General features: G+C 42.6%; 1 protein-coding gene and 1 long non-coding RNA gene across 7 annotated transcripts; one reads left to right on the top strand and one right to left on the bottom strand.

Moving 5' to 3' along the window:
- Window positions 1-25690: 25690 nt before the first annotated feature.
- Window positions 25691-27020, bottom strand: LOC118476069 (uncharacterized). Its single transcript, XR_004855374.1, has 3 exons — window positions 27001-27020; window positions 26812-26902; window positions 25691-25787 (listed from the first exon to the last, which is right to left on the bottom strand). It is a non-coding gene; the product is annotated as an uncharacterized lncRNA (long non-coding RNA).
- Window positions 27021-57967: 30947 nt separating this feature from the next.
- Window positions 57968-130463, top strand: LOC103640481 (achilleol B synthase). 6 transcript variants are annotated; one of them, XM_008663050.3, is made up of 18 exons: window positions 57968-58301; window positions 58445-58636; window positions 59195-59284; window positions 59365-59559; window positions 60462-60546; window positions 64361-64527; window positions 96298-96486; window positions 99061-99174; window positions 100694-100816; window positions 100922-101044; window positions 103986-104084; window positions 105930-105986; window positions 126652-126698; window positions 126789-126932; window positions 127020-127197; window positions 128559-128633; window positions 129277-129360; window positions 130077-130463. In XM_008663050.3, exons 1-18 carry the CDS (start codon window positions 58104-58106, stop codon window positions 130191-130193), a joined length of 2277 nt encoding a protein of 758 aa, XP_008661272.1. In that variant the 5' UTR covers window positions 57968-58103; the 3' UTR covers window positions 130194-130463. The 6 variants fall into 6 exon arrangements, with proteins under 6 accessions (XP_008661272.1, XP_008661274.1, XP_008661273.1 ...); XM_008663052.3 differs by lacking the exon at window positions 96298-96486; XM_008663051.3 differs by lacking the exon at window positions 103986-104084.
- Window positions 130464-144179: the final 13716 nt, after the last annotated feature.

The following is a 144179-nucleotide window of genomic DNA, read 5'->3' as shown; positions in this document are numbered from 1 at the left end:
TAGGCGTAATCTGAAATTTACAACTTTAAACACACACTACAAGCCGGGGTTAGCATTAGAACTTAAATCAAGTCCGGGAGAGAGGGGAAAACAAATCAACTAAGAAATAAAGCGAGTGAACACGGTGATTTGTTTTACCGAGGTTCAGTTCTAAAGAACCTAGTCCCCATTGAGGTGGTCACAAAGACCGGGTCTCTTTCAACCCTTTCTCTCTCTCAAACGGTCACTTAACTGAGTGAGCTTTCTCCTTAATCAAACGGGTCACTTAGACCCCACAAGGACCACCACACTTGGTGTCTCTTTCTTTGATTACAAGTTTCTTGGGAACAAGAATGAGGAAGGAAGAAAGCGATCCAAGCAACAAGAGCGCAAAGAACACGAACAAACACTCTCTCAAGTCACTAGGTGGTTGGAATGATTTTGGAGACTTGGAGAGGCTTTGATCTTTTGATTTGTGTCTAGGAGTGAACGCACTAGCTCTTGTATTGAATGAAAACTTCAGAAGACTTGGATGCTTGGAGTTGTGGTGGTTAGGGGGTATTTATAGCCCTCAACCACCAACAAGCCATTGGGGAAAGCTACTATCGATGGGCACACCGGACAGTCCGGTGCGCCACCGAAAAGGTCCTGTAAACTGTCCAGTGTGCCGCGACGTCACCCAACCGTTAGGGTTTGGGAGCAGTCGACCATTGGAGGCTTTGTCCTCATGCAGCACTGGACAGTCCGGTGCCACACCGGACATGTCCTGTTCACTGTCTGGTGAGCCTCTGACTCTACGCTCTGACTCTACCGCGCATTGTTCTCCACTGTAGCGCTCTCAGGGTGTTGTTGCAGTCGACCGTTGCACTGGATAGTCGTTGCTCCGCTGGCGCACCAGACAGTCCGGTGAATTATAGCGGAGTGCGCCAGTTGAAACCCGAGAGTGGCTGGTTCATCTTCGTACGGATATGATGCACCGGACACTGTCCGGTGGCACACCGGACAGTCCGGTGCGCTAGTCCACAGCACACTCAAGTTTCTTTACTCCTTTGAATTTGATCCCTATCTTGAATATTTATTGGTTTGTATTGAACCTTTTTGCACCTGTAGAACATGTAGTCAAGAGCAAACTAGTTAGTCCATTTGTTTGTGTTGGGCATTCAAGCACCAAAATTAATTGTGGGAAACGGTTAACCCTATTTCCCTTTCAATCTCCCCCTTTTTGGTGATTGATGCCAACACAGACCAAAGCAAATATATAAAGTGCGGAAATGAACTAGTTTGCATAAGGTAAGTGCATATGTTACTTGGATTTAAACCAATTTATGATTTCACTAGATATGAATGGATTGCTTTCTTCTATTTAGTACTAGGTGCATGCCCGTGCGTTGCAACGGGGACGTATAATAGTATGGTAATTTATGTATATCTAGACAATGTTAGGTAATACATGAAAAAACAATATATATATATATATATAAATAAAACAAATAGTAATTTATGTACATCTAGGCCAATTCTACCATTCTTAATTGAAAGGCATAGCTTCTGCCATCACATTAAAAAACAAAAACATCTTGTAAGGTGTACATATTCAAAGTACATCAATAACCAATACACACGCAAAATTAACAAGCAGTCACTCTGGACTGTAGTGCTTACAACAGATGTGAGTTGTGACAGGAGCAACAAGGGAACCAGCAGGAAGAAACTCACCTAGAAGCTATTTCTGAGTAGATATCTGCAGGTTTCTCTCCGGGAACAAGGTTGACAGCAACCGCGTCCATCTATACCAGAGCATATATTAGTGTAAGAAACAACTTATCTGTAGTGTATATCTGGGTAATTGCACTTTATGTGCTGTTTGGTTCCTCAAATTATAACGCAAATGGGGAAATCATATATATTGCTGTAACACTAAAAGCTGTAATTCCTTTGTGTTATGAAACCTACCACCGACAGCACCTTAGATTTTAGAATTTCATGAAATCACGAGAAAATGATACCTTTGTAAGCTGAGGTTTCAAAAGGTACAATCCAGATAATACTGGGGAAATGGATTGACAAATTTCAAGGCTGACTCTAGCACATTGAATAGCATCATCATTATATCAACCATGCACATATGAAGATTTTAAGGCAGTCAATATGCTTATCAATTCTTAAACTAACAGGATGACAACAAACTTAATGCTCTCACTTGAAAAATTCTTGCAGAAATCAGTTCACTTACTGCTTTCATGAATTCTTAAAGGAAAACAGAAGATCCAATGCTAGCTATTTATAACTAAGAAAAATTAAGATAAATTAATAGTGAAACTAAAAATTAAGTCCTTTTTACTCCTGTGATTTTCTGGATGTTGTTGCCTGTTGGGGAAATCAGACTGTATGACAATAGATAAGCACAAGTGCTAATTCTTCTCAAACCACATCATGAGTTTTTTCTCGAACACATAGGAGAGCTAGGTAATCTTTATATTAGGGCTATCTCTAGCAGTTTACTCATCCTCATCTCCTATTTCAAACTTCACTCTATAAACAATGCAGTCTATAGTGCAAAGCTGTGTTTTACACGGCCATATACAAGATCGGCTAGCCATAGACTTAGAAAATGGGGGGAGAGCCCCGTACAAAAAAAACTATGACCCGACCAAACCCTAAACCACATCATGAGGTGCATAATAATAAAAGGATGAAAGGCTCAACAGAATTCTAAAGTTGAACACACTTACATAGTCCCTTCCAAGAGCGGCATAATGTTGTAAACCATTGCATGAACCATCCTGACAACAAAAACAATGATACCAACAAATTAGCAGTGAAATGAAATGTAGGCTATGCAGATTTGCTCAGAGCATCAACAAATGCACTTTCTAGGCATATGACATTAACTCTAAAATGGACTACAATATCCTTCAACTTATCCACACCAGAAGTGACTAATTAATACTATAATCCTAGATTGTATGTCTCATTTTCGAAGCCAAGAAAAATAATATTGTGAAAGGCCAGTCCTAGGACATGCAAAAAAATCAATACCTGATGAATAGGCAGGTGAGAGACAGCATGGTAAGGTGATGGACTTCTTAAGGCATCAGAAAGGTCCATGCATGCAGCTAAACACTGAAAGGGATCCTCAGCATTCGTCCACCAGCAGTTCCCATCAACAGGATTTGCTGCTGAATCAAATATATCAAACAGTTGGTTCTCCACAAAAGCTAGCTTACCCTCGTGAGAAAGCTTTTCAATGCCACCACCATATTTGTTAGCCAAGTGTATCTTCAACCAGCACAACCCACACTTTCCCAGTGGCCGCCCTTCAGCATACTCTAGAACACCCTGACAAAGATCTGAACCTAGGTGACTCAAATGAGGATGCATAGGGTATGCACGCCCACGGAAATCTAAATTGTGAGGGTAATAAAATCCATCCTCCTCTCTCATTTTACGAGCAACCTGTTTATAGAAAAGGAACAAGTATAATTCCAGCAATGCAATAGCATATAAACTGCACCACAGTATCTCAACAAGAATGATAAGCAATTATTTATGCCGAGAGTTTGAGCTCAGTGTCACATCTCTCAGCATGCAGCTCACGGTTAGTTTTCTTTGCCTTCTTTAAACTCCACTTTCATTTCTGCATTTCATCAGGGTCCTCTGATTCTGGTCGTTCAGGCAAAGGAATCTATAAAAAATAAGAATAAATAGATAGTATGTTCAAAAAGGTAAGCGAGGGGAATGAACAGAATGGGAAAGAAAATATAGTACAAATATCAAGATCCAAAAATATTAATCATACGCAGGAACTCACATTTGCCTTGTCCACCAGCCCTGCAATGCCTCCACCTTGACTCCAGATAGTGTCAACAACATCATGAACTCTTCTATTCAGCCTCCATTTAGTACTCCCAAGGATATCTAATGTTTGGCAACATGCTAATACTTAAGCAAGCATGAAAAAAATAATGGTCAAAGGGATATGATCATGTTAAACATCATGTGAACTTGTGAAGCGTGGAGTGCATCCATAGTCCTGATGGTTTTATCTTTTGAACAAAATGAAAAAGAATTTGGTAAAGATAACGATGGTTAGATAAGTTCACATGATGTTTAACTGCATTGAGAAGGATCTTCTTGAACTGAGAAAAGGCAAATTGGACAACAACCTCGTCTTATAGTTGCGCCACTGCGATCAGAATTGACAGATGCAAGCAGTCGAATAGGGTCGACCACATGCTTACAACGTGTAGTGCTTGAAACTCATCTCCATAAGCCACAGAAGAATCTGTTTCGATTTGGTGCTTGAAGAACTCGCCAAGTATTTTTTCGAATTTCGTCTTTGCACCCTTTTTCATTGAGGAAGATGTAGAAGATGACGACGACGCAGCTGAGGTTGTTGCCATGCTACCAGAACCTAATGTGATTTCCGACTCAAGCCAAAGATGAGCTAGAACTTGACAGTTACCTTCTTCAACCTCTGGACTCAGGTTTCAGTATCCTACCCCAAAAAAAGACATTAAGATAGTAAATATTGTTGTACTGCAAACATATAATGGTATCGAAGAATGAAGTGGAAGTTGCAGACGAAGATAAACAAGCACAACCAGAATACCTATAAGTTGGAGGTAAGCATGCACCATCTCATGAGCTAGAATCGAGCCAGTTAGCAGCCTACATGCAATTAAATAAATGAAAATTAAAATGTGCAAGCATTCTGACGGAATGGTAGTAGAATCAATGTTCGTCGAAGGAAAACTAAATCAATTGTAATTATTGTGTTAAATAATAAGAAAGAAATCACCTTGGCAGCCCGTACAATATAAGAATTGCAGTCACTTCACACCGTCGAATGAGTTTGTATGGCCCTGCGATCATATCTATGGTTCTATTGCCTGGTCCAATTATTGGTCTTTTTAATATCTAGACCAATTAAGCAAAACAAGGAAACATTTTAAATTCATATAATTCTGACAATCTGCTCCTTAGATAAGCAGAGGCATCTCCACCAAATACCAGTAACTGAGAACCAAGGATACTGATTGTCCATCTCAAGCTATCTAATGCAAAGTAAAAAAAGAAACGTCATATAGAATCCAACAAGGTCGCAAGTAAACATGTGCACCAGTTCAATCACAAACCAGATTGGCTCTATGTACAGAAGAAAGGAAACTTTCAACAGGACTATCATCAATGAGTTAAACTGTATCTATAAATTCAGCACTATCATCTACAATCAGCTTAGTTCTTGTAAAATTGAGACCATCTCGATAATATCAACCAGCAATGTTTTAGGTAAAGGGGTACACCAACGAACCAAGTTAAACAACTGATACTTGTGTACTGAGAACTATGTGTGTGTCGAAGGAAATCAATTACCTCACATTTTTCTGCTCTAAGTTTAGTACATGAAAAACATAATGTTTTCGTGAAGATATACTTGAAACCTTATTTGATGATTATGACAACCTTGTGCTCCTAGCTACGACCAAAAGATACTTTTCCACTTCACCTTAGCAAAAAGACAACAAACAACATAGATCATGATAGCTGTTTAGATCCAATGAGGCAATGAGGCTATGGGGCTACAAGACAGTAAAAACATTACAAAGATAGGTTGGTTTGTTTTGTCAGAGTTCACTAAAGACGGGCACAAAAAATTCACTTGATCTCATGCAAAATCTCCTTGAAGCAACCTGTCCCATCAACGGAACAAAGTAATGTCGAGTTCTTTGCAACCATCATATATCTTCACGAAATCCATGTAGTGTTGTCTAGAAACAATGTAAGATCATGTAATAAAAAGAATGAAATATCTCAATGGACGTCGATGTGCCAGGCTTGGATGAAGGACAATGGCTTGAGCGCCTAGCGAAGGAAGCCCAAAGAGTAGTTGAAAGTGGAACATGTTCTCATCGTCCTCGACATAGTTGTGGGCAAACAGCGAGTAGAGGTCAATGAGGAGCACGTCATCGCCAAGGTCAGAGCAGTTAGCAAACAATTACTCATATAATGTTACCAACAGAAGTTCTGAATAAATGAGTGACTGTTAGTATCAATTCAGCTAATACAGAAGATGCAACATTGACCTTTCGTTTCCCATTGATTTAGCAAACATTAAGAAACATTTCTTGCCATGCTAGAAATATTAATACATTGAGCATAAGTCTCCACTGGAGGCTAGAAACCATAGCAATAAAAACAATAGGCCAGAAACGCTGCAGTACATGTTGTCCTCGGCGTTGAAGAAGCCTCAGAGACAGCGCACACGTAGATCAATGGGGTGGCTCCACGCCGTCAAGGAGGTCCATTTGGTGGTTCCAATAGTCGGAGGAGGGTAGAAGAGACAAGCTTTCGGTCGCTACTACGCCGATGCTAGAAGCGAAGGGTGAAGGGAGGTGGCGGCGGCTTGCTCGCGGGGCAGAGTAGGCAGGCCAGACCGCCAGACCCGACCGCACACGAAACGATCCATGCTGTAACAGGAGCAGAGCACCCGACCGCCTTTCCTCCCCCGCCTGGCCGCCTGCCACCGCGCGCCAGATCCCGATCTCGCTGAGATCCATGGCGTCGTCTCTGTAGTCGCCGTCGTCGTTCGCCGCGCACACCCTACCGCGCAGGGCTCAAGCCAGGGGCCACCAGGCTCCGGGGTGGGGGCTCTCTCCGGGGCGTTCGCCAACCTCCAGATCTCCCGCGGCGTGGCCCCGCCGCCCACCTTAGCCGCGCGTCCGGGCCCTTCACCGTCCGCTGCCCGTCCCGCCTTCTCTGGCAGCCCGCCCACACCGTAGTTCGTGCGGGCGCCGATGCCATCAACTTCTGCCTCGCCGCCCTTTGGCGGACAGCCTAGGATAATATCCCAGCCGCCGCACCGTTTGGAGGGCCTGCAGGTGCGTCGTCTCAGCCACCGCCGCCGTTCGGTGTCCCCCCAGGTGGTGTCCCGGGCCCCTTCCCCGTTTGGAGGCCCTCCCGCGACGGCATCGCAGGCGTCTTCGCCTTTTGTTGGTTAATCTGTTGCTGCATCTCAGGGGATGTGCCACGCGCAGAGGGGAGACGGAGGGTTTCGCGGCAGCGAGCGTGCGGGCTTGAGGGCGTGCAAGATGTGCGGCGGCGGATTTCGCGGCGGCGGAGGCGGACGTGGGGGCGTTCGGTTGCGGCGGGTTTCGCGGGGCTGGCAGGCGTGCGGTAGCGGGGGCATTGGGCAGCGGCGGGGCAGTCTACAATACCTTCTTAATAGTTAGTACAGATTTTGGACCACATTTGCACCACTTGTTTTGTTTTTGCAAATTCTTTTGGAAAATCTTTTCAAAGTCTTTTGCAAATAGTCAAAGGCATATAACTAAGATTGTAAGAAGCATTTTCAAGATTTTGAAATTTCTCCCCCTGTTTCAAATGCTTTTCCTTTGACTAAACAAAACTCCTCCTGAATGAAATTCTCCTCTTAGTTTTCAAGAGGGTTTTAATGGATATCAATTTTGAAAATCTATCTTTAAATATACCAATTGAAAATAAACATCCCAATTGAAGAGATTGTCATAACAAGATACCAAGTGAAGTTTAAAACAATATCGCTTGAGATTTTGCTTACTCAAGAAAGGATATCAATTGATATATTGTCATGACATAGATACCCATGACAAGTATGAATTAAAGCTTCATTTGTGATATCAATTGAAAACAAACATTTTGTGAAAACCAAATAAATCTTCATTTCGAATTTTTTTTGAAATTGGTGGTGCAGTCCTTTTGCTTTGGGCTTAATATTTTCTCCCCCTTTGGCATTAATCGCCAAAAACAGAGACATTTGAGAGCCCCTTTCTATTTTCTCCCCTTTAGTAGACGAAATATGAGTGAAGATTATACCAATTTGGAGTGAGTGGAGTAGCGACGAAGGATAAATGATACCGTTAGAGTGGAGTGGAAGCCTTGTCTTCGTTGAATACTCCATTTCCCTTTCAATCTACGACTTAGTATAGAAATATACTTGGAAACACATTAGTCGTAGCCTTGGTACATAAATAATAAGAAATATGCATTTGTACCAAAGGAAAGAGATATGATCAAAGGTATATAAATGAGCTATGTGGGCAATGTTTCAATCAAAATTTCGAGAATCAAGAATATTTAGCTCTTTCCTAAGTTTGTTGAAGGTTTTCTCATCTAATGGCTTGGTAAAGATATCGGCTAATTGATCTTTGGTGTTTACATAAGCTATCTCGATATCCCTCGTTTGTTGGTGATCCCTCAAAAAGTGATACCGAATGTCTATGTGCTTAGTGCAGCTGTGTTCAACGGGATTATCCGCCATACGGATTGCACTCTCATTGTCACATAGGAGAGGGACTTTGATCAATTTGTAGCCATAGTCCCTTAGGGTTTGCCTGATCCAAAGTAATTGCGCACAACAATGGCTTTGATCTACGGACTTACCAGTCAAGATGCACATAAATAGATGCACATAAATAGAGTAAAGATCCTATCATTGACCGGTATACCTTTTGATCTACGGACTTACCTCCCGCGTCGAGGTCGAGATGCCCATTTGTTCCCATGGGTGTTTTGATGGGTTTGCCATCCTTCATCCCAAACTTCTTAAGTGTATCTTGAATGTACTTGGTTTGGCTGATGAAGGTGCCCTCTTGAAGTTGCTTGATTTGAAATCCTAGGAAATACTTCAACTCCCCATCATTGACATCTCGAATTTCTATATCATGATCCTACTAAACTCTTCACAAGTTGATTTGTTAGTAGACCCAAATATGATATCATCAACATAAATTTGGCATACATACAAATCTTTTGCAACAATTTTAGTAAAGAGTGTAGGAACAACTTTTCCGACTTTGAAGCCATTAGTGATAAGAAAATCTCGCATGCATTCATACCATGCTCTTGGGGCTTGCTTGAGCCCATAAAGCGCCTTTAAGAGTTTATACACTTGGTTAGGATACTCACTATCTTCAAAGCTGGGGGGTTGCTCAACATAGACCTCTTCCTTGATAGGTCCATTGAGGAAGGCACTTTTCACGTCCATTTGATAAAGCTTAAAGCCATGGTAAGTAGCATAGGCAAGTAATATACGAATTGATTCAAGCCTAGCTACGGGTGCATAAGTTTCACCAAAGTCCAAACCTTCGACTTGTGAATAACCTTTGGCCACAAGTCGGGCTTTGTTCCTTGTCACCACACCATGCTCATCTTGCTTGTTGCGGAATACCCATTTGGTACCTACCACATTTTGATTAGGACGTGGAACTAAATTCCATACCTCATTCCTTGTGAAGTTGTTGAGTTCCTCTTGCATTGCCAGCACCTAATCCGGATCTCTTAATGCATCCTCAATCCTGTATGGCTCAATAGAGGACACAAAAGAGTAATGTTCACAAAAATGTGCAACTCGAGATCTAGTGGTTACCCCCTTATGAATATCACCAAGGATGGAGTTGACAGGGTGATCTCGTTGAATTGCTTGGTGGAATCTTGGGTGTGGTGTTCTTTGACCCTGTATATCTTGATCATCTTCCTTGTCTTCATTAGCTCCATCTCCCCCTTGATCATTGTCCTCTTGAGGTGGCTCATCCTCCAGATCTTCATCATCTTGAGCTTGTTCCTCATTTTGAGTTGGTGGAGATGCTTGATTGGAAGATGACGGTTAATCTTGTGCTTGTGTAGGCTCATCGGATTCCTTAGGACACACATCCCTAATGTACATGTTCCTTAGTGCGACGCGCGGAGCCTCTTCATCATCTAGTTCATCAAGATCAACTTGCTCCACTTGGGAGCCATTAGTCTCATCAAACACAATGTCACAGGAAACCTCAACTAGTTTAGTGGATTTGTTGAAGACTCTATATGCCCTTGTGTTTGAGTCATATCCTAGTAAAAAGCCTTCTACATCCTTGGGAGCAAATTTAGATTTTCTACCTCTTTTAACAAGAATAAAACATTTGCTACCAAAGACTCTAAAATATGAAACATTGGGCTTTTTACCGGTGAGGAGTTCGTATGATGTCTTCTTGAGGATTCGTTGAAGATACAACCGGTTAATGGAGTAGCAGGCGGTTTTAATCGCCTCAGCCCAAAACTGGTCTGGTGTCTTGTACTCATCAAGCATGGTCCTTGCCATGTCCAGTAGAGTTATATTCTTCCTCTCCACTACACCATTTTGTTGAGGTGTGTAGGGAGAAGAGAACTCATGCTTGATGCCCTCTTCCTCAAGAAAACCTTCAATTTGTGAATTCTTGAACTCCGTCCCATTATCGCTTCTTATCTTTTTGATTCTTAATCCAAACTCATTTTGAGCCCATCTTAAGAATCCCTTTAGGGTCTCTTGAGTTTGTGATTTTTCCTACAAAAAGAATACCCAAGTGAAGCGAGAATAATCATCCACAATAACAAGACAGTACTTACTCCCGTCGATGCTTATGTAAGCTATCGGGCCGAATAAATCCATGTGGAATAGCTCGAGTGGCCTGTCAGTCGTCATGATGTTCTTGTGTGGATGATGGGCGCCAACTTGCTTTCCTGCTTAACATGCACTACAAACCCTGTCTTTCTCAAAATAAACATTTGTTAGTCCCAAAATGTGTTCTCCCTTTAGAAACTTGTGAAGATTCTTCATTCCAACATGGGCTAGTCGACGATGCCAGAGCCAACCCATATTAGTCTTAGCAATTAAACAAGTGTTGAGTTCAGTTGTGTTTTCATTAAAATCAACTAAATATAGCTGACCCTCTAACACTCAAATTCTATTGAATCGTCACTTCTTCTAAAGACAGTAACACCTACATTTGTAAAAAGACAGTTGTAGCCCATTTTGCATAATTGAGAAACAGAAAGCAAATTGGTAATCTAAAGAATCTACAAGAAAAATATTGGAAATAGAGTGGTAAGGTGATATAGCAATTTTACCAAGTCCTTTGACCAAACTTTGATTTCCATCCCCGAATGTGATAGCTCGTTGGGGATCTTCGTTTTTCTCGTATGAGGAGAACATTCTCTTCTCCCCTGTCCTGTGGTTTGTTCATCCGCTATCAATTATCCAACTTGAACCCCTGGATGCATAAACCTGCAAAACAATTTAGGCCTTGTTCTTAGGTACCCAAACAGTCTTGGGTCCTTTGACGTTAGAAACAAGCACCTTGGGTACCCAAGCACAAGTCTTTGAACTCTTGTATTTGCCCCCAACATATTTGGCAACTACTTTGCCTGATTTGTTAGTAAGCAAATATGATGCATCAAAAGTATTAAATGAAATGTTAGGTTCATTTGATGCAGCAGGAATTTCTTTCTAGGCATTTTAACATGTGTGGTATGCCTAGAGCTAGATGCCTCATTCTTATACATAAAAGCATGGTGAGAAACAGAATGAGATTTCCTAGCATGAATTTTCCTAATTTTGTGCTCAGGATAATTAGCAGGATATAAAATGTAACCCTCATTATCCTGAACCTTGGGAGCTTTGCCCTTAACAAAATAGGACAATCTTTTAAGGGCATTAAGCTTGACATTGCTCCCCTGTTGGAAACCAATGTCATCCTTAATGCCAGGGCGTCTCCCATTATAGAGCATGCTTCTAGCAAATTTAAACTTTTCATTTTCAAGTTCATGCTCATTGATTTTAGAAGTTAATTTGGCTATATGATCATTTTGTTGTTTAATCATGACAAGGTGATCATTTATAGCATCAACATTAACATCTCTACATCTAGTACAAACAGAAACATGTTCGACAGTAGATGTAGAGGGTTTGCAAACATTTAATTCATCTATCTTAGATTTTAGCATGGCATTTTCATTTCTAAGACAGGAAATGGAATCATTGCAAACATTTAAATCTTTAACCTTAGAAATTAGACTAGCATTTTCATCTCTAAGGCTAGAAATTGTATCCTGGCAAATGCTAAGCTCCTTAGATAAATTTTCACATATCTCTACTTCCTGAGCATAAGCATTTTTTTACTTTAACATGTTTTTAATTTTCTTTAATAAGGAATTCCTCTTGGCTATCCAAGAGTTCATCCTTCTCATGAATAGCTCCTATCAGTTCATTTAATTTTTCTTTTTGTTGCATGTTAAGGTTGGCAAGAGTAAGTAAATCATCTTCGTCTTCACTAGAACTACCCTCATCACTAGATGTTGTATCCTTGGGGGTGGTTCTAGATTGTACTTTCTTCTTTTTGCCCTCCTTGGCCATGAAACATTTGTGGCCGATGTTGGGGAGGAGGAGGCCCTTGTTGATGGCGATGTTGGCGGCATCCTCGTCGGAGGAGGAGTCAGTGGAGCTCTCGTCGGAGTCCCATTCCCGACACACGTGGGCATCGCCGCCCTTCTTCTTATAGTACCTCTTCTTTTCCTTCTTCTTCCCCTTCTTGTCCTCGCCCCTGTCACTATCACTAGACATTGGAAATTTAGCAATAAAATGACCAGGCTTACCACATTTGTAGCACACCCTCTTGGAGCGAGGTTTGTAGTCTTTCCCCTCCTTTGCTTGAGGATTTGGCGGAAGATCTTGATGATGAGCACCATTTCCTCGTTGTCGAGCTTGGAGGCGTCGATGGGAAGCCTACTTGATGTAGACTTCTCTGTCTTCTTTTCCGTCGCTTTGAATGCGATGGGTTGCACCTTGGGTGTGGAGGTGGCGCCTTGCTCCAAGTTTACGATGTGTTTGGAGTCTTTGATCATTAGCTCAAAGCTCACAAACTTTCCTATTACTTCCTCGGGAGACATTAATTTGTATCTAGGATCCCCACGAATTAATTGCACCTGACTGGGATTGCGAAAAATAAGGGATCTTAGAATAACCTTGACCATCTCATGGTCATCCCATTTGGTGCTCCCGAGGTTGCGCACTTGGTTTACCATGGTCTTTAGCCGGTTGTACATAGCTTGCTGCTCTTCTCCTTGGTTGAGGACGAATCGACCGAGTTCCCCCTCGATCATCTCTCTTTTGGTGATCTTGGTCACCTCGTCCCCTTCGTGCGTCGTCTTGAGAACTTCCCAAATTTGTTTGGCGGTCTTTAATCCTTGCACCTTGTTATACTCCTCTCGACACAAGGAAGTGAGGAGTATAGACATGGCTTGGGAGTTAAAGTGCCTAACTTGGGTGGCCTCGTCCGAGTCGTAGTCCTTGTCCCCTACCTGTGGTACATGCGCTCCAAATTCAACTATATCCCAAATGCTTTCATGGAGTGAGGTTAGCTGATGCCTCATTTTATCACTCCATATGCAATAATCTTCACCATAAAAAATGGTGGTTTGCCTAATGGAATGGAAAGTAAAGGAGCGCGCTTTGAAATACGGGGATAGCGAAGTGGCATCTTACTATACTTCTTGCGCTCATGGCGCTTAGAAGTGACCGACGCCGAGTCCGAGCCGGATGTGGAGAACGACGATGAGTCGGTCTCGTAGTAGACCACTTTATTCATCCTTTTCTTCTTGTCGCCACTCCGATGCAATTTGTTGAAGGGAGGAGATCCTTCCTTCACTTTGGTGCCGGACTCCCTTGATGGAGCCTTCCCATGGCTTGTGGGCTTGTCGCCGGTTTCCATCTCCCTCTTGGCATGATCTCTCGACATCACTTCAAGTTGTTAGACTCTAATGAAGTACCGGTCTTTGGTACCAATTGAAAGTCGCCTAGAGGGGGGTGAATAGGCCTAATCTGAAATTTACAACTTTAAACACACACTACAAGCCGGGGTTAGCGTTAGAACTTAAATCAAGTTCGGGAGAGAGGGGAAAACAAATCAACCAAGAAATAAAGCGAGTGAACACGGTGATTTGTTTTACCAAGGTTTGGTTCTAAAGAACCTAGTCCCCGTTGAGGTGGTCAGAAAGACCGGGTCTCTTTCAATCCTTTCTCTCTCTCAAACGGTCACTTATACCGAGTGAGCTTTCTCCTTAATCAAACGGGTCACTTAGACCCTGCAAGGACCACCACACACTTGGTGTCTCTTGCTTTGATTACAAGTTTCTTGGGAACAAGAATGAGGAAGGAAGAAAGCATCCAAGCAACAATAGAGCAAAGAACACGAACAAACACTCTCTCAAGTCACTAGGTGGTTGGAAGGATTTTGGAGACTTGGAGAGGCTTTGATCTTTTGATTTGTGTCTAGGAGTGAATGCACTAGCTCTTGTATTCAATGAAAACTTGGATGCTTGGAGTTGTGGTGGTTGGGGGTATTTATAGCCCTCAACCACCAACAAGCCGTTGGGGAAAGCTGCTGTCGATGGGCGCACCGGACATGTCATGTAGACTGTCTGGTGCGCCGCCACGTCACCCAACCATTAGGGTTCGGGAGCAGTCGACCATTGGAGGCTTTGTCCTCATGCGGCACCAGACAGTTCGGTGCCACACCGGACAGGTCATGTTCACTGTCCGGCGAGCCTCTGACTCTGCGCTCTAACTCTACCGCGCACTGTTCTCCACTGTAGCGTTGTCAGGGTGCTGTTGCAGTCGACCGTTGCGATGGATAGTCGTTGCTCCACTGGCGCACTGGACAGTCTGGTGGCACACCGGACAGTCCGGTGAATTATAGTGGAGTGCGCCTGTTGAAACCCGAGAGTGGCTGGTTCATCTTCGTATGGATATGGTGCACCGGACTCTGTCCGGTGGCACACCGGACAGTCCGGTGCGCCAGTCCATAGCACACTCAAGTTTCTTTGCTCCTTTGAATTTGATCCCTATCTTGAATATTTATTGGTTTGTATTGAACCTTTTTGCACCTGTAGAACATGTAGTCTAGAGCAAACTAGTTAGTCCATTTGTTTGTGTTGGGCATTCAACCACCAAAATTAAATTGTGGGAAACGATTAACCCTATTTCCCTTTCAAATAGCAGTAGATCCGGTCAAAGTAAAAGATATAAAGGTATGGAAGATTCCGAGTTCGGTCACTGAAATTCGGAGTTTCCTGGGACTCGCGGGTTATTACCAGCGTTTTATTGAGGGATTCTCCAAGATAGCAAAGCCAATGACCTCACTTTTGGAGAAGGGAAAAAAATTTAAATGGACCCAGACTTGCCAAGACAGTTTCAATCAGCTGAAGTTTAAGTTGATGTAACCTCCAGTGTTGTTAATGCCTAATTTGCAGAAAGTATTTGATATATATTGTGATGAGTCTCTCCTAGGCTTGGGATGTGTTCTTATGCAAGAAGGACATGTCATTGCCTACTCGTCTCGTCAGTTGAGGAAGCATGAGCTGAACTACCCCACTCATGACTTAGAACTGGTCGCTGTAGTGCGTGCTCTCAAGATTTGGAGACACTATATAATGGGGACCAAGTGCTAAATCTATATAGACCATAAGAGCTTGAAGTATATCTTTACCTAGAAAGATCTTAACCTTAGGCAACATCGTTGGTTAGAACTCATCAAGGATTATGACTTGGAGATCCATTACCATCGAGGCAAGGCGAATCTGGTTGCAGATGCCTTGAGTCGGAAGGGACATGCTCACTCAGCTATAGCTACCCAATTACCTGATGAGTTGGTAGAAGACTTTGAAAGGCTCAACCTAGGAATAGTTGCTCATGCAGAGGGTATTACAATAGAAGTGGAACCTACCTTGTCACGAGATATACGAAAAGGTCAGGTTGGTGATGCTAAAATTCAAGAGATTAAAGACCTGATGGCAGAAGGCAGAGGTCCAGACTTCACAGAGGACGAGCAAGGCACAATCTGGTTCAAGAACATGATATGTGTTCCTGAGATTGACAATCTCCGTGAAACAATATTGAAGGAAGCTCATGACTCAGCCTACTCCATTCACCCTAGTAGTACCAAGATGTACCAAGATCTAAAGCAAAATTATTGGTGGTATGGCATGAAAAGAGATGTAGCCTCACATGTAGCAGTATATGATGTTTGCCAAAGGCTAAAAGATGAGCACCAGAGGCCAGCCGGATTGCTCCACCCGCTGAAGATACCTGAGTGGGAGTGGGAAGAAATCGGTATGGACTTCATCGTTGGTCTAGCTACCCCGCACTTCTGCTGGGTATGACTCTATTTGGGTAATTGTGGACAGGCTAACCAAAGTAGCCCACTTTATCCCAGTAAGAACCACTTACACGGGAGCCAAGCTAGCTGAATTGTATATCTCTCAAATAGTCTGCATACACGGAGTACCTAAGAAGGTCGTGTCTGACAGAGGATCACAGTTCACTTCACGATTTTGGCAGAAGTTACATGAGTGCATGGACACAAAACTGAATTTCAGCTCAGCATATCATCCCTAAACTGATGGGCAAACCGAGAGAATCAACCAAGTGTTAGAGGAAATGTTGAGATCTTGTGCTCTTAAGCATGGTGGCAGTGGGGACAAGAGTTTGAAGATGTCCCCTTTGAAGCTTTATATGGAAGGAATTGTAGAACCCTTTGTATTGATATCAGACTGGTGCGAGACAGTTCTTCGGACTAGAAATTATTCAAGAAGCAGAAGAACAGGTTCGAATGATCAGTGAGAACTTGAGGACAACATAGTCGAGGCAGAAAAGCTATGCGGATACTCAAAGGAGATAGCTTGAGTTTGAGGAAGGTGATCACGTATACCTAAAGGTGTCACTGATTCGGCGTATGAGAAGATTAAACGTCAAAGGAAACATGTCCCCTCGCTTTATTGGACCCTTCAAAGTCCTAAAGTGAGTTGGGGAGATGGCCTACCCGCTCAAGTTACCAAATCATCTATCAGATGTACATGATGTGTTTCACGTGTCCCAGCTAAAGAAATGTCTTCGAGTCCCAGAGGAACAATTGCCAATGGAAGAACTTAATGTGTGGGTGATCTGATCTACACCGAGCATCCTATCAAGATCAACGATACCCTGACTCAAGTTATGAGAAATAAAGTGATCAAAATGTGCAGGTGCAATGGAGTCATCACACAGAAGATGAAGCTACACGGGAACAAGAGGATGAATTGCGAGTAGAGTTTCTTAATCTTTTCCCTAGTTCATCTTAATCTCGAGGTCAAGATTTCTTTTAAGGGGGGTAGGATTTGTAATACCCAAAATTAGTGCATAAATGGGGAAAAGGTTATGAAAATATATGTAAATGAATTCCTTATTTATTTACCATATAAATTCCCATGATTAGTGATGAAGTCATAAAACTAATGATAAGCTAAACAAGTTTATGCATCTCATGTTGGATTTCTTGTTGTGCATTTTACTAAACTATGCAAACTGAACTTAAATTTCAAGATAATTAGAAATCACATTTTAAATTTGAAAATGGAAAGAGAAGGAAAGGAAAGAAAAGAAAAGAAAAAGAAAATAAAAGAGAAAACCCTCACGCTGGGCCAAAATCACGGGGCAACCCAACACTACCGACCCGCGTGCCAGGCGGCATCGACACGTCGTGCCCGCGCGCCAGCCACACCAACACACTCGCCTTTCAGCCTCTCTATAGCTGACAGGTGGGCCTGGTGACCCTTACTCACCGCGAGCCTTGGTTACTGCTGTTACTGGCATGTAAGGAGGAAATCAAGGATTAACTAGAAGTGGGACAAGAGGAAACCTCGAGATAAGGGCGGGTTGGTCATACCATTTCCTCAAACAACCCCCCTAGGAGGTCTACTTTGATCCATGGGTGAAAGTAGACACCGACTAATAAGGAGATCCATGAACAAGGTCGCTTGCACTCCTGCCCCCTCTATTGCTTTTAAAGAGGGGGGATACTCGGAAAAGCTCACACAGAAAAGGGAAGCGGGTGAGACTCAAGGGCCCTACAACACAAAAACCAAGGAACAAAGTTTTTTTTCTCTATTCTTATTTTAGTAAGGAAGTGCCGAGGCACTGTACATTGTGCTCAACGCGCATCACGCACGATGTCATGAGCTGACACCCAAAACACGACATGACTGGCCACCTTGTCATAACCTTCCAGCATGTCCTCCAACCCTTCGTCCAAAAGGGATGAAGGAGAACCAACGATGTCACGAAGGTGGTAGCCGAAGTAGATCTCCCCCATGAGCAGTGCCCCCGTGGCTCCCCTATGGACGCCAAAGACGGTATTGTCCGGATACGGTATGAGGCATTGTCCAGACTCTCGATCAGAGAGGTGTCACGAACCTTGACGTAGTCTAGAATCTATCTTAGGCGGTGGCACATCTTCTCAAGCTCAGCCCCCAAAGCTACTAGGAGAAACAAACAATGTAAGAAAAGAGGCAAATAAGGCAGGGAAAAGTTGGAGGACAATCGACTTACGAAAGACACCACCGTCAGCTTCAGCAAGCTGCGTGCAAAGCAGCTCGGCCTCGGCCTCGACGGCCTCTTGTGCCATGTGAGAGACATCACAACTCCCTGGAGACACCTTTGGGAGAGAGGAAGGAGATAAGGAGCCTAGCCTTAGCGATCCTACAGGTGATGATGTGACCTCCTGATCGGCAGCGACCACCCTGTGACAAGAGAATAAGAGAAATATCAAGCCTGAGAAAGGGGTTGGGGGAACTCAGAGGAGGAAAACCAACCTTGACTCATGTCCCACGGAGCACGACGTTCCAGCGACCCGATATCCATTGACCGACCCGGCTGAAGGTGCACTTATGGAAAAAGCCGAAGAGAAAGATAGGCCTAGGGTGACCAGTGATCGAATGGCTGTCCAAAGTTTATAAAGGGGGTGAAGGCACTCGACTCTACCTCGAAAGGCAGTAAGCCACCTCAAAAGCAACCCAAATCCCAGGGGTGTAAACACCACGATCACTTGAATGACGAAAGGACAAAACATGCCCGACCCTTCATCAGCCCCCAAAGGGAGACATTCTCCCCTCGGGGAGCTCGGGGACTACTGTCGAGGATACGATCTATGGTCCCTAGGGCCCACCTATCAGGGATACGATCTAGGGTCCCTAGGGTCCACCGGTCAGCAAGCACACTAGAAAAAGGTCTCTGACAGCTAGGGCCCAATGGTCACTCGGAGGAGACAGGTAACATCTACCCTGAAAGAACCCACCCTCGGACGAACCCTGTGGCACTGAGCCCAGGGTCGGGCATGGTGGAAACGGACAGGGGGCAGGCGTGCTGAAGGGAAACCACTCGAGTGGATCCCACTCCTGGCCCAAGACTGATTCATCATAAATGACCCGCCTCATTAACTGGCCTGAAGCAATGCCACACAGCAGAGGCATCGGTCTACCTCCACTCATGACCTATGAACCCCTCAAGGTGTAGAGCACTCATGACCTACAAGCCCCTTGGACTGCGACACATTAATGGGCCACGCATCCTCTAGCCAACGGCACATTCATGACCTATCGAGACTAGCCCTAATTGCATAGGCCGCTAACAGGGTGCAACACATCAAGCCGCACCGAGCCCTAGGCTACGAAAGCCAGGGGTCGGCATAGCCAAAATGATGGCGCTTGGGACCACGCTGCTAGCACTATATGTAATAAAAAAATACGGGATAGTCTGGCGACTGCGAGCACACATGGCTTTACCACATGGTAACACGCCCAGTTTTACCATCGCCTGGTAGCTCCTTCCCAAGGAAGGCACCACAGGCCGACCCCCTCCTTAGCCTATAAAAGGAGGAGGTCATCCCCCGGACACATGAAGGTTCTTTGGCTCGGGCACTCAAGGGTTCTTTCTCTCGGATGGACAGCGCAAGGACAGACCCAGATGAGAAGACGCCCAGAAGACCAACGAATAGGAGGAGAACCTGGAGACCGAAGTCCATCCACCAAGCCAAGACTTAGCTAGGACTCCACCTTGTAACCTCCTCCACCACGAACAAGAGACTTGGGAGTCTCTCCTCCATCTCTCGCCTTCTTGTAACCCCTACTACGAGCTTTGATCATTAATGGTGCCGGTAGTGCAAGCTGCCGATGATTGGATGTAGGGACGTTCTGCCCGAACCAGTATAAATCTTGCACCGACCACACACAACATCTGGAGCCCAGAACATGTAGAATAAATTTAATTATCAGAGCAAGTTTTGAAACACCAACATTTGGTTTCAGGGGCTAAAGTTTAGTACACATCCCATCGAATGTTTGAATAGCTATTTCAAGTATTAAATATAGTCTAATTATAAAATTAATTATATAATTGAAGACTAAACAATGAGATAAATATATTAAGCCTAAATTAATATATGATTAGTAAATGGTTACTGTAGCATCATATGATTGAATCATAAACTAATTAAGTTTAATAGAGTCATCTTATCATTTAGTCCTCATCTCATTTGTGTAATTAGTTTTATAATTAGACTATATTTAATGCTTCTAAGTAGTATCAAACATTCGATGTGAAATGGACTAAAGTTTAAGTAAGAAGAAGCACTTGTATTAAACACAACATATGTGCTAAAGTTTAGCATTACATTTAAGAGTGCTAAAGTTTAGCAGGGTGCTAAACTTTAGCACTCTAAATATGACTATATTTGTAGGACGACTTTAATACAATACTTAGAGCAAGTATAATAAAGTGACGCAGGCGGGCTGCAAGAGAAGCCACGTCAAATTTATGGTGATGTGGGAGAAAGTGAAGAGAAGAGAGAGAAAAAGCGGGCTACTCCCTCCGGTATCCTATTAGTTGTCGTTTTGGACGAGGTTCGAGTTAAACTTATAAAATTTTGACTACAAATAGCTATTTTGCTATTTTGTTTTGATACCTAATATTTATATGCATCGATTTGTCATAAAAGTATTTTTATAAAAGTATAAATGTATTAAGGGTTTATGTACTTTAACAAAATATTGATCAAAGTTATATTTGGGAGGCCGTGTCGTTGTCCTAAACGACAACTAATAAGAAACCAGAGAGTGTACTCACTAGTAGCCAACGGAAAGTGAGTTGCCCGTGAACTCCAAGGCCCTATGTCTAAGAGATGGAGATGTGAACCCAAATTAAATGTATAGCTTGTATTGTGGGAGAGTTATTATATAAGTAAGCTTTTAGTTGACTATATATATATATAATATACTTAAAGCACCAGTTTCAACGGTCGTCCTGCATCAAGTTTTTCAAATACCCCCAAAAGTTCTACAAAATAAACCCGTTGTCCGCCGCCTCCCCACGGAGCACTACCCTTCCCCCAACTACTGCCCACTCCTACCGAGCTCTCCGTGTCTCCCTCCCCACGCCGCCTCGACCACGATCGTCCTCCACCACGCCCTAACTATCACTTTCTCTGGTGAGGATGTAGCAGCGTCCACAGGCTCGAAGGGCGCGCGACTCCGACACACGAGGGCTCGAAATTGACCCCGTCCGACCACGGGTTCCCTGGCACTCAGGCATACAGCCCCGTGGCACGGCCGAGCGGCTTTGGCGGGCTTTGCCGACCACAGTGTCCCGGCAAGGGGGCGCAGCCCCCCGCGTGCGTCCTCTGCTATGTTGCAGCCCCCGACGTGGGCGATCGACTTTGGCGGGCTTTGCGGGCCATGCAAAAGTATGTTTGTTTCACAACAAATGTGGCCATGAATTTGCCTTATTGTTGCTTGTCTGTCATCTTCTTTGTTTTTGATTCTGCTTGTACAAGGATCTTCTCCTTTCGTCAGGTAGTTGCAACAGGATGGGGCAATCCGACAAGGACAATTACACCAACGTATTCCAGCAATCCTCGTTCTTCAACTCCAGATCGGTGAGAGCGAAAGTGCTGATAATGTGTTTGCGTATGGAGCGAAAGCGAGAGATAAATGACAATAATGAAAACTTTGTACTCTTTATTGATGGCATACTTTGTTTATATAGATACAACTAGGTGAGTGCCCGTGCGTTGCAACGGAACCGTATAATAACACGATAACTTATGTACATATGTGTGTTATATTGTAATGAGAAAATGTTTCGAAATCCATTTGTGATCCTAACCATACATAAATTTTGTTATTTTAATCTAATAACATACATCTATTCCATGCCACAGATTTTTCTTCTTCTTCGTTCATCCGACCATGGTGCGTTTCCAGACCCGTTGCCTCACTGTTTCGCAGAGATTAGAAAAAAAAGTCACTACTCACATCAGTGCAGCTAGCAACGAAGGCCAAGCACTGCCACAGGGGCCGACAAGACCATGCCATACCTTGAGCCAGTTTGTTCTGGGTGGAACATCATTGCTTCGAAGCCTTTCTGTACGCCGCAAGGATTTTCTCCATCTGGTTCATCATCAAGATCAGTGTTGTTACCCACATAAATTTGCTAAGGCATGATTAACACAACATAACAGACCTGCATAAAAACCATAGGAAATAAGATGCCACGAACAAAAGGAAAAATCATAAATCCAATTGCAACTGGACTAATCTGTGATGCGAAGTCGTAAATGTTTGCACAGATCAGTCGAGCCCAAGCATAGAATAACAGTTTAGCAAAACCAAATATTGACCAAACATATCAATGGAAGCAACTTGAATATCGATTTAGCCTCCTCACCACATCCCCACAGGACGAATGCATGGAAATCAAAGCTCTATCTAGCACATATAGGTCCACCGCTTTGTCCTAAGGAATTGTCGATGTGAAACTCAGACCAAAATCAATAAGAACCTGCCAAGATACACCATTGATCTGTTTGTAATTGTTCACTTCGTAGCATCATGAAGCAAAGAAGACATACCAAACACAGAAAGCTCGGTGCATGACAAAAGCAAGAAGGCTTGGTGAACAATTACAAACAGAAGCGAAGGACTGCCTGCATATGTTGGAGGGATGCTCATTAAGGCAAGGAAATGTTGTTTACTTCAAAAACTACAACCGTGCAGCTGATTCAGAAATTGTAAAATGTCCGCACCATGTGTGCCGGCATCGGACAGCCACTTGACGAACATCCCGTTTCTTATCGTCGAGAGAATTGCTGCCTGCACAACCTAGATGAACGGTTAGTCTGGTGAGTTCTTTTTAGTAAGGGCAGATTGGTTACTGATGCGAAAATGTAACAGTAGTCAGCCACGCTAGGAAGGATACCCTAAATCCCTAGTAACACATAGAAAACTAACCTTTCGCCGCACAGTATAAATCTTTGGGTGAGGAAACGTCGAAAAGGCTACTAAACATTGTAATGTTGTCTCCTGCACAACCTAAGGGGAAAAGGTTGTTAAACTGACATACTAATTCGCACATGTAACAGAGGTACAATTAGTATGGATGGATTAATAAAAATAGCTGTAGGGTCACCATCATGTGAGGATAGGAAACAAGTTCACTAAGAACGCTGATTCTGATTTGGATGTTGTCCAGAATGCACTCTTTGTCTGGTTAGAAAAAAACTGAAGTTAATGACAAGATCAAATGCATTGCATTAGATCAATATCTTGAAGGACAATATCAAAGAGCACAAAAGTAATTTATCCATCTGGAGGCCACAACCTATATTAACATATAAACTAAAAGTTGGCGAGAATGTAAGAACAAAACAATAAAAATGGTCCAACCTTTTTCATCCATCAACATTCCAGAGAAGACAAGTAACAAACTGTACACCAGGTCCTTACCCCCAACATCCATACTTAATTTAGCTAAGCTATCAACCATACCAGTAAAATCTGCAAGATAGGGAATAATAAGTTAATTTGACTATGAATGCTAATATTACATGGACATATGTATATCATAATCAAAAGAGCTGTAACCTAGTGTGCTTCAGTTATAACTGCTGGTACTGGAGCATTGGAAATGATATGCCCAAAAGCTCGGTATAGTGCTAATCTGCAATTGATAAGGATTCTATCATTTTAAGAGATTATAATTGGGCAAGCTAACAATACACAAGCAGATCTTAAATTAGTAAATAAAACATATAAAATAGCCATCAAGATGCAATAGCAACCAATTGTTCTACCATATCATCTAATAATGATGTTACATGCAAGGAAAATCACTTCCTTTTTACATTGTGCAAGGAAGATGGTGTTATGTGGTTTTTGAACAGTTTCACTGCCTTCTTCGTTCGATAGGCGCAACCGTCGTTCCCATGATAAAACATATAATTACCCATCAAACTAGCTCTACAAGGATCTAGTCTTGATAAACTTTCGAATGGATGAATCAAATTGAATTATGGATGCTAAACTTTTGTATTTGAGATTGTAAAGCATCCACAAGGGCTAGGAGATCTTCTTGTTTGATGGCAGAAACAACTCGGCTCATGGCTTCTTTTATGCCGATGTCAGCATCTGCTGTTGAGATTGTAGCCATGGCTATATATGTCACTTGTTGATTCTATCATTCGCCTCAGGTAGCTGTGAATCCTTTACATACTGCCTTAGTCATCAATCACAGTAAAGTTCAGGTTAGTGCTATCGCCTAAAAGGAATTAAAGCATGAGCAAAGCAATTTAAAATTATTTTCCACCCCCAAATTATTCAGATCCTGAATCATAATGCAGCTAGTGATGGAGGATCTAGATGAGAACGAATAGGCAGTTATGGTATAAACAGTGCCAGACATATTGCAGCTAGTTATGGTATTTAAGTGTTCCATTGCTTAATGGTTTAGCTGGGAACGAATAGGCAGTAATGTCAGATATAGCTAAACTGACGTTTTAGAGGTACATGTTAATAGAAAAATATCTACATTTTATTCCACTGATTCATTTCAACAGCAGGCTTGAGCACCTATAAGTCTCGGCGCGGCCTCCACTTGGATCAACACGCAGGTGAAGAGATAAAGCAAAGCCTCTAGAACTGCAAGGTGAAGAGATCCAAGATGAATAGATCCAAATGGCCATAAATAGTGCCAAAGAACCAGATGCCATTGATGAGGAAGGTCACTCAGACCAAGGAAGGGATGATTCAGCTATAGATTGTAATGCTCAATAGATATGGTTTTATAAGTACACAATCATGTTAAGATGTAAGCAAAACACTGTATATAAGTTATGTTGTATCGTTCTTAAACTCTAAAACCATAGAAATTTCTCTTCTGAAGATAGAGCACATGCCAAAATGAAACTGACCTCAAGGCAGACTGAGCAGTAGCTGCTATGAGCTACCAAAGCATACAACTGAAAAGAAATGTACATCGTGTTGAGACTGAACTAAAAGAAGCAAAACTAGTATTTCTCCCTTTTCCATTTCTTAATAATACTTACATTTATACTAACATTAAAGGTTAGGTCCCGAGACAAGCACCAAGTAGAATACTCACATCTTTCCAGCTATGGTAAAAAAATGAATGCAACCGCTCTAGCTTCAGCAAGGATCAACATACGACCAATAAAGCATACTTTTTTAGAAGTAAAAGAAAACAATCATGAATTAATACTATGACCCTATCATTATAAAATGTCAAGTGTATTGGATGAAACATTTTTGGGTTGCAGAAATAGTGATAACCTTATTGCCTCTGCTACTGTTGTTCTATAAAAATTAAGATCGGCGTTCAGAGTAGCATATAATCAAAATTTGTTGGTTCACATGTTCACGTACTAATAAAAGCATCTGAATTTAATGTTTAGCATAATTCCAAGTACTATGTATGTGCTTGTGCGTTGCCGCATGAGTTAAAAATTAGTATAAAATATAGATATAGAACGATAAATATCACTGTGATATGCACCGCACAAGAACAATTAGGAACATTTAACACATTGGCATGTAGCAGGTAGCAATACACATAAAATAAATGAAAGATTCAAGCTCTATTTTTATTACCGGCAAACAAATACCTAGGATATATAAAGTTTGTTTTCTCAGTTCCATTCATGTGATCCTTGAGAAGTTGAGGACGATGATACTCCAGCCTCCATCAGTATAAGTTCCTTGGCACCCTCTTTGGTCACCTTTGTTCGCTCAAACTCTAATTCCATTTATATTATTGGCTGGCATGACGGTTCTCTCTCTGCTTTTGCAAGGCCTTTAAAATATGGATCAGCCAGTGCCTGATTGTACATCAATGACAACAAAAACATCACTTGTGAATTTTAAGGTATAATAATGGTTGTTTCTCCTCATGCTACTCAAGTACCTCATTGCCCTCTCATTCCGAACATATAGTAGCAAAAGGATCAATGCTTGCCATTTGGAACAGTTTAGTTGAACATTAAGCATGAATGAGAAAGCATACTCTGGGAACTGTATGAGTACCCAGGAGATCAGTCATCAAATCCAACTGGTCGACCACATTTTTTCCAAGGAAACAAAGGCTTCCGAGTTAAAATCTCCGCAAAAATGCAGACGGTGAATACTGCACAGAACAATGAAATGAAAATGAGATACTGAATTCAACAGCACAAAAAGAAAAAAATGATAGGATAAAGCTGAAATAACATTAGTCCCTAAGGAGAACTGCAGGCTACTGTAAATGGTAATTCCCACACCTAACCAGCCACTCCTATAGTTAATGAGTTAATTTGTGACTTCCTCTGCAAGCGATACCTACTATATCTATGCCTAAGTTAGTACCAGATACAGATAGTGACAAATGAGAGTTTGAAAGCGCATCCCCTTGCCCCAGCTGGTCGGCTGTATTTAGATACAAAGTTAAAAACAATCAGGCAAAACTCAGTTCCTTTCTTCATTAGATATATAATTTACAACTGTACCATTTCATTTGACGAATAGAGAAATGCCTAATACATATTGATGCCATATGTTCAGAGTTGATCGATGTATCATTGTACAGTACACTTAACTACATTTGTATATGAATAATTGACCCGACAGGCTGCCTATGAGGTGTATAATCTAATAATCCCAAAAATGTTTGTTCAATCAGCTCATCCCTGCCTCTAATAATATAGCCCATTGCTGGCATCCAAGTCGACCCAGTTTAGACTTTAGACACCATTGCTTTGACTCTAATATAACTATCTTGAAGTCTACTGGTATATTATTCTAAATGAGCTCATCCATCTACATATACAATCTCTCTAGCATCACAAATGTAAGTTAGACGATACATACCATTTCACAAGCTTTATAGGGTGGGGTCAGCTACTTAGACTTCAGCTGGAGACCATGAAGGTTAGCAGCTATCTTCTTTCCCTTTTATTTTCTGCTGCAAGAATTTGTGCGATTTTGCACCTTAAAAAGAACATATTTTCTAAGAGAGAATCTCATGTGGACATGATTTGCAGAAGAGAGGAACGCTACCATCTCGCACTAAACCTTGCTCCATGAACTTCGATTGAATCCGTTCATCCCGAAATATCCCTGCAAAAATTGGCTCCACATGCCTTTGAACACAATTTTAAACCAGACCAAATAATGCACAAATTATTTACCTTCAAAAACAATTTCAGAACAGCCTCGACAAACTCGAAATTATTACTTAAGGAAAGTTCATGAATGAAATCAGTGTGAGCATTGTTCTCACCTGCTGGGGGGCGAGTTCCTCACTCTATAGATGAGTGTCGACATCACCTCGGCCTAATCTTAATGCAAGCAACAAATGTGGACCGTGAGGACGGACAGACAGATCAAATTGAAGCACAAGCTAACTTAGAGAGAACATTGAATAATCATGTGGTAGCAGTTGTTTTGATCGATCATAGTCAGTCACTGGGATATTTGAATAATCACTGCTGCTTCATTACTCTTCCAAACAGGGGTTATAGGAGCCATTTTATAAAACTTTGAAATATCTTCATACAAAATTCCCATGGAACTGTGATCTCTGAATGTTGGCAGAATCCTTAGCTCTTTTAATTGTTGAGATCACAGTTCAGAATATTTGAAAACCTCACAAGCTTTGTAGCAACATCACCATCAACTTGTGTGTAAATAGCAGAATATACTCATGATCGATGAAGCAGATAAGCATGATGACATACTCATGATCGACGTAGCAGAATCACCATCACCTTGTGTCATGTCCATGCTCTGGCTTTTAAAAAAAGATAAATACAAACTTATTCCCACCCTTGTTGTCGGCGTTTCGAGACAGGGGGGTCCCTAAGCCGACGAGTGAGTGTGCTGCGTGCCCCAGCCCAGATGGGTCGAGCGCGTGGGCGAGCGCGAAGGGGGGAGAGGCGAGGTGGCCGGAGTCGAGCGTGAGAGAGGTGGAAGTCCCGCGGCCTTCGTGTTCGTCCCGCGCCCAGGTCGGGTGCGCTTGCAGTAGGGGGGTTACAAGCGTCCACGCGGGTGAGGGAAGCGAGCGGCCCCAAGAGAGCGCCTGTCCCGTCCTCGGTCCCGTGCGGCCAACCTCCTCTAAGAAGGCCCTGGTCCTCCCTTTTATAGTCGTAAGGAGAGGATCCAGGTGTACAATGGGGGGTGTAGCAGAGTGCTACGTGTCTAGCGGAGAGAGCTAGCGCCCTAGGTACATGCCAATGTGGCAGCCGGAGAGGTCTTGGCACCTTGCTGGCGTGATGTCGTGGCTGTCGGAGGTGCGACGGAGCCTGGCGGAGGGACAGCTGTTGGAGCGGTCGAATCCTTGCTGACGTCGCCCTGCTTCCGTAAGAGAGCTGGGGGCCGCCGTCGTCACAGAGCTTGTGGAGCGCCATCATTGCCCATCCGGCGGAGCTGGCCGGATGGGACGCCGGTCTTGTTCTCCGTGACCCAAGTCGATTCGGGGTAGGACGATGATGGCGCTCCCTGTTGACGTGGCGGGTCTGTGCCCTAGGCAGGGTGACGTGGGGGCTCCTCCGAAGCCGAGGTTGAGTCTGTCTTCTGTTGCCGAGGCCGAGTCCGAGCCATGGGGTTGGGCGAGGCGGAGGTTGTTCGGCCGAGGCCAGGGCGGAGGCCGAGCCCTGGGGTCGGGCGAGGCGGAGTTTTGTCGTCTTCCGGGTCTTAGCCCGAGTCCGAGCCCTGGGGTTGGGCGGAGCGGAGTTCGCCGTCTTCCGGGTCTTAGCCCGAGTCCGAGCCCTGGGGTCGGGCGGAGCGGAGTTCGCCGTCTTCCGGGTCTTAGCCCGAGTCCGAGCACTGGGGTCGGGCAGAGCGGAGTTCGCCGTCTTCCGGGTCTTAGCCCGAGTCCGAGCCCTGGGGTCGGGCGGAGCGGAGTTCGCCGTCTTCCGGGTCTTAGCCCGAGTCCGAGCCCTGGGGTCGGGCGGAGCGGAGTTCGCCGTCTTCCGGGTCTTAGCCCGAGTCCGAGCCCTGGGGTCGGGCGGAGCGGAGTTCGCCGTCTTCCGGGTCTTAGCCCGAGTCCGAGCCCTGGGGTCGGGCGGAGCGGAGTTCGCCGTGGCGCCTTTGGCAAGGCCTGACTGCCTGTCAGACTCACTCTGTCGAGTGGCACCGCAGTCGGAGTGGCGCAGGCGGCGCTGTCCTTCTGTCAGACTGGTCAGTGGAGCGGTGGAGTGACGGCGGTCACTTCGGCTCTGCCGGGGGGGCGCGTGTCAGGATAAAGGTGTTAGGCCACCTTTGCGTTAAATGCTCCTGCAACTTGGTCAGTCGGTGTGGCGATTTAGTCAGGGTTGCTTCTGAGCGAAGCCAAGGCCTCGGGCGAGCCGGTGATGTGTCCGCCGTAAAAAGGGGGGCCTCGGGCGAGATGGAAGTCTTTCGAGGTCGGCTGCCCTTGGCCGAGGCTAGGCTCGGGTGAAGCGTGATCGAGTCACTCGTGTGGACTGATCCCTGACTTAATCGTACCCATCAGGCCTTTGCAGCTTTATGCTGATGGGGGTTACCAGCTGAGAATTAGGCGTCTTGAGGGTACCCCTAATTATGGTCCCCGACAGTAGCCCCCGAGCCTCGAAGGGAGTGTTAGCACTCGCTTGGAGGCTTTCGTCGCACTTTTTTGCAAGGGGACCAGCCTTTCTCGGTTGCATTTTGTTCCGGTGGGTGCGCGCGAGCGCACCCGCCGGGTGTAGCCCCCGAGGCCTCGGAGGAGTGGTTACACTCCTTCGAGGTCTTAATACCTCGCGTAATGCTTCGGCTGGTCTGGTCGTTCCCTCATGCGAACTGGCCGTAGCCCGGGTGCACGGTCGGGGCCCAAGCTCTCGGGCTGGTATGTTGACGCTGTCAACGGTTTGGCCAGAGCCGGTTTTTGCGAGAGCAGCCCCCGAGCCTCTGCACAGGGCGAGAGGACGATCAGGGACAGACTCGACTTTTTGCATACGCCCCTACGTCGCCTTTCTGCAAGGAGGAGGGGGGGAGTGCGCCATGTTACCCTCGATGGGCACCGAACATGGTGTCTCCGGTGAGCTGCAAGCGGGTAATCCGAGTGGACGTCCGTGCCCCGTTCGTTGGGGGTCGGCTAGGGGCCCAGAGGCACGCCCAAAAGTACCTGCGGGTGATTTGCCGGACCCGGTCCCCTGGCGACGGGGTCCGAGGGCTCGATGCCTCCCTCCGATGGGATTCCGTTACAAGATCGTTCCCGCTGGTCTCGGAAATGTCCTAGGGTACCTCGGGAGCGCAGCCCGAGCCTCGGTTATGTATCGAACGTACCCCTGGTCATCCCTCGCTCGGTGTCTGAGGCGACTGTGAACCCTTCGGGGGCCAGCCTTCGAACCCCTGATCAGTAATGGGCGCGGAGCCCGAGTAGCCTGAGGCGGCCATGGAACCCTTCGGGGGGCTGGCCTTCGAACCCCTGACCAGTAGTGGGTGTCGGGCCCACGCGATCTGAGGCGACTGTTGAACCCTTCGGAGGGCCAGTCTTCGAACCCCTGATCAGTAGGGGGGCTCGGAGCCCGGTCCCTTCGCGGAGAAGGATCCTTTTCGGGGTATCCCCCTTTCCCGGTCCCTGTTGCAAGAGATAGAGAAAGAGGAAAAAGGAAAAGGATACGAAATCGAACGACGTGGCGTACCTTTTCTGACGCGGTTATTACGGCGAAGGTGAGGCGTCGCGCGCTCCTCCCATCAGAGGCGCCGCCTGTCCCGCCGCGGAGTTAATGCGACGGGGCGAGTGGTTGGCGGGGCGGCCGTTGCGCGTGCGCGATCCGTTCGAGGAACGGGTCACGGGTGCACCGTCTTCACACCGTGGGAGGAGGCTCTCTTGCTGTCCCAGGATGAGACGTGAGCCTGGCTGACGACGTGACTGCTGCGCTCGCCCGCCTGCCACCGCCATTACTGCCGGCCCACTTTCGGTCGCTTTGACCAACGCGCCAGGCTGACGCTTGCTGGGTCGCCTCGAGTCGCGGCATAGGCTCCGCAACCGAAGAGGCGCGACGGTGGCACAAGTGGCGGTGCGGTTGCTTGCATGCAGCAACTGGCGCGCCGGTTGCTTGACGCGTGGGCCTGGGCTTCCAAGCTGGCGTGTCAGAAGTCGGAGAAGCGCGTCCACCTGGCGCGGTTGCATGCCGCCTGCATGGCTGCCCGCCCCTTCCGCCCGTTGGTCTGGGCAAAAGTGGGGGGTCGCTTGTAACCGCTGGACGGTCGTGCGTACCACGCGCGGCGGTTTGGCTTCTTCTGCCCTGAGCTGGTTTGCATGACATGCGGGACCCAGCCCCCGAGTCGCAGGGGAGGGCCTTGGAGCGTGTTGGAGAAGACTCAGCCCGTGGCGTCTGGGGGCGCACGTAGGGAGAGTTGCCTTTAAAAGGAGGGAGACTCCTTTCAGAAGGCAACCGTGTCTTCTTCCTCCCTTATGCATCGTGTCTTTCCATCCTCCAAGCCCCCGGATGGGGGGTATCCGCCGCCTTTCCGCCTCCTCGTTGGAGGAACGCAACTCCATGGGAGTTGGTACCTTTCAACCATCGTTCGGCTTCAAGGATTTTCATCACGCAGCCTGGCCACACCCCGCCACCGGCGGTCACCCAAGATCGTTCAGCCATCGTTGTGGTTAGAACGGGCGGCAGCGAGCCGCTCATCGTTCCTCTGTTACTCCGCAGGCCTCCCCCCTCGGAGTGGGGTTGTTCGTACCTGCGGAGGGGAACCGGAGTTCCGTTTGTGATGGCATCTCGAATGCCGGTGAGTTTGTTCATTGCGGCTGTCGGGGCCTGAACATGTATGTATTTTCGGCACGGAGCCGTGTTTTTTCCTCATTTTCGAGCACTAAGTCTCGTCTGTTGATTATCTGAACCGCTTTACCGAGCATGAGTCGCCCCGTGTCAAGGTGACGAGTGAGGTATCCGTATCCCGGAGGCGTAGGAATCCCTCGGCCCGATCGGCCTTGTTGTCTAGGGCTCCTCTAGCTTAGTTAAAGAGACCCCTCGGCCGCCCTTCGATGAGCCGAGGCCAGGGGTAGCGATATCAGTATGAACAGAGGCGGAGTTGGCTCGAGAATGGGAACCTGGTTGGCCGGAGCCTAGCCGTGTTGTCCGTCAGCGGAGCCAACGCCACAGTCGATCAGCCGAGGCCTCGGGTCGGGCTGGCGCCCTTGGAAGCCGGTTGCCCGAGGCCCCAGGGGTAAACGGCCGAGCCGCCTGCTCGGGCCGGATTCCCGGAGGAGTTCCTGGACCGCGTCGCCGTCCGAGGCCTGGTCGGACTTTGCTGAAGACGTCGTCGATGCCGAGGGTGCTACGGCTCCCTTCAGCGTGAAGACCCGAGCCTGCAGGATCAGATCGTCTTGTAGCATGTGCCTTCTGCGGCCGCCGAGGCCAGAAAACACACCCTCGCCGTGCTCGCGAAGCTGCGTCTTTCTTCCTCTTGTTTCGAGCATCTGGACTCTCTGTCGGTAACAGGGATGTTTGTGTGAGCGAGAGTTGCTTCTCGCGGAAGGGACGAGTGAGGTATCCGTATCCCAGAGGCGTGGGAATCCCTCGGCTCGGTCGGCCTTGCCGCTTACGTGTACTTTCACTCGTCCATGAGGCCCTGTCCCCGACTTAGTCGAGAAAGCTTGAAGGACTGCTTCGGCAGGAGAGCTTCCGAACGTGAAGACTTGTTCGGTCCACGGAGTCGCTTTATCCGAGCGCGAGTTACTTATCGCAGAAGGTGATGAGTGAGGTATCCGTATCCCGGAGGCGTAGGAGTCCCTCGGCTCGGTCAGCCTTGGCTGCTTACGTGTACTCCGTCGTTTCCAGGATCCGCTTTCCGAAGTAGTCAAGAAGCACGAAAGTAATCCTGCTAAAAAGAGATCCTTTTTCGAGGAAAAATTCGGCGCAGAGGGGGTCTCCCCCCTTTTAGCCCCCGAGGGAGGGTCGGGCTTTGCCGAGGCTAGGTCGACCCTTCCTTGACGACTAAACTTTGCGTAGGTGCGAGGTATATGAACAACTTGGAAACATCTTAAGGGTAGAAGCGACGTAGCTGTTTGATGTTCCAAGCGTTGCCGTAGATCTCGCCTTGATTGTTGGCAAGCTTGTATGTTCCGGGCTTCAGAACTTTGGCGATGACGAATGGCCCTTCCCAGGGGGGCGTGAGCTTGTGCCTCCCTCGGGCGTCTTGCCGCAGCCGAAGCACCAGATCGCCCACCTGGAGGTCTCGGGACCGGACCCCTCGGGCGTGGTAGCGTCGCAGGGACTGCTGGTACCGCGCCGAGTGTAGTAAGGCCCTGTCCCGAGCCTCCTCCAGCTGGTCCAGCGATTCTTCTCGGCTAGCTTGGTTGCTTTGATCGGTGTAGGCCCTCGTCCTCGGGGAGCCGTATTCCAGGTCAGTGGGCAAGATAGCTTCAGCCCCGTAGATCAGGAAAAACGGCGTGAAACCCGTGGCACGACTCGGCGTCGTCCTTAGGCTCCAGACCACCGAGGGGAGTTCCTTCATCCACCGCTTGCCGAACTTGTTGAGGTCGTTGTAGATCCGAGGCTTGAGCCCTTGTAGAATCATGCCGTTGGCACGCTCCACTTGCCCATTCGACATGGGATGAGCCACGGCGGCCCAGTCCACCCGGATATGGTGATCCTCGCAAAAATCCAAGAATTTTTTGCCGGTGAACTGGGTGTCGTTGTCGGTGATAATGGAGTTCGGGACCCCGAAGCGATGGATGATGTTGGTGAAGAACGCCACCGCCTGCTCGGACCTGATGCTGTTCAGAGGTCGGACCTCGATCCACTTGGAGAATTTGTCGATGGCGACCAGCAGGTGCGTGTAGCCCCCGGGCGCCTTCTGCAAGGGACCGACGAGGTCCAGACCCCATACAGCGAAGGGCCAGGTGATGGGTATCGTCTGCAGAGCCTGAGCGGGCAGGTGGGTCTGCTTCGCATAGAATTGGCACCCTTCGCAGGTGCGGACAATTCTAGTGGCGTCAGCCACCGCCGTTGGCCAGTAGAAGCCTTGTCGGAAAGCATTCCCGACAAGGGCTCGGGGCGCTGCGTGATGGCCGCGATCTTCTCCGGGTTGGCTTCAATGCCTCGCTCGGAGACGATGAACCCTAGGAGCATGCCTCGGGGCACCCCGAAGACACACTTCTCAGGATTGAGCTTGACTCCTTTTGCCTTGAGACATCGGAATGTCACTTCAAGGTCGGAGAGGAGGTCGGAAGCCTTCCTTGTCTTGACTACGATGTCATCGACGTAGGCCTCGACTGTGCGACCGATGTGTTCGCCGAACACATGGTTCATGCACCGCTGGTACGTCGCGCCCGCATTCCTCAAACCGAACGGCATGGTGACGTAGCAGTACATGCCGAACGGCGTGATGAAAGAAGTCGCGAGCTGGTCGGACTCTTTCATCCGGATCTGGTGATACCCTGAGTAGGCATCGAGGAAGGACAGGGTTTCGCACCCAGCGGTGGAATCCACGATTTGATCGATGCGAGGCAGAGGGTAGGGAACCTTCGGACATGCTTTGTTGAGACCAGTGTAGTCCACACACATCCGCCATTTCCCCCCTTTCTTCCTCACAAGCACAGGGTTGGCAAGCCATTCGGGATGGAATACCTCTTTGATGAACCCTGCTGCCATTAGCTTGTGGATCTCTTCGCCAATCACTCTGCGCTTCTCCTCGTCGAATCGGCGCAGAGACTGCCTGACGGGTCGGGCTTCGGCCCGAATATCCAGCGAGTGCTCGGCGACATCCCTCGGTATGCCGGGCATGTCCGAGGGACTCCACGCAAAGACGTCGGCGTTTGCGCGGAGAAAGTCGACGAGCACTGCTTCCTATTTGGGGTCGAGCCCGGAACCGATCCGGACCCGCTTGGTGGTGTCGCCGCTGGGGTCAAGAGGGACGGCCTTAACCGTCTCTGCTGGCTCAAAGTTGCCGGCATGGCGCTTCACGTCTGGCACCTCCTTGGAGAGGTTCTCCAGGTCGGCGATGAGGGCCTCGGACTCGGCGAGGGCCTCGGCGTACTCCACGCACTCCACGTCGCATTCGAACGCGTGTTTGTATGTGGGGCCGACGGTGATGACCCCGTTGGGGCCCGACATCTTGAGCTTCAGGTAGGTGTAGTTGGGGACGGCCATGAACTTCGCGTAGCACGGCCTCCCTAGTACGGCGTGGTAGGTTCCTCGGAACCCGACCACCTCGAACGTCAGGGTCTCCCTTCGGAAGTTGGAGGGCGTCCCGAAGCAGACGGGGAGGTCGAGTCGCCCGAGGGGCTGGACGCGCTTCCCAGGGATGATCCCGTGGAAGGGCACAGCGCCTGCTCGGACGGAGGACAGATCGACGCGCAGGAGCTTGAGGGTCTCGGCGTAGATGATGTTGAGGCAGCTGCCCCCATCCATCAGGACCTTGGTGAGCCTGACATTGCCGATAACGGGGTCGGCGACGAGCGGGTATTTCCCCGGGCTCGGCACATGGTCGGGGTGGTCGGCCTGGTCGAAGGTGATGGGCTTGTCGGACCAGTCTAGGTAGACTGGCGCCGCCACCTTCACCGAGTAGACCTCCCAGCGCTCTTGCTTGCGATGCCGAGCCGAGGCGTTCGCCGCATGCCCTCCATAGATCATGAAGCAGTCGCGGACCTCGGGGAACCCTCCTGCTTGGTGATCTTCGTTCTTGTCGTCGTCGCGGGCCCTGCCACCCTCGGCGGGTGGCCCGGCCCTGTGGAAGTGACGCCGAAGCATAACGCACTCCTCGAGGGTGTGCTTGACGGGCCCCTGATGGTAGGGGCACGGCTCCTTGAGCATCTTGTCGAAGAGGTTTGCACCTCCGGGGGGCTTCCAAGGGTTCTTGTACTCGGCGGCGGCGACAAGGTCCGCGTCAGCGGCGTCGCGTTTCGATTGCGACTTCTTCTTGCCTTTCTTCTTGGCGCCGCGCGGAGCAGACGCCTCGGGATCCTCTTCCGATGGGTGGCCCTGGGGCTGCTTGTCCTTTCGGAAGATAGCCTCGACCGCCTCCTGGCCAGAGGCGAACTTGGTGGCGATGTCCATCAGCTCGCTCGCCCTGGAGGGGGTCTTGCGACCCAGCTTACTCACCAGGTCGTGGCAAGTGGTGCCGGCGAGGAACGCGCCGATGACATCCGAGTCGGTGATGTTGGGCAGCTCGGTGCGCTGCTTCGAGAATCGCCGGATGTAGTCCCGGAGCGACTCCCCCGGCTGTTGCCGGCAGCTTCGAAGGTCCCAGGAATTCCCGGGGCACACGTATGTGCCCTGGAAATTGCCAGCGAAGGCTTGGACCAAGTCGTCCCAGTTGGAGATCTGCCCCGGAGGCAGGTGCTCCAACCAGGCGCGAGCAGTGTCGGAGAGGAACAGGGGGAGGTTACGGATGATGAGGTTGTCGTCGTCCGTCCCACCCAGTTGGCAGGCAAGGCGGTAGTCCGCGAGCCACAGTTCCGGTCTCGTTTCCCCCGAGTACTTCGTGATAGTAGTCGGGGGTCGGAACCGGGTCGGGAATGGCGCCCGTCGGATGGCCCGACTGAAGGCCTGCGGACCGGGTGGTTCGGGCGAGGGACTCCGATCCTCCCCGCTGTCGTAGCGCCCCCCACGCCTGGGGTGGTAGCCTCGGCACACCCTTTCGTCGAGGTGGGCCCGACGGTCGCGTCGATGGTGCTCGTTGCCGAGGTGGCCCGGGGCCGCAGGCGCGGTGTTGCGCGTGCGCCCGGTGTAGACCGAGGCTTCCCGCATGAATCGGGAAGTCGCGGCATGAGGTTCCGAGGGATATCCCTGCCTTCGGGAGGTAGTGCTCTCGGCCCGTCGGGCCGCAGCGCCTTCTAGGAGATTCTTGAGCTCTCCCTGGATTCGCCGACCCTCGGTGGTTGATGGCTCCGGCATCGCGCGGAGGAGCATCGCTGCGGCTGCCAGGTTCTGACCAACCCCGCTGGATGCGGGCGGCGGCCTGACCCTGACATCGTTGGCGACGCGGTGCTGGAGACCTTGGGGCAGGTGACGTATTTCTCCGGCCAGGGGTTGGCCCGCCCATGCCTGCCCGACGTCCCGACGGATCGGCTCAAGCGCTCCTGTTCCCTCGTTGAGCCTGGCCTGCGCCTCGCGGACTTGCTCGAGTTGTGGGTCGTAACCCCCCGCCGGAGCGGGGACCACAGCTAGCTCCCGTGGGATGTCGGCGCGAGGCACTGGCCTAGGAAGATCACCGTCCTCCGGCATGCCGAGATGGTTGCCTTCGGAGGGATCCCCTAGCTCGATGTGGAAACATTCGCGGCTTGGGCCGCAGCTCTCGTCGCCGGGCTGCGGCTTCCGTCGGAACAGTCGGATAGGCAGTAGTCACATGCGGTCATGAAGTCCTGCATGACACTGGGGTTGCCAAGTCCAGAGAAATCCCAACAGATGCTGGGATCGTCTTCTTCCTCGGACCCAGAGGGCCCGTAGGTCGAGACGTCCGTCAGCCGGTCCCAAGGCGACCGCATACGAAACCCCAGTGGGGTTGCACTCGCCTCAATGAGAGCGCCCGCCAAAGCGAGGTCGTTTGGCGGGTTGAGGCCGAGTCGAAATGACGTAAGATGGGAGTTAGTCGGTACCTTTTGGTCGACGAGGAGCGACGTAGTCACATCGGGGACTGGTTGCACCGTCATCTCAGGTACGAGGGCGACGTCCTGCAGGCTTTCCGCGAGCGCGCCGGCGTCGTCTTCTTGCTTGGGGTCAGCGTGTCGTGGGGGGACGGCGCTTGCCTTCGTCTTGAACGCGAGGTCGACGTCCGGCGTGCCTTCCGTCGGAGCGTCGGGGGCGTCGATTCGCTCGACGGCCAACGAAGCGCGGCCTCCCGCTTGGCCTTGATGGCCCCGCCTCCTCCTCCGTTGGCGGGGGAGAGAACGGAGCGAGCTTGAAGGTTGCTCTTCCACCACGCGGGGAAGATGTCGTCGATTCCGCCGCCGGCGGGCGGGTTGTCGGCCGCCATTGTCGTTGTCGCGCGGCGGTGGAAGAAGTATCATGTCGTAGCTGCCGTCGAAGGACATGAACTCAAGAGTCCCGAAACGAAGCACCGCCCCGGGCCGGAGAGGTTGCTGGAGACTGCCCATCTGGAGCTTGACGGGGAGCTGTTCGTCAGCACGCAGCAGGCCCCTACCTGGCGCGCCAACTGTCGGCTTTTCGAGACAGGGGGGTCCCTAAGCCGACGAGTGAGTGTGCTGCGTGCCCCAGCCCAGATGGGTCGAGCGCGTGGGCGAGCGCGAAGGGGGGAGAGGCGAGGTGGCCGGAGTCGAGCGTGAGAGAGGTGGAAGTCCCGCGGCCTTCGTGTTCGTCCCGCGCCCAGGTCGGGTGCGCTTGCAGTATGGGGGTTACAAGCGTCCACGCGGGTGAGGGAAGCGAGCGGCCCCAAGAGAGCGCCTGTCCCGTCCTCGGTCCCGCGCGGCCAACCTCCTCTAAGAAGGCCCTGGTCCTCCCTTTTATAGTCGTAAGGAGAGGATCCAGGTGTACAATGGGGGTGTAGCAGAGTGCTACGTGTCTAGCGGAGAGAGAGCTAGCGCCCTAGGTACATGCCAATGTGGCAGCCGGAGAGGTCTTGGCACCTTGCTGGCGTGATGTCGTGGCTGTCGGAGGTGCGACGGAGCCTGGCGGAGGGACAGCTGTTGGAGCGGTCGAATCCTTGCTGACGTCGCCCTGCTTCCGTAAGAGAGCTGGGGGCCGCCGTCGTCACAGAGCTTGTGGAGCGCCATCATTGCCCATCCGGCGGAGCTGGCCGGATGGGACGCCGGTCTTGTTCTCCGTGACCCGAGTCGATTCGGGGTAGGACGATGATGGCGCTCCCTGTTGACGTGGCGGGTCTGTGCCCTAGGCAGGGTGACGTGGGGGCTCCTCCGAAGCCGAGGTTGAGTCTGTCTTCTGTTGCCGAGGCCGAGTCCGAGCCATGGGGTCGGGCGAGCCGGAGGTCGTTCGGCCGAGGCCAGGGCGGAGTCCGAGCCCTGGGGTCGGGCGAGGCGGAGTTTCGTCGTCTTCCGGGTCTTAGCCCGAGTCCGAGCCCTAGGGTTGGGCGGAGCGGAGTTCGCCGTCTTCCGGGTCTTAGCCCGAGTCCGAGCCCTGGGGTCGGGCGGAGCGGAGTTCGCCGTCTTCCGGGTCTTAGCCCGAGTCCGAGCCCTGGGGTCGGGCGGAGCGAAGTTCGCCGTCTTCCGGGTCTTAGCCCGAGTCCGAGCCCTGGGGTCGGGCGGAGCGGAGTTCGCCGTCTTCCGGGTCTTAGCCCGAGTCCGAGCCCTGGGGTCGGGCGGAGCGGAGTTCGCCGTCTTCCGGGTCTTAGCCCGAGTCCGAGCCCTGGGGTCGGGCGGAGCGGAGTTCGCCGTGGCGCCTTTGGCAAGGCCTGACTGCCTGTCAGACTCACTCTGTCGAGTGGCACCGCAGTCGGAGTGGCGCAGGCGGCGCTGTCCTTCTGTCAGACTGGTCAGTGGAGCGGTGGAGTGACGGCGGTCACTTCGGCTCTGCCGGGGGGGGCGCGTGTCAGGATAAAGGTGTCAGGCCACCTTTGCGTTAAATGCTCCTGCAACTTGGTCAGTCGGTGTGGCGATTTAGTCAGGGTTGCTTCTGAGCGAAGCCAAGGCCTCGGGCGAGCCGGTGATGTGTCCGCCGTAAAAAGGGGGGCCTCGGGCGAGACGGAAGTCTCTCGAGGTCGGCTGCCCTTGGCCGAGGCTAGGCTCGGGTGAAGCGTGATCGAGTCACTCGTGTGGACTGATCCCTGACTTAATCGTACCCATCAGGCCTTTGCAGCTTTATGCTGATGGGGGTTACCAGCTGAGAATTAGGCGTCTTGAGGGTACCCCTAATTATGGTTCCCGACACTTGTGATCTTCTGAAAAACCCTTATTTATACAATTTAAAATGTTGGAGGTGTCAAGAGTGAACTATCTACTGCCAGAGCATCTGCGATTAATACAGACCAAGAACAGTAGAACACTACACAGGTGACATGCCCAACTTTAGTTGTTGAGAGGATAAATGAAAATCTTAAACTATCTTATCTTACCTCACCATCATTGTTCTGAGATAGGGGAACATGCCTCACTGCTGACCCTCCATGGTGGAGGGGTATAGGAGGGTTGATGTGAGAAGAACAAGCGACATCGACAATTTGACAACTTGGTAGGCTTCTATATGTTTCTTCTGTATGAACTAGTCTTCTATGATTTGGAGGTACTCTGCTTTATGGAACAAAATATCAGTCTTATGCTAAACCCATCTAGATTAGCAACCAAAAAATTGCATCAAAATTTACAGTACGTGGACGCTACATGGGAAGTACTTTGACAGTAAAAACAAATAGAGAAAACCCCACCATTTCCAAACTAAAGAATCAAAGATTTTGGCTAGAAACTTGGAACATTCCAACCCACACGTAATTTACCTCCTATCCAACATGCTTATCAACAATCTAAAGGCGGGTAATAAATGCTTCATTAGACTGCAATTTGGAACTGCGGGTTCTGGCTATCATTGCATATTTCACACATTCACAGTTATGATTCCCAGCCCTACTAAGCAAACCTTGTGGTTCCTCTCAATCCAAAATCATAATCAATGGCGACATCACAACAAAAAACTAGTATTGATACATCATGGGCAAAACCAAGAGCCCAAGGTTTGAGCTGGCCTTACTTGGAGTAGAAAAGACCGCACAGGATTGCGATTCAATCCGTGAAGCGCCTCACCTACAAAAGACACTTCAGTTTTGCAATTACTCCAAAATTTATTAAATTGCCAATTCTGCAATTACCCATACATCTAAAACATAAGCAGCCTGAGCCGACCTGGACGGGGCTTCTACTCAGCCAAAAACAACATCCAATTATTGCAAGATAATATGAAACATAAGCAGACTGAGCCAAGCTGAACAAGCAAGGTAAAAAATTTGTAACATGATGAAGAGCTAAAAAAGGTCTGGTAGGAGGTGATACGGAGCACGAAATCCACACAAGACAGTATGTGGATGCTACATGGGAAATTGAGAACTAAATTAGGCTGATATTAATCTTGAGCAGCTTTGACCGACCTTTCATATGTTTGCTTTACGACATCTTGCTTAAATCCAACAGAAAAAGAGAGAAAAAAGAGAGAATTGGGAAAGCAAGAGGCAAAAATGCCAATAACAACAATTAGGACAAACAGAGTTTACTTCAATTATATACTCAAAATCCTCCCTTGCAATTGCATCAAATTAAACTCTTGATTTAATTCATGCTCTCCATGTGCTACATGTTACTTCAAGAGACAAGCATAAACAGCGATCAAGGAGAAAACATATAATACATATATAATAACTTCTACCTACATTGCTGCTGCATTTAGCGGTGCAGCGAGCCATGGTGCCTTGCCCTCGGAGCCGACCCTGCACCTTGCACTCGACCGACGTCTAGGTGCGTTCGACAAGCTCCCTAGTGTAAGTCTGGTTCTCATTCTCTGTATCGGATCTATTGAACAAAAAACCAGTGGAGTTAATTCTCTAGAACCTAGAATATCAAAAGGTTCCATTGTAAGGCATACATGCAAATATTTGTATATATATGATTACCTTCAAATCTCTAAGCTCCATCCTGTTAGAAATATGCCCTAGAGATAATCATAGAGATGAACATATTTCTTTGTATCCATGATATATATTGCTTAATTGAATATCCATGGAAGGCACCTTGTATTGATTAGCAATTATGTGAATTGTTTGTGAGATTCTTTACTTATATGGTTATTCTAAATGATGTCCCTAGTCAGAGTCGATGACTAGCACATGTATTAGTTGATGACTACATTTCACAAGTCATGAACATGGAGATGTTAAACTAATAATGTGGGCGCATGTATGACATGAGGCTGGACCGACCCACGTGAGATATTGTAATATAGTTCTCTTCTTGCAACATGAATACTGTATCCTTAGACCTGAGATTGTCGCATGTTCTCAAGATGTGAATTGACTTACTTAGGGACTATCAAACGCTATCCCGTAACTGGGTAGTTATAAAGGTAGTTTTGGGTTTGTCAGGAAGCATGCTATGAGGCATGGTCAGTCAAGATGGAATTTGTCCCTCTCTTTGTGAGAGAGATATCTCTGGGCCCCTCGAGTGATTGGATCAAGAAATGCATGGCCGTGCTAGGGTTAAGAGTTAACCATTGAAAGGATTCCAATTCACAGTATCGAGAAAGAGAGGTCAGCTTAGAGCCAGACCAAATATCGTGAGACAAAGGGAACAGCATGTACGTAATGTCGCAATGGTTCGTCTGATATGATCTTTACGTACACATAGGAGTTGACATGTCTTGCTAGAGGCCGCTGTCAATTATTGGGCCAAGTAAGAGTACTCGGGCTATGTCTATTTGTACGTGAACCTATAGGGTCACACACTTAAGGGGAAGGAAGCCTAATTCGGATGAGATCCAAAATTAGACTGGGCTTTAGGGTTAATGATGGGCCTCTGCATCAGAAGCCCACCATAACGCCTATATAATGAGGGGCGGGGGCGCGGTTAAGGATAACCTAATTCGCCACCAGCGAACTAACAGCCGCCGCCCACCTCTCGCCCTCGCCAAGCCGCCGTCGCGAACCTAGCAGTTCGGTACGCGGCGCTTCCTCCCTGTACGTGTGGATACCTCGGAGGTGCTACATCTGGAGCACTTGGACGAACCGTGCGAGGACGTGAAGGACGCCGGCGACTACACGGCACTGCTCGACGCGTTCGTCTACATCGAGACGTCTTCCGCTGCTCTGCGCGTCTAGTGGTAATTCCATGACCTATAACCGCAGTAGTTCTTGGTATTATGGGGATGAAAAATTTTGTTTTGCGCTAGCGTAGCCTCCCCGTAATCCTACAGTGGTATCAGAGGAGGTTCTGCGTAGTTTTTAGGTCTGGATCTAGGTTCATGAGATGGATCTACTTGATGCACGGTTTGATTAGATCAATTGGTAAGATAGGGTTGAAGTAGATTACATCGGATATGACTGGAGAGATCAGTTCGTCCTTCTCTGTTGTATGCGCGACTTGCCCCTACCGGCTGGAATCACCATCGGGGCTAACAGCGTACACAACTAGTAGATTGACGTAACAGATCAACGTCATGAGTGTAATCTTCTTCGGGTCGAAAGTCTCGGATTTGGGTTGATTTGATCAACCGCATGAGATTTCCAATGGAATTTCCATACATACGATGCATGTAATCTTCTTCGGGTCGAAAGTCTCGGACCGCCGTGGCTATCTGCTTTAGTGGCGAACGTATAGAAACGTGTTTGTCTAACCTGTTTTTGCAGGACATGTGATCGGTATGGCTATTATGTGTATGTGATGCATGTTAACAAATTATTCATGACCTGCGTGTCGTGACCAGGGCAATACGGCTGGAGCCACATGTATTGTCCAAATTTAATGTAATGACCTGCGTGTCAACATGTGATGATCCAAAGCGTATATGTAATTTGTTTACCAGCATACGTTAGATAGGTCTTGAAGGACTCATCACCTGGAGGATGGCATACCTATATCATGGAGATGGAGATCATCGTGATGGACAGATTATTGGAGATGGAGATCACCATGTGAAAACAAGCCATACCGAATCACAACTGTTGTGTGAATGCCATTCTTATTGTTCTACTTGTTTATATTGCATATAATTCCTTGCGTGCGATGTTATAAGTAGGACGATCCCTCATAAATGTTTAAGCTTTAATGCCTCTCCAAACCTTGCACTATCATAAGTCTTGTACAATTGGTGGTGGGTCTATGAAATTAGGGTGCCACCAGTTTTCCTTGACTAGATAGGTTTGTATCGGATACGAACTGCAGAAAGGGTTGGTTAACTTAAACAAAGTCAGCTTAATGGTTAAGGACTTTGAGGCATAAGGTTGGGAGCCGAGACATAGAGATGTCACCCAACAACAGGAGTCATATATATGATATGATTAGCAAGGAGTTGCTTACCGATCTACCTTGTCTTCTAGCGGTGATGCTAAAGCTCACTAGTAGACTTGTTAGTTGTGGATTCTGAATCACTAAGTATCAATAGAGGGATATTGATTTTAGTGGGAGTAGACTATTAAATGTTTAATATGATTTACTCTGTCATGGATATTTTTGTCTTAGTATTTTGCATTATTTTGTTGTAGATAAATGGCACCTAGCACACCAACATTTACTTTGCGATCAATTCTTGAAAAGGATAAGTTAAATGGAACAAACTATACGGATTGGATCCGTAACCTGAGAATTGTTCTCAGGGCTGAAAAAAAGGAAGACGTTCTAGACACCCCACTGCCAGAGGATCCTGGTGAAAATGCAACTGCCGCAGCTAAAACCGCTTACAAGAAAGCAATGGATGCTAATCTTGAAGTAAGTTGCCTAATGCTTGCTTGCATGGAGCCTGAGCTCCAGATGCAGTTTGAGACAAACCATGAGGTGTACGATATGATCGTGGCGCTCAAGGATATGTTCCAGACTCAGGCTAGGACTGAAAGGTTCAATGTGTCCAAAGCCTTTCTGGAATGCAAGCTAGCAGAAGGCGCAGCAGTTGGGCCACACGTAATCAAAATGGTTGGTTACAGTCAGAGGTTGGAGAAGCTAGGCTTCCCAATAAGCCAAGAGTTGGCCACTGACTTCATTTTGGCATCTCTTCCGCCCAGCTATGGAAACTTCATCACGAACTACCATATGCATGGGGCGGAGAGGGGCCTCAATGAACTATGTGGCATGCTGAAAACTGCAGAGGGGGACATAAAGAAAAGTGCTGGCAGCAGCGGCCATGTGATGGCGGTCCAAAACAAACCCAACTTTAAGAAGAAGGGTAAGTCTCAAAAGAAAAAGGGCAAGGGAAAGGATACAGTATCCAAGCCCAATCAAAAGCCCAAGGCTGGACCAGCTGCAGATGCAGAGTGCTTTTATTGCAAAGAACTTGGTCACTGGAAAAGGAATTGCAAGCAGTACTTGGCCTCTATTAAGGATCGCGGCGGTAAGGGTACAGCCGCAGCAGGTACACTTGCTATTCACATTATAGAAATTTTTCTTGCTGATTCTTATATTAATTCTTGGGTATTTGATACCGGATCGGTTGCCCATATTTGCAATTCGATGCAGGGAATGATAAGAAGTAGAAGCGTGAAAAGAGGAGAAGTTGATTTCCGGGTAGGCAATAATGCAAGAGTTGCTGCGTTGACCGTCGGGACGATGCAACTCCACCTCCCATCAGGATTTATTTTGGAGTTAAATAATTGTTATCTAGTTCCTAGTATGAGTCGAAACATTATGTCTCCTTCATGTTTGATGAAGGATGGTTATTCATTTGCGAGTGAAAACAATGGTTGTGTGATCTCTAAGAATGGCATGTTTGTGGCTTTTGCATCCATTATGAATGGGTTATTCATTTTAAATCTTGATGATGCACCTATCTGTAATATTAGTGCTAAAAGGCCTCGGCCTAATGATTTAAGTCCTACCTACATGTGGCACTGTCGTTTGGGTCATATAAGTGAGAATCGCATGAAGAAGCTTCATTCTGATGGGCTTTTAACTTCGTTTGATTTTGAATCATACGAGACATGTGAAGCTTGCTTACTTGGTAAGATGACCAAGGCACCCTTCACGGGTTTACCGGAGAGGACGTTAGATTTATTGGAACTCATACATACTGATGTGTGCGGACCAATGAGTACGACAGCTAGGGGAGGATTCCAATACTTCATAACCTTCACTGATGATTTTAGTAGATATGGGTATGTCTACTTAATGAAACACAAGTCTGAATCCTTAGAAAAGTTCAAAGAGTTTCAGAATGAAGTAGAAAATCAGCGTGGCAAGAAAATTAAAGCACTGGGATCAGATCGTGGTGGTGAATATTTGAGTCATGAGTTTAGCAATCATCTAAAGAGTTGTGGAATTGTTCCACAGCTTACGCCGCCTGGAACGCCTCAGAGGAATGGCGTGTCTGAGCGACGTAATCGGACTTTATTGGATATGGTTCGATCAATGATGAGCCAGTCGGACCTACCTTTGTCGTTTTGGGGATACGCTCTAGAAACAGCAGCTTTCACACTAAATAGGGTACCATCTAAGTCCGTAGTTAAGACACCATATGAGATGTGGACTGGGAAGACTCCCAGCTTTTCTTTTCTGAAGATTTGGGGTTGTGAGGTTTACGTCAAGCGACTACAGTCGGATAAACTCACTCCAAAATCGGACAAGTGCATGTTCGTGGGATATCCAAAGGAAACTTTAGGATATTACTTTTACCACCGGTCAGAGGGCAAAGTGTTTGTCGCCCGGAACGGTGTGTTCTTAGAGAAAGAGTTTCTCAAAAGAGAGAAAAGTAAACAAAAGGTGTATCTTGAAGAAGTTCAGGATGAGCCAGTGGGACAAGATTCAACAAGTGATGCTAATGTAGCAGAACAAGTTGAGACGTCTATGGCAAGAGAATCACCACCACAACCACGAAGGTCGGCAAGGCTTCGCGAGGCACGAGGAGAAGTGCTATTGTTGGGCAATGGGGAAGTGTTGTTGTTAGACAACGACGAACCTGCAACATATTCAGAAGCGATGATGGACCCAGATTCCGATAAATGGCATGTCGCCATGAGATCCGAGATAGATTCCATGGGAGAAAATCAAGTTTGGAACTTGGTTGACCCGCCTGATGGTGTTAGACCTATAGAATGCAAATGGATCTATAAGAAGAAGAAAGACATGGATGGAAATGTTCACATCTATAAGGCTCGACTTGTTGCAAAGGGTTTTCGACAAGTTCAAGGAGTTGACTATGACGAGACATTCTCGCCAGTAGCGATGCTTAAATCTATTCGGATCATTCTAGCTATTGCCGCATATTTCGATTATGAGATTTGGCAGATGGATGTCAAAACAGCTTTCCTTAATGGAAACCTTGATGAGGACGTGTATATGATACAACCCGAGGGTTTTGTCGATCCGATCAATGCTGGAAAGATATGCAAACTTCAGAAATCCATTTATGGGTTGAAGCAAGCATCTCAGAGTTGGAACATTCGTTTTGATGAAGTGATCAAAGGGCTTGGTTTTCATCAGAATGAAGAAGAAGCTTGTGTTTACAAGAAGGAAAGTGGGAGCGCTGTTGTATTTCTGATCTTGTATGTGGATGACATATTATTAATTGGGAATGACATTCCTATGCTGGAGTCCGTCAAGGCTTCACTGAAAAAGAGTTTTTCTATGAAGGACTTAGGGGAAGCAGCATATATTTTGGGCATAAGGATCTATAGAGATAGGTCGAAGAGGCTTATAGGATTAAGTCAAGATACGTACATTGACAAGGTTTTGAAACGGTTCAACATGGAACAGTCCAAGAAAGGTTTCATACCTATGTCACATGGTAAACACCTTAGCCAGATGCAATGTCCTGCGACGGCTAATGAGCGAGAGCGCATGAGTAAGGTACCATACGCCTCAGCGATTGGATCAATCATGTATGCCATGATAAGTACATGCCCAGATGTTTCATACGCTATAAGTGCTACGAGTAGATACCAGGCTGATCCAGGTGAGGATCACTGGACAGCGGTAAAAGGCATTCTTAAGTACTTAAGAAGGACTAAAGATATGTTCCTGGTATATGGGGGTAAGGAGGAGCTCGTTGTAACTGGTTACACCGATGCTAGCTTCCAAACTGACCCAGACGAGTTAAAATCGCAATCAGGTTTTGTGTTCACAATAAATGGTGGTGCTGTTAGTTGGAAGAGTTCCAAACAGGAGACTGTGACTGATTCTACAACAGAAGCCGAGTACATTGCAGCTTCTGAATCTGCGAAGGAAGGTGTTTGGATAAGGAAGTTCCTCATCGAGCTTGGTGTGTTTCCTAATGCATCTAGCCCATTGAACCTCTACTGTGACAACAATGGGGCTATTGCGCAAGCTAAGGAGCCAAGGAACCACCAGAAAAACAAACACGTACTGCGGAAGTTTCACCTCATACGGGAATTCATTAGGCGGGGTGAGATAAAGATATGCAAAATACATACGGATTTGAATGTTGCTGATCCTTTGACAAAACCTCTTCCACAACCTAAGCATGAGGCACACGTGAGATCTATGGGTATTAGATATCTTCTAGATTAACTCTAGTGCAAGTGGGAGACTGTTAGAAATATGCCCTAGAGATAATCATAGATGAGCATATTTCTTTGTATCCATGATATATATTGCTTAATTGAATATCCATGGAAGGCACCTTGTATTGATTAGCAATTATGTGAATTGTTTGTGAGATTCTTTACTTATATGGTTATTCTAAATGATGTCCCTAGTCAGAGTCGATGACTAGCACATGTATTAGTTGATGACTACATTTCACAAGTCATGAACATGGAGATGTTAAACTAATAATGTGGGCGCATGTATGACATGAGGCTGGATCGACCCACGTGAGATATTGTAATATAGTTCTCTTCTTGCAACATGAATACTGTATCCTTAGACCTGAGATTGTCGCATGTTCTCAAGATGTGAATTGACTTACTTAGGGACTATCAAACGCTATCCCGTAACTGGGTAGTTATAAAGGTAGTTGTGGGTTTGTCAGGAAGCATGCTATGAGGCATGGTCAGTCAAGATGGAATTTGTCCCTCTCTTTGTGAGAGAGATATCTCTGGGCCCCTCAAGTGATTGGATCAAGAAATGCATGGCCGTGCTAGGGTTAAGAGTTAACCATTGAAAGGATTCCATTTCACAGTATCGAGAAAGAGAGGTCAGCTTAGAGCCAGACCAAATATCGTGAGACAAAGGGAACAGCATGTACGTAATGTCGCAATGGTTCGTCTGATATGATCTTTACGTACACATAGGAGTTGACATGTCTTGCTAGAGGCCGCTGTCAATTATTGGGCCAAGTAAGAGTACTCGGGCTATGTCTATTTGTACGTGAACCTATAGGGTCACACACTTAAGGGGAAGGAAGCCTAATTCGGATGAGATCCAAAATTAGACTGGGCTTTAGGGTTAATGATGGGCCTCGGCATCAGAAGCCCACCATAACGCCTATATAATGAGGGGCGGGGGCGCGGTTAAGGATAACCTAATTCGCCACCAGCGAACTAACAGCCGCCGCCCACCTCTCGCCCTCGCCAAGCCGCCGTCGCGAACCTAGCAGTTCGGTACGCGGCGCTTCCTCCCTGTACGTGTGGATACCTCGGAGGTGCTACATCTGGAGCACTTGGACGAACCGTGCGAGGACGTGAAGGACGCCGGCGACTGCACGGCACTGCTCGACGCGTTCGTCTACATCGAGACGTCTTCCGCTGCTCTGCGCGTCTAGTGGTAATTCCATGACCTATAACCGCGGTAGTTCTTGGTATTATGGGGATGAAAAATTTTGTTTTGCGCTAGCGTAGCCTCCCCGTAATCCTACACATCCTACCAACTTGGGGCTAGTTTGGTGTGGTCGATTTTCTTCAATGGCCTCTACTGCTTCACTTGGTATGTCCATGTACTGGTTCACCCTTTCCACATAGATTATCTGATTTGATAGTTGTCATTGGTTTTGGATAGATAAAACAAATGAACTGTTCAGGTATAGACCACAAGACAATGTCATTCCTACAAAGCCTGCACATGCACAAATTTAATTTTACTTATCATTCAACATTATCAGAAGATACATGCAAATTGAAATTTCTATAAATGCTCACCAGAGCTGAAAGTTCATGCAGGGAGGAGAGCCATAATGAAGGTCAGAAAAAGAAAGAACTGCAACACTCATTGTCTCCAGGCGTTGAATCAGCCATTCAGTCGCTGCAAAATTATAGAAATACAACACTCTTGTCATGAATAAAGTGAATCTTCTTTCTCAAAATCCCTTATCATTATAGTTCATACGATTAGAAAATGAATAAAGACGACAAAGAGGCGTCTAAATAAAGAGCTTCTGAGAAACGAAAGGGGGTCAGATTTGTTTCTTCAATCTCATTTTTGTTCTCTCACGCCGAAGGAAAGCAAAAGAAAAGGCATGCACACAAGAAACTGCAATGGATGGCCAAAACATAAGAATTATTAGACTCTGTGATTGTAGAAATTTTGTGAGGCTGGTTGGTTCGGAGGCGAGGTTGTGTTCTCCTCGAGGATGTATTACGGATTCTTGGATTACTAGCTAACCTTTCCGTATTTCTACCCTCCATTGAACAATTTAACCACTTATAGTTCTTCCTCTCCCTATACTTTTTAAGTGGAAAACCAACCTCATATGCCTAACGACTATAAAAATTGTATGCCTCATCGACATTTCCAAATGTCATACCGATCCTAGGCACCATGCTTGTATCAATACTTTCAGTCTGTGAATTAACATAATCATAAATACAATAAATATAATATTAGTTATACTCTTAATGTCATGATGTATAAGTTTGATTAAATTGTATAATAGACATAATCAAAGATAAACAACTTACATGGCTCCGTAGGACATTAGGTGTATATTGTTATTGATCACTAATGGTCCTCATAGGCACCATTTGATTTCTTTCTCCCATTGTTTCAATTTCCATTGTATTGTCATCATTGACCCCGGCGCTCGTAATTCTGCAGGTGGTGTTACAATATTTCTCCGTGGACTCGCAGCATAGTTCGGAGATTCAAGTGTTAGGCTGGGCGCTGCTGGTAGACCACTGCATGAGTCTGCATGCCGGCCACCATATTTGACTTTGTATTTTACAAACCGAAGTAACTATACAAATATTAACGTACCTGATGCAGCTCTACGCCATGATGCAGAAGAAACATCTCCAGTTTCTTCTTCTTCGCCGTCAACCATGTGGTAGCAGGTGTTTTGATTGATCATAGTGAGTCACTGGGATCTTTGAATAATCACTGCTACTTCATTACTCTTCCAAATAGGGGTTATACGAGCCATTTTATAAAACTTTGAAATATCTTCATACAAAATTCCCATGGAACTGTGATCTCTGAATGTTGGCAGAATCCTTAGCTCTTTTAATTGTTGAGATCACAGTTCAGAATATTTGAAAACCTCACAAGCATTGTAGCTACATCACCATCAACTTTGTGTGGAAATAGCAGAATATACTCATGATCGACGAAGCAGATAAGCATGATGACATACTCATGATCGACGTAGCTGCATCACCATCACCTTGTGTCATGTCCATGCTCTAGTCTTTAAAAAAAGATAAATAAAAACTTATTCCCACCCTTGTGATCTTCTGAAAAACCCTAATTTATACGATTTAAAATGTTGGAGGAGTCAAGAGTGAACTATCTACTGCCAGAGCATCTACGATTAATACAGACCAAGAAGAGTAGAACACTACACAGGTGACATGCCCAACTTTAGTTGTTGAGAGGATAACTGAAAATCTTAAACTATCTTATCTTACCTCACCATCATTGTTCTGAGATAGGGGAACATGCCTCACTGCTGACCCTCCATGGTGGAGGGGTATAGGAGGGTTGATGTGAGAAGAACAAGCGACATCGGCAATTTGACAACTTGGTAGGCTTCTATATGTTTCTTCTGTATGAACTAGTCTTCTATGATTTGGAGGTACTCTGCTTTATAGAACAAAATATTAGTCTTATGCTAAACCCATCCAGATTAGCAACCAAAAAATTGCATCAAAATTTACAGTACGTGGACGCTACATGGGAAGTACTTTGACAGAAAAAACAAATAGAGAAAACCCCACAATTTCCAAACTAAAGAGTCAATGATTTTGGCTAGAAACTTGGAACATTCCAACCCACACGTAATTTACCTCCTATCCAACATGCTTATCAACAATCTAAAGGCAAGTAACAAATGCTTCATTAGAATGCAATTTGGAACTGCGCGTTCTGGCTATCATTGCATATTTCACACATTCACAGTTATGATTCCCAGCCCTACTAAGCAAACCTTGTGGTTCCTCTCAATCCAAAATCATAATCAATGGCGACATCACAACAAAAAAACAGTATTGATACATCCTGGGAAAAACCAAGAGCACGAGGTGAGAGCTGGCCTTACTTGGAGTAGAAAAGACCGCACATGATTGCGATTCAATCCGTGAAGCGCCTCACCTACAAAAGACTCTTTAGTTTTGCAATTACTCCAAAATTTATTAAATTGCCAATTCTGCAATTACTTTAGTTTTGCAATTACTCCAAAATTTATTAAATTGCCAATTCTGCAATTACTTTAGTTTTGCAATTACCCATACATCTGAAACATAAGCAGCCTGAGCCGACCTGGACGGGGCTTCTAACTCAGCCAAAAACAGCATCCAATTATTGCAAGATAATCTGAAACATAAGCAGACTGAGCCAAGCTGAACAAGCAAGGTAAAAAATTTGTAACATGATTAAGAGCTAAAAAAGGTTTGGTAGGAGGTGATACGGAGCACGAAATCCACACAAGATAGTACGTGGACGGTACATTGGAAATTGAGAACTAAATTAGGCTGATATTAATCTTGAGCATCTTTGACCGACCTTTCATATGTTTGCTTTATGGCATCTTGCTTAGATCCAACAGAGAGAATTCAAAAGGTATCACAATTGGGAAGCAAGAGGCAAAAATGCCAATAACAACAATTAGGACGAACAAAGTTTATTTGAATTATATACTCAAAATCCTCCCTGGCAATTGCATCAAATTAAACTCTTGATTTAATTAATGCTCTCCATGTGCTACATGTTACTTCAAGAGACAAGCATAAACGGCGATCAAGGAGAAAACATATAATACATATATAATAACTTCTACCTACATTGCTGCTACGTTTAGCGGTGCAGCGAGCCATGGTGCCTTGCCCTCGAAGCTGACCCTGCACCTTGCACTCGGCCGACGTCTAGGTGCGTTCGACAAGCTCCCTAGTGTAAGTCTGGTTCTCATTCCCTGTATCGGATCTATTGAACAAAAAACCAGTGGAGTTAATTCTCTAGAACCTAGAATATCAAAAGGTTCCATTGTAAGGCATACATGCAAATATTTGTATATATATGATTACCTTCAAATCTCTAAGCTCCATCCTACCAACTTGGGGCTAGTTTGGTGTGGTCGATTTTCTTCAATGGCCTCTGCTGCTTCACTTGGTATGTCCATGGACCGGTTCACCCTTTCCACATAGATTATCTGATTTGATAGCTGTCATTGGTTTTGGATAGAGAAAACAAATGAATTGTTCAGGGATAGACCACAAGATAATGTCATTCCTACAAAGCCTGCACATGCACAAATTTAATTTTACTTATCATTCAACATTATCAGAAGATACATGCAAATTGCAATTTCTATAAATGCTCACCAGAGCTGAAAGTTCATGCAGGGAGGAGAGCCATAATGAAGGCAGAAAAAGAAAGAACTGCAACACTCATTGTCTCTAGGCGTTGAATCAGCCATTCAGTCGCTGCAAAATTATAGAAATACAACACTCTTGTCATGAATAAAATGAATCTTCTTTCTCAAAATCCCTTATCATTATAGTTCATACGATTAGAAAATGAATAAAGACGATAAAGAGGCGTCTAAATAAAGAGCTTCTGAGAAACGAAAGGGGGTCAGATTTGTTTCTTCAATCTCATTTTTGTTCTCTCACTTCGAAGGAAAGCAAAAGAAAAAGGCATGCACACAAGAAATTGCAATGGATGGCCAAAACATAAGAATTATTAGACTCTGTGATTGTAGAAATTTTGTGAGGCTGGTTGGTGTCGGAGGCGCGGGAGGTGGCGAAGGCGAAGAGCACCCAGGGGTCCCCTAAGAAGGCAGCGTTCTCCTCTCATGCGGTGAGGCCGAGCACCCAGGTGTCGTCGGCCATGTGCATAGAGCGGTTGCGGGATGCGAGGTCGAGGAGGGACACACGGTTGTAGCAGTGACAGAAGGAGCAGACCGGGAACAGGGAGGCCATGGAAGCGTTGCTGGTGTGGGAGGAGAAGGCAGACTCGGGCGGGGCTGGTGGTCGGAGGGGGACGACGAGGAGAAGGGGCTGCAGCGGTGGCGGAGTCGCCTGCAAGGTCGGTGGCGAGGGGCTGATATCCAGTGGAAAGCCACGATGCTCGGGGAGGCCGTCCACGGCGCCGTGGCCGAGGGCGGGTCGTCCTCGTCGGTGAAGGAGTTATGGTGACGCCCACGTCCAGCGATGCCGGGGCATCACGAGCACGGGATGCCGCGCCCACACCCGGGCGCCCGAGCCCATGTGCAGCGCGTCCACCGACCCGGCGCACACGTGCGCCGTCATCCCCGCCGTCCCTCCTCCAGACACGGCCACCCCTCCGGCGATGTAGAACACGTCAGCGGCGCCCGTGCCCGTGCAGCCGTACCTCCGGCGCGGGGCCTCCACGACGACGCGCCATGATTCGGTCGCCGGGTCGTACTCCTCGACCGAGGCGGTGCGCGCCGAGCTGCCCGCCATGTAGATCCGCGCGCACACGACGGCCGCCAGGAACTTGCTCCGCGGGAACAGCGTCAGCGCCCGCCCGCGCTGCGCCTGTCAGCGGGTCCACCCGCAACGTGGCGCCGCGGTCGACTAGGTACACGTGCCGCCCCACCGCCACAGCGCGCGCGTGCGCAAACGCGGCGCCGCCACAGCGCGTGGGCAGGGGTAGCACGGCGACCTCGAGCGAGGACGCGGAGGCGGAGGCGTGGAGGTGGAGGAGCAGTTCGCGGCATGGACGAAGGATATCCAGCAGGAGCTCGTCGGGGAGTCCCGCGATGGGGGGTTCGGGTTCGGGATCCTCGACGTCGGGGGCCGTGAAGGGGACCAGGACAGCGGTGTGGTGGGCGGGGTCGGCGGGGATGCAGGACCGCACGAACCACGAGAGGGCGCGCGGGTGGCAGCTCTCCTCGGCCATGGCTGCCTGGCTGACGCAGGGGCAGGCATCGCGAGGACGGGTGCGGGGGCAGGCAGGGTGCGCGTGGGAGGTAGCAGTTCGCGGCGCGCGGGCGGGAGGAGCAGTTCGCGGCGCGGGGGAGGAGCAGTTCGCGGCGCGGGGCGTGCGGGATGCGGGGAGGAAGGAGGAAGACGCGCGCGGCGGCGGGCATCACGGGCGGGGGCGTGGTGAGGCCTGTGGACGCCCTCCATCCACCCTTAAGGATTAGTAGAGAAGGAGTGCTTTGAGACAGCAAACCCAAGAGATGCCTCTAAACCCAAAGGGTGACTTGAAGGGATAAATCATTTCTCAACAAACGCCACGCTTGCGCGAAACGTTCCCAGTCCCGCGTGCCGCCGACGTCGGCATGTTTGGTAGACGAGCCTCGCGCGGTCAGCGCCTGCTGACGCAATACCAGAGCCGTCGTCCACTATCTCAGCGGACGGCCAGGCCAGTTCCTGCATTGCCGTCCGATTATAGCTACGATGATGCGTGGGCGTGGCATGGCCCCAACCGTTTACCTAAATATGGTTGGCAAGAGTAATACTGACAGCTAAAATGTTCTTTAACCATACCCAAGCAATGACCATAGCACTAGCTATGTATGTGAGAATTCTTCTAGTTCTGGATAAAAAATATTAAAATAAAGAAATCCATTTTTTTTGAATTTTTAAATAAGGAATAAATCATGTATATATCTAAACAACCTTTTCGTAAATCTAATTAACCCTTTTGTAAATCCAAACAAACTTTTCATAAATCTAAGCACCTTTTGGTAAATCCAAACAACATGTAGAGTTTGTAGCTTGTGTATGGAGAAGGCTGGCGCTTTTTGAAAACAGATACAAACATAGACATATTTGCAGTTGAATTTAGTCTCCTTGTATATGCTCTATTTTTGTCACCGTGCAAAACTGTAACTAGAACGAATAAAAGTTTCTTTGAGTTACCGGATAACTGGAACGATCGACATGGTTAGTCTTTACAAGTCTGAGCCCCGTGAAAATTTAATGCAGAACAGACGAGGCTATCGTGACTTGGGTCAGCAAGCTACGAAGAAAAAAATGGAGAAACTACCTAGCATATGCAAGATGATTTCCCTAAAATCCTTCTCAAATTGGCATAACATAGCAATATTTTATTAGGTACAAATTCGTGAACTCTTTTCCTGCATACAAGCGGAAGTAAGTATACATAAAGTATCTTGGATATAACTCTTTATCTAAATAAATTACCAAAGTCACTAATTAAATATGTTTATGTCCCGTTGCAACGCACGAGTAATGTACTAGTATGACATGACATGACAGTATCATAAAAACCGCTACAGGTTATATTAGTATTAAATTTTCTCTAACGCCGAGCAGCTAACAGTGTTTGCTGCTTTTATTCCGTTTCCATTTTTATCTTTCTGTTATCAATTATTGTCAATGGTCCTAATAAATGAGGATCCAAGTGCAATGTTGTCGTCCGACAGCCCTACTTTCAAGCCGTTAGAAGTTTGTTACCCTCTAGCCAGGCCGCCTTCAAGTAGTGCACCACCAATTAAATACTACCGTCCAAAAAATTATTCATTTTATTTCATTTTGTTTTGTTTTTCTTCTCAGTGCTTGGCAGAGCAACAATAACCCCAAATAGAGCTAGTAAGGGTTTGTTTGGAGTAATTCTTTGATGATTCTCTAGCTCCGAGAGTTGATTCTTCGATGGAGTGATTCCGAATGATTCTTTAGTAGAAGTGAATCTATCTGGTGAAAATTGTTTGGCAAATAGTGTGTGAAGTGAGTTTTGTGGGGTTGGAGAGTTGGGAGCAGGTTGGAAACGACGAGGAGCAGGTTTTTTTTGCTCCCACTATCTAATACAAATGGAGACTAGATTCACTAAGTTTCCACCATGAAGCAGTTTAATTTTTTACCATTTGACTACGTGGAAGTGATTCTCGCTGAGAGTGGAGCTGTGGGAGCTCTGCCAAACGCAATAAGATTAGCTTAGACATTCCGTAATTAGATTAGTCTAAGTTGGAGTCCTTATCCTTTATGTGATTATCCTAATGAATCTTGCCGGAAGCTGTTGGAAACCGACTAGGAACTTATCCAAACTTCTCCTATATATATATGAAAGGGTACGACCGATTGTATCATCATCCAATCGATCTATCAAACCATTTTTACGTTATGCATTAGGAGTAGAGTAATTTAGCTCTAGTTTTAGCTTTCTTCAACCTCAGTCTTCACCTCTCTTCAGCTCTACATCATCTAGAGGTGTCTTGGGTGGCCTACTGACCCCAAGACAACTCTAGGATCTTTCCTTTTCGATAGGGTCCCTCCTGAGAGGCGAGATCCAGTTTATATAGAATCTCTCTTCGGTGACGATCCGGCACCCCGCGCGAACGGCGTGTGAGCCAGCAGAGAAGGGCAAAGCACCCTGCTTAGAGTCGCGGACGGTCTGGTTGCCTGTCTCGGACGATCCATGCGCATGCAGAGAAATCTCTAAGGTCTCATTCCTCGTGGGCGGGATCTTGGATCGTTGGTGTTTATCTCAAAAAGACACCAACAACTTCTCCAAATATAAGGTCTACATTTTTTAGCGAAGCGAGAACACATCCATCAACCTCATGTGAGAACTATATATATGGGTGTGTGTTTGATTTTGGCTTTTGGTTGTGCCTTATATCCCAAAAGCTAAACCAAAGGTACAATTCAGTCAAGAACTTTTTCTAAAAGTCTGCTTCCTCACTGGGCAAAATTGAAAACATCTCTAGACTTGTTTTAAGGGCTTTCAAATGGAAGAACTTTGTAAATATATATATATATATATATATATATATATATATATATATATATATATATATATATATATATATATAAGAAATTTTAGTTGTTTCTTTTTAGTTTTATTTACATCTCATAACCTACAATAATTAACTTTTTTATGGGTAAGAGAGATTGTTTACGTTCACGGTCAATCAAACAGAACTTAAGGGATGTTTGGTTTGAGAAATCACTCCATCCAAAATAAAGTGGTGCATCGTGAGTCAATTTTTGAAATTTGATGTGATTACCCTATTTCTAATGTTAGTACTAACTAACTATGATGAATGAGTTAATGATGGATCAACTCATTAAATTACACAAATCAAATAAAAAAAAAGCAAGAGGGAGAATAAGATGTAATAGCTTATTCCTCGAATCAAGCACCCTATAAATCTGCCCATCTACCTTCAGAACGTTGAAGCACAGCTGCACAGATCTCATATCGCGGTAGTCTAGTAATACAATAAACCGTTGAAGCTTGGTTGTGCAGAAGGTGTCGTTGCATTGAGCTGAGCCGCGGTACGTGGAGGAGCATGTGGAGGTTAAAGATCGGAGAGGGAAGAGGGCCGTGGATGCAGACGGTGAGCGACTTCCATGGCCGGCAGGTTTGGGAGTACGACCCGGACGCCGGCACCGAGGAGGAGCGCAGCAAGGTGGAGCAGCTTCGCCGGGAGTTCACAGAGAACCGCTTCCGAAGGAGGGAATCGCAGGACCTCCTCATGCGTATGCAGGTACGTGTGTGTGTTTTTTTAATTAAAAAACAATTTAATTAAAGTAAGCACACCACACCGGCCTTACTGTGTTAGACTTCTGTTGCTGAGCTTCTGTATTATACTAGTGTGATATGATGTATGACGCACATGTATGTAAGCAGTTAACTGGACAAAAACATCTGCATGCGGACGATATGGGAGCGGCCACCAAGATAGAGGATGGCGACGAGGTGACGGAGGAGAGGTTGCGGGAGTCGCTGAGGCGAGCGCTGGGGTGGATGTCTGCTCTCCAAGCTGAAGATGGCCACTGGCCTGGTGATTTCAGTGGGATTATGTACATTATGCCGTTCTGGGTTCGTATTAATATATAATTCCTGTGTGTCTCGTCGATTAGCCGCTTATATATTACAAGCACTTCAGCTTCCATTGCTCAGTAGGCTCCTAGCTAGTACTACACACATGCATCACAAGACAAAAACGCTAAAAGTCCGACGAACCACTTCAGTTTCCATTGCTCATTAGGCTCCGTACCGACTTTTACAGTGTTTTTTTGTCTCTATAAATTAGCTGCTTTGATATGAAACGAACAGCCATAAAATTCTAATGTTTCCGTTGGCCGTACAGACTGTCGGACATAACTGTGTGAGTCCTACATGACGCCGTCAAATTCGTTAAACCGTATAAATGCCGACAGTCAAACATAAGCTCTAAACCATCAAAAATAAGTTATGTCCGACACATATAGCTTATATCCAACGACATACACAGCCAAAAATATCCCTTATACTGTTGTGCATGCTACTATACCGTACCATCCCTTCGTAGTAGTAATAATAGTAATAACAATAATAATAACAACAATAATAATAATAATAATAATTATCATAATAATCGCTTCTTTTGTTTTTCAGATTTTCGCCCTGCACATCACAGGATCCATCGATGTTGTCCTATCGAAAGAGCATAGACGTGAGATCTGCCGCCATATCTACAACCATCAGGTACATATGAAAAGCACTTTTTTTAATTGCTAACATTATATAAGAAAACGTATGACGCTCATTGGTTGATTGATCATTAGAACGAGGACGGAGGATGGGGCTTCAACATCTTAGATGAGAGCGCCATGTTTTCCACATGCTTAAACTACACCGCCCTGAGACTTCTGGGTGAGGTGCAGCAGGAGGAGAACGATGGGCTAGCTAAAGGTCGAGCATGGATCCTATCCCATGGAACTGCAACTGCAGCACCGCAGTGGGCAAAAATACTACTCTCGGTATGCATGGCTCATACGCATATATATAGTAAATAATAAGAACATGCTTTTATGTTTATGTTATACAATCAATACATTGAAAGTACAGTCCTAGAAACCGTGAGATTGTTTTCACTGTCAAGTCATACGAAGATATTAGTGTTTTCTCTCTCCTATCTTTTACTACCTCCGTTTATAAATATGTATGACACCATTGATTTTTAAAAAAAACTTTGACCACTCATCCTATTTAAAATATTTATTCAAAAATGTAAATTTTAAGTCAATCACAAACTACCTTAAATGATAAAACAAATAACAAAAAAATAAATGATAACTTATTATTTTTTTGAACAAGATGAGTGGTCAAAATAATAAGCATATTTTGATCAAGAAAAACCAAACAAAATATATTTTGACTGCCAATTTCTTGTACTCTATTTCCCTTTGCTAAAGACTCGATATTATGTCAGATGCATAATACATATCAGTATAATACTACTATACAAGTTTGACGTCCTAAATTTATCATATATAATTTGAATAATTGTCCATCAGTAAAATTTTGCTGTAAGCATAATGGCGACATATGTTAGATAATGTTTTGATTATATTATTAAGGCCTCGTTCCAAACTTTTAGAGCTAGTTATTAGCCAACTAATAATTTATTAATTAGGTTGAGACATCTAACAACAAATAGCTATTTGAGAGGTATAACTATTAATTATAGTTGATCCGTTCTAAACCTCTTAACTAATTTTATCGGCTAACTATTAGTTTTAGAAGTTTGGAACAAGTCTAAATAGAAAAAGTAACATTGGACGTGGGAGCTTCGACTTGATAACAACACAATACACATTTAATGAAGGTTATTGGTGTGGTAACTATTATTGATGCATGCTTCCGTATTTTCTTAATGAAGGTTATTGGTGTATATGATTGGCGTGGCAATAATCCAGTTGTACCTGAACTGTGGTTGGTACCACGTTTCCTCCCAATTCACCCAGGTATATTCTTTTATTAGTTTCAGTATGGGTGGTTATGTGCTCTACATTTTATGTTATAAAATTTAAGGATGAGGTCAGATTCAAATCGTGTTTTATTTCTATTTATTTTTAAACTAAAATTAATTAAGAGTTTAAATAAATTGTGAAGAAACATTTAGATCGTGATCAATTACCACCCCTAGTTCTATCAAAAGAACATTCCCGGCAGTAGAGTTTCCAGAAGTCTCACACAATTAAACATTTGTGAAGTTCCATAATATCCTACTGATGACTTCAGTAAATTTGTTTTACTGGATCCTTTTGCTTCGTACACCAGTAGAAAAAGGCTCAAAACCTGCGGGGGAATATATTTTTACAGGCGGATTCAGTTATCAACCGTCTGTGCTATTTTTAGTGGCGGTTCCTTAAGTAAACAGCTACTGGAAATCGTATTTCTATAGGCAGTTCCTTAAGAAACCGCATGTAAAAATCCATGATTTATAGTTGTGGTTTTCTTAAGGAACCGCCTGTAGAAATCGATTTCTAGTGGCGGTTCGGTTTTCTTAAGGAACCGCCACTAGAAATCATTTTTATTCTTAATTTTTTGAGATTTTTCAAACGATCTCGTATGATGAAACCACCAAAATAAAAGTTGTAGATCTGTAAAAGTTATAAAACTTTGTAGTTGACAACATTTTTATTTAAATTCATTTCGGTTCTCAAAAATTGAATCTAAATATGTCAAATTTAAAATTCAAATTTTACAAACTACCTCGGATGAAAAAGTGTCAAAATGAAAGTTGTAAAACTTCAAAAGTTATTCTACTTTGTAGTTGACAACTTTTTTATTTGAATTCGTTTACGGTCTCAAACAAGCAATTTACACTCAGTTGGTTGTAATATGTAGACAAAAATATTACAAACTAGACATATGCGTGAGGGTGAGGTCGGCGGTTTGATTACTAACAACCGTGTAGCATGCACATTTTACGCGATTTTTTGCGGATGGGGTGGGCTGAGTCCTCTCCTTAAATAATTTTTTTGCCGTTTTTAAAATCCATTTAATGTTTTTGAAAATATTTTTTACTAGAGGTTTTATTACGTCGACCGCCAATGGAAATCGATTTTCACTGGCGATTTTCTTAACTCAACCGCCAGTGGAAATCGGTTTTCACTGGCGGTCCTCAGTTACTCGCCTGTAAAAATGATGATTTCTACTGGCCTCTAGCACCGACGGTTCTAAAAAACACTAGTGAAAATAGGTTCACAACCATCACTATAGAGCTTCTTTGTACTAGTGGTAATACTTTTTAAGGGCCCTCCATAATGATAGTTTTCCTTTTTGTTTTTAATTACATATTGATTTGATGGATCTAGGGACGACAATGGATTGGGTTTGGGTTGGGCGGAGCAAGAACCCATTCACGATCGCATCCATGAAGTCTATCTAATCCTACATGCGATCGCACCCACGGGTGTAATTCAAAATCCACACCTGAACCTGTCAGGTTTCGGTCACCCACAGATTTTTACTCAAAATACACTTTTAAACAATAATTCAACTATAAGAAATTAACTATGAGTAATTATTGAGTTAATTATATCTACGGATTTTATGACTTATCATGTCGAGCAACAACAAAACATTTCATGAATTAGTACTCAAGTTACTCGTTCAAAATAATTATTGTTATATCTTAATCATTTTTGCATAAAATAAAAAAATAAGTCAAGTTTGAGGTTGGATACGAGTCACCTGCGAGTTAAAATAGAAAACCCCACCCACACTTGCGAACTTGGGGTCAAGTGTAGGTGCACCCATGTATCATAATCTTTACCTGTACACACTGGTGATACCCATCGTGTTTTGGGGTCAAATTGGTATCCGTAGATGGATCTGACATTTGTGTCCAGATTGATGAAATCATACCATATTTTTTTAAACAGGTCACTAGTGAAAGAGTATTTTACCTTAACACTTCCTACAAGCAGAAATATATTTGTGACGCCTGGTTGAGTCAACCATCAGTGTGCGGACAGATTTTCATAAATTTCTTAAGCAACCTCCACTATAAACAATTTTATTAAAAATAATATAAAATAGAAATAATTGCCGAACCATCGAAGAACCCCACAGCCACATGTTGTGAGTCACCACTCACCGGTCACAAAATTTTCTGTGCCTTCAAGGATTCAAACTCATACACAGGCCTCCAATACATCCCAGTAGGCTTGTTTGATCCAGAAGCTAAAATAAAAATAAATAAAGTTTAGTCATTTTATGAGCTAAAGATCTAAACGGAAAGAGATAAAAATAACTAAAATGTTGATAATGTATCCTTTTTAGTCACATTTTTAAAGAAAAGCTAAAATTTAGTAAGTTTGCTTTAGCTTTTCGATCGAAGCATGTCATGTATCTGCGTAGTTAGCAACAAGAGAGACATTCCTTTCTAACATTTGGTGAAAACGATTTTTATCGACATTTTGTTTGAAGTCAACAATAAGAAAATCATTTGCACTAACAAAAAGCAAACCATTTGGATCCAAGAGCTAAAGCAAACCGACTAAATTTTAGCTCCTTGGAAGCTAAACGTGACTAAAAGGATACTTTTTCAGCATTTTAGTCACTTTTAACTCTCCATGTTTAGATCTTTAGCTTCTAAAGTGACTAAACTTTAGTCACTTTTACTTTAAATCCTAGGATCCAAACAGACATTTAAGTATAGACATACATATAGTAGATGGTACAACATATGAATAGACCAACATTTCAGGATAAAAGAGAATTTAATCTATACAATGCATGGAGAAATCACAAATAATAAAAATACCAATTGAAATAGAACAAGTTGATAGCAATTCGAAGGTTGAAACCAATTGTATAATTCTAGCTGAACATGGTACCAATTTGTAGGATATGGCATACCAATTGAAAAATATGAAACACAATTTGTAAAATTGGGATGCATTCTTAACACTAGGACACAATTTTCCTTACAATAAGACTACTACACATATGATAACATTAATTAGTGCATCTTAATGGTACCATCTCATACAACACTAATTTCCCCTTTAAAGTATGTGTACAAGTGTTGAATACTAGTAGGATACATGCACTAGACTTTTAAGATTAAAATATCACTTTTAAGATGGTATCAAATAAAAGTGAATACCTTTAAACTCTATTCAACTATTGATAATAAATAAATATAAAAATATTTCATAGTATCAAATATGTAGTTACATATTAGCCTAAAAACTATAATTGTATACACAAGCTTTAGTTAATGAGAATAGAATGAAATATGTGATTGGTTGTTGAAGTAACTTATTTATGTAGTTAAAAGGAGAGAGTAAAGTGAAATCTTGTTTGGTGTGTCATGAACTAAAAATTTTAGTAAAAAAATACACTTTTTGATTGCCAGTTTTTTTTGCTCATTTCATCTTGTCACGTGAAGTTTCAGTCTTTTATTTATATATGCTATAGGAGCAGGGACATTTAAGATGTATGGGGTCAAAATTATTGCTAGACCTTAGTATGTCCTTTTTCTTGTTCAAGTTATGTGTTAGGTGAAAAAAATAAACTATTGTTGTTATTATCTTATTACCAAACTAAGCATAAGGTAGAGACGACAATGATGGAGATAGAGAATTAATTTAAGAAGTTGAAGTATTCAACGATAAATTCTAGATTACATGTAGTTATCGAGAACTATGTGATTATAGTAGTGTGTTGTAAGTTATTAGAGACAACACACAAGCTATATTTGGTCTACAACTGCTATTTACTTAAATATATAATTTACTGAAGTGAGCTTTCTCTTATACACAGGGCGGTTCTGGTGTTTCACTAGGATTACATACATGTCAATAGCTTTCCTTTATGGCAAAAAATTCATTGGTCCCATTACACCAACTATATTAGAACTAAGGGAGGAACTCTACAGTTTGCCTTATGTTCAGATAGATTGGAGTAAAGCTCGTAATTCTTGTGCCAAGGTTCGTCACCATCCTTCATTGACTTTTAATCATTATCATTATAGTATAAATATTTAAATTTTGTAGTGTCATTTGTATAAATTTGTTACTTCGAGGGCATGAAATATGTGCAATGTTAGGATGACACTGTTTTTGTTACTACATATGTTTACCCTAGGACACTACAATTTTTTTGGAATTTTCATAGATTGTTCTATTAAATGATGGAGAAAGTACCATTTTGCTTGACCTTCAAAGAATCTAAACTATCAGTATATTATAGTTCCTACCCAATAATGCTCACACATGCACCGTTCTACATACACAATTGATACCAATTTTTAAACATTTTCACAAACAAAATACAAATTCAAGCTAAAGACTTAACTTTTTTTCTTGAGACCTTTTCTTACAGATCTCCTCCATTAATTGAGCCTTGAAAACTAAAATTTGAGGAATTAGACCAAAAAAGCTCTGCCAGGGTCGCTATTAGATCCCTCAATCCTCCATCATAGCTCCCATTCTTAGGGACCCTCTTCCAAGACATCGAATGACGGTTGGAGTCATTTCCTTCCCTACGCATGAGAAATCATGTTTGCTCGACTGTTGCACATCCTCCCCCAACCATCTATGTGGTCGTTCCACCTACACAACCCCTCACCCGATGGTGTCACTCCCCTCCATTGAATTGTTTTGGCAAATCTTCCTCCTTTAGGATCTCTTCCCATGCTAGATCTGCCACCAATGATTTTTGCTATAACACTTGTTGTGTGGCCTCTTCACCGGAATGAGGGTGAGGTCCTCTGCCTATAACCTCTCCTTCCAGACTAGGGCAAGGTCCTGATATGGTGGGGCCTCCTCTAGTGACTATGGTTGTTTGACTTCTCATGATGAGTGAGGTCCCAACAAGCAGTCTCTCTTCTTAATCAAGGGCATGATTCAGACAGGTATGTGTGGCCTCTATTCAAATGTCTCCTTCTCCAATAGAATGAGGGAGATTCAATTGGCACATCTACTCTCCCTCTAGCATGGATGGCAAGATGGAAGGGTGATATGCAGGCAACTTATCGAGATGAATAGGTAGCTGAATTGATAAGGGCAGGAGAAGCGAATGAAGAGTGGGTTCCATTTGTTATTTGTTGAAACTCGCTAACTCGCGGTCAGTCAAACTCAAACACTGGAAAGACAGGAAAAGGTTTGATGCCGAGTTACACAGAGTATTAGGGCAACAATGTTTTTTTCCGTCCCCCGCAATGGTGTTGTACGGGGGTATTTATAGGTAACTGAGGGTCAGCCCTGCCCTGTTAAAGACGATTATGCCCTCGCTTACCTACGTTATCCCTAGAATATTCTTCCTTGGGGGGTTATGTCAGGTCATTACAGCGTAATTAATTACAAACATGGACTGACACACTAACGCTCTGCCCTCATAGCGCCCTACAGGTGGGTCCCTGCAACATGGGCCGACTATACGCGGGCCCCTTATTACAATAAGGAGCAAGTTACAACACATGGTCTTCGCATTCCACGCGCTCAGCCTTCGGAACTCTCGACGATCTTCGTTCTGACCCATCTAGACGGAGGGAGTACCCAAGCCTTCGCCTAAGGTCGCTCCGTGCACTCCCTCCGTATCAGAGCTCACTCTTCAGTCTTCATGCTCTTTAGTCTTCTCTTGAATCCTCTTCGACATTGTAGCTGATCGAGCGAGGGGGCGTAGCGCCTTCGCCCCAACATTATTATATTGGAAACTTAGAACCTATTTAGGACTACTTTAGCTCTAAAAGAATATGGTGGAATTGATGGAACATGTCACTAGGTGCTCTAGAAAATCATGGAGCTAGAGTTGTCAACCTTTAGAAGACATTTAGAAAAGTCATTTTTCTTATTATTTAGATTAAAATGTATTTATACTATTTAAATTATAAACTATAGCTTCATGCTAAAGCTGAAACCTGGAGCAGTCCCAAACACCCCCTTAATGAAAAGTATTGATGTCCATATGGCCCAAGCACTATGAGCATGCCCAAAGGCCCATTCTAGGAATGACACGACCTCATGGACACCTATGTGGACCCAACCCGATAGTAGGGTCGTGCCTTGACCACTTCCTTGGCCCACTATGCTGACTTGGCAAGACTTGATCAGTGGTGAGATAATGCATCTTGCTAAGTTCCCATATATAATAGGATCGAAATTCTAACTCATTCTTCCAGTAGACTCCTATTCTTCTTCAAGTCGTATATTTTGTGGTGCCATGTCCCTTCCCAATTCCAATTTTGAGTCTTCAGCCTTCCTTGATACCTTTGATGCCACATCCCCTCCCACATAGCTTCCGATGATCTCTTGAACTGACTGCTCCATGACCTCAATCTCCACATCAACCTCTCCTTGATCTTGCTCTCCTCTAGTTGGCTCCCTCATCAATGAGTAGGGCTATGGCTCACTCATGTGTCATAGCTTGTGCATAGGGCAGAGGAACACTCTCATGATAGCTAATGTGCATAGAGTTGGCGCAGTAATGGGAAACATCAATGGTGGAGTAATGTACAATACTACCACATGGGCCTAGGCATTCTTGATGGTTCATGGACTAGCACGACATGCCCTAAGCCTTATAGGGCTATGCATGGGCTATAGGTGCATCCCATGGGTGGGCATGACATGACCTAATGAGCAAAGGGTTCCATGCTAGCCCATCTCCCATGATAATCCTACAAAATTCTTCACAAGATGATTCATTAGTAGAAGCAAAGATAATCTCATCCATAAATTTGGCATACAAACAAATCTCCATCAATCATCTTAGTGAATAAAGTAGGATCCAATTTCCCATCCTTAAACGAATTAGCAATTAAAAAGTCACTAAGGCATTCATACCATGCTCTTGGTGCTTGCTTTAGTCCATAGAGTGCCTTATTGAGCATAAAAACATGGTTAGAATACTCACCATCCTTGAAGCCAGAAGGTTGCTTGATGAGACCTCTTCCTTGATGGGTCCATGAATGATGCACTTTTGATGTCCATTTGAAAGATCTTGAAATCATGGTAAGTATCGTAGGTGAATAAAATGTGGATTGACTCAAGCCTAGCTACAGGTGCAAATGTTTCACCAAAATCCAAACCTTCAACTTGTGAGTACCCCTTGGACACAAGTCGAGATTTGTTCCTTGTCACCACACCATGTTCATCTTGCTTGTTGTGGAAGACCCACTTGGTTCCTACAATATTTTGACTAGGATGTGGTACTAAATTCCATACCTCATTCCTCTTGAAGTTGTTGAGCTCTTCTTGCTTAGCCATGACCTAGTCTCAATCCTTCAAAGCATATTGTATCCCAAAAGACTTAAAAGAAGACACAAAAAAGTATTTTTCACAAAAATTGCAATTCTAGAACGAGTGGTTACATCTTTATGTATGTCTCCAAGGATCATGCCCATCAGATGATCTCTTTGAATGGTTTGGTGGACACTTGGGTGTGACATTTGGCTTCTTAGTAGTTGCACTTTTTCTTTATCCTCCTTGTCTTGATTTTCCTCATCTCACCCGTGATCATTGCCATCATCTTGGTTGTCCTGATATTCATCTTGAGTTGTGTGTTGAGCTTGAACAGAGGATTGTTTATCTTGTTCTTGTTTAGGCTCTTGTGGACACATGTCTCTAATGGATATGTTCTTCAATGCGGTGCATCGAGCCTCTTCATCATCTAGTTCGTCAAGATTAACTTGCTCTACTTAAGAGTTGTTAGTCTCATCAAACACAACGTCGCAAGAATCTTCAACACATCTGGTAGATTTGTTGAAGACTCTATATGCCCATGTGTTTGAATCATAACCAAGAAAAAACCTTCTATGGATTTAGGAGCAAATTTAGAATTTCTACCTCTTTTTACCAAAATGTAGTATTTGCTCCCAAATAAACTAAAATATGAAACATGGGGTTTGTTACCGGTTAGGATTTCATAAGAGGTCTTGAGGAGTCAGTGAAGATACAACCAGTTGATGGCGTGGCAAGCCGTGTTGACCGCTTCCACCCAAAATTGATCTAACGTATTGTACTCTTCAAGCATGGTTCTTTCCATACCAATCAAAGTCTGGTTCTTCCTTTCCAACACTCCATTTGCGTTGTGGTGAATAGGGAGAAGAGAACTCATGTTGGATCCCTTCCTCCTCAAGGAATTCTTCGACTTGTGTGTTCTTGAACTCCATTCCATTATCACTTCTTATCTTCTTGATTCTCAAGTCAAACTCATTTTAAGCTCTTCTCAAGAATCTCTTCAAAGTGCCTTGGGTCTCACTTTTGTCCTATAAAAAGAATATCCAAGTGAAGCATGTATAGTCATCAACAATAACAAGATCATACTTACTCCCGATGATGCTTATATAAGCAATAGGGCTGAATAGATCCATATGTAGAAGCTCCAATGGTCTTGTGGTCGTCATGATGTTCTTTGCGTGATGACTTGCTCTAACTTGCTTTCCTGCTTGATATGCTCCACATGGCCTATCTTTCTCAAAGCAAACATTGGTTAGTCCTAAATCATGTTCGCACTTTAGAAACCTATGAAGGTTCTTCATCCCAACATGGGCAAGTCAGTGATGCTACAACAAACCCATATTGGTCTTAGCTATTAAGCATGCATCAAGTTCAGTTTCGTTGTTCGAAAAATCTACCAGATAAACCTTTCCCTTTAACACACCCTTAAAAGCAACTGAATCATTACTTCTTCTAAAGATCGTAACACCAACATCGGTAAATAAGCAATTATAACCACTTTGTCATAATTGAGAAATAAAAAGCAAGTTAAAGTCTAGTGATTCCACCAAGAATACATTGACAATAGAGTGCTCGGTGGTTATAGAAAATTTACCTAGACCTTTTACCTTTCCTTGACTCTGATCTCCAAATGTGATTGCATCTTGGAATTCCCTGTTCTTTTCATAGGATGAGAACATCTTCTTCTCACCCATCATGTGGGTTGTGCATCCGCTATCGATGACCCAACTTGTGCCCCCGGATGCATAAACCAATAAAACAAATTTAGGCCTTGTTCTTAGGTACCCAAGTTGAATTGGATCCTTTCATGTTAGTAACAAGAACCTTTGGCACCCAAACATAAGATTTTGTTTTATTGTGCCTTGGAACAACATATTGGGCAACAATCTTGCCGAAATTGCATGTAAGCACATAAATAACATCAAAAGTATGATAACACAAATATGGACCATTTGATGCATTCTTATTTTCAGTTTTAGGCACATGGTCGGTTTTAGCATAAGAATCATTGCGCCTAACATGAGATGCTTTTACATGGAAGTATGCGCATGATGAACATGTGAAGCATGAACTTTCTTAGCATGAGCATAGAAACATTAGCATGAGCATTAGCATTAGAAATATGAACATTATGACCAGTGGATGCCTTTCCCTTTACTTTCACAATTTTTAGGAAATCTTACCCAATAACTTTTAATTTGGTGTTCTCTTTGCCTCCCTTTTGGAAGCCAACACCATCCTTGATTCCAAACCATCTCCCACTCAAAAGAATACTTCTATCAAATTTATACTTCTCATACTCAAGTTAATGTTCAGCAATTTTAGCTTCTAACTTTTCAACCTGGTCATTTAAACTTCTAATCATGGTAACATTTTTAATAAAAGCATCAACATCAATATTTTTGCATCTAGTGCAAATAGTAACATGCTCAATTGAAGATGTAGGTGCATGACAACCATTCAATTTATCAATCTTAGTAAACAGATCATCATTTGCACATTTATGACTAGAAATTGAATCATTGCAATCTTTTAGCTCATTGGTTTATTCTTTTCTTTCTCATGAGCTAGGGCCTTTTCTACTTTCTCATTTTTCATTGTTACATCAATGAGTAGATCCTCCTACTTCTTTAGGAGTTCATCCTTCTCATCGATGGTCTTAATAATTCATTCACTTTATCAAATTTTACTTCTACTAAGACCCTTGAAAACACACATATTCATGTCTTCCCCATCACTATCATCATCATTAGAGGAAGTATATTGAGAAGAGGTTCTTAGGATACCTTTTCCTTACTCTCCTTTGCCATGAGGCACATGTGGTCAACCTTCAAGAAGAGAGAGGTCTTGTTGAAGGCAATGGTGGTGACACCTTCATCATCCAAGTCAGAGGAACTCTCATCCAAATCCCACTCCTTATCGATATGGGCTTCGCCTACCTTCTTATTAGAATTTCTTATTTTCAAATTTCTTATTCCCTTTCTTCTCTTCTTCCCTATCATCATCGTCTTTGCATATGGATAATTTGCAATAAAATGACCAATCTTATCACATTTTAAGCAAGCCCTTTTTCACATGGCTTGTAGTCCTTGTCCTTTCGGTTCCTCAATTTTTGCTAGAAGCTTTTGATGATGAGGACCATCTCCTCATCTTAAAGGTAGGAAACGTCGATGGCTTCGCTTGGGCACTCCTCCTTCTTCTCATTTGTTGCCATTAAGGAATGGGTTTGCTACTAGGTGTACGTGATGTTCCCTTACGCTAAGTCATCGGTGTATTTGGAGTGCTTGACCATCATCTCGTGGCTTAGGAACTTTCCAAGAACCTCCTTGGGCACCATCTTCTTGTACCTAGTATTATCACAAATTAAGGTAACAAGAGTAGCATTATGGGGTATAAAAGACCCTAGCATTAGACGCCACTTCTTGCTCTTGTGGTTGCAGACTTGATTTTACCAAGGACTTGAGCTGGTTGTACATTTCTTGTGGCCCTTATCCCTTGTTTATGACGAATGTCCTGAGTTCCCCTTTTATGAGCCCCATCTTGGTGATCCTTGTAATCTTGTTGCCTTTGTGTGCCGTTTTGAGTGTATCCCATATTTACTAGGCGCTTTGCAACCTGTTGATCTTGTTGTACTCCTCCCCACACTATGGTGGCTTACAAGTTGCGATGGACGATTTGTTCTGCCTACATCGGGTTGTAGTTCTCGTCATCGCTCTCCAGTATCGCCATTCCTAGTTCAACAACTTCCCAAATAGATGGGTGAAGTGAGTATGAATGACCTTTCATTTAATGATTGCAACAAGAATAATCTTCACCATATAAACGTGGTGGTTTTTCAAGTGGAACCAATAGTAAAGGAGTAGTTGTATTTCAAGGAATGCGAGAATAATTGAAATAAATTTTAGAATAGTTTGGTTTAATTGTCTTTCGATGATGGCGACACTTGAAGGTGAATTCATTGATACTGTCACACCCGGTTTTGAAGGTAAACCGAATGCAAACCATGTACGTGCCAGGATCAGAAATTCACATAAACAACGATTACATAAATGACTCATTATAGCACAATGCTTCGAATAACAATAAATAGTGAGTAATAAAATTACAGACTAGAGTCATCTACATAATATAAATCAAAGTACACAGAATAGAAACGTAGCCAACGTAAACAAACCCACCACAAGCAGCTGACTGGGGGAGGTCGCTAGCCTAATCCTCAAACTCATCGAAGTCCTGCAACTCCTGGAGATCTGCCTCGATGCCTTCTTCTTCTTTACCTGAGCATAGGTTGCAACAAAGGCAACCTAGTGTTTTGTGAAAGCAAGGGTGAGTACACATCAACGTACTCAACAAATGTCATGTTTGGCTGAGGTGGACTAGCTTTATGTGGAGTTAGGATCAAAGCACTTGCTTTTAGTTGGTCAGGTATTTATCATTAATAGAATCATGTTTTAGCAAAAACCAACCCATGAATCATTTCCTCAGCGAGGAACATCATTATCATCATCGAACCAAAAACCATTAATAGAATCAATGCATCTCAAACCATCTGTATCTCTAATCAAAGAGGATCCCAAGGTCACTCATAACCGTGAGCACGACTGATATATCAGTTTCTAGTCCTCTGCATAGGTTGCACACTTTACCCATGAGGCATGATTCCCTTTCTACCAGAGGAGCGCTACTCCCTATTGATCACTACCTAGGTGATTTGGCAGGGTATCACTACGTAGCCTTTACAAAGATTCCCCATAGGTCATAGCCGCCCGTTAGGTTTCTCCAGTTTGATAAACACAGTACCTCTCCCCACAGGAAGGGTGACTAACAAAACCAAATCGAAAGAACCTCAGCAACCAGCCTCGGCAGAGCATGTACTGTGCCCGAACCCCATTGACGGCACGACGGTGAAACCGACTACACCTCAAGTTCCTCTAATTAATCAGATAAGGGTGTCCCATACCACCCTCATGGTTGCATTGTTTTCCCAGGTGGTCTCTCAATGAACTGGTCCTTACGGAGAGGTACTCAGGAAACAGCCCGAGCCCCCTTACGTATCACAAGTTCATCATCATAATCAAGATATCATCAATGTATCATAAATGTTCTCATCATGTTCATTGATTAAAGTAAAGTAGTAGCATAATACTAGTCATAGTAACCAATTCACAAAGGGTAAACAAGGACAGGAAAACAGAATACTAGTCAATCCTTATGTTTCAATTAAGTCATGCGGGACAGTGAATTATAAGAAAGTAGGACATAATGGGTTAGAGGACACTTGCCTTCACCAAACAGATGCTCAGGGTCTTCAACTTTGTAGAACTCGAAGAACCTGACCACTTGGTCGCCGAAGCTTGATTGTCGATTCCTCGAAGCTTGGAAACGTATCGCGATCTAATCGCAACGCGAAGCGAAGACGAATATGCACAAGCAAACAAACATATATATATATGCATAAAAACATTATACCATTCAAAGAAAACATAATAAAACATGCAAAAATAGAGCTCGCTACTATGGTCACGCGACGTAAAGAAACGCAACAGTCGAAGCTACGGTCGAGAAGTTATCGCGTTTACGCTAAACCAGTAATAGTTAAAACATTAGATTCGACGTAATTATAATAATTGACATTTATGAAATATAAATTAAAACTACTTAGTTTTGACTAATTTACTATTTTTATAGTGGACGATTAAACGAGTAGTTAATTAACTTACATAAGTGATTATAAGCGAACGGTTAAATATCGCGCGCGAAACGCGACAATGCGTGAAACAGCGCGCGAACGACGCGTTACGACGTGCGCGAACAGCACGCGCGCCATGCAAAACAGCACGCGCGACACGCGTGGACGACGCTCGAACAGTGCGACGATATGCTCGAATCGCTAACCGATGTGGCCACAGTGGATCGTGGAGGTGAGATCCGGTGTGGCCACAGCCATGCACGGGCCAACCGGGAGCTGCCACGTGGCCACATTTTCTCTGCATGTGTGGAGCGGTTCCTTGGCTTGGTCACATGCGATCACAGGATTCACGGAGGCATGGTGCATGCTTGTGGGTAGGGCCCACAGGCGGTTTCTTTTTTCCCTATTCCCTATTGCACGAACGGCTACAGCAGGGGAATCGCCTACCGAAGCGGATGCAGCGCCGACGATGGCGGCTCTACGGCGGTGGCATCTGCTCGCCGGAGTCGGGGCTGAGCGGCGTGCAGCGCAGTAGGGCACGAGGCCATGGCTTGTGGCGACACAGCAGCACCATGCGAGTGGCGTGGCGTGGCAGGGGAGGCTCGGCCGAGGCTGGCCGATGCGTGCGCAGCGCTGGCTACTCGTTGGGCCGCCACGCCGGCTGGCCTCAATAGCGCCCATGTGCGCCTGCAGGGACCCGAGGGGGGGGCGCCACCGCACTGGGGAGTGGCTGGACGGCTCGTCCACGGGCCTCGACCATGGAAACGCAAAGAAGGGCATGGGAGAGAGGAAGAAGAAGGCGGTTCCTCACCTACGCAGGCTAAATGACGGTTGGCGGAGCGGATGCGAGGAAGATGATGCCGCTTGAACGAGGGCTCCCCCCACCATGGTGTAGTGCATGGGAGAAAGGGCGCGGGGTGGATGGCGTGATACTGCATGTGAGAGGAGGAAGACAATGTTCACAACATGGGGGTGTGTATATATAAAAAGGAGAGGGAGCGAGAGGTGGTTGTCAAATTTACAGTGGATCACGTCATGACCGAGCGAGAGAGGCGGTTGCACGTGTGATGATGTTTGCTTGGACGAGGCGAGGTGGAGTTGATGGAGGTAGACAGGGATAGATGCTAGGGCAAATGAGGGTAATCGCCTGGATAGACGGCGGGGCAGATGCGAGCAGTTCGCCGTTTGCGAGTGGAAAAGGAGGTTTGGCGATCTCGTGAAAATGACACGAGATCTAGAACAAATTCGATGAGAGAGGTAAATATCTATTATTGGGTTTCCAGAATATTTTTAGTTAATTCTCGAAAAAGAATGATATTCATGTATGACACGTGGGAAATAATTTAAAGGCTCACAAAAATTCTTAGAAACATTCACAAGATAATTTGTTATGTTTCGAAGACCTTTGCACTTATAAACATTATGCAATGGCATGAATGTAACAATCAAAGCTTCTCTAGGATTTAATTTTACTAAGTTAAGAACTTATATATATAATAAAATAACTCTCCATTATTTAGGAAAAAGAGAAGAAAAGCAGGTAAAGGAGAGGGTAACACCTGAATTTGGTGGATATCGGAAAAGGAATTTTATACCCCAAATTAAGGGTGTTACAAATCTAACCCCCTTAACAGAATCTTGCCCCTGAGATTCAAGAAGAGGCTAGCAAGAACGACAAGGTTGGTTCATACGTTGTCCACGACTTTCTTGAGTTGACATTGACTCTGCAAGCTTAACTTGCGGACTGGCTTCTTTGACCTTCATATGTTCATGACCAACTGAGACAATTCTTGCGGATCCTAGGACCTGTGGGTTAGGACCCACACACACTTCTGCTATGCCACTCTGATCTTGTTGTTTGATGTTGATCGCATTTGTCTTCATTGGGGTTAGCAGCTAACCCCCTTAACAGGAGCGTTGATACGCACTTGATGAAGATGTTGCCAACTCTGATCTTGACTGATTAAGAGATGTCGGAGGTTGCCAACTGGACAGGTGCAAGAGGAAAGGGTATAGATAGAAAAGGTGAGCATAGATGGATTCAAGAAAGAAGGGGAGAGAACCCAACTACCTAACTATATGATACTCACCTAGTTAATTGATGTCATTGCAAACCAAGGGCCACAACACGTCAACACTCATCGCAAAGAAGCAAATCAGTCATAACACAAAGACAACCAGCACAAGCATACAACAACAAACATTTTGTTGCTATACGTTAATGTTAGCTAGATGGTGGTCTTTCCTTATCAAGGGGAAACTACTCTAAGGCCATCGAAAGGCAAGGGGGATGATAAGGCATGAAGAATAGGGGCATGAGCACCAGAAAGGATGAAACCAAAGCATGAATTGTAATTAACAAGGAAGAGGATACAACTAAGGGCAGGATAGGTATAACACCACTATCAAATTGAGATGGAAAAGAGGAGATTTCACAAGGCAGACATAAGATAAGCATCAAGGTACAATATAGGGACTACAAAGGTAAGGGTGATAACAAACCAAAGCACCACCAAAAGATGGAGCTAGTGTAATACAAGGCTTGCAAAGCGACAAAGAAAACAAAACAATCCAGGGCGTGATAGGTAAAACAACATTCTCGAACTGAAATGGGAGAGAGGAGGCTTTAAAATGCTGGTACGGGATAAGCATCAGGGTAATGGTCGAGGGATGACAAGGGTGAGGGTATTAACGGGCAAGTAGACAACAAGGATGTATTTTAGACAAAACATGCAAGACGTCAAAGAAGGGGGAGCAGTCAATGTTGAAGTAGGTGAGGCATTATCCTCAAACAGGGATGGAAAAGAGAAGGCTTTAAAGGGTAGGTTCAAAATAATCATGAAGGTAAGGACATAGATATCACGAGGGTTTAAAGGTGATAACGAACAACGATGTAGAAGGGGAGGTAAATGGGCATAAGAACCAATGATATAAGTGCCACAAAGGATGGAGTTAAGACAGGATCTGCAAGTGGAAAATGAGAGGGTACGTCCAAGGGCCAGATAGGTAAATTGCCACTCTCAAATTGAGGTGGAATAGAGGAAATCTTTAAAGAGTAGGAATAAAGATGAATATCAAGGCAAGATCGATGGATGACAAGGTGAGGGTGATAGCAAATAAAAACACAGCAAAAGGGATGGAATTAGGACAAAACTTGTAAGGCGACAAGGAGTGAAAAGAAATCAAGTGAGAGATAGGTAACTCACAGCTCTCAAACTGGGTTGAAAGAAAGGGGAGGCTTTTAAAGGATAAGTTCAAGGTAAGCATTCAGGTAGAAGACATCAATATCGCAAGGGTCAAAGGCGATAATAGACAAGGGTATGAGAGAAAAGATGAAGGCATTGAAGAGCCAGCAGTATGTGTACAACAAAAAATGGAGTTACGTCCAGGCTTTCACGCGGTAAAGAAGATGATATTACCAAGGGTAAGATAAGTAGAACACCGCCCTCAAATTCGGGATAGGAGATTGGAGATTTTAGAGAACGGACATAGTGTAATCACCAAGGTAAGATCGAGAGATGAGAAAGGTAAATGTAATACCCAACCGAAACACAACAAAGGATGGAGTTTAAAACTCGCAAGCGACAAGGAAGAGGATATGACCAAGGGAAAATAGGTAAAATACAACTATAAAATTGAGATGGAAGAGAGAAGGTTTTAAAGGACGGGTATAATATAAGCATCAAGGTAAGATATAGAGGTGACAAGGGTAAAGATGATAATCGTGAGATAGCTAAGGATAGAGTTAAGGCAAGACTCATGAAGTGGCAAAGTGGATAAGACAATCAAGGGTGAGATAGCTAAGGTTCCAACAGAATGGTTGAAGTAACATAAATTATTACGAAGGGAAGTTATAAGGAAATGATGAGATCTTCAAGGATGTCAGAAATAGAATGGTCGCGCATGGACCAGTAATAAGCAAGGGTGGTCAAGGGCATGATAACTAAAATGTCTTAAACAAACATTTTGGGGTATGAAGACAAGCATCCATAAAAAATATGAGAATATGCAAGACTCCAAGGACACGAGCACATCAAGACCAAGGAATTGGAAATTGCTGAAAGATAACGACCTAACAACGGAATAGGAAAGGGTCTCAAAAGACATGAAGATCATGGATAAACGATCATGGATATATAAACTGAAATGTTTAAGTAGGCAGTAGAAATTCTGATGTAAGCATTTGAAACAAGAGTATTGAAGAATTTAGGGATACGAGCATGTCAATACCAAGGGAATAGAGATGGTCAAATGGTAGCAATTTAACAATGGAAGAGAAATGAATCCCAAAAGGCTAGAAGGTTATGGTCAGGGGCATCTATAAAGATGTTGCAAGCACAAGAGTGAGATTAGATCTAATAGGTTGAGAAAAGTATGGACCATACTAGAATAAAATACTTTTAGCAAGGGGGCATATAGGAGCACATAGAATTAGTCGAGGTGACTAATATTCTGAAACAGCATCAAGGATGAGGTGAAGTAATGATCAATAAGTCCTTAAAACAGCCAATGTGTCACACCCGGATTTGAGGGATAAAGCCGGGTGCATCTCATATGTGCGCCAAAGAAGAACAACACACATAATAACATAGTGTATAGAGATAAATGTCACAATATCATAAACGTAATTATTGTATAGCGGAAGTATTATGAAAATAAAAGATAAATATAAAGCGAACTAAAGTCCATCCTTAGCGTCATAAAGTCGACTGGGAGACGTCACCTAGATCAAGTCAAACTCCTCGTTGTGCGGCTCCTCCTAGGCCACCTGTTCTTCTCCTGTGGGGGTTTATATATCGCAAGTGTGAGCTCACAAAAGATCATATCTCAACAAATCGTGGGGAATAATGTGCATGAACCCACCAAAGGTGGGAGTTCATGTGATGTGTAAGGCTGATCAACAATAGGGTTAAAGCTGAGCATTGCTTTTAATAGGTTGGTCAAATTTTATTAGAAATTACTAGATGTAAATAAATACTAAACCATAATAGAAATAATAGAACAAAATTAATAATAAATCCCATGCAATGCGAATGACAAATTGAATTTAGTTTCATAGTTTAATCATGCGAGAGTCCTGAGCTGCTCATGACCGCGAGCACGGCTAGTATACCAGTTTTACACTCTACAGTGGTTGTACCCTGTACCCACAAGTCATGTTACCCATCTTCCAAGGGATCGCGACTCCTATACACCTCTACCAAGGAAGCGAGGCAGGGTAACACTACGAGGCCTTTACAAAGTTCCACTAGCTTTAGAAAACCTGCTACAGTTCTAGGAAGAGCAATGCAGGAATCCCCGTCTGACTGCCATCGCAGAAAATCTACCCGGGAACCTCCCTACACGCCTACTCCCCTATTGCCCTTGCCCCTATCGGGTAAGGTAGTCCTCCACTAGCTTTCCTAGTTAGTCAGCCAAGGACGTCCCATTCCACCCTTGTGGTGGCACGTGTTTCTCAAGTTAAGCTCCATGTTCCAATTAAAAATAATGATCTTGACATGAATAATAAATAAAATAACAGAATAATTGGAACATGGACATAATGTAATATTAATCCCAAAACCAAATAGAGCAATAGCAAAACTACCCAAATGATTCAGGGGTGAACAAGGTAAAAGGATAACCAGTCTAGGGTGACCAATTGGGTCCCATCAAAATTAAACCTATGCAGGAATAAATGATTATAAAGAACATTATTGGGTAATAAAAGTGGTCAAGGGCACAACTTGCCTTCAACGAGCTCCTGTTCAGCAACTTCTACCTGCTGAACACCCGGATCCTCAGCTGCTGGCTCTTCTACTCGCCACAATACAAACAAGCATAGTATAAAGAGGAAACTAACATCACACCAAACATGTATACAAAATACATATTAATAATCTACATATTAAAATAAGATCACAGGAAAAAGAATCATTAAATTTGGAGTTATGAATTTTAAGTTATGAATTTCCAAAGGTTTTATGTGCTTGATACAAGATTAATTAAGAGATAAATTTTAATACAATTTTCATGTCAAAACAAAGACATTATGTGATGAACAACATTATCACAAAATTATAGAAACTAGAATGGACCAATTTGGACTTAATATGAATTTTCTAGGGATTAAACAATTTCTGGATTTATTTTTACATAAGAAAAGCCTTTTCTGCTTTAATTTCCCGGGTTTCTAATTTCCTCAGTCTGCGTGCATGAATAACTGAAAGCACAGGGGCTCCTGCGCAAAATTCCCTAGACTCAGAACCCATCTATGTGGACCGCGAGTTGTTTTCAAGATTTTAGAGGGGCTCTTTTGTTATTTTGCATCGGCCGAAGGGCACCAGTCACCTAGAGCCGCCCGATCTAAAAGGAACGTCATAGATTAGATAAGCTCCCTGCGAACCGGTACACGATACCAGCCGATCGATACAAATATGACGTTCCAGATTTAAAAACCCTAAAACCAACTCTCGCCCGCTCGATCAGGATCAGACGGCACATGGCACATCCGACCGAATCGTTACATTTAATGTAATCCTAGCCCCATATCGCGCGATCGACGGCCCAAATCGCGTCTTCCTCCTCCCGGTTGAACGTCGGTGACCAACAGTGAGGCCGCGTCGGCGCGCCATGGCTAGGAGACCCTCCGATGACATACGGTGCGCCATTACCCGAGACGCTAGGTGCCAAATAAAGCTAGGACGACGGTAGATCCAGGTAGGAGGTTTGTACTCACAATTGGCTTGATGACGAGACTGCCCACGAAGCGGGGCGGCTTGACGGCGGATAGTAAGGGCCAGCGAGCAATTCCCTCCACACAGAGGTTCCACGCGCCCAATTTCCCCTAGACACGGTCCACACCACCGTCGAGTTGTCCGGGAGCGCACCACGGGTGCTAAGCGGGGACGGCGGCGGTAGATGGCTATGGCGGCTTCTGGCGGTGCTCCCAAATCTAAAGGCGAGCTCACGGGTCGTGTCTACTAGGGCGAGGATGGAGCGGACAAAACTGGGGATCGGTGCAGATTAATATGACGGCTGAGCACGGACTCAAGGGTTGAGGTTGGGAACGGATTCCCGGCGCATGTGGGGAGGCCGGTATGGCGGCGTGGATCCAACCTTAGCGGAGGTGGGAGATGACACGTAGGTCCCGCGTGGTAGTGGGCGTGTACAAGGATGGCGCAGAGGGCCCACACGGCAGTGAGCAGAGACGTGGGCACGATTCACAACGTGGCCCCATTGCGCAGCCAGCCGGTTCACAACGTGGGCGCGGACATGTAGCCGACAGATAGGGCCCACACGTCAGCTCGTGGGCACAGAGTGGGCTGCTCCGTGATACTTGCTAGTTGGGCTAATTTATGGTTTTTGGCCCACAAGCACAGTTCTGTTTCCATTTTTCTTATTCTATTTCAAATTCCTTTCCTTTTTGATTTGAAACTTTAAATTTGAATTCACAAACTGTTGTTGATTTATTATTCTCAACTAAACACATGATTTGAACATACTAGTATTACTTTTAATTATAATATTTGTTTTGTATTTGTTTTTTATAGTACCAAATGCACATACAAATAAAAGCCAACATGATGCACAATTTATTTTATAGGTTATTGGTTATTTACTCAATAAAAAAGTGTTTGTTCACATGTACTAATAAGTGGAAGCCACACACAAAAAGAAATAAATCTCTATTTTTATTATTTACATTTTTGGGTGTTACACAATGCTACTCTAGGTCAGCAGTCCTACAGTCAGCAAGGCTTTGATACCACTTATGTCGCACCTAGCTTTGAAGGTAAACCGAATGCGAACCATGTAAGTGCCAGGATCAGAAATTCACATACAAAACGATTACATAAATGACTCATCATAGCACAATGCTTCGAATAACAATAAATAGTGAGTAATAAAATTACAGACTAGAGTCATCTACATAATATAAATCAAAGTACACCGAATAGAAACGTAGCCAACGTAAACAAACCCACCATAGACAGCTGACTGGGGGAGGTCGCTAGCCTAATCCTCGAACTCATCGAAGTCCTGGAACTCCTGGAGATCTGCCTTAACGCCTTCTTCTTTACCTGAGCATATGATGCACCAAAGGCAACCTAGTGTTTTACGAAAGCAAGGGTGAGTACACATCAACGTACTCAGCAAATGTCCTGTTCGGCTGAGGTGGACTAGCTTTATGTGGAGTTAGGCTCAAAGCAGTTGCTTTTATCATTAATAGAAGCCAGGTTTTAGCAATAACCAACTCGTGAATCATTTCCTCAATGAGGAACATCATTATCATCATCGAACCAAAAACCAATTATAGAATCAATGCACCTCGAACCATCTGTATTTCTAATCAAAGAGGATCCCAAGGCCGCTCATAACCGTGAGCACGACTGATATATCAGTTTCTAATCCTTTTTGCCCGAGGAGCGCTACTCCCCATTGATCACTACCTAGGTGATCTGGTAGGGTATCAGTACATAGCCTTTACAAAGATTCCCCAGAGGTCATAGTCGCCCGTTAGGTTCCTCCAGTTTGATAAACACAATACCTCTCCCCACAGGAAGGGTGACTAACAAAACCAAATCAAAGAACCTCTGTAACCAGACTCGGTAGAGCAAGTATTGTGCCTGGACCCCATTGACGGCATGACGGCGAAGCCGACTACACCTCAAGTTCCTCTAATTAATCAGCTAAGGACATCCCATACCACCCTCATGGTTGCACTGTTTTCCCGGGTGGTCTTTCAACGAACTGGTCCTTACGGAGACGTACTCAGTAAACAGCCCGAGCCCCCTTAAGTATCACAAGTTCATCATCATAATCAAGATATCATCAACGTATCATAAATGTTCTCATCATGATCATTGATTAAAGTAAAGTAGTATCATAATACTAGTCATAGTAACCAATTCATAAAGGGTAAACAAGGATAGGAAAATAGAATACTAGTCAATCTTTATGTTTCAATTAAGTCATGCCCGTGAAGCGAAGACGAACAATCACAAGCAAACAAACATATATGTATGCATAAGCACATTACACCATTCAAAGAAAAACATAATAAAAATGCAAAAATAGAGATCGCTACTATGGTCACGCGACGAAAAGAAACGCGACAGTCGGAGCTACGATCGAGAGGTTATCGCGTTTACGCTAAATCAATACTAGTTAAAATATTTGATTCGACGTAATTATATTAGTTGACATTTATGAAATATAAATTAAAACTACTTAGTTTTGACTAATTTACTATTTTATAGTGGACGATTAGACTAGTAGTTAATTAACTAACATAAGTGATTATAAGCGAACGATTAAATATCGCGCGTGACATACGACAATGCGTGAAACAACGCGAGGATGACGTGCTACGACGTGCGAAAACAGCACGCGTGCCATGCGAAACAGCACGCGTGATACGCATGGATGACGCGCGAACAACGCGACGATACGCTAGAATCGCTGACTGATATCGCATTCATACTAAGAAAGTGTTAATTACAACACTTGAATCGATATAACCACATTAACGAGTATTTATAAAAGAGCAAGTTAAAAATTATAATTTTATTTTAGATTGCTACTTTATTTAACTGTCGGATAAATAAATAATCAATGAATTAGCTAAGATGTGTATCGCGATGAAATAATGTTGCTAACTTGTAGGCGACGAGGTTATGAAGTTAACACAACTAAAACGAGTTGAAACAGCTTTACGACACATGATTTATTGAATAAATAACAATTCACGAATTATAAACGACGCAACATACGAGAACTGCTAAACACCAATCGCAATTAAACTAGGCAAGTATGAAATCAGAATATTTGAGTTGGTATTAACTTCATTGACATTTTTTTATAACAGTGCAACTTAAAACTATAAATTAGTTTTAACTACATTGCTATTTTACTAATCTACGAACAAAATGGTAATTAATTAAATACATAAGTGTCATGCCAAAACAAGGTTTCTAACATGTAGACAACATTATTATGGAACTAACGAAGACCGGAACGGATCAAAACAAATTTATAACACCACAAAAGAATATTGAATAAATAATAAATCTCAGATTTAAAGTGATGTGGCATATTTTTATTGTTCAAAAACTCGCCACGCGGAGGGCCACATGGGGCTCAGCCACAGTGGATCGTGGAGGTGGGATCCGGTGTGGCCACAATCATGCACGAGCCAACCGGGAGCTGCCACGTGGCCTTGTTTTCTCTTCATGTAGGGAGCGGTTCCTAGGCTTACTGGCTTGGTTGCATGCGATCATAGGATTCACGAAGGCAAGGTGCATGCATGTGGGTAGGGCTCTACGGCTACAGCAGGGGAATCACCTGCCGAAGTAGACGCGACGCCGATGATGGCGGGCTGACGGCGGTGGGATCTGCTCGCCAGAGTCGGGGCTGAGCGGCGTGCAGCGCAGTAGGGCACAAGGCCGTGGCTTGTGGCGGCATATCAGCACCATGCGAGTGGCGTGGCAGGGGAGGTTCGACCGGGGCTAGCCGTCGGGCCGTCGCACCGACTGGTCTCGACAGCGCCCACACACGCTTGCAGGGACCCGAGGGGGCGCGCCACCACGCAGGGGAGTGGCTGGGCCACTTGGCCACGGGCCTCGACCATGGAAATGAAGAGAAAGGCATGGGAGAGAGCGAGAACAAGGAGGTTCCTCGCCTACGTAGGCTGAATGACGGTCGGTGGAGCGGATGCAAGGAAGACGATGCCGCTTGAACGAGTGCTCCCCCAACCATGGTGTAGAGCATGGGAGAAAGGGCGCGGGGTGGATGGCGTGCTGCTGCGTGTGAGAAAAGGAGGAAGACAGTGTTCACGACAGGGGGTGTGTGTATATATAAAAAGGAGAGGGAGCGAGAGGTGGTTGTCAAATTTATCGCAGATCACGTCATGACCGAGCGAGAGAGACTGTTGCATGTGTGATGATGTTTGCTAGGACAACACGAGGTGGAGTTGATGGAGGTAGATGGGGATAGACGCTAGGGCAAATGAGGGTAATCGCCTGGATAGACAGCGGGACAGATACGAGCAGTACGACGTTTGTGAGAGGAAAAGGCGGTTTGGCGATCTCGTGAAAACGACACGAGATCTAGAACAGATTCGATGAGAGAGTTAAATATCTATTATTGGGTTTCTAGAATATTTTTAGTTAATTCTCGAAAAAGAATGATATTCATGTATGACACGCAGGAAATAATCTAAATGCTCACAAAAAATCTCAGAAACATTGACAAGATAATTTGTTATGTTTCGAAGACCTTTGCACTTATAAACATTATGCAACAGCATGAATGTAACAATCAAAGCTTCTCTAGGATTTAATTTTACTAAGTTAAAAATTTATATATAAAATAAAATAACTCTCCATTATTTAGAAAAAAGAGAAGAAAAGAAGGTAAAGGAGAGGGTAACATCTGAATTTGGTGGATATCGGAAAAAAAATTTATACCCCAAATTCAGGGTGTTAAAGATACACGAGGCCGATAACGATGTTGAAGCGTTGGTCTCGTAGTAGACAACCTTCTGGATCCTTTTATTTTGCTATTCTTCCTTTTATGGGACTTAGAGGAGCCTGCAGATTCTTCAATCTTCTCTTTTTGCTTCTCTCCAAAGGGGACCTTCTCTTTGTTCTTGTTTCCCGATGGCACATTCTCGTTCTTGCGAGATGCCTCCCAAAACATCACTTTGAGTTGTTAGACTCCAACGAAGTCACACGCTCCGATACCAATTGGTAGTCACCTAGAGATGGGGTGTAGGTGACACCTAAAAATTCAATTGTTAAAACAAAACTTGATCCTGATTAGTGGTTAGAACGAGTGAGAATATAAACCTAGTAAGGGAGATGCTTTCTCTCGCACTTCTTGCTCTTATATATATATACACACATAATTAACTTAGAGAGCAACTGAAGTGATTTAGAATGAGAGGTCAAAACAAGAGAATTTACAGGGAGGAGGGGGAAGAAAAAATTGCAACAAAAGTAAGAACATAAGAGGACATGGCGATTTGTTTTACTGGAGTTTGATTCCAAAGAACCTACATCTCTATTTAGGTGTCCCAAAGGACGTGGTCCCTATCAACCCTCTCAAGTGATCCCAATGATGGAGCTTGAGCCCTCAGATCTTCTGATTAGAGACGCAAGACACTTCACACATTTGGACCTTCTTGTTAGCTTTTACAATCAAATAACATAAAGAACAAGAGCAAGATCCCAAGGCAAGCTCACAACACAAGACCACAAATGTAGATCACATAAGCATGCTAGCCTTCTCTCTCTAGAAAGACTATCTCTTCTCAAATGTGGTGCTTGCATCTCTTGGAATGACTTGGAGGTGTTGCACTAGTGTTTGGGAATAAAAGTGCAACACTTGTATCACTTGGTGTTGAGAATGGGCTATTTGGGAGGTATTTATAGCCCAACATCGAGCCTCTAGTGGTCATCAAAAGTAATTGGATATGCATGGAGCCTATCATGTTAGGTAGCACCGGACTGGTCTTGTGCACCACTAAATCTTGCCACATGTCCTGCCATGTTAGTTAGCCATTGGAGTCAACTGCTACATGGTGAATTTTTGTTGGACCCAAGTGGTTCGGTGCGCTGAAGTCTTCTTCTCTCTTCTATAGCCTCCTCTGCACAATCGCTTTGGCACACCACCGAACTGGTCTGGTGCGCCAGATGGCCAAAGCCATCTTTTAGAGCTCTTTGCACACTCGGTTCGGTGCGCCATGGGACTGTTCCAATGCACCACCTGGGCCAAGGCTAGACTGAGTGTTCTCTGCGTACTCGGTTCGATGTGCCGTAGAACAGCTGAAACTTGACAAATTTTGGATTATCTTCTTGCAATCCATTTAGCTGACCTTAATAGCATTCCTATGACTTAGACACACTCATTTAGAATCTATCCATCAAGTCTAAGTCATAGTTCTTCACCTTTTTCTTTTCTCCAACTTAGATTTCTAGTTTAGCGTCAAACTTGGCTCCAAATACACCTTTTCCAAAATATGACTTTCCAAACCCTCTCAAGGTGATAAAAACATCCTTGAGGGCAGTTAGAACTTATCCAAACCTTTGAACTACTCATAGTTCAACTTCTCCAAGATTTCCCTTTCTAGTCTTTGTTTGAGCTAATTCTTAAGTTGAATACCTCAATTTGACACTTATGAACCTTCATGCACATACTTAGCAAACTAGTGAGATCTCAAGGTCGTGTTGGTCATTAATCACCAAAATCAATCGATAAATGGCATATAGCACATTCCCTTTCACCTAGCCTAGAACACTCTGAAGCAACCCTCAACCAAATAAGTATAAATAGATTCAACTAAATTAGAGGACACACACAAGTTACCATGAAAAGCCAACAAAGTAATCAAGATTGTTAAGTAATATTACTATATGAAATGCACCACTGGACTAGAGAGATAATACTAGAAATACAATTATGAAAGCACAAGTAGGTCAATGCAAATTGGAACTATATAGAGGCAAACCACATAGGGAAAGGGAGACATAAGGGGATTTACCCCTAAAGTTTGGTTGCCTATTGGTAATAGACATCCCTTTTGAGGCGAGTCTTTTGATAGTTGCTTTGCAAGCTAAGAAAGCTTCTCTAGCTTTATCCTCAAAGTGTGTGTCACAAGAAGCCAAGCAATCTACGCACTTTAGCTAGCATCAACGATTCCAATAGAATTTTCATTTGAGAATCTCCTATGCCGTGAGAAAAATACTATAACTTCACTAGTTCTATTAAACAATCACCAAATGGTGCTCAATAATCTCAAAAGGTGCAAACTATCTAGATGGCAGCAACCACCAAAAGTAACAATAAGACTATTGGCACCATGCTTCTTTAGTTTCAAGTTCCAATATAATTAAGCAATGCATGATAACTCAATCAAATCTCACTCCAGAACAAACTCGCTGCAAGTGAGCTGAGTGTGTGCTTGAGATCTCCAAGTATTTATGGATCATTATGAATGGCCAAGAGTCCAATATGCTATGTACGCCCACAATTATAGCCCCATAATAAACTAGTTGCCATGCTCTATTGAAGGGCTATCTATGTACTCAATTGATAAGTCTAGTGATCACGAGAATGACATCACTCAAGATTATATCATGCACACACACAATAGTTATATTTTAATCCAAGGTAGATAATATATGGAGCATTATTTGATGATTTGGTGGTGTAAACTTTAGATAAATCTTCTGACCTCCCAAAGGCTCAATATCCATTACATTACCATTGGGAAATCCAATGGTTGAAAACTACGAGCTTTGATAATGGTAACCTTACTATTCCTAGCATGATAGCTCTAAGGACTCATTTGAAATGTCTAGTGCCTTCTAGCACATGCACTAGATAAAGCACTTACTTCTTCATAAATTCAAGTATTAACTCTAGCGATGACCATGTCACCTCCTCAAAGTTGATTGCTCTCATGTTGCAACCATAGGGGCACTAGAGAAATCTAGTGACTGCCTAGTACATATATTAATACAATCTAATTAAGAGCTAGTGGGCTAAGCTGCATTCTCTAGTTCTCTCAAGGTCCATGTAATAGATAAATCTAATGGTTTGAATAAACATTGAAACATCTCACTATCAAATTATTTTCATAGGCTTTCTAACTCCAATGTGTTTCAATGAACACCTTCACCTTGAAGCACTGTGTCACACTCGGTTTTAAGGTCAAAATTAGATGCTCACTATACCTGCGGCCACATCAAAATCATGTGTATAGCTTTGTCATACTTTGGATTATATCAAAGATACAATGCTTCATTAATAGTGAATAATAATATAATTATTACATAACTGAAGTTTGAAGCAAATCCACTAGTATACGTCCCTGTGGCTGACTAGTTGATCACGTCCCTAGAATTAGTTATAGTCATCAAACACTTGCGTCCAAGACACATGTTCTTATCCTTCTGAGCAACTATCAAATTTGCGTTGAAAAAGGCAAGGGTGAGTACTTTTGCACTCAACAACTATCTAATTTGGGGTAAGTGGACTGACTATGTAGTAGGCTAGCTTATGCAGTTGCTTTTAATTGGTCAAGTTATAATGTGATAATGAAAGTAGACTAAAGACCGTTTCGATGGAACCTTTATCATTGTAAATGAAAATTACACTCTAGTAACTACTAATGTTCACTACATGTCACAACGAACCATTGACCACATCTTATGGTGAATCTTTGTTAGACCGCCATCAGCATCCACCCACAACATTTTGCCTTTGTAAACACTAATATGTGAGGAGCACAAGGTCACCCTTAACAGTGAGTATGACTAACTTATTAGTTTTAGAAGTTGTAGAGGTTGTAGAACTTTACCCGCAAGTCATGATACCCATTTGCTAGTGTTTGTAAGGCCCTTCACCTCTTCTAAGGATGTGTGGCAAGCTTCACTATGAGACATTTACAAAGGGTTCCTATGTGTATTAGTACCATGGAAGAAAATTTGGAATCGATCTTCCATAACTCTCCAACCCTACCTTGCAACTAAGCAATCCATGGGCATCAATCACAATGCCTAGCCAAGCATGTAGGTGTGGCCAAAGAGCCTTCTCCTATCCCCATCTACCAAGAATAATGCCACACAGGTTTCCTTATTTACTAGGTCAAGACTAGAGCCCATATAGTCCTTATGGTTATATTGTTTTCCCGGGTGGTCGTTTGGTGAACTAGTTCTTAGGTTGAGGCACTTAAGCAATCATATCACATGCTCAAAACCCCATGTTTGCTAAAAATCATCTTTTACAAAATTTGTTTCATAAACACTTGAAATTACTTTTGTGTTTTAAATGGTATGGAGCACTAGCATTTGTCTACTATAAATATTCCTATTATGAGCAACAACTTGGCCGAAACAACAATGAACATTTAACTACAAAGGGTTTAGGTACATGTAATACTTGCCTTCTTTGGGGTTCTCGATGTCCTCAAAGGCAGGGCCCATGGTGCAATTATAGATCTCCGAGTCTACTTGCACTCATATAACAAACAATGGGAAAAATAAGAAACAATACACCACACATGAAAACATGGCTTAAATAGTTTTGAAATTATTTTGTTCAAGAATATAATTTATTTGAGACCAAAATCATTTATTTTAAGTTAAAAATGTTTTTTTATAAATTTAAATTATTTTCTAAATAGATAGGAGGAAAATTCTACTTAACTATGGAATGTAGGGTCTAAAAATAATATTTTTAGTCCCTCGATTGAATTGTGATCGACTGCGGGTTGATTTGTTAAAAACAAAGGGGCTCTTTTGCAAAATGGGAATTGTCATTGCTACGTTGACATGATGTTGACCGGTATCGACCAATCCTAGCCATTAGATCTTACGTGGATGGTGCATAATAGAACTACGGGTGTGCGATCAATGGGAACACGATGATGTTTGTCCTACACGACGACGAACTCGTAAGTGATGCTAGACTAGGCGCTGTGGGGTTCGGCTAGTGTAGTGGCTCGCCGCCAATCCGTTATCAGCAATGACAAACTCACTGGGCACAAAAACAGGGTGAGGGGTAGATCGAGTCTACTCATATAGCGGTGAGGGGGTTCACAACAACCGAGAGAACTCGGTTGAGCATTTCATGACTATTTATGGTGTAATCTAGCGAAAGAAAGTATGTGACAGGTTGAATACCTGCTGGTGCTCATCCTAGTGTCGAGCAAAGAGGTGGATACGACCGAGGATGAGTTGGTCGATGGCAAGGTGGCATGACACAGGTCGGGCATCATGGTCTAGGAATAAGACGTCGGTAGAGCTCACACCAAAACTTGTTTTTGGACATCTCGAACATCAGTGAATCTCATGGCATCGAAGTTGAGGATGAATGGGTTCAAGTAAGGACATAGCGCCTCACAAAAGGTTTATAACGATGATGACGATACTAGTGTTGAGGAGAGGGTGTTTTGGTGACTGGATGGTCGAGCTATTGGAAGGAGAGGGTGGAGTGGGGGCCTAATTATGGACTCATGCCATTAATCAGGAAAAAAGGGCATCGACGAGTGTAGTGCAACAGTTGTGGCGATGATGGCCGTCATGATGTTCTCCACATTGATGGGCACCATTAAGACGAGATCAAATAGGGATAAAGGGCATGAGATGATGGGCAGAACCTCTATTGTCGACTGACGGGTGGAGGAGTCCAGCTCAGCATCACAAGGGAGAGTTTAGCGGCTGCATGTCCACAGGCGAACGATGAGGGAAAGGGCACATGGATTGGAATTACAAGGCGACCCCATTGGTCAAAGAGAGAGAGTACATGAGAGAGAGAGAGAGAGAGGCATTAACATGGCTGGTCTGTCGATCAGCTCTTGATTGGGTAAGGGGTGTAGGCATGCGTGGTTGGCTAGGCTAAAAGCATAATAGGCTGGCCAGGGCATTGGTTTCATATAATTCTTTTTCGGACAGAATATAAGTTTAAAATTCAAAATTGAAATCAAATGAAGTCCAAATTATTTGAAAACTTGTCAGAAAATTATAATCAACTAGAGGCACACTTCAACAAATTTTAGGCACATTCAATGGTAAGGATTTTTATACAAAAAATTTTTCTTCTTTATTTATTTGGGAATAATGAGTCACATATGATAAAACATAATACTTCAAGATTATTTGAAGTTACAATAGATTTGTGCATTACAAAAATAGAGTGTTACACACTCAGTTAACTTTTTCAAATGACTTTTCATAACATTTTAACTTGATTCTTACGATGTCATTAGGTCTAATGCACATGCATATATAAATAATAGCTAGTGGCTCTATAAGACTATAATCGCATTAGAGTTCCCATTTTAATAAGACTTTTTTTCTTATCCCAATAGTGCTTTTACTTCTCCTTAGGTGACAAAATGTAGACCCTTACATATATATTTTGCCTTTGGGCTTGCTTCCATCTCCTTCCTTTTTACTTCTCTCCATTTTTGGTAACCTTGAACAACATATAGCCATCATCATGTCTTCCATGGTATCCTTCTTTTGCGCAACACTTGGTGCGGACATAGTGAAGAACATACAACACTTGAGCACTTGGTTAGTCCACTACTTGTCACTCAATTACCGAAACCAAACTAGGGCTTTTACACCTAATTTTTTTCACTAAGCTTGGATGCCACTAGAAAAAGCATGATAAAGTTACTTATTTGGTGATGTTTTGAGATAATGTCATGCCATTTACATCATGAAAGTCCACATTTCTAATAGTGATATTTGCTCTATAGTTCATGACCTATGCCCTTAGATGATATGAAACCTTCTATTTGATCTTATGGATAAGTGGTTGTGACAATCTTACACTATGACATATTTGGGACATGCTAGTGTTTTTAAAATTTTCCTATAAATGTGATATCCTGGCCCCTAGGATGGTGATATCCTGGCCCAAGTCTTAATAGAATTAATAGAGTATTCATACCAATAAGGTGCATCTTCTTTTTCGGAAGCCTATCTCAAAAGGACCTCCAAGTTAAGCATACTTGGCTTGGAGCAATTTGGGATGGGTAACCGACCGGGAAGTTTTCTTTGGTGTGCATGAGTGAGGACAAAGTGCGCACAAAAGACTTGTGTTGGTCTGTGGGGACAATATATGATCCTAGAGAGCTGCCAGTAGTAACTACCGCCGATCCGAGACCGGGAGTGGATTTGGGTTATTAAGAATGTCATAGGTGAAAATGGGACATTGATCTAGAATTTTCTACTAGTGCTTCTACATGTACTGATTAATTTATCGGTATATACTATGACCCATCATTTTAGTCAACATAAATGTTGCTGTGTATAGAATGAATCATCACTTCATAATAAAACTAAGGCATCAGTTGTCTACCATGATATTTAGATTCAGCACATGTTTGGCAAAACCTAGTCTTTAACAAAGTATCCATGATTAATCATCTCAAATAAATTACAAATATTATGATATTCACAAATATAACTTTCCCACTAATAAGTACATGCATGTTATATTAGCATAGGTCTAGCCACACAGTTAAAGAGTTTTATGATATGGAGGTTTCATTAGTACAAGTGGAATAGCTAAAAAGTCAATGCACACTAGTTCTAAATATCAAAGTTACGAGTCATTCTTTTAATTCTGATACACATTTGGGTCTAGTAGGATCTGACATTTTCCTTCTTGTCCCCATTGTATGGAAAATCAACATAGACTTTTTTATTTTCATTGATATCATGTTACCATATATACTCTTTTTTGTAGTGATGTTTTAACTTGTGGTTTAACTTATAACTGATTCAACAATGTATAAAAAGTTTCACATCACAACTATTAACATTCTCTAAGAAAAATAAGAAATTCATCCAACTTTATGCCAATTGGTTTGCAAATAACTTGATTTTAACTCATTTTGATTATGAAAATATTAAAACAAACCATAAACTTAATTTCCAATTACTTGTATGAGAGTGGGATAATGCATCTTCGAACAAAACATGTTAGTGGGAACCACAACCAGCTTAGAGCCATCTAATTATTGGTGAGCCCAACCTAGTTTGTTTTGCACCATAGCCCAACCCATGCATTGTCATTGTCCTCTACTCGCACTAGATTTGCCTTGGGTAGCAAAAGAGTTTCACACACCATCCACACTGAGTCATCAACATATAAAACTCCATCGAAAGGAACATAGGTCTCACATGTGGGGATAGACAGGGGAGGGGTAAATAGGTCCATATAAAGCTAACCTATGATCATGTACATACGTAATTATGATAAACCTAGATATGAAACTAAGGTTTGTCAAGTGATTCATCCACACTCAAAAAATGTAGCATAGAAAATAGTGGTGAGGTAAGAAATAAAACTACTCGCTTACCCTCGATATGCTTGTTGTTCAAATTTAGAACTCGTCAGCTTAGACAACATAAATTAGGGAAGTTCTATTGATCACTACTTTATCCATGTTGCGAGTAAACTAGGGATAAAAACCTTGTATGGTACAATCCTTCCATCACCCCATAATGAACATAGTGATCATGTACTTCTTGGTTTGGCCTGTGAACAAGGAATGTAAATAAAATAGAAGTTATTATGTAAAATAGAATTTCAATAAAAAAATGGAGTTATACTTATAATCAAAGGTCTCATTTTAAAAATATACATATTATAATCTTTTCTAGGGATCTAGAGAACACCTATATCTACATATAACAAAACTATTAAAAAATCGAGTATGTTTTAATTTATTATTCACCTTTTGATCTTTTCCATATATTCCCACCTCAATCTAAAGTATGGTACTTCTAAAACCATCAATTGAACAAAACCATACGAAGATGAAAGAAATGGTATTTTATTCATATTAATAGAGTTTTTGCACCTAGTAATAAAGCCAATTATATAAACTATTAAAAAGGCAACCCTCAGAAATGCAAAGAAACAAAACAAGTGTAAATATAGTAAGTGAGGTGATGAGGAGGCAAACAGACAAGACAAAGGATTAGATTTGCCATATGAGTAGTGTAAATCAGTACCTTACTCTATAGTGGAAAAAATTCGCCATGAAAATGTGCTTTTGGTCACCAAACCACTACGTCAAAGCTAGATGAGGCATACCATAGTGGCTCCTTTAAAGCTAGATGGGGCTCTTCACCATGAAAAATGTCCCGCCTAGTGATGGTCTAAACTTACCATAGTGTCTCCCTTAAAGCTAGATGAGGCTCTTCCCATAGTGACAAGTCTCACCAAACCACTACCTCGATCATCTTGATATTATGTCCATTATTGAGATTCTCTTTCGAGGAAATGTCTTGTTGTCCCCCAAAAAGTATTTCAGCCACTCTATGAATATAGAGGGTTAGAAAAATCACTAGTGAGCTATGCAAGTCCCCAATGGTCTGGCACAAATAAGAATGAATAAGGGTGTGGTTCAACTAGAAACAACTACCCCACATGATATCTTCACAACGGCCATGCTTCAAGCACTTAGCCCTTCGATAGATTAGTTTATCTCAAGTGTTTAACGACGCCTCTAATCTTTATAATCCTTGAAACCTTAAATGAACTAGAGGCTCAACAACAACAAAAATTTGCAAAATGGCTAGCTAAAAATGCACATAGTAGATAATCTTGTTTTTGATGCATGTAGATCATCCTATTTATGAAAATTTTCTAGCTAGACATCACAACCAATTGTTGGAACCACTATGTAATACTCTAGCATCTACAATACTAGGACCAAAGCTTTTGGCGTTCACATTTCAAGTTTGCCATGCCATATGCTTGATCTTAGAGTACTATGACATCCTCTTGTGCTTTGAATTTTACATTCACTAGATCACATGGTCCATTGATTTTCTTTATTGTAACTTCTTCACCTCTATGTAATAATACTCCTATGCTCTATTTATGTTATCACTAGACCCTCTCATGCATGCATTTTTCTATTATGACCTGATGCTATGTATGTTCACTTTGCCATAATTTGGTGCCCACATTTGTTTTCCCATTGGATCTTCTAGACCTTGATTATTCTTCTTTAGCATAGCACAAAAATACTCTAGCACCTCCAAAATTAAAACCATAGGGCCATATAGAGGTTGTATTTTTTATGTTGTCCACTCTTCTTTGCCTCCTTTCTAAGCTTCCGATAAGTTCATTTTCCAAGGTACCAAATCTTCTATTCTTTGGGATTTCTCTTAATATTCTCTCATTTTTTCTTTTTATTATTCTTCATGCTTCCTACTTTTTATCCATAGAACTTATAAAATTTCTAACTAGCATTCTTGACAAACATGTTAGTCCTTATAATTATGTTGCCACTCTAGGACCAAAATCACAAAGTTCAATGTCTAGGTGTCATGTTAATTAAATTCATAGTGTTACCTCAATATAGAGTTTAGTTGAAGACATGTTTGGTGTAAGAAAGATGTGACTGGAATAGAGGACAAAGTAATATGTGTACAATGTGGATGGGTAGATGAGGTAAGATGGGGACAACAAAAGAGTTATGATCAATGTATGGGCTTTTATGGACCTATAATAGAGTTATCATTGATAGGGAAGTTATAATAAACTCTAGTATTTTTAATGGAAAATAAGGACACCAAGCTAACTCGAAATGTTACATAAAGAGTTCTTTCATTTATTCCTAACCCTCCTAGTGTCCTATTGATAGACCACCATTTTGTAGTTTTAAAGGGCGAGCATAATATATCTATCACACACTGTGAAATGTTATTTAACATAATTGGAGATAGATCAATGATCTCATGAATTAATTTGGTGAAAGAATGAGCTTGCTCGACATGGCAATTCCTGTTACCTTCAAATGTTGCACACTTTTTCCAAATTTTTACAAACATATATGTACATTTCCAATCGCTATTTCAAATTTTTCTTAAAAACAAATCTAAATATTTAATTATCTCTTAAATTTTTTATGTCCAAATTTATCTATTTTTATATGAGTATGAATTCAAATTCTATGAAAATAAATTTATTTTTTATGAAAGAAATATACTAACATAGTACTATCCATTCGATTATTTTTTCATTTTGTTTAATCAAAATACATGAACCTTTGAGCATATAAATTTAGAGATAACTTCAAACCCCCTTATTCATCAAAACTATAGCTTTGTGTTGACTTTATTACCATGATAATCCCACATGAGGTAATTAGGATGTATGAATGCATTCCATGCTTAATTACATGCTTTCTCTTAGGTGAGTATTTAGGACTCTAGCACTCATGCAGAAACATAGCTTACAAATGCCAAATAATGCATGGGATTAAGAACATTAAACATATACTAATTTCACTCTTGCCATTTCATTAGGAGGACATACGCAATAAACCTTCAGAAATATTCAAATTTATTTCAACATGCTTGAACATGTTCGTGGAGCCTGTGTTGAACTATTGGCCACTTAACAAGTTAAGAGAGAGAGCTTTGAACCACATTCTGGAACATATCCACTACGAAGATGAAACTACTCAATATATTGGCATATCTCCCGTTACAAAGGTATTGTCTACTATCATCATTCTCTCACACTTATTTTTTGGGCTCATGAAACCAATCATATTTTTTGTCATAAGGCACAAAATGTGTCGTCATCTGATCTATCTTATATGTATTAAATAATCTCAATAGCACAAAATCACTATTCGCAATTGGTTTAGAGTAGAGATGTCCAAATGGATCGGGCACCCGTAGGCTTGAAGCCCGGCACGAACCCGACCTGGCCCGTTGGTTACCAGGTCCATGCTAGCTTGGCCCATGTCGGCCCATCCCGATCACCGCACCATGCCTAGGCCGAAGGCACGACACGATGGGCTTGGCCTGACACGACCCAATTTTATTTTTTTTCCAATTTATTCATAAAATATCTATATTACACATGATTATAGTATAAAACATGAAAATACATGTGTTTTGTTGGTTAAGTGGGTTTAAATAGTATTTTAAATGTAACAACCATGATTCAAATCCCCATTTACACATATTTTAGTCTTTTTTTGCTATTGAAACGTGATAGGTTGTCATAGGCCTATTAGGCCCGTCGGAGTTTTGGAACATAGATTTAATCCTATCAACTAGCCTATTCAAATTTAGGAATGCTACAATCAAGTTCACACAAAACAAGAAAAAAATAATAAGCTTAAATTCATAAGGTAAAGAGCAAGTCAAGTGAAAAAATTATGTAAGACAAAGATTTATTCCATGACATTGGTTGAAAAACCCCCACCTCTAGTCCACATTGGAGTTCCTAGAAGGATATGATCCTTGTTACCAAACCTTATTAAAGTCATGGTGTTGGCCAAGCTAGAAAGGACACCACCAGCTAATTCAACCCAACTAGCCATTAGCCATTATTTTCCAAAAATAGTATTGTTCGAACAATTTAGAATGGTTAATTTTTTCTAATACATACAATCCTACCAGTACTCTCCAATAAATAATCCAATGCAAACTCTATTACCATTGTTTGAATAAGTATCTTTTCATCTTTGTACTTTCTAGCATGTGCTCCTTCATAATGTAGCTAAACAAATTATAGATTGTTCTGCATATCATTCTTTCCACCATTAGACTGACCACTACTTTGACATGACTAGTGGGCACCCTTTTTGGTGTCTATCATACATCAATTTCTACAACTATTCATCACTTTAGGAGATATCATGGGTAGTAATATTCTTTCTACTACATCTTAACACAAATGGGCATCCTAGTGCTCTTGTTGTCATCTCAGTCACCAAGATCATTCATGATCATGCAATGGTCGCATGATTCTTACATAAGGAGATGAGTAAGAGGGTGAAAACTTGGGATAAGAAAATTTTCCATGGTACTAGTTGGCTAATTGCTACCACTAGTATACATAGGATCTTGATTGTTCTTTTGCTCTTGGCTCTTGGGCTAGAACCAAAAAGGTGCACACCTAGATAGACTAGCAACTTGCAAAGCAACTATGATTATCATAAGTCATCACTTGCCTCGCTTCTTATCAATTGATTCTTCTTCACTTCACCTTCTCTCATCGAGATAAATGTCTCTACATCCCACAAGCTTCTTGGTTTCACTCTACAAAAATCAAGAGGGGGTTCAAGCCTCCATGGCGCTAGTGCATAATATATATAATTTTATTAGATTAACCCTAGGAAATTATTGGTTGCTACCTTGACTAAAACCAGTTGTATTGGTGAAAGGAACAAATGGCCTCAAGATGGTGAAGGTGAATTGAGACCCATAAAATTCATAGCAATAGCCTTAAAATAATTAAATTATGGCAAAAACTAGTAAGAACTAAGCAAATATCACACTAAGATGTGTCCTTAGGGCCATAATGTAAGTTAAGTCCTTAGTTTATGAACAAATAACTCCTTAGATTGTGGACATTAAATCCAGCTAGCATATCGCACTAACACAAAATCATGTTGAAGGGATCATGATGTCTAAGAGGGGTATGAATTAGGAAACTTTAAAACTAATGTCATGTAAAAACTACTTATTAAAATCTATTCAAGATACTATCTAGATATGTTCTACAATTTTGTTATGTGTTGATAAGAAGACTAAGGGATGCTTGTAAATTCTCATCAATATCAATAGATTCTTCATGACCACGAGCCAAAGTATTTGTGAACACTTTTGGGACAATTCCCTCTAATGAATCTTCATGGAACTCTACTCCCTATCTCTTGTAATATTGTGTTTTCGAAAAAATTAATTCACCATGAGGGAATACTTAAATGACGCATGTAGTCATGTATTACACCCAATTATGGAGTTTCTCCTTATATTATTGTTTTATTTTAACAAACTTTTCCAAATATAAACACATACACCATGTATCTTGCATTATATTCTAGTACAAAATAGAAATCATACTGCACTATATTTCATGAAAAAGGGAGTACTTGACAAGTGGCTAATTAAGGAGGGCATATGTCTCAGTAGCACATGTATAACTACTTCCATTGTTCTCCACTATAATATGGTTTCTTTAAGAGCAATAGACTATACCTTTCTCTGTATTTTGCTTGTCCATACAAAAACTGATGAAATCTAACATTCTACTTCATTTTTGATTAGGCACTAAACATGATTTGTTGCTGGGTTGAAAACCCAAATTCAGATGCGCTCAAGCGACATATTCCAAGGATACATGATTATTTGTGGATTGCTGAAGATGGAATGAACACCAAAGTATTGCATATTTTATTCCATCTATTCTTCTAGTTTCACGCATTTGACTTAGATCCCCCTTCTCTCTACTTTTAGAACAGATAAATTGTATATTAAATAATTGCCACGTGATTTGACATATCCTCATTAATAATTGTTCTAAGGCCTAATTTAGGAACTGCTCGATTGTAACAAATCGGATTATAGAATCAAAATTTGATCTAAACAAAATGGATTATATAAGATAGAATGAAACCTCTTGATTACCATGATCCCACAATCCATGTGAAACTAGGTTATAGGGTATATGGGTGTTGAATTTCCAATTTGCCCTCAAATAATTGTTCAACTTGCCAAACTATAAATGATTAAATAAGAATTTATCACTTTAATCGATCAGAATCAATCATTATAATCCATTAACCCAAACATTTTGATTGACATAATAAATAGTTTAAATATGTATCTCTACTCCTATAAAGCACCAGTTGCCAAGGTTTAGTGGTTTCACTGTCGACAAGTGTCGTCAAGTGACGTGGACCATTACCTCCCAGATGGGCCAAGAGAAAACACCCAAGCCTAACACAAGACGAAGCCGCACGTGGTACGACGCTCCTAGATACTGCCACCTTGCTAGATAAAGGATGACGAGAGCTCGAGCGAGCTATAAAAAGAGACATGTCTTATTTTCAAATCATAACTTTCTTGGCCTTTTGGCTAACATAAAATACAATATATGCATTTTAATATAGGGGATACTAGCCATATGTCTACTTCAATTTTAAATTTATTTTTATGGAGAAGATCCACTTTAATTTTAAGTTTATTTTTTTGTGTTAGGGTTCATCCCACTGGTTTGCCACTGGCTATCGTGTATCGTATAGCTATTGCACTATACCATAAAATATGATTGGTATGATGTACGTACTAGTTATAATAATACACATCTAGAATATAATAATGAGTCATGATCTAAACAGACCTTAAGCTAATTAAATCCTATCTAAATACAACCTTATATGATAGGCCAAAGCTTACGTTCCTTTAATTATTATTTCATAATAACGATTTTGTATAGTCCTCTACTAAAAAAATCTTATCAAAGGTCCATGCATTAAATTTCTATTTCATATTAAATCATTCTTTCATATTTGGATTTTGAAACAACCACAAAAACAAGAAAATAATTGAGTTGGACTTCTTTATTCTTACTAAAATTTGTCTTAAAGGTGGTGTGGTCGATTGTTGCAAATAGTTGTCATTTCTTCTCTTTGATTGCATTCGTTGACATTAAAACATTTTGCAAAAAAAGTCCATTATACTGTGCATATACAATTTTACATGGGCCAATAGTTTTCAGGAGTAAATGGTCATGGACAGCAGAAAATAATTTGTTTAGATCGCTTAATAATTTCTTACTTTTTTTTCTCTAGCTACATTTGTTCCTCATCGTGGAAGATGTTGTATTACCTGTATTCAGAAGTTTTTTCAATCTAAATATGGAAACTAATAAAACATTGTTGTGCAATTCTGACTGTAGATATACGATGGTACCCACAACTGGGAGTTAGCACTTATAATCCAGGCCATGTTATCAGCAGATGCTGCCAATGAGTATGGTCCAACCATTCAGAGGGCTATGGAATACTTAAAGAGAGCACAAGTCTGATGTTTACCACATCTTCGTTTTATCCTAAAAAATAATTAATCATATACACAATTCTCTTTATTTTCTTTGTAGATTTTTATATTGTTCTTTAACAAACAGGTTACTACAAACCCTCCAGGGAACCCAAGTTACTGGTTCCGGCATAGGTCAAAAGGATCATGGCCACTTTCCACTATAGACAATGGCTGGGGCTCATCGGATACTAGTGCGGAAGCAACTAAGGTCAGCATAAGAAGCTTATAGTTTAGTATTTTGTTTTGGTACATAGATATAGCTAGACAATCAAGTTACTAGGAGGTTTTTACCCCGGTCTGGATCTATAGGATTTGGTCATCGCGGTGGCTCGCGACCTCCCGCGGTGTTCAATTCCTACGGAGGTACATAGTGCTTTACATCCGGGCATATGGTCGTGTAAAACACTGTTTTACACTAGACTGTAATATTTGTAGAGTAAAATTTGAAATAGAAGATGAGATAGGTAAGATGCTGGAGATATTCTAATAAGGTTGTTTCTAGTAGACGGCGACTGTGGATACGAATATACGTGGCCTGAGTTATGAGGTTGTTTCTGACAGATCTTACATATGGCTACGCAAAATATTATTTTACACTGTAGATATTACTGTTTACAGAGTTAAGATTGAAATAGAGGATGATATAGAAAATGAGATAGTAGAGCTACTGGAGATATAGTGTGAACACATCAAAAAAACAGATTCATCTCAGGAATGACATGAAAGGAAAAACTAGAAAGACCTTTAGTGCGGAGAAGAGAGATAGATGGACTAAACTTTAGGGATGGACTCTCGTCTCCGATGATGAGGATAGGCCAATAAGTTTGTTCTGTTGTCCAAAGACGGCTTAGCGAGGCATATATATATATATATATATATATATATATATATATATATATATATATATATATATATATATATATATATATATATATATATATATATATATATATATATATATATATATATATATATATATATATATATATATATATATATATATATATATATATATATATATATATATATATATATATATATATATATATATATATATATATATATGGATCTCTCTCATTCGACAAGAGTAGTGGCGAACAAACGACTAGGGTGTGCCCAGTTGTCATGCACCCTTGTTTGAGACTCAGAGCTAATTGGGCAAGTAGAAATTCAGTGGTCTACAGTTTGGTGACCAGCATCTTGCTTTTTTTGAGACTGCCCTTGGCCACATGCTAATTTGCACGTGAATTTAAACTGTCCCAAACAATATCCTCTAAACCATTGTGTACCTTAAATATAATGAATATTCATTTCTCTAAATGTTCCTCTAAATATAAAGGACACTTCTCCATCCTATAAATATAGAAACTCTCTCTGCTCTTCTCTATTAATTTTTATACTTTATAGCCGATTAAGGAAAACTAAAATATATATAAGACATTTAAGGGTATAATAAATACGTGCATACAAAAATCTAGAGTAAATAGGACTCTTATATGTGTTTTTGACATATACAGAATAATGTATGATACTTTTGGAAAGAAATGAGATATAGAGGAGTAAATATTTTAGAGAAACATGTAAAGGACAAATATAGATGAATGGTATAGAAGATAATGCTCGAGACAGCCTTAGACCTTTGATTTGTTTCTACTTTGTAGAGTTTAAGTGTTTCTAGTTGTTTCTCTCTCTACAATCTTTCTTGGCATGCAATGCTGAGTGCAAAACATTAGCAAGCATGTAATGTACATTGTTCAACATTAATCGATGAAAAAGGTGGGGTCATGTTTCACTCGAGTTATTAAAAATAAGGGACTTACTAAAAAATTAGATTTCTGAATTTTACATTCCATTCAAGAGATGATTATTGCATATGTTCTAGAGAAAATCCAAACTTTTCCTTCAAATTTGGTCTATGTGTAGATAACTTCTAAACTAATGTTTGATTTAATTTACTCCCTCCAACTATTTCAGTTAATCTAGTATTTTCTACCTTGTTTCTCTATATACAAATTGTGTTTTAGTATCAAATTTTGTGAGGTGACAGAACACCGTATTTTGTAACATTATGAATTTTCCATCAATATATTTTATATTATATTGTATCTCTAGTGTTATTTATCATTAATTTTCCTAAGCTATCGAAATGGTGGCATAAAATAATATGGTTTTTTAATATCACTCATAATGTACTCTTATGACCTCACAATATTTGATATTAAAATCAACTTACACCTGAAGAAACAAAAATAATAAATCTTTTTAAGGGGTAAACAATACGAAATAAAATAGTTCTGGGAGTAATTTAGACTTTTTGTATATTTTATACAAAACTTGTTGGTTTAGTTTGTTGTAATTTCTGTAGGCTTAATCTGCACTTTTGAATCCAAAAATAAAAAACATATTAGGCAACACTGTAAGAACGACAAAATCAAATTCATATTGGCTCAAAGATAATTAAGAATTTATGATTATTTCTATAGTCAGATTGTGATAATTTTTTGATATATTATGATACCTAGACAAATAATAAATCAAAAAAGTAACAATTTACTTGTACTAGATGGTTATACATAAATGTTGACTAAAATCATCGTAAAATCTAGAAACCTAAAATATACGAAAAGTGTAAAAATAAGATAACTTCCTAGTCCCCTCCCTATAAATATGTAGGACAGTCGACTGAGACATCCAATTAATCAAAGAAACAATTACTACAAGATTTTACATTTGTGAAACCTAGTATCAATTCAAATTTATTTTCTATCTCTCTCCACATTGACATAAGAAGTTCTAAGTGACATTACTGACTTTAGAGCAATCCTTGGTGTGACCTAGCCTGACGTGTTCCATCCGGCAAGCCTAAGTGGCATTGCTTGACTTTACAACAACTCATGGTGTGCCCTTGCCTTCATGCGTTCCAGCCCACAAGCTTTCCTAGATTTTTATGGATCCATAGAAAATTTGGGTGCACTGGTCTCTAAAACCTAGTGATCGACTACATGTTCTAGGGTTTTGTTTTGTGGTTATATTCTAAGAAAACACTAAAATAAAAACATCAAACAAATGAAATATAAAATTGAATTCAATTTATATAGACCACAATATATATACATCACTTGACAAATCTGTTTGTTTTCTTGAAATAGGCACTTTTGATGTTTTCCAAGGTATATCCCAACCTCGTTGAAAATTCAAATGGAGATGAGTGGATGTTGAATGCTGTTGATTGCCTTCTTTCATTTATGGTATGATTCTATAAAGCATTTATTACATTGAAACATTTATTTATTAAGATCACTCAAAAAATTATTGATTCAATTTTGCACCAATCCCAAGGTAAGAGAACACATTAAAATATTTTTATTGGTCGATATTTGTTAAGGATACGAATGTTGATAACCAAATTTTCTATCCATATTGTTTATGTTGTGTTAACTATGAGAACATTACCAACGAAATATAAAAAATAGATATAAGATTTTTGTCCTACGAGAGGTGAACTATTAGATAGGCATAAGTCATATCCCCATTCGATAGAAAATATCTACCATTCTCTTAGGCATGATAGTTTTATCCTCTATCACAATCATATTGTTGTCATGTAATGCCCTTAGAGTCATGAGAATGTTGTTTCCAAAAAAATCAGTACTTTCCTTGGATGTGTACCTACCTAAAATTTGGTTTGCAATACTTATTCTGTGAACGTGATCATGAATAAAAAATGATATCCTAGATTTAAACTAAGTAATACTATTGTAAGTATGACTACATTTATATCATATAATATCAATATCAGGGCCGTTTCTGGCTTTTCAGGGGCCCAGTGCGGAATTCGATATAGAGGCCCCATCCACACACAAATATATGTAATTATACATATATCACAGAATATTTGATATATAAAAATTATTATGCACTGTTTTAAAGTTTATAAGATAACATATATAAAATATAGCAAAAAACACTTACTTGTTATATGATATTATTAAAAACATCTTCTAACATTTTGTGATACAAAGTCATCGCTTATATCATCGAGATCAATCTCATCCAACAACTTTTTTATATATAGAATCGCCAAGCTATTTAACCTCTCTTGAGTTATTGTTGACCATAAATAGTTCATAAAAAATTAATTCTAAAAAGCTTCTCTCTACCGAAGCAACCATCATATGTATAGTTTATAATACTCTCTCTATATCAAAATAAAAAATTGTTTTTCTTCTTTAGTGGATTTATCATCATCAATATAAACATAAAAATTCAGAGCTAAACCAAATACTATTTTAAAATGGGTGGAGTATTTGATAAGTAATTGAGACATTAGTTTAACAATATAAACAAGACTAGTCGATAACTCGATAGCACATCGTTTTTACGTATTTGTGTCTAAAATAGATAGGTTTAACAAAAAATACTAGCGTCCACTGGTTAGGGGGCCTTTGTTTTTGGGGGCCCGGTGCGGCCGCACCCACTGCACCCCCTCAGGGCCGGCCCTGATCAATATTTGTGTCTCTAAAATGGTTTATTATAAACATATATGTGATGGAACCATCTATAATACTCGTTAAACATCATAAATATTACTAATCATGTGTATAGCTATTTGTCACCTTAGGTGATAAGTCGAATGATCCATCACCCACACTTAATGGTGCAGTTGAACCAATTATACATAAGTGACTGAAATATCAAATATTTTGGGATTAGGCTTGATTTATCACCTAAGGTGACAAATATATATATATATATATAATTGATTAAAGTTCAATGGATTGACTAAACAATAACAGAGAATAACATTCGAGCAAGTGATATATTACAACTAAAAATACTTTAAAAATATGAAGTGGAGTATTGGCGTAGTGGTAAAGTTATTGAAAACTATTTAGTTTTAATTTATTGCCTTTTTCCATTTATAGTTGGACATCATGCACATCAATCTCTAGTTTGTTTGACTTCTACATCGACACAATCTATTTTTAGCTTATTTTTTGAATGATATTTTATGCTTTAATAAAATTACATCAGTAGTTTTATTTGTTTGAATAGAATATTTCACTAACAAAAGCCACTATTTTCATCTACAGAACAAAGATGGTTCAGTTTCTACATTTGAATGTCAAAGAACTTATTCTTGGCTAGAGGTGAGTATGTTTTGCAAAGTTGCATGATCTCGAAAAAACATAAATAGGACTTTTGTACGTAAGAATGTTTACATCTGTTTGCAATAACGAAAATCAGTAGCATATCATCTTCTTCTAAAATGTCACCAAGTGATAATAGGGAGTTTATGAACAGTGTGATTTTCTTATTGTTTTTGAAAGAAAATTATCCCATAAACTCATAAAAAAAGATAAAAATATTTGATAGTTTTGCAATATTGGACTCGGCTAGTTGGGTAAATCAACATAATATTTAGCATATTATTGATGTTTTACCTGCTAGGGGTTGTCTAGCACTAGATACACAAGGAGCTGAGAGGTGTGCCTACTGCAGTCGAACCTATTGATTGTGACTTCGGATATAGGGGTTCTAGAAATGTCACCTAGCTTGACCTACTACCAAGAAGGATCTACAGATGTTAGTGAATCGCTATGCAAATGCATTTTCCATGTTCCTTGCATTATTGAATTCGACCTTGTTTCCTTTGCCGCTAGATTGTTTTTGTAGCACCTTCATTTAGCCACAAGAAAACCCCATCTTCATTAGCTTTCACCAGGACGACAAAAATTCAGCCAACTGATGTTGGTATCCATAGGTCGTATTGGAAAAATCTTCTAAATGGCGGGTTGACTAATCATGCTCCTCGGGTATCCAATGTCTTGAATTAGATCCATAGGTACCATGCGAGTTATTAGTCGATGACCCCATAGGGACCATGCCAGTTCCTCAATCCGTTGTCTTAAATTAGATCCTATGTCTCAATCCGTAAAACCAACTCCTAGACGAGGTCACCAATTTGAAATAACTTGGCTGACATTTTTGTTGTATGCTCGAGCTACCTTGGCCTTATGCTCCATAATCTTCTCCAGAGACCACAGTATCAATTCTACCAGGTCCTCAATATTGATATTCATCGTTGCAGTATATTCATCTATGGACAAGTCATTCTAGGACGTTACCCTCTTTGATTAGGATGACTCCCATTTATTCTACAAATTCTTTGATCTTCTCTAAGATGAATATCGACCCCTGAGCCATGGTAATAGTTTAAGGAATCTCGAACTTGTATATGATATGTCTTTCAAAAACTTGATCACATTCTTAGTCATGGCATTCTTCAATGGGGTGGCTTCTACCCACTTAGTGAAATAATCAGTGGCAGCTAGTATCCAGTTATGCCCTTTACTAGTAGATGGCTAGATTTGGTCGATCATGTCCATGCCCATCCTCGGGTGTATTTGGTTGCGGGACAACGACAGGGACGTCCTCTGTCGTCCTCTCTCGTCCCTCCAATTTTGAGGGATAACTGAGGATAATATGAGATAATCATGTCCCAACCCTTGACTCTGAACCAAACAACCTTATTTGAGGATCGTCCCATCCCGTTCTGTTCTGTCATTGCAACCAAACGCACCCTAAATTACCATGGCTTGATGATGGTGATCAAGGCACAACTGAATAAATTTGAACAATTCCAATTTTTTGACACTCTTGGCAGCCCTATAATATTTGAAACAATCTTCCATAAGTATTGGCCAATAAAAGGCAGACATTCTTAACAATCATTTCATCTTGTGAGACAATTAGTGTGTGCCACATGTGCCTTCATGCACATCGTGCATTAGCTCTAGTGATTTAGTGGGGGCCTAGGTATTTTAGTAGTAGTCCTTTAACGGTATGATAGTATATGTCATCTCTAATGAGCATGTACCTTAAGGCTTTGTACCTTATTTGCTTGCTTGCCCCCCCCCCCTCCGAGCCAGTTCCTTCAAATAATTGAAGATACCAACTCTCCAATCGGCAACATCGATCTGCATGACCTCTACCTCATTAACTTGATTGGATGACAAATAGTTAGATGCCATTTGAACCAATCGATTGGCTTCCAAATTCTACTCATAGGGATGGCATAGTTGATGTCAAACATGTTAAGGATATGAATTAGAATTTTGTCATCAATTCCTGAAAGTTGCTAAAATATGGGTATTGAGTGTCGATGGCATAGTTGATGTCTCCCTTGAACTGGTGAATCACCACTTTTGAATCACCAAATACTTCTATGGCTTTAGCACTAGCCTCCAATAGGAGTTCCATTCCTTTCTGTAGCTTCGTACTCTGTCTGATTGTTGGTGCACCTTGTTTCCAGCCACATGCACAATCACATGCACAATCAGGTAATGACGAAGTTTGGTGCATGTAAAGTATATGATTAAACACAGTTGCTCTAGTTTAATGTACCTTGTTTCGGTGTCAAGGAGGCATCTCTTGAGGAAGAAAACCATTGTTTCTCTGCCTTAGAAGTCTTGGATCAGCACTAAGCCGATGAAGGTTGTTTTAGCGGATAGGTAAATAAAAAATGGTTTATTGGGCTATGGTGGTACCAGTACTAGTGGTTAGGCTTCATAGGAATTGATGTTTTGAACACTACCTGCTGCTCTATCCCCACTTTAATTCTAGATTGTTATTGATCTTCACGAGCTGAATGAACAAATGGACCCTTCTAGAAAGATTTGAGAAGAATCTTCTAGTATATTTTATTTTGCTGATAAAACTATATAATTCCACCCTGTTTGCGGGAGGAACCATTGTTGTAATGACATCCTTACTCTTGTCCCCAATTTTGATTCCCCATTCTTGAACCACGAAATTGAGAAATTGCCCTACAGTTACCTTGAATGCGTATTTCTTGGGGTTCATCTTCAACTCGTGGAGTCTAGTCCTCTAGAGTATCTAGCAAAGATTGGCTATATGTATTGCTTGTAGAACCAAAATTACCACCATGTTGTAAATGTAAACCTCCACTAATCTACTGATGAGGTCATGGAAGATGTAGTTCATTACCTGTTAGTATGTGGCTCCCGCATTCTTGACACTGAATGTCATCACCACCCATTTTGAACAGTCTAATTGAATCTAGAAACCTAAAAGCTATATTGTGTGCATCCTCTTCAACCACAAAAATATGGTTGTATCTAGCATTATCATCAAGAAAACCCATCATCTGATGGCTGGTTGCGACATCATTGAGCATGTATGCGATTGACATTGGATATTCATCTTTTGGTGTTGCCTTATCTAGATCCTAGAAGTCGATGCAGATGTGAAGTTGGTTGTTCTTTTTTTGACTACCATGATGATGGAAATCCACGTGGCATATTTGCATGGCCTGATGAACCCTACCTTGGTCATCTTTTCTATTTCATATTTGATGTCACTAAGGACCTTAGGGTTGAATTTGCATTATGCTTAAGCAAATGGTCGATAACCCAACATGATCGACAATCGATGCTCCATAATTGATCGGTTGAGCCTTGATATCTAATTGTACCCCACACAAATTAGTCGTCATATTCCTTCAGTATTGTTATCATCTATGTTATGTGTTTTCGATCAAGCTTCTTACCGATATTGGTGGGGTGTGATCTGTCTCTTGGCTCGATGTCAACTCCATCCAGTTTGTCGACCGAGGTGAAACCAAGCTCCAACTATACTTCTTCCATGAGCTCAACGCTGCACACTGGAAAGAATTAGTCTGTGGACAATGTGAATAGGCCGGGTGGCTGTCATAGGCCTTCATTTTGTTATTGTAATGCAAGGTACATTCCATTTTTCGTGACCAATTGCTAGAATTATCCTCACATATATTCATATTACATTGACGTTTTCTAGTGTCAGTTGCATGAATCAGCCATATGGTCATCATGGCCATCCGCAAGAGTTCCTTTAGGCTGACTCATGTTTTGAGGCTGGTCTCTAGGACCGCCTTGTCCCCATTTTTGACACTAAGACCACGATGATGGCTACTGAGAGGGCTGACCCACTATCATCTTCATTCTTGGTGCTGTGGATACTACGTTCCTAAGATCGTGATAGGTATTCCTTCTTTACGTGCTCTAGGCTTCGTAGCCATTGCACACAACATTCCTAAGATCGTGGTAGGCAATCAGGACACCACCAAGGCTGGTAGGTGGTACCTTCCGATTTGTCATTGTTCGTCGGCTCTTACATTGTAGAGCCCTCTGAGTAGGCCCTTAGAGTGTTGGGGGCCCTTAGTCAACTCCTTTTGTCACATCATCCCTAGTCTGAGAAACTGGAATGCTGAGGTGCAACATCACTAATGTTGCGGTTACGTGCACTTGGGACAGTCAATGATGGTGGCCAGTCTCTATGTCGCCTGAATCTAGCAGTACTAGAAGAAGGGGACGTTGTAGTGCTCGTGGTATTAGCGTTGGTTGTGCCAATGCTGCTCCTCCTCAGACTACAGCCGCCTTTTAGGGTAATAGTGCTCCTGTTCCCACATCCAATGTTGTGTATGTGGGTGTGTCTATTCTATGTTGTTTGAATTCTTAGACCGCTATGCGTACATGGCGACCATGTGTGCAAACCCCAATAGGTATCAACAAAATCCGACAATTTATTTAGTCGATGTGTGCTCTTTTGTATTAAAGTCTAAGGGCCAATCGTGTGGACTAGCCACACCTTTTCCTTTGCTGGTCGATGCGATATCGACCACGTTGACTAAGAAAGGGTTGTTAACAATTCCCATCTCCCTCTTGCCAAATATAAGCTGGTTTTGCTCTATGGATGGATGTATTTGTTGTTGGAGCACCTTGTAGCCTCCGCTACTGTGTGTGACAAATTTATGCCACTTATGATAGTGCATACCTTATAGCTCATTGACTGTGGAATTTGGTGATTAGCTAATAGCTTGAGCTACTTTTCCTTTAGGTGTAGATCAAAGATTTGCTGTCTTGGTGGTGTCAAAGTTAAAGCCAGTTGACGCTTTTGTGGATGTGATCGAAGGACAAAGAACAACTTATGCCTCTAGGCCTAATCAACGATTACAATCTTAGCCTCGTTTGTTGGGTCCTCCTCCTCTTGGCTTGGACATAGGAGATTGACCGTTTATATCGAACCTCGAAGGCCTTGTAACACCCCGTCCACTCTTGGACCGGTGGTACTTACTTCTGGCAGCTCTCTAGGATCATATATTGTCCCCCACAGACCAACAGGGGTCTTTTGTGCGCAGTTTCTCTTCACTCATGCACACCCGAGAAAACATCTCAGTCGGTCACCCATCCTAAATTTCTCTAAGCCAAGCACGCTTAACTTGGAGGTTTTTTCGAGATAGGCTTCCAAAAAAGAAGATGCACCTTGTTGATATCAATATTCTATTAATTCTATTAAGCCTTGGGCCAGGATATCACCATCCCCTAGGCCTAGGATATCACAATCCATCCCCCCTTAGAAAACCGATGTCCTCGTCGGTCAACCCCAATCTAGGAACCTCCCCTCTTATCCACATCTATATGTCTAGTGTCGTCATATGCCATGCCATGTGGCCACTTTGGGCCCACATGCACCAGGCGCCATATACCCGAACCCCTAACACACACACGGCCGTGAAAACCACAAGGGTTGGCTTCGATACCACTTGTAACACCCCCTCCACTCCCGGATAGTGGGAGTATTCTATAGCAGGCCCGAAAAGGATAACCCCACAAAAGTCTTCTCTAGGAGATAGTGGGAGTAATATTTGTTCACTACACTCCTAAATCTTTACATGAATTGGATTGTTGAATCACCTCATTGTTGTTGGTGCGTGATGATATCTAAGATGGTCATCTCACAGGTGCCAAAATGGAAGTGAGCATGGAAGCACTCCTCCATATGTTTCCATGACGTTATGAACCTAAGCTAGAGGAAGGTGTAAGAGCCAAACGCGGTCTAGACAATGAAAGAGAAAATAGCCAAACATTCATATGTTCGGCTGATGCTACTAAACCGAGATGAGCCATATATCATCTCACATGATCGATGGTGTTGATATTGTTGTTACTAGTAAATTTGGAAAATTTTGGTACCTTTAAGTTGGTGGTGGCATCCTATCGAATTTTTAGGATACAAGTTAGTGTAGGTGATTTCCTTCCATTTCGGAAGGATGCCAAAGTTGTCTATCATGACGTCCTTCAACTGTTCTTGTGCGTCTACAGTGCTCGCTCTTACAAAAATAGGGCCTGGCTACAAAGAGCTGGCACATTGCCATACTTTGCTTGCCACTTGAGCAGATTCTGCTTGTCGGCCTTACCCTTGTTTAGGGTATGCATTGGCTGCTATGTGGAGAGTTCCCCCTCCTAGAGCAGTCTCTAGCATAGTGTACACATGAAGCCCTCCAGGATGTATGTCACACATGTATTTAGGGGCCAAACCCGGACATGAATCAAATGTGTGCTAGGATCAAGTCTTATACATATGATGGCTCATGGCACAGAAACAAATGTCATATATTTACTATATAACAGAGTTCTATACAAAATAGTTAACTAATTACATCATACGAAGACAATGATCCAGCAACCATAGTTGACTGGGAGATGACGGCCTAGACATCTCATGAACTCATCGTGACATCCATCATGCTCCTTATATTGTAGTACCTGTCCTTGACCTAGGGGATGTGAGTACAACAAGGGTGAGCTCACATACGTTCATCGCTCAACAAGTTGTGGGGAATAATGTGCATGAGCTCACTTATAGTGGGGCTCATGTGAAGTGTAAGGCTTACCAAGGAGATGGTTAAAGCTGAGCATTGCTCTTAAAGTTGGTCAAAGTTTTATTAGCAGTTACTAAGTATAAGTAGATACCAACCCAATTAAATAAGAGATCTCAATTAATAATAACACCCACGATGCAATGCAAATGACAAATTAAGTTTAGTTCCATAAATTACTCATGTGAGGGTCCGAGCTGCTCATGATCGTGAGCACGGCTGAAATACCAGTTTTACACTCTGTAGAGGTTGTGCATCTTTACCCACAAGTCGTGTTACCCATTTGCCAAGGGATCGCGACTTCCCATTCATCTCTGTCGAGAAGACGAGGCAGGGTAGCACGACGAGGCCTTTACAAAGTTTCACTTGGGTACGGTTCTGAGAAGGGCAATATAGGAATCCCTCGTTCAAAAAGCCATCGCAGCCTGATCGACCCGAGAACCTCCCTATACGTAGCTCCTCTACCGCCCTTGCCCCTTTCGGGTAAGGTAGTCCTCCACTAGCTTTTCTAATTAGTCAGCCAAGGGCATCCCATACCACACTTGTGGTAGCACTGTTTTCCCGGGTGGTCGCTCTATGTTCCAATTAACACAATGATCTTGTCACGAACAATAATTAAAACAATAGCAAGATTGGAACATGATCATAATATAACATTAATATCCCAAAACTAGGTAGAGCAATAGCAAAACTACCCAATAGTTCTTTTGTTTGCAAGGTGTGAGATAAACAATACTAGGGATACACATTAGGTCCCATCAAATTAACCTGAGCATGTCACAGTGATTAACAGGAACATTATTAGGTATAGAAAAGTGATCAAGGGCACAACTTGCCTGTGACTTCAGATCCAAGGTACTTTCCCAAATTGGTATTCGGTTGACTCGTAATCTCACTGCTATTCGTAGCAATACATACAAATAGACAAGAAGTACATAAAATAGCAGTACACCAAACATGAGAACAAACAGCGTAAGAATATTCTACACGCTGCTACGAGATCATAGGTTCGAGAAACACTAAAATCAAAGTTACGATTAGTAAGATATGGTTTTCGGAAGATTATTGTGATTAAACGATAAAAACTAAATTCTATGTTTGATTAATGTAAATCATATGAGAAAAGTTAGTAAAGAAATAACTAATTCAACTTTAATCCAAGTTATAACTTAATTTGAGATCATATTTTAGTGAGATTATAGTTTTATAAAAAGATTAACTTTGATTTAGAGAGATTAATCTACTAAACATAGGTTAAATAAATATCTAACTATAAAAGCATGTGATATGTTACAAATAACGTTGTTACCACATAGGCAATTTTATTATGAAGCTAATGCAACTGAAACAAATCGAATCAGAGTTAAAATGGACAATATATGTTTTTTCTAAGATTTCTGGAATTGTTTGTATAGTAGAAATCCATTTTAGATTCAATTTTATATTTATTCTGAAATTTGTGGACGGCGTCGTAAGGTTCTAAAGAATCCATGGGCTAACGTGTAAATATTAGGACCTAAATTATATTATTTACAACTCTACTCAGACAACGAGTTTATTTAATGAAAGAGCAGGGGCTCTTTCGAAAAACTACACAACTTTACTACCTGCATACACCATGACCATTGGATTGCAGATCTACTATCTAGATATAACCTATAACCAGTATTCAAGCACTCTAATCCCGTGCGCCCATTGATAGATCTACGATCCGGATCAAAATCCCACATCACCCACCTGGTATACGCCCTGGTCCATAAGATCCTGATCTAACGACCAGATGCCCAACCATTTCTAGATCTAGTCCTGGCCGCCCATCGAAATTTAATGGTGGCCGGGTATCTCCCACCAGCCGACCACGTGGAGCGGCGGCGCGCACGCCAGCCACGGCGGCGCCATGGCCAGAGTAAGGCGATCCCGCCACCAAGCGCCCCAAATTGAACACTAGAGGGTCCCACACATAGAGAGGGACATGGCGCACGTGATCGAAGCTTCCTTACCGGGGATCGTTGCTCGAGCGATGCTAGCCATGACGCGACTAACGGTGTGTTTGGTTTGTCTTTTGGCTTTAGCTTTTGTCCCATAAAAGTCAAAAGCCAACCAAAGGACCGGATCCAGGAAACAGCTTTTTCTAAAAGCCGACTTTCTTGCAGTACAAATCTGAAAGCACCTCTGGACCTACTTTTAGTGTCTTTTCGGATGGAACTGTGAAAATATATATCGAAGAACTTTTAACGACTTTTAGTAGTTTCCACTAAACGGTTTTTAGCTTTTTAATAGCTCACAGCCTACAGCAGCTTTATCCACAGCTCACAGTTCACAGCAACTTTTTTCACAGCCACAGCCCAACCAAAGAGGCCCTAAGGCCTTGTTCGTTTGTATCAGATTGGTGGGTCGGAACGATTCCTATCTGGATTGGTTCTCTAATTTATATAAACTTTGATTAGCTGGAACGATTCTGGGTGCAATCCGACGTAAACGAACAATGCCTAAGACTCATGGCGGAGGACGAACAACGACGAGAGATTCTGGTGGCATAGAGCGTGAATCCATCCAGGCAAGGCTACGAACGTCTTCTGTGCGGCATAATGAGGCTCATTGGTCCGATTCCGAAGTCCCGACATCGCTAGAAGCTCGAATCACCCACAGCGACATCGCTCGGTTCCACGCTCACTTATGGCTTGAGTGGGTAGATAAGATAAGACCATGGGGGTGGGGTGGTGCGGTTCGCATATATAGAGGATTCCAATGGAGATTCCGGGCAGAGAGGATCGACCCCGGGTGCATGGCGCGCGCCCCGCCGGGATCTTCGGCGGCCATGTGATCTGGCCATAACAGACTTGAGGTGGAAGAGGCATGCTGATGGGAGGGTCCCACACGGTAGAGGCGCAGCTAGGGATGGCAATTTTACCCGCGGGTTCGGATATCCGCCAGATATCCGACCCGTCGGGTACGGGTTCGGGCACGAAATTTGACCCGTGGGTCTTACCCGTACCCGACCCAATTTTATTACGGGTCGGGTACGGATTTGATTTCTTACCCGCGGGTACCCGACGGATATCCGAAAATAGTAATTTTAGATTTTCAACCTACCAATACGCTAGCTAGCCGTCCACACGTGACAGCTCATCCTACTACCATTCCTCCCCGTCTGCTGATGCTTCCGATCTGGTTCTAGTACTAGTGCCAGTACGTAGTACTAGTGCTATCTAGTACAAGTACTTGAGCTAAGAGAGTGTTAATACACCAGACGGCTATGCTAGCTACTCTCCGATTTTGACGAGTTGGAAGTTTATTAGCAAAAAAACATTAGCAACACATGTCCAGGGCTACATCTACACGACTGCACTGTGCAACAACATTATGTGCCTCCGGTGATCATGGCGATGTGCGACGCTCAGAACTGCACTAGACTTTATTTAGGGAGAATACACCAAGCTGCTATACCCGACGGATACCCGATATCCGCCCGATACCCGATGGGTACGGGCACGGGTACAAAATTTTACCCACGGGTAGAGTCATGGGCGGATATGGATAATCCCCGCGGGTATGGTCGCGGGCGGGTATTTACTCTACCCGATCCGAACCCGACCCATTGCCATCCCTAGGCGCAGCTCGTTTCCGTGCCCGCGCACGACTTAAGGATGAGAAGTTGGCGGGTGGGGCACACGTGTCAGAGGCTGGAGTCCAATGTGTACGCATGAAGGTGGGGGCTAACGTCCGCAGCCCACTAGTCGGCGTGAGTATGTTGGCAACGTGGGAGAGCCATCCTGAGCCAAGGTGGGGCGAAATCGGCCCAAGTGTGAGTCTTCCTTCTTTCTTTTTTATTTCTCTTTCTATTTTGAATTTCTAAATTCAAATTGCACTCAAATGTGAGTTTTATGTTTAAAATAAATACACAACCAAAACTCCAGCATGAAGTTCTACCATATTCATATGTTTATATTATGTTTTATCTTTATTTTTATTCATCTATTTAGGAATTGTTCAAAACATGATGTGCACATAAAACATGTTCTGGGATATAATTCCCCATAAGAGATAGTTTAACTTGATCATTTTAGAGATTATATGCAAACATGTAGTTTAACTAAGGGTGATAATTTTGTATAAGTATTTTTTTATTAGAAAACACTTTTATTTAGAAACATATTCATTTTGGGAGAATTAACTCCAAGAGTAGAAGAAAAATTTCCCATTTAGGATATCATTAATTTAATACTTTTGGAGAATTGTCTTAAATCCCAAAATGGAGATTTGAGGTGTTACAATGTATGATGAAGGATGATCGTAGATGGAGAGGACCTTGTGTGGCAACTCAGACCCGCGGTAGGCGAGGAATTCCAACGTAGTGCGTTGAAGAGCACTAATCTACATTAGCTCTATTGACCAAACGTACAATTGTTTCTCTCCCTAATGAGACCCAAATTTGGCCCTAGGGTAGTGTAGTTCCCGTCTAGAATCGATCTGGCCACTCGTGCAACAACTCCATCCGAGGACTTGATTGAGATCTCCGACTATCGTACCATGGAATGGTAGATGATGTAGTTCATTTCTCAGCAAAGAGCGATAATGAGCTCCTCCAATGGCATCAAAAGGTCGACCTTCTCCAGAATCATCTTCGATAGTGAACTCCTCCAACGGCATCGAAAGATCGACCTTCTCTAGAAGCGTCTTCGGTTTCTTGGTGAGCTAGACAACACTAGACCACGTCTAGATGAAACATGTGAAGAGTTTCTTGGTCAGGCCTTTGAGGACCCAGTCGTAACACTCCTGCATCTCGAAATTGAAGTCCTTGAGATGTAGAGATGCGGTCTTGCCCGATGGATAGTGCTTGCTATCGTCATTAAGGTTGAATTCTTTACCCGTGCGATTCATTGTGGTGGTGAAGAGTTGATGTGGAGTCATGGTTGAGTTGATGTCAATGAGTTGTTGTAGTTCGGTTGATACAAAAGTCAATTTTTGGTCCCACATGGAATGTATAAATGTATTGTCATGGGAAACCTGTGATATCCTTGCCCCGGTGGATGGGATATCTTGGCCCAAGGTATAATAGAATTAATAGAGTATCCATAACAATAAGGTGTATCTTCTTTTTTGGAAACCTATGTCGAAAGAACCTCCAAGTTAAGTGTGCTTGTCTTGGTGCAATTTGGGATGGGGCGGCTGCAACAAATTGGGGAGAAGGAGAGGGGGTCGGCTAGGGTTGGGGAGGAGAGGGGGGCTCCCATCCACCGGATCGAGATCAATGGCCCAAACTCGCTCTCCCATTTGAGCTCCCAACCCCAGCGGAAAAAAATGCCAAAAGATCTACTGTTTCCTGAGGAATGCCTCCTAAAACTCCAAACCCCAATGCCACAAAACATGAAAGAAAAGAGAAAAAGAAGTTTAACTTCTTTTCAGAAAATTGGAGTATCACATAAGGGCATCAGCCACCACATTTGCCTTCCCAGGGTGATAATGAATGGACAAATCATAATCTTTAATCAATTCGAGCCGCCGTCGTCGCCTCAAATTCAGCTCCTTCTAAGTGAAAATGTAATTGAGACTTTTATGATCGATGTAAATGTCACAAGACTCGCCATAGAGATAATGCCTCAACGATTTTATGGCAAATACCACTGCGGCCAATTCAAGATCATGAGTTGGATAATTCCCTTCATGCTTCCTCAACTGCCTTGAGCCATAAGCGATCACTCTGCCTTCCTGCATCAACACACAACCAAGACCAATTCGAGAAGCATCCGTATAAACTGTGAAACGCTTACCACTCTCAGGCAAAGCTAGGATAGGGGTGCTCACCAACTTGTTCTTCAATGTCTGATAGCTTACCTCGCAATAGCTGGACCAGACGAATAGAACACCCTTCTCCAAAAGTCTAGTCAAAGGCTTAGCAATGCTGAAAAAGTTTGGTATGAAGCATCGGTAATATCCGGCGAGCCCCAAGAAGCTTCGGATTTCAGAGACACTAGAGGGTCTCTTCCACTCCACCACAGCGCGACATTCTTGGGATCAACCGCAATGCCCTGCTGACTAATCACATGCCCCAGGAAAGCCACTTCAGACAGCCAAAAGGCGCACTTCTTCAATTTGCCATAAAATTGATTCTTCCTAAGAGCACTCAGAACGAGACGGAGATGCCACCCATGCTCTTCCTCGGTCTTCGAATAAATAAGGATATCATCCAGGAACACGACCACAAAATCGTCCATGAACTCATGTGACATCCTATTCATTGCTTCCATAAAAGCAGCAGGGGCATTAGTTAAGCCAAAAGACATGACTATGAACTCGTAATGCCCATACCTGGTGCAAAAGGCTGTCTTCTCAATATCCTCCTCATGAATCCTCAACTGATGATAACTAGAGTTCAAATCAATTTTGGAGAACACCTGGGCACCCCTCAACTGCTCAAGAAGAACCTCAATACGGGGTAGCAGATATTTATTCTTGATCGTCACTTGATTCAAAGCACGATAATCCACACATAGCCTCTTGCTTTTATCTTTCTTCTCAACAAACAATACTGGGGAAGCCCATGGTGACCTGCTAGGCCTAATGAAACCCTTAGCCAGCAGATCATCCAATTGTCGCTTCAATTCAACCTGCTCCTTTGGAGCCATCCGATACGATGCCTTATGAATAGGCTACGTACCCGGAATCAGCTTGATTTCAAAAGCTGCATCGCGCTCTAGAGGAACGCCTGGAAGCTCTGCCGGAAACACGTCGGCAAAGTCACACACCACCCGGATGTCCTGCACCCGCAAGGCAGCCTCACCCTCCACCACCATGGAGAAAAAGATTCCCGACTTCCTTGACCGGCGATCCAGAAGCAATTGCGCCAACAAGGATAACATGAACTTTGGGGAGCTTCCCAAGAATACCACCTCCCTACCCGACTGAGCCTGCAATAACACTGTCTTCCAAAAACAGGATATAACTGCGCGATACTGAGATAACCAATCCATAGCCAAGATAACATCGAAAGCCCCCAAGGAAATCACAACAAAATTGGCCGAAAAGACCTCATCAGCAAGGATGATGGAACACCCCTGACAAACTGAGCAGCTACTAATGGAGCCATTAGCAGAACTAACCAAAATTGGGTGACCCAACCTCTGCACCGAAAGACCAGCCCGCGACACAAAATTCTCCAAAACAAACGAATAGCTAGCGCCAGAGTCAAAAAGAGCATGGGCCAGAAACGAATCAACTGAAATCGTACCTGTCACCACGTCTCCTCGCTCTCTACCATCCGCAGCGGGTAACACATAAGCTCCGGAAATACCCGCAGAAGAGGAAGCTCCCGGAGTGAAATTAACAGAAGAACCCCACTGAGCCGACGGGGGAGGCAGACGTGGAGCTCCAAACTAAGACGGCATAGGAGTAGTCGGTGCAGGAGTAGGCACAGCCAGATACTAAGGAAAACCCTGCATCGACACGAACTGAGATGTCCCAGGCACATAAAACTGCCGCAGAGGAAGTGGAACTGAATATTGCTGCTCAGCGCTTGACATCATGTTGACAGTGCCCTAAGAAGAGGAGGAAGTCACTGGCTCCCATCTGAGCTTCCCATTGGGATTCCTCCTACACACCACATCCTTATGGTCTTGACTGCAGATAGAACACCTGCCACTCCACTGGCACTCTGCACGGCGATGCGCATCACCACAACGGAAACACACCAGCCCTAGCCCGGGCTTAGGGACCGCCCAAAACCTCTGAGTACTTCCTCCCGAAGTACCCGATTCAGAGGATTTGCCATGGTAGGGGTGGTGGCGCTGGTGCTGAGACTTGCCCCTCTTGTGGGCTGGACCTCCAGTGTTGCCTCTCCTCGCGTCCTGGCCACGAGGCTGATCAAAACCCGAAGACTTCTGTGACTCCATGGTGTACTGGTGTTGCATCTCCACACCCAAGGCCTGCTCCACTGTAGTACAGAAATCCACCAACGGAAAGGCTCCTAGGGCATGCCTGATAGAAGGTTTCAGACCCTGACGGAACTGGCTCGCCTTCTCCAACTCATTGTAAGCCACATGAGGAACAAAGCAGACCATCTTGTTGAAGCCCACTTCATACTCTGTGACAGACTTCTTCTCTTGCTTGTAGGACTGCAGATCAATCTTCATTTTCTCCAGGAAGGTGACCAGGTAGAACCTCCTCTCAAACTGCCTGATGAAAACATCCTAGGACAGAACTCCTGGTGAAGAGGAGTGAGCTGCCTGCACGCCTCTCCACCAAATCTGAGCCTCTCCCTTCAGTAGCTATGTGCCAAAGCGAACACGATCCCCATACACAATCTCGAAGACATTCATCTTATCCTCCACGTAAGTTAGCCAATCTGCCGCCTCGACCGGAGTGCCACTGCCATCAAAAGTGTCCAACTTCAAGCCCATCCACTGCATCAGAGAAAGTCCACTGACGGGAAGAGGCACCTCAACCCCGCCACCTGAAGCAGCACCCGCGGGAAAAGCGCCCCTGGGCACACCTTCACCACCAGCACCCTGAGCAGCACCCGCAGGAGCAACAGGAATAGCCTGCCTCAGAATGGGCAACTCCTGCTGCATGGCCTACATCATGGCTAACATTGCCGCCGAACTCATAGAATCCTCACTAGGGGCTTGTGGGCTGCCACGAGCCCTACGAGGTGGCATAACTGTAGCCACAGGAGTAAGTAAATAAGTAAATAAGATTAGCATAGCACTTCATCAAACAATGTCAATCCAGCACTGACAATAGCATAAGATATCAATAGTAAAGCAGGAAACCCATCCTACATGTGCAGTGTGTCAATTTATTATTATTCCACTTGCTAGGACCTACAGCCTATGGCTTTGATATCAACTGTAACGCCCCACTGCTTCCACACAATGGATGTTACCAAATACCCTTCCCACAAACTTATACAACATAAGAAAAGAACTAGAGAAAGAAAGTACTGCAAAATCCGGCAGCACCTCCATTGAAAGAAGCATAACGAGGGGAACATAAAGTTTATACAGAATATAAAAGAAGCTAATTCACATAGTATAATAAAAATTCAAAGGTAGTAATGAACATTCATGACCAAATAAAAAGATAGGTAACTCGGCCCACCCAAAAATCTGTTTAACTACCAAGAAAGGCTAAAACATATTAATCCCTCAGATTAGACCCTCCCTGTTTAACATCATTATTAAGCAGTTGTTTCTTTATTTAAAGGTGTAGTGGTCGTGCTGCTACATCCCTTCTTTTCCCAAAGCAAAGATCATGTGCTGCATCAGACAATGCAAGAGTGAGATGACACATCTCAGCAAGTAAAAAGAGCAAACAACAACCGGACAATGTAAACAAACCGTGCTTAAACAACCACGTAGTTTACAACTTCCTTCTTGAATAGTAATTTGCAGCAAGTAAACATGTAACCAATTACTTAGTCCAAGATGAAGCACAAGGTAAAGATCTACACTATCCACATCCACATAATAGCTTCCACACTTCACCCCTGAATGCACATGGCTACAGATGCAGTAATGACTTTTGCCTTCATACCACTAAGGATATGAAGCTGCATCATACCCCTTCTCGGGCAACATATGATGCTCATTGTACCAGTACGGTCGGACCATAAGATCGCGACGAAACTTCCATGCAATAGATGATGAATGCATTATGCATGTCAACAACATGAGTCCTTCCCAAATAAAATGTGCCAAACATATACTTCCGCACATTCCAAGTAGTAAACAACATGAGTAACATGAACAAACCACTACTCCAACATATGTAAGCAATAAAACAAGAATATCTTTAAACGATGGTACCCATTTAGGAATATGAATACGAACACAAATAGCACAAACACGATCAAGTATAAGACACTTTAATCGACTGACGGAATAACCATCACTATTTTACTTGCCTTCACCGGAAGTTTGGAAAAATCCCTAAGTATGGTCCGGAAGTCCACCACCTATTTTTGACACACAACTTAGTGCACAAATTTCACATAATAACGCTCCTAAACGATGCCGCACCTACGCACAACTTCAAACCCCGCCGTGGGTAACAACTCTCCCCACACTCCCCACTGGAGTGGCGCTGCTTAACCATTTCATATCTTTAAAATTATAACAGCAGTAGTGACAAACAAAAACTCCAGAGGTATCTAAATAAAATTCCCCACAAGTTTTGTAAACAATTTATAATTAAATTCCAACATCTAATTAGCCCAAAACAGTCCACAAGATCAACCCTGCAATCTGTTTTTTTTTCTTTTGGGCAGCGACATACCCAGATTCAAACAGTGATATCTTTTAAAATATAATTCCGAATCGAGCGCATAAGTACTCGTTGGAAAGGTATGACAAAGCTCTACATGATTCTCATATTGATTATCACTAATTCCCACGAAAAATCCCCAGAAACTGCTACTACTACTGCTGTTCACCCACCTGCAGAAATCTGTTTGTTTTAGACAGCAACATACCCGAATTCGAACAGCGATATCTTTTACAATATAATTCCGAATCGAGCGCATAAGTACTCGTTGGAAAGGTATGACAAAGTTCTACATGCTTCTCCCACTGATCCCCACTAATTTCCCATGAAAAATTCTCAGAAATCCCTAGAACTACTGCTGTTCGCCCACCCACAAAATTTCTGGACAGCACCTCTACCGATTCGCATAGATAAACATATAATCGATTGGATTGCAGCACAATTAAACAAGATACAAACACAAAAATCACCTTGAATCCTCCTCCTTTCCTCCCTTCTTCTTCCCTCCACCAAAAACCAATGGGAGACTTGCACCAACGCGACGTAGATCCGAGCGGTAAAGGAATGACACCTTGGAGAAAAGGGCTTGAGGAGGGGCGGCTAGGGTTTGATGGGGGAGGTGGGTGGCGGCTGCAAATGGGTGGAGTGAGAGGGGGTGGCGTCCAAGGCTAGAGAGAGGGGGGCGGCTGCACAAGAGATAAGGGAGGGGGCGGCTGAAAAAAATCTCAAGGGATTAGGGGAGGGCGGCTAGGTTAGGGGAAACTAGTGGGCCGGATCACGAACCACGGCCCAACTCATTCACACGCCAACTCCCGACCCCAGCGCATGAGACGAAACCTCATTCTACTATTTTACTGGTGAATGCTTTCCAAAAATTCCAAACCCCAGAAACGCACCACCCGTGAGAGAAACAAAAGAAAACAAACAAAAAATGACCTCCAACTTCTCCTCTTTGCAAACTGGGTATCACAACTAAGCAAAATAAAATTTGGTAGCGTCTTCTTTGTAATTATAAGCATCATAGAAGCAAAAGAGATATATCAATACAAAATGAATCATACTAGTATGATATAATTCTCATCAAGGACAATTAACCACGGATGAACCAGCTTATGCCTACATCATACTCTAAAGTAAGAACCTCAAAAGTCAATAACCCAAGCTAATTATTTGGTTCTTTAAGCAATGTGTGCAACGTGCCGCTACTTCCCACTCCCCTTGATAAGCATCAAGCACCTGCATTGAGTAATGCAAGAGTGAGATGAAACATCTTAGGAAGCAAATTGTTTTGACGAGATATTTAAACACAAGATGAATTAATCAACATTTTACAGGAATCACAATTAAGATCAGAAATACTTGTAGATATAAAACTCAATAGTCCCAATGTAACCAATACCATCTCATTTCCTCGAGCAACCACAATAGTTTGTATAACACTTCCCTCCGTCAACAATATCTGCAAATATCACTTCAATGAATGCATGTGAATGCAATGCATATGTTATCTGCCTTCATACCTCTGAGGGTATGAAGCCGCATCGTACCCCTGCTCGGGCAACGTATGATGCTAAGTTGTACCGGTACGGTCAGACCATAGGTCACGACAAAACTTCAGATGCAAGTGAATCATGCAATGTATATGGCATGTTGAATTTATCAATATACTTCACTTCCTTCACACACAATACAAACCTCAAATAATACTTCATTTTCCTTCAGATACAATACAAACCTAAAATAATACTTTATTTACCTTTGGATACAATACAAACCTCAAATAATACTTCATTTATCTTTGGAAACAATACAAACCTCAAATAATACTTCATTTTCCTTCAGGGGTGTGAATTAATCTCATGGGTCATACTCGAATCATAATCTTCATCAATATATGATTGAGCATCAATATAATACAAGCAAGTAAAGCATCACCATAGAGTTCAATTATGAAAGAATTCAATAACTCTGAATATTAGAGTGTAGGCGATAAAAACAACAAGTCAAAACAGTAGCAACCACCGCTACATTCATTTGCCTTCATCGAAGAAGAAGAATGTACTAGACATGATCTAGAGTGTAGCCACCTGCTAGCGGACATAAAACTTAGTACAAATATTTCACAAACATTTGCCAACAATCAACAAAAATCGCTCCTACACTTGAAACCAAGACCCGATGGAAAGACTCCCACCCTGAACCACATGTCAAACAGCAGCAATGTTGTTTGTTAGTTTTGTATGTTTAAAATTATAACAGTGGTGATATCAAACAAATACACTAGGAGTATCTACACAAAATACTCTACAACTTTTGTATTCAATGGATAATTAAATTCTGTCATCTATAAGTTCTAAAACATCTGACAAGATAACTAACTGAATCTGTTTCAGACAACAGCATAGTTAACTTAAACATTCGATATCTTCCAAACTACTCAACCAAAAATTATAAAATTCTGCTGGCAGTAAGAACTTTTATCCCTCTACAAAAGTTTCCATAGTTGGAAGAGCCAATTCGGCCATTTACTAGATGAAACCCACCAGTGAACATACCCGCTCATTTTTACCAGGCAAATAGGAACAACCACAGTAAAACAAACATAACTGGAGTTTCAAAATTCATATAAATACAATCTTTAACAATATGGAAAGCTTATGAAATTATCTACAACTTCTCTTATGAACCTACAGTTTAATTCCGTTGATTGAATTGCCTAAATCTTAAGAGAACATATTATGCACAGAATTATGAGACTGAAAAACTGCTATAATCAAACTGCAATAACTCTCTGATCTGAAGTCTGACTGAGGTGTTCTTTGCGGCCACGAAAAGATCTACAAATTATCTATGACTCATAGATAGACTTTTTATTTTTTGAGGCCACTAAGACCACGGAAAACTGGCATGAACAGAAACTATCGAATCTGCCATTCTGCAGAAACTAAATTCGAGATCAAAATGAAACCCCACATCTAATCCAACCTCTAATCCTTTAATCCCCATGATCCAAAACCTCCAAAAACACTTAATTATAGGGAGGAACATGGATCTCATCCTTACCTAGGGTTTCCCCAAGAAAATCTGCAAGAAGAGATGGGGATAGAACATCTCCTTGGTCCTCTCTTCCTCTTCAATCCATCTTGCTCCTCCTCTTCTCGATCCTTGCTGCATGGGGGGAGATCTAGAGGGAGGAGGAAGCGGTGGAGAGGTGGAGGGCGGCTGCCATGGGAGGAGAGGGGGCGGCCAGCAAAGGGGAAGGGGAGGGGCGGCCAAGTGTGGGAAAAGGGGGGGTGGTGGCCAAGAAAGGGGAAAAAGGGGGGGCGGCCACTAGGGTTTTTTAGTAGGAGAACAGAAACAACGCCGTAGATGACTTCTGACGTAGTATCCACCGGCCCACAACCCTTTTCCCACATCCACGCACCGAAGGTCAACTTTTGGTCAACTTTTTTTGGGATATTACATATAATATATATGAGAATATGAACATAGTTATATGAATATAGGCCAAGGGTGAATTCAGAAGTTAATTTTAAAAAGATGAAACATATATTAAGATTAGGGATAGAATTAATATATCACAATTTTACCACATCAATGGGGTTGGTTGTTTAGCAAAAAAATGTTTTGTTAGTGTATCACCTTATTTTATGGAGTCCATGTATAGCACAAGTTAGCCATAAAACCTGAATGCCTAGCATTAAATATTTAAATTATCAAATAATGATATTGAAAATAACAAATGAAATGTACTTTTAAGGAAACATGAATTAGTACTTCATGTGCTGATACTATAGATCCATGTAGTCTGACATTTGTTTCATTTGGCATTGTAGATTCTGAATCCTTTGGAGAGTTTTCGAAATATTGTCGCTGATTACCCGTAAGAACAATGATGACTCTTCTAAATCTGAATCTCATGCTGCCATTTCAATTTGCTTTGTAAAGTAAGCCACAATTCTTCTATTGGCAGGACGGTTGAATGTACATCCTCGGTGTTGCAGGCATTGGTATTATTTGAGGAATTCAATTCAGAGTACCGCAGTAAAGAAATAAAAGAAAATGTTAAGAAAGCTGCCATATATATTGAGAATAATCAAAACAAGGATGGATCCTGGTTTGTATAAAAACATCTTCTATTTTCTACAAATTATAAATTTTTGCTCTATGTCTAATAATAACTGAATCAGAAATTACATGAAAGGTACGGCACATGGGGAATATGTTTTGTCTATGGGACTCTCTATGCAATAAAAGGCTTAGTTGCTGCTGGGAGAAATTATGAGAACAGTATTTGCATTAGGAAAGCATGTAACTTTTTGCTCTCAATACAACTCAAAACTGGTGGCTGGGCAGAGAGCTATCATTCCTGTGAAAGACAGGTGAGGAACAGTATTTCATTTCACATACATATTGTCATTAGTTACTAGGAAAGTTTTGGTTTCACTATACATAGGCATCCATTTCGTTGCTATGAATTACGAAAACATGATTGCTCCAATGCCATTAGGTCTTTTTGGAAGCATGGCCCACACACCCCACATGGAAAAGATATAACTAGGAAAGGGTGGGCCAATCCTGTTGTGGAAGAGATTCAAACTAGATGAGCTACATTGACTACTTGGAAGACAAGATATCGACTAGATAGCCTTGGGAGCAAATCATATTGACCCACTCAATTCAATAGGATTTTCCATTAACACAAGGGGGATTTAGGGGCAACCCATTGGATGGATCAATACCTCATAGCTAGGAACCCACCAACACGGCAACACCCTTGTAAACTCAAGCATAAGAAGCAAGAGAAGCATTCACCACTAGACATTGGGTACCCTATTTCTAAAGCAGTATAATAGTGCATTTGGCAAAGCTTAAAATTCTTGTAGAAACATTTTAGATCCATATTCTCTCTAGAAATTTTTCTTAACATGAATTGCTATCAATTTATAAAACCCTTTCGAAGGTAAACCTAATTCCGATTGAAACAATCAAGTAAATAGAAATATGTTCAAAAATTTTAAAATTTTCATGGATGGAGAACAACTTACATACAAACTATTTTAACTGAATTAACAACAAATAACAAAAAATAGGAAGCAATGAAATAATAATCTCTATGAAACCATCCTTCGGTCGTTTTGTGCAGGCATGCAGAAATGGTGAGACTTTTTGGTTTCAAATCACTTGTTGGAAAGATCGTTTAGAAGTGATTCTTCTGATTCTCATCAGAATTGAAATGTTTCTTCTATCTAAATACACCCTATATGTCTCATGTGTTACCCATCTTATTCCTTGCACATAATTATCTAATTATCAGATAGAAAATCCAATAACACATGTGCTTGACAAGCCAACCATAATTATATATGTTATTATGTATACACTTTTAGTTACTAGAACGGGCTGTCCTAATTCACAAGATTATCATAACTCCGCCTAAGTGATTTACTATAAGATAGGATAAATATCAACATAAGTTATAGTAACATATATTATAAATATGTTTTCACTTTATTGTAATATTAGTACAAACATTATCATAAATTGAGGTGGCCATAGAATAGTATTTTATGGCCAACATAGATTATTCTGCAAGAGTTCTACGTGCAACCATCGAAGGCAATGAACTAAGTTACCTCACATTTTCAAAGTTTTACATGAATTTATTCGAACACTATAGGGTTTCTTTAATCTTAGCTAGTAGTGATCCTAATCCTAGAAAAATTTGTTTGATGATGTGCAGGTTTATGTAGAGGGTCATAGCACTCATGTTGTACAAACTGCTTGGGCGATGCTAGCTTTGATTTATACTGGACAGGTTTTATTTCTTGATCGCATGTCTTTTAGTGCATATGACTACTCCAGGCATGTTTGGAAGCAAAGTATTTCAAAACTATGGTTTTAAGATGTCATGACACAACTGTAGTATTTTTATATCACTCTTAGCAATACGTGTTTGGAGACAAAGTATATCAAACGATGGTATTTAGTATACATGTGCAAGGCTAGTCATAGACAAAAACTTTGGGTTGAAGTGGAGTTTAAAATACTCCAAAAATACCATGATATCTACAAAAATATGATATTCAACACAAGGCTTTTTACATGTAGCCACACACCTTTTAGCAAAAAATAATATGGTATTCTCCTATACCATGGTTTTACCTTGAAACTCTAAAAGTACTTTGCTTCCAAACACCCCCTCCCTTGTTATAAAAAAGGCAACGTATTTATATGTAATCAATCATCACAATGTTTATGAACATGCAAATACCTCTATGTGTTAGGTATCTTCTCAAAAATATTTCTGTAACGATAATGGTTTACTAGATTCAACAAATAAAAATATGTCATTTTGGTTCCCAATTAAGTATCAATGTTGACTACTAGTTGTTGTACCATTAATTATTTATAATGCATGTTGATCACATCCACCTTTCTATTCTAATTTGTACAATTAGATGGAACGGGACCCAACACCATTACATCGAGCAGCAAAAGTATTGATTAATATGCAACTGGAGACAGGAGACTATGCTCAACAAGTGAGTTTTCTAAACATTTTATGATGCAAAAATGTACTTTCTCTTATGTAAATATAAATTTATCTTATTTTTTTTCTGAAGTCACTTTTCTAATGTTGACCAACATTGTGAATAAGAGTTTGCATGTATCACGATTGCAGAAATATTGTGCTGCCAAAATCATGTAGTTTCACAATGTATAATGCTCTTTATTTGATGTTATTTATTTTTGTTGACATAGTAGTATAATTTTGATTTAGCACAAACTTAGATAGACTTATATTTATGATCATTAAAAGTATGAGTAATCTATTTGTTATGTCTGACCCTAGTTGTGTTCCCCTCTTGATTTTGAAAACTCTACTTATTGATTCCATATGACCTAGACAAGGTGGTGTTTGCTCTTATATTGGTGATCCAATGCATAAGTTATGTATTTTCATGTTCATTATTGAATTATCTTATGATCATATTCCTATGTACTAGCATTTTAGATAGATGTATTAGTCAAGTTTCAAGGATGGGTGCCTTGGATAGTTCAATCAATTGCATTGTGTGTTCTTCACATATAGTAGACATGTCATATTTTTAGTTAGTTAGTCCTCATAGTTTCATTTGTGCTTATATTTTATTGGAGGTATCTCACCCTAGAGTTATTATTTTGTAATAAACATGTGTTTCTATTTCATTTCCCATAATCCACCATCATTGACCATTTTCTTGTATTTTGAGTATAGGAACATGTTGGTAGCACCAACTGCTCTGTATACTTCAACTACCCCAACTATCGTATTTTGTTCCCTGTTTGGGCTCTTGGAGAGTATCATCGCAAAGTATGTACCAAAAGTAATTGAAAGGAACCCATGGAATGCAAAAATGTCATATGTAGTACTATGTTACATACTAAAGGAAAATCATAGCGGAGTCGATATAATCAATTGTACTTTATATAATGAAATGTAAATGGGTAGCCACATACATGATTTCAATGGACCATGTAGTGATGTCTAACATTTGATTATGATGTATGTACACTAGTATGAATACGCCAAATCGCAAATAAGTAACAATTCAGTTTATGTGTAATCAAATTGTCTAGACATTGAAATTTTTCGGGTTTAACATTTGCATGTGTAGTTGTTCCTTTAGAAATGATTTCCAAACAACATATAATTTATGTATTTGATAACCATGGTGCCACATGCATGTAATGCTTTAGCCCATTAGTGTATTGGTCATAGATTTGGGTCCTTATCACAACTATCGAAATCATTTTTACTAGTGGCTTTAAATGGATCTATCCATGCGGAGGACGAGTTCGCTACCATTTATCACAACTATCAAAATCATTTTTACTAGTGGCTTGTGAAATTTACCATCTTTGCAAGACGAGCACTTAGAACCGTTTGCAAAAATCAATATTTGCTAGCGGATGCCTTAAGTCAACCGCCTGCAAAGATAATTTTTTTACCGGAGACTGAGTTAAGTCAACCACTTGTAAAGATTGATCATTGCAAGCGGTAGACTTAGGTCCGCTGCTTCCAAAAAATGTTTATTATAGTCGGCTTTATTATGTTCTCTACCTGCAATTTGATGTACAAGATTTAAATAAAATTTGAATTTCAGTCTTCCTGCCAAAACAAATCTTACAACAAAATTCATAGATTTTATTTAGATTTCAATACACATCATTCACAGCCAAAATATATCATGATGCAATATACAGTGTCACTCAACCATATTCACAATACAATGTTTCAAATATTTTCACAATACTACCAAATTATATCATTCATCCATATATACACACCACTAGTTTTGTCATTCATTCATATTCATAAAATTGGATAAAATGTTTCAAAATTTTCGTATGTGGTGCCTCTCAAAGTTAGTAAGCTCCAAATTTGTCGATGGTCTATCATGGTCGAAGAAGAGTCCTGCTACATGTGTCACTTCCCATCATATGATGTGACTAAAATTTGATACTAGTATCTCGGCTCTGGTGTCTTCCATGTTCTTTTGAAATGTCCATGTTTCATTGATGTTGTGGTGCTGATGAAATGGAAACATAATAACTATAGTTAGAATGTTAATGAGAACAATTAATGTATTTACTTGAACGATGAATCATAATAGGCAGTGATTTACATCCTTGCAATTTGGAATAAACCCGCTAGTACAGCAAAGCACCTCACACACATAACATCCATAAACTAGTGTGTTAGGCAGCTACTTGGAACAAGAAAAATCATAGCCGTCTCTCAAACTCCTTTACATCATCTAGGTGTTTCTCTTGTAGGGTGGTGATGTAGTATTTTGTAAGCGTTATATTCAAGTAAACATAACATTAATATAAACATAAAGATCATTGTAATGAAAGGTTGACACCTTATAAGATGCAAATTGTACATGTTGTTTCAAAATCATCACAAAATCGATTTATGATACTCTGAGTTCATATAGAAATAAATGTAGCATTGGATACATACACAAACATATTTTTGTTCAATATAAACAAAGATTATCGTAATGTAACAAACAAGAGTGACTAAACACACCCAAAGTGGTACGAGATTATCACAAATACATTGTCTGTCTCACAAAATGATCGATTTTTTCAAGCTATGTACAAGGCAACTTCCATATTTTTATTTTGTGTCCCATTCTATCCTTATTATTAAGGAATATTCTACAATACATTGATGGGGTAGATCATGAGATTGAGAACTGAAGGTAAATGCACAAGTGACTCAAAGATTTAGACAAATTTGGGATCTCAGTGTGAGATAATAACCTACATTCTATGTAGTATGGTGTATATTGCCTATGTAATATGATAAGATGATTTTCCTTTGGTGAGCACTACCGCCCCTTTTATAGTCCCAAAAGGTGTGGTTGGTTATAGAAAGCCTATCTAGCCGCTAGCTAGACAAGGATCAAGATTGGCCTAACAGACCCCCTCCTACAAATGGAGATACTTATCTCTATCTCTTTACATGTGGACTCACTTATAATTTGGGATATGCTACATTTATAAGGATATCAGTCTTGTGTGATAGGATCATGAACAATCATCTTACCTTATTTGTACCAAGGATGCAACACTACTGGAAAATTGACCTCCAGGATATATGTTGAAGGATGAACATAGATAATGGAGGGTATCTTGTGTGGCAAATTAGGGTGGTGGGCAAGGAATTTGATCGTAGTGCCCTAAGGAGCACTAATATGTGTTGGCTCTATTGGCCAAGCATAGAATTATTTCTTGCCCTAATTGGACCCAAAAGTTGGCCCTAGGGTAGTGTAGTTCATGTCTAGAATCGATCTAGCCACTCGTGCAATAACTCCCTCCATGGAGTTGATTGGGATCTCTGACTGTTGTACCATGGAATGGTGGATGATGTAGTTCATTTCTTGGTAAAGAGCGACAGTGCGCTCCTCTAATGGTGTCGAAAGATCAACCTCCTCCAGAAGCGTCTTTGGTTTCCTAGTGAGCCAGACAACACTAGACCATGTCTAGGTGAAACATGTGAAGAGTTTATCAGTTAAGGTTTTGAGGACCCGGTCATAACACTCCTACATCTCGGGATTGAAGTCGTTGAGCTACGACAGTGTTGTCTTGCCTGATGGATAGTGCTTGCTATCATCATTGATGATGATTTCTTTACCCGTGCGATTCAAGGTGGTAGTGAAGAGTTGACGTGGAGTCGTGGTCGAGTTTATGTTGATGAGCTGATGTGAAAGTTGATTCGTTGGTCCCACATGGCATGTAGAAATGTGTCGTCACGGGAAACCTGCTTGGGAGTTGTCCGACAACCGATACACGTGGAGCTAAGAGGTGTGTAACTATTATGGTTGTCCCTCCTAATTGTGACTCCAGATATGAGGGTTCTAGGCATGCCACCTAGCTTGACTTGTAGCCAGGAAGGATGTGATGATTTTGGTGAATTGCTCTGCAAATGTACAACAATAAATTAAATGTTAAATTCTAGCTAGATTACGCGGATCAGCCTGAGCTGCTTGCACTAATTGTCTCCCTTGAGCTATTTGTAATTTTTTCGAGTTAGTAATGATCATAATAAATGGAAGTAAACATGCATTGAAAGTGACTAATGAAGGGAGTAAGCCTATCTAAAGCATATTTGAGTTGATTGTTTACTCTTAAGCGAGGCAAGTTACGTGCATGGCTAAAGGCACAACAATAGGCCAAAAGATTATCATACTATTAGTCAAATCTAGGGTCAGATAAACAGTAAACCAACTATAGGAACATCCTACATATATCTACAATATGTATCATGTTGGCAATCCTAGCAACATCCTTCATTGGGAGCCAATCATCATGCACGTGAACATTGATTAGAACCTCCAAATAAGTCCATCTGTAGTAAACAATTATACTAAGCATGTAAGGTAGGGTGCCAGATGTGTATTGACCTCTCGTGTTGCCACATGCACATGCTGTAGCTTGGATGTAGTAGAGTGTAGCAACTGATTAAGGAATACACATCTATCAGTGTAAAATCAATCTAATAACATGAAGCTTAAAAGTAGAAAAAGGTTGAAATTACACATGATAACTAGTAGATCTTGCTAACAACAATGATTAGTACAACATGTACTAGGGTAAGGTAGTGACACCATGATACCCTGGTGTTATCTACTAGAGATCACCTCATGGAAACATGAAACTTACCTCAGAAAACCCTAAGGAAAGGGGTGATGATGCATCAAGGAGATGAGAAGCACACACTCCTTGGTGAACGGATGCCTTCATATTATTATGATTGTAAACTATTACATTAAATTGTCCCATGGACCTAAAGCGATAAACACTTCTTAGCCAACCTTTCCATCTAACCTATTATCTATTTACAATCCAACCCATAGGGTCCATCTTTCCACCTAGGACGTGATCTTCTATTGTTGAGTAGTTCGACTAGTACAAATGTAGTACCGTTTCGACCAAGCTTTGGTGCCATCAAGCTCATCCAAGCATATTTTATGTCACACCCAGTTTCAAGGAGACAAACGAATATGAACAATATATGGATCAAGATCAATTTCATAAATAATGATATCATCAATGAAAATATCATCACATAGTATTTAAAATAAATTTCATGAAAATATTATTACAAACCAAAATCATAGTGAAAGTGAAATAGTTTTTAATCAATAACGTTTATAACTATTCGCATATAACTAGTGGCATGTCTGCATAGTAACCATCAAACTCCTGAAACTCCACCATGTATTCCTAGTCTCCTCCAATTCTATCTAAACAGGGTTGCAATTGATGCGACATAGTTGTTTTAGAAAATAGCAAGTGTGAGCGCTAGTCATACTCAACAACTGACACTAAAGCAATACATATGAAAGCTATAACATGGACATGCTAAGCATTATTATATTAGTTGACCATGTTTTCATCTTCATTATTAAGGTGAAAGCATAACCTCCCCAAATTGCTATGAACATAAAGTAAAGATGATCAAAAACCTATCAGAACTCAAACCTTGTTATGTAAAACTCTAACTTATGAGGATTCCCAAGTTGCTCTTAACCATGACCCTGGCTGATATCAGATTATAACATCTCTCGAGAGGTTTGCCAACTTTACTTAAAAGACGAGATTTCCACTTTGTGTGTGTTGTACCGACTATCACACACTTCCTAGATTTGCGCCAAGTACTTTTACTACAAGGTAATTTCTTACAGAGTCATCTGAATGTTTTTAGTCCACTATAGGGTTCCATCTAGTGTGTCAGTATAGACCTTCATTCCAAGGGGTTGCTACCAAAACAGCAAATAAAGCCACTACACCTCCCTTGGCACCAGAAGGACTATACCTTGGACCCCCTCTTGTGCCATGTTTGTAGCATCGACCCATCCGATATCTTAAGTCTACTTTGGCCAAGCATATTGCCTATGTTGGACCTTGTGGTTCCACAATAAAGTGTTGGTAATTACTTTGTGAACAAATCCCCAGCGTGTGGAATACTTTTCCCCCACAGACCATCTTCAAAATAGGACAAAAATATTTCTAGAGAAGAGAACTTTGTACAACTTTACTCCATTTTATTTGGTTTGCAGATAATATAATTCATTTTTCTTCTAATCATGGGATATTGCTTTTTGATTAAATTAACAAAATCTTGAAAGTATTGTTTTCCATTTGTTGGGGGCCTTCCTCTTCCGAAGGTCCTAAAAAACATGACTGACCATATTTTTTCAGTATGACATGGATTATTATAGGGGTTTAGGCTTCGCGATGAAGGTCTTCTCTCATAACAGGGTGAAGATGTAGCCCGAAGGTGATAAGAATGGACGACGAAGTTGTAGCCGAAGAGCTTCGGCTTGATGCGATGATGAAGACCGAGCATGATGATGATCAAAAAGGGACAAAGACTACTCAGTCCTTAATCTTTTGTATTATGATGATAGGTGAATGTCAGGGACATAAATGTACTTTTACTCGGGCTGCATCCTGTGCCTATAAATAGACAAACAGAAGCACCGTACTGTTCATGCTGGATTGTAATCACTCTCTTGCATTCACACCTTCGAGCAAGCCGAAGGTACCAATGTAACATTAATCTTGTTAACATTCATACATGTTTTATGGAATACAAATATGTATGTATTAAAAATGCAGTTACTATCTTTGTCCTTTCGTGTTCTTATTCACATATTAAATGACGAAGGTAAGTCCTTCTCGACCTTCGTGTGGTGAGCATTATGTCCATGTGGAGATGATGCTTCGGAAGACTAAGGTCTGTAATAATTAACAATTGTGTTTCCTTGTTCTTGATTCACAACATTTGAGAACAAGTGACCAACATTGGCGCCCACCTCTGTTGAACTCAAACGACCACCTTCGACAAGCATCCACCTTCGTCATGCCGCCGAAGAAGACAACAGCGCCAGGGGTTGCCCTGCAGCCACTGGACACAAACTAGGAGATGCTCTCACTGTGAGAAACTAGGAGCCAAAAGAGAAAGGCAACCAGCCCAACACCTCAGGAGGAAGAGGTGGACCAGGAGATCAAGGACCTAGAGGCAATCCACCAGCAAGTGCAAAGGAAGAGGGAAAAAATGCTTCGGCTCGCTGATCTTCAGAAGAAGATCGATGAAGCTGCTGAAGAAATGTGTCACCTCACTCAGGATGAGCAAGATCGAAGGCCCCAACATAGGGAGCTTCGTTAGGAGAGCCCAATCAACGATGATGAATGGTACGATGACTTTCAACATGATAACTTTGCTTTTGACGAAGCTTCTCCTCTAGCAGCAGAGTTGCAGGCTACCCCATGGCCATCATCTTACAAGTCACCTCAGCTCCCCATGTATGATGGGCATTCAGATCCGAAGCAATTCCTTATGAGCTACGAAGCAACTAAATCCCCATATGGGGGCAACACTGCGGTCATGGCGAAATCCTTCGTCATGGCAGTTAGAAGTGTGGCCCAAACAAGGTATTCTTCTCTTCGGTCAGGGACAATTACGTCGTGGCAAAAGATGAATGATATGTTGGTCACTAGCTTTCAGGGCTTTCAGACGAAGCCAGTCACCGCCCAAGTTGTGTTCCAGTGTACGCAGGACCATGAGGAGTACCTACAGGCGTACGTTTGAAGGTCCTTGCGGTTGAGGGCTCAAGCGCCTATAGTACCCAACGAGATCGTCATTGAAGCCATGATCAAGGGGCTCAGACCAGGACCAAAAGCACAATATTTTGCAAGGAAGCCACCACAAACCTTGGAGAAGCTTCTCCAGAAAATGGACGAGTACATCAGAGCCGACAATGATTTTCAGCAGAGAAGGGAAGAAGCCTACAGATACTCCAAGATGACCAGGGGCTTCAGAGGAAGACTCCACCCCAGGCACGTTAGAACAATCCACAACCCCAATACAAATTATGACAGGGCCAACCACACTCAGAGCAGCCAACCCAGCTCATAGTCTTCGGGAATTCAACAAACTTCTTATAGGCCAGCAGCCCCGAGAGGCAGAGGGGGAGAAACTTTGGAGGAAGTTATGGCAATCAACCCAGAAAACTGTTTTACCTATTCTGTGGCGAAGACAAGGGACACACCACAAGGACGTGCCAAGTCACGATCCAGAATCAAAAGAAAATCGCTGAAGCCGAAGCACGGCAGAACCAGCCAAAGTAGGTCTTGCATACTGCTTCATGCTACTCTCCATATATCCTGGCGTACATGGACAATCAACAGCCTACAACTTCTGTTGCTTCGGCGAGTCATTATCAAGCTTCCTGGGCTTAGTTGCCACCACCACCACTGTTGGCGCCTGCCCCGAGTCATAATCAACAACCAGAAGGGCATCGTCAGATTCAGCAACAGTGTGACCTCCGGGAGGAGTCCGAAGCTCGCACAGTCAACAGTACTGTGCCCGAGTCAAGGCATATCTACTGAAGGTGTCACATCATTTCGGCCAAACAGTGCCCCCATTCAATGTATTTTTACTCTTTTATCCTTTATATTTTCTCCTAAAAAGACAATGCAAGAAGGTTTAACCTTCAGCCTGATGTAATAAGCATGTGGTTACACCATCGAGTGTGGCAGCAATAAGTTACGAAGCCCCAAAGTCGTTCCTAAGGGAACACAGAGTAAGTTACGATGTTCCAAAGTCGTTTCTAAGGGAATGCAGAGTAAGTTACGAAGCTCCAAAGTCGTTCTTAAGGGAATGTAGAGTAAGTTTCGAAGCTCCAAAGTCATTCCTAAGGGAATGCAGAGCTAAAATACCACCTAAGTAAAAGGTGAAGAAGCTCCAAAGTCGTTCCTAAGGGGATGCAGAGCTTAAATACCACCTAAATCAAAGGTGAAGAAGCTACAAAGTCGTTCCTAAGGGGATGCAGAGCTTAGCTCCAAAGTCGTTCCTAAGGGCATGCAGAGCTGAAAAACCACCTAAGTAAAAGGTGAAGAGACTCCAAAGTCGTTCCTAAGGGGATGCAGAGTCTGGGAGCGTATTCGTGTGGGTTTTTTCTTTGGCATAAACATCATTTTGCATCATATCATCACATCATATCGCATAGCATCACATCATACATCATTTTGCATCAGCGAAAACCGCGGAACAGGACAAGTGCTCCTTCGAAAATACATGTCGGATCATGAGAAAAGGTACTGTAGCACAAGGTATACCTTCAGCAAATATATTTTCACACAGGAAGGGGATCCTCGTCAGCGGTATTACTATGCAGCAACCGAGGCAACAAACTCGGTATTGAATCGATAGAAGGGCAATATTTTTCTTTGTGAAGCATGAAAAGAAGGGAAGGTGTTTTTTCGCCAGCGGCTCAAAAACGGTATGTACGAAGGTTTCATGCATCACAAAGAAATTCATTACATTAGCATACATACAAGTACTTGATGATTGGTTCCTACAAAAAATGAAAGCCATATACAACCATTGAACTCTCAAATATACAAAGTTTTAGTCTTCTTTCAACACTTTCTCAGCGGCTTCGTTTAGCAGTCTATCGACGGCTTCGTCAATAGCTTCATTAGCAAGGTTTATCATATCTAGCGCTTCCTTCATGGCCGAGTCAGCTTCGGGGTTATATGGCTCCGGTGGAGGTGAAAGTTCAGCTACATCATAAAAATTTTTGTTAATTCTAAAGCTGAAAACAAATTCCGAAGCTAAATCTCAGTAAAGGTACCTATAAGCCTTGCAGGCTCGACGACTTCTTTAGCACGTTTGGCTTCCTCTTGAGCGTCGTGAGATTCTTTTTCATTTTTTCTAATCGCTTCATCAGCTATCTCATGGCCGCCCTTCATCCACACCTCGGAGTAAAATTTCCCACCTAGTGCAGAAGCCTCGACCGAAGGGTTTTTAATGTCATCCGCTGAGAAATCAAATCCTAGCTAAACTATAGCCTTGGCATGTTCACAGTCAGCTTTCTCTAAGATCGATGTAGCCCCCCGTGCACTAGTGAAGGCACAGAAATCTCCTCGATCCTCTTAAGATTTCATCAAAAGCTTCGACTTCTTCGCTGATCCACTGGACAACTCCATCAGGGTCGCCACAGATAAATTTTTGCTCAGAAGAATATGCCTCAACCCTAGTAAAGTTGTCCTTCAATTTCTTGGCGCAGTCCAAGGATATTTCATAACATTTTTCTTTCAAAGCACGAAGCTCATCAGAGTTCTTTTGGGCTCTAGACCTTTCGATTTCACATATCTCATGCTTCACTGCTTCAACTTCAAAATTTTCGGCTGCTTCAGCAACCTTCTTTTTCAACTCTTCCACTTCGTCTTTATGTGCTTCGCCTTGTGCAGCAAGACTAGCCTCGCTAGATTTTAGTTTCTCCACTATGGAAAGTAATATTCTATCCTTCTCAAGAGCTTCGTTTCTCAATGATATAACTTCTGACCAAAGGTTCCCAAGAGCTATTTGGCAGCTCTCATCCTCTGCATCTTTTTGGGCCTTTAAAGCCTTGCTCAGAATCAAGCCCTGAGAAATGAAGAATGAGCATGAAATGAGGGTAAGAAAAACCATGGAAATGGTTCGTTATAAAACGACAAACCAAAATATACACACCTTCAGGCTATTATAAGCAGGACTGTCTACAAATTGGTCCTTTGACATTGTAGACAGGCCGAGTTCAAGCTTTGGATACCCCATATTGTTCATCATTTCTCGGCAGACATGTATTTCTTTATTGTCTAGTAGACAGTAAAGGAAATCATCTTCGTCATTTCCACCATACACCAAGGACCCTTGGGGGTACTTCAGATCCTTGGCATAGTGTTGTACTTCGGCAATCTGCTCTTCTGTGAGTTGCTTTCCTGAAGCATGGCGAATAATATAGTCCAAGTCACCCTGGGAAGATGCTTCAAGAGCAGGAGATTTTGATTTCTCAGAAGCACTCTCTTTCTCTAGAGTTATCAGAGCGCTTTCTGAAGGTCCAGCTTCGGCAGGAACTCCTGAAGGTCCAGTTTCAATAATAGTCTTAACCATGCTGGCGTCGTCATTTTTCCCCGAAACTTTAGCCTCCATGCTAAGTGCTTCGGCAGAAGCATGAGTTGATATTTTCAAAGACTCCATAACAGCATCTAGCACACTAGCCGAATCTCGTTTTCCTTGGTGGCTTCGGCAGTTCCGTTACGCATAATGGACTCAGTGCCTTTGATTGTTCTGTCGTCTTCTCCAGTTTCGGCTCTTCAGTCACATTTGTCTTAGCTTCGACTGGCAGAGAGCGACCTGGTTCTGCGATAGGAGCAACCCCTTCACTTAGCTTCGGCATGACGGCCGTCTCAATGCGCCTAGGTCGGCGCGTCAAAATTTTAATCTTCTTTGACCTCGACACACCAGTAGATGCCGAGGTATCGGTTTTTCCTCTTCCTCCATTGCTTCCGCGTGGGAAAGTAGTAATCTGGGTACACGAACCCGATAACATCAAACACCCTATTCAATCTCTTCTTACCGCGGGCACCGAAGGCAGTTGTCATAGCTTCGTCTTCTGCCTTCGAATACGCCCCAAGCATTTCATCGCTTGTTGCTTCTATGGCATCCAACCAGTCATCGTTTGGCTCGTCAAACTGATTCCTGAACCAAATGTGTACTTCAGATAAACCAGGCCACCCTGGCTGGATCTAGCAGCAGTCTCCTTCGGCATTTCCCAATCACTCGCAAGGGGCCATATTTTGTATGCAATATGCTCTTGAACCAAGTCTCTTGAGCCAATGTAGGTGCACACTGTGTTGAAAGCCGCCTGGCATGCTTGCACATCATTCCCAAGCGCAGTGGATGGCCTCCTTATGCTGAAGCGAGACCATATAGGGTGTTGAATAATCCCTCTCACATGCTCCCTCTGACTTAGGTCATTCTTTATGTAAAACCATTCCTGCATCCAGGAGCCCGGCCACCTCTTCCGAAACGTGGGCACTAGGTAGCTTGCCTTAGATCGGGGCATGAAGGTGTAACAACCAAAGTTGTTGTGATACTGCTCCTTTCCAGTAGCCTTCGTCTCATAAGACAGCTCATGAATATTGCAAAAGCACCTTGCATCTGTTTCCAGTTCTTGGCTCTTCATAGTCCATATAAAGGCCCCCACTTTAATAAGAGCTTCGGGGTAATCTGATGAAGGTATATCTCAAATGCTTTCAAAACTTCAACTAACATCTTATGAAGCGGGAATCGAAGCCCAGCCTTCATGAAGCTCCTGAAGACTACCACTTCTTCGCTTCCTGACAGGGGAACAATATCCTCTCCCCTAGCCCTCACTATATGTAACACCCCAGGTGTTACTTAGGGGTTTCCACTCAAGACTACACAAGTAAGCCATCATCACATGTGACTTAAATTGGGAATGGTACACCAAAGTTGGAGCTCAAAGATCCTAAGTAAGTGCAACCCACCTTAGAAGTCATACCTTGGCTTGTTATGCACATGTAATGGGGAGAATTGCCCAAGCCCTAATTCAAACCCCTTTTGGACAAATGGAGCACTAGAAGTAAGCATGGACAAAAGGGCATGAAAACCACATGATCATGACTTGGGCCAATTATAAAAGATGTAGTACACTTGATACCCCACAAATGATAGTAAGAAAGTGACCCCAAAAAGAATTCAGAAAAAACCCCAAAAGGTTCACCAAAGGGTTGAGCACAAAAGAAAAATCAGAAATTCTTCTAAGTCCAAAACCACCCCCTTTTCAAAGATCAAACATGTTCACCTTGATCCCAAACTTAAAACCATTTGGCCCCATTGACAAAGTGGCGCCAAAATACCTCTAGAACACCCTGGAGAAGTTTGAACCCAACCCTAAATCGTTTGACACGACTTGGCACAAGTTTTGTCTTGGTTTTGACAGCTAGGACAGAGACAACTTCCCACCCCCATATCTCTCTAACTCGACCACATCTTCCCTTGGAACTCACATGAACTAGGTAGCCCTAGGTGCAGGGATGAAATCCCTCACAAGACCACATCATAGGGCAAGATTCGCACGTTTTGGCCGCTCAGCAGAGGGAAGAACACGAGCAGAAGCAAAGAGCCACGTGTTCGACGCGCTCTGAGCTCGCCAGAGCACGCCCACGCGCGCCCCCCGCGTCGCGCCAAAGCCGAGCCGGCGCCGTTGCCCGCGCCTATAAAGCCTCCTCAGGCATCAAACGTACTCCTCCGCGCACGCTCGACCTCACCAGAGCCAGAGATCGCCGGCGTTTGCCCTGCAGACAGTGTGCCCACGGCCACCCGATCCCCCGCCACCGTAGACCGGCTTGTAGAGCCCTTCCAAGCCACGCCCGACCCTCGGAAGAGACCGTGCATGCCTCGGTGAAGCTCCCCGAGCAAGGAATCGGACTTTGCCTCGCCGGAGAAGCCAGTCCACGGTCGCCGGACTTCACCTGACCGCCGGTGAACGTAGACCGGGTAAGCCTCTGCCCCATTCTTCGATTCCTTGCGCACATAGCCTCTACGTCATCCCGTGGAGCTCATCGTGCCATTTAATTGAACTAGATCGTCGTGGTTCAGCCGGAACACCCGCCGCCGACGAGACCACCCGCCTGCGCACGTGGACCGGTCGATTCCGGCCACCACCGCCGTCGAGCCGTACCTTGCTGTGACCGCCAGGACCTCCCGAAGCCAACACCACCCCTTGCCGGACCTCTCTCGCCGCCGGTAAGCCGCGCCGCCCTTTTCCTTTCCGCGGGTACTGTTTGCATAAGGGGAGGTACCTCGGGGAAGAAGAAGGAAAGGCCAGGGGGTTTTGTGCGCTATCAGTGACTCAAGGGAATAGTGGCGCAGGGGTAGAAATGAGTGGGTTGATTTAGAAGGAACCCAGGGTCTTCGATGCAAATGGGTTTTCTAGGAAACCTTTTTAAATATTCTGATTTAAGTCCAAACAGAACTTGAAAAATTCATAACTTCAGTTTGGTTTACCCAAATCGAGTCAAACAAATTTTGCCAGATCCTAAATAATGTAAAGTGCTTAGGAAAAATATAAAACACCTAAGTGTTACAGAAAACTTTAAAGTTTTGATTTAAATGATTAACTGGTCAAAAGCTAAAAGAAATAAGGAAAAATAGTTACACTATTTGACTGGGGTTAAGAAAATTTAGAGAAGTACTTGATCACTTCCTAACCTGTTCAAAAATAATAAACCCCTCTGTACACCAAGTTAAGGTAGAGTTTACCATTTAAATCCTTTTTAACCTAAAGTTAGAGAAAATATTAAAGGTGATTTAAATAAAAAACAGGGAGCACCCACATTTTTGTTAGTTTACTTATTCAGTATAGTTCACTAGAAAAATCTATTATACACTTGTTTAGTACAAAATAAATGAGATACCTTTTATTTTAAGAAAACAAGGAGAACTTAGAAAAACCATAGAAAAATAACCCCAAAGAGAAAACACCCCAAACCTTGGGATAGCTAATGTTTTGTTATTAAGAACATAGGAAAAATATGAAATCTGTTGTTTGACATTTTTCAAACAACAAGATACTAGTAAGTGCCTTTTTGACATTAAACTTTAGAAAATCACAACAAAACAACCACCAAATATCCTTTTGTGATTTTTGGCACAGAAGCATGTTATTACTTTTATATACCAGCAAAAATGACCCTTAGGACAGAACCCACCCCTAGTTAAGAGTTGTAGTGCAAAGTGACCCCTTTGCCCCAACTTTTGTTATTTTTGTCCAGGGCATATTTTAATTATTCTGGACCTCAAATTTATAAGGCAGACTACAATAACAAATAGTAACCCACTGTAATTTTTATATAATTTTTGGAAAAAGTTAAACAACTGATGTAGTTCAAACCCGCACTAGAATTCATAAATAGAAAATGAAAAAGGAAAATTAATAATGGGGAT

The sequence above is a fragment of the Zea mays genome, chromosome 1 (assembly GCF_902167145.1).
Source record: "Zea mays cultivar B73 chromosome 1, Zm-B73-REFERENCE-NAM-5.0, whole genome shotgun sequence".
Lineage (NCBI taxonomy): Eukaryota > Viridiplantae > Streptophyta > Magnoliopsida > Poales > Poaceae > Zea > Zea mays.
Note: the sequence above shows the minus strand (reverse complement) of the source record. Positions and strands in the feature narration are given on the sequence as shown.

Coding starts and splice junctions, on each gene's coding strand:
- LOC103640481 (XM_008663050.3), top strand. CDS start 58,104: ATGTGGAGGTTAAAGATCGGAGAGGGAAGAGGGCCGTGGATGCAGACG. Junction 59,560..60,461: donor GGGCAAAAATACTACTCTCG/GTATGCATGGCT, acceptor TTCTTAATGAAG/GTTATTGGTGTATATGATTG. Junction 101,045..103,985: donor CTAGTGCGGAAGCAACTAAG/GTCAGCATAAGA, acceptor TTCTTGAAATAG/GCACTTTTGATGTTTTCCAA.